The sequence below is a fragment of the Cricetulus griseus genome, chromosome 5 (assembly GCF_003668045.3).
Source record: "Cricetulus griseus strain 17A/GY chromosome 5, alternate assembly CriGri-PICRH-1.0, whole genome shotgun sequence".
NCBI lineage: Eukaryota > Metazoa > Chordata > Mammalia > Rodentia > Cricetidae > Cricetulus > Cricetulus griseus.
Window position 1 is genome coordinate 98,715,058 of NC_048598.1, and position 124,509 is coordinate 98,839,566.

A 124,509-nucleotide genomic window follows, 5' to 3' on the forward strand; every position below is an offset into this window, starting at 1 on the left:
TGAAAATGAAAATTTAACTACACACAAGAATAATAAATATAAATATTTCTTTACTCAAATCAGAAACTATACTGTCTACCAAAATCACCTATTTGGGGAAAAGGAAAAGAGATGAAATATTAATATTTTCCCAAAGGCTGCAATACTATAAAGTGCTTTTACAGAATTTGCATTCCCAATCCCTTTTGTCTAAAGCTGCCTACAGGCAAACAAGCAGCAGCAACAAAAACACACAACCAATTCCATGAAGCTCTTCTCCAATCTCGCAGACCTCTTCACACTCTGCAACTTTTCAAAAGTCTAATTGGGGCCTCAATAAAAAAACAAAAAATAAAAAATAAACAATGACTGCAAATAAAGAGTGAAGCAAATTTAAATTTCTCTCTTTTTTAGATTTGTAGTTTTGAACAAAAGCTGTCAGTAGAACTAGAAAAAAATCTTCCACAATACTAAAAAAAAAAAAAGAAAAGAAAAAGTGGAAAAACAAAGATGTGGTGATAAACGGTACAGACACAGCTCTGTAGCAAACTTCTCAACACCAGGAGGCATGGGGATCAATTCTGAGGCAGACCAGATGGGGGAGAGGACTGAAGGAGAGAGGAAAAACCTCACAGGTGATAATGAAAAAAACCCAAATCAGCCCAAACTGAAGCACAGAAGGGAAGCACAAAAACGAGAAGGGAAACTAAAGAAAACGCATGAACAGACAGAGCATCACCAACCCACCAGCGCTGGGAAATCCGTGTAGGTGAAGATTCACAGGAAGTACTAAACGATTGGAGATTGCCTGGAAGCAGTTTCATCAGGACAGAAAAGTGGGGGAACAGGCAGTTCAAGATTGCTGCCTGTGGGGTGCTCACTTCAAGAGAACAGGCATGCCTCCTAGGGCAGATTCCACCTCCCACTGGACTGCACAGCTCCAGGGGGAAATGCAGCTGCTGGTGCTGCAAAGGAGCAAATGTCCCAAACCCACCTCTCAGGATCCCAGCAGCCCAAGGCACACTCACCATTTCGTGCTTCTGATGTGTCTAGGTGTCTCCCAAAGAGGCCTGCAGTCAGCAAAACACACAGTTGCCAAACCAGGTCCTCAGGATTCCCTGAGGTAAGAGAAATTTACAAAGGTTGTTTGGGAAGAACACTGTAACTATCTGTGCTACTCATTGGACAGTTCATTCCTTTTAGTAATGTTGTCCAGGACTGGCCAACTCTACTCACTCAGCCCCTCAGCCTAAGGCTTCTAAAACTTTTAGGAAGCACAAGGTTCAAGCCTTTGATGGAAGGCAGACCTCTGAGAAAAGTGAAGTCATTCAGGGATAGATGGTGAGACCCTGACTCAAAACCAAACGAACATTTCAGATATGGTGGCAGGAATTTCTAAAGTTTGTTGGGTTTTTTTGTTTTTTTTTTTTTGTTTTTTTTTGTTTTTGTTTTTGTTTGTTTTGGGTTTTGTTTTTTTTGTTTTGTTTTTTCATTACAAGGTGTCTCTGTATTGCTTTAGAGCCTGTCTTGGAACTCAAGATCAGACTGTCCTTGAGCTCACAGAGATGCACCTGCCCCTGCCTCCTGAGTGCTGGGATTAAAGTCATGTGACACCAACACTGGGTTGTGCCCAGATTTCAGAACCCCAAAAGAACCCGCCAACAAGGAGACAACTCACCAAATGCAAGGACAAAGGTTTCTTTATTGACTCGAGGATATGAGCTGCAGCAAGGACCCCATTAGCAAGGACCCCATTCATTCGGGAATAAATGGAGTACCCACTTTCGACTGAGGGGTGTTTTATAAGGGAAAATTGTAGGGCTGGAAGCCCCAAGATTACAAAACTTCCGTGGTTACACAGGACAGGACAAGGATTGTATGCTTCAGGCAAGGTGCAATTAAGCAGGATGCTGCAGAGGAAATGAGTTTGTTAATTGTCTCCTGGGCTGGGGACTTCTACAATTGATAACTATCTGATCCTCTTTGGACCAGAAGAATGTGGACACCATTCTAGGGTGTGATATCTGGTCTAAGGGCCTGAGTCCTGTGGACTTTTGTTTAACCTTGTCTGCCTTTTGGGAACTCAGAGAAACTTAAAAGTTTTCCTTATTTGGGCTTTTGGAGTCTGGGTTTCAGACTTTTATTAATTTTCCACTTTCTGTGTTTCCCATTTTTTTATGTGTGAAAAAAAATTTCTTTCTAATTTTAATTGTGTCAGCAAATCTGCCGCTGTGCAGCACATCTGAGTGGAGAACCCAGGCAATGCACAGCCTGGCAGAAGGCAGCTGCAGCTGCGGGCATGTAGTCATGAGCTGAGAGTGTGTGACTGCTGCAAAAACTGTAGAAGCCTGAGCAGTGGTCAAGGCAGCTACACAGTATGGCAGCAGCTTGAGAGGGGCGTTCAGGAGAAGTCCACAGCCCACAGGGGAGAGGGAACTGGCTGCTGACAAGTGCACACAGGATTGTGTAGAAACAGCATGTGTGGCAGGAGTTCCTGAAGGCAGAACTAGCTGGTCTAGGGCAGGTGTGTCCCATGGCATTTGCGGCCCAGGTGGAGCTCAGTCTCCAGCTCTTTAAAACAACTGGAGACTGTTTTAAAGAGGCTACAATATGAAACCCCAAACTTACTCAGAGGGTTTGGGGAAAAAAGGAAAGAAAGCCTAGCCAGACAGGGTGTCACTCTGGTGGGAGCCTTGTGTGCAGGCTCATGCTGTGCCGGTGGTCGCAATTTCACAGGCAAGTGGCTTTATCATAAATTTGTGTCTTTTAAGTTGAGCACCAATATGAAAAATGAGTCCTAATAGGTCTTCATCATAAAAGCCCAGGGTCAGATATTAGGAGGTGAAAGCAGAAATCAGAGAAGCAGCCACTAGAGCTCTTTCTGAATGAAATTCTCTGACTGAAAAGAGTGTGAGCTCCTCTGTCCTCCTACCTTAAATTCCTCCCTCTGCCCAGTCACATCACTGTCTGTCTGCTGGAGAGACCTCCAGACCTCTATGTTAACTAGTAGCTAGCTTCACTCTCAGATCTTGAGGAAATCTTTATTTGTTAGGCATGAATAAGACATCACAACAAGGACTCTCTTTACATGTGTGCCTGCATGAAAGAAAATGTATGCCACTACTGTAGATAGTTTCCGGTCTCCATGGGGTTGTTGGGAATTGAACTGAGGACCACTGGAAGAAAAGCAAATGCTATTAGCCACCAGGCTGTCTCTTCAGTCCTTGTAAGTATTGATTCTATTAGGCTTTTCATCTGGCTGTCATAAATGACAGAGAAAAGTGACTATATGAAGGAGGAGTTTATTTCATATCACAATTGAAGGGTGTGTACCCTTCACAAACACAATCAGGAAGACAGTAATGTGTAGGTGTGCATACCTTAGGTCTCCCCTTCCTTCCATTAGTATAAGTCCTATAGAGTACACAGTGTTGCCTCTCAAGTTGGAGTGTGTATTGCTTTGAACATGTTCCACCAATTTGTCTGTCTGCTTCCCACCATGAAAATCATTGAGTAACCCTCTAAATGTGATGAATGGATGAAGGGCCTGTCTTAATGGGGTTAGCTCGTTAAACAATTAAAGACTCTTTGGTTTTGCATCAGAATGGGTCTCTTGCTGATTTGGGGATTCAGAATTTGGGCACAACAGTGGGTTTGTCCTCTATGCCATGCCATGGAGGAGGTCCAGCCTCACCAGCACCTGCAACTGATATTTTGCCAGCCTTCAAACAACTCAGCTTTGCAGAGGACTGATGCGGCCCAGACTTGGTGACTCCATTGTTTCCAGACTAGTGTAACACTGCAGATAGCAGTCAAGTCCATTACTTTTCTTGTGGTCACAGGAGCTGCCTACTGTGTTTTGACCTCTCATTCGGGTCTCACAGTTCCTTCTTCAGTTCCTGTCATGGGGCTGGATGGGACCCCCTCCTTCCCATTTCAGTAAAACCTGGGACTGATTTAGCTGAATAAAGCTGTCTCACTTCTGCTCATCTACTTATCCCTCTCAGATCTATCTGATGGTGCTTGATGACTAGGGTAGTTCATTAAGTTAAGTTTCTTGCTAAAAGTACAGACAGATGTACTTCTTTTACAGGCGTCATAGTCAGGGATTAACGGCTCTCAGATGTAACTTCTGAGTTTGAAATTTCCTCTGGTTGTTCTCTAAAATTGTTCATGCCTTTTAACCAAAAGCCATAGCCTTTTGCTATGACACCAAGATGTAAATCCGTTGCAGCTGTCTTACACACACCTGCAATTCCCTGGCAAAAGTTCTTCTACATCAAGAAGATACAGACAGTCTCTAGGCCAGGCGTTGATGGCACACACCTTTAAACCCAGCACTCGGGAGGCAGAGGCAGGTGGAGCTCTGTGAGTTCAAGGCCAGCCTGGTCTACAAAGCCAGTTCCAGGACAGCCTCCAATGCTACAAAGAAACCCTGTCTCGAAAAACAGAAAACAAAACAAAACAAAATCTACAGAACCCATTTTATTTCTCCATTTTTTAATTTGAATTAGAAACAAGATTGTTTTACATGTCAATCCCAGTTCCCTCTCCCTCCCCTCCTCCCCTGCCCCACCCCACCCACCCCTACCTATCCCATACCCTTTCTGCTCCCCAGGGAGGGTGAGGCCTTCCATAGGGGGCGCTTCAGAATCTGTCATATCCTTTGGGATAGGACCTAGGCCCACCCCCATGTGTCTAGGCTGAGGGAGTATCCCTCTATGTGGAATGGGCTCCCAAAGTCCATTCCTTTGCTAGGGATAAGTACTGATCTACTACAAGAGACACCATAGATTTCCGAGGTCTCCTCACTGACACCCACATTCATGGGGTCTGGATCAGTCCCAAGCTGGTTTCCCAGCTATCATTCTAGGGACCAAATGCTCTCCCTTGTTCAGGTCAGCTGTTTCTGTGGGTTTCACCAGCCTGGTCTTGACTCCTTTGCTCATCACTCCTCCTTCTACAGAACCCAATTTTACCCCAATCATTTTTGAGCATATCTTGCAGGTGGCTCTGCTCTCTTCCTGCCTGGGCCAAGGCCAACCCACAGAGTGTCCTCCAGATAAAGCCAGCACCTGCACCAACTCTTGGGACTTCACCATCGGTACCACCTCTCCAGGCTTAAGTGGGACCTCTTTAGAATACTTGGTCTGTCCAGTAGCTGGGACCCTCTACCCTCTGGTTTTCTAAGATGTCCCAATGAAGGGCATCTGCTCTCCTGTCTCACTCATTCGTCCTTGTCTCTTCTGTACTACCAGGACACTTGTCCGTTCCCCTCATTCTGGCAGTTTTCACCCTTCCCACGGCTAGCCCTGTTCATAGAGCCAATGATAACAATCTATTTCTTTCTCCTAGCAACCTGTCTTCTCCATCTCCTCAAGAAACAGGTGCCTGAGGTCTACAGCATGGCAGCTAATGGAATGCTTCTTCACTCATACCACCCAATGAGTGTGAACCCAACAACTCCTGATTCTCCCCTCCCCCACATCATCCCTTGTCAGCAGGAAGAAGGCAGACATGAACAAGCATCCAGATACAGAGTCTGGGATGTTAAGGTGGAAGCTTCATCCAGTCCCTGGCATCCATATACCCAAAGAGTCTAGGGTGTTAAGGTGGGTGCAGTACTGCTGGTTGGTAACACTGAGTGCAGACTGTGGTGTGAAGGGACCTGGGTGGTGTGCTGTCTCGATGGTCACCTTTACAGGTGTGTCTGTGCTGATTTTTTCCTCTCACCACAATTAGAATTTCATACTTTTCTTAATATAGTAAATGTACCATAAGCCAGGCCTGGCAAAAGTAAACAAAAGCTTTTTCATTAGGCTTCACCCCCCAATTCCCAACTTCTCATCGTGTGTGTGTGTGTGTGTGTGTGTGTGTGTGTGTGTGTGTGTGGCTGTTTTTTGTTTTTTTTTCTCCTTTATTAAATCATGAATGGAACCAGCCTGGTCTACAAGAGCTAGTTCCAGGACAGCCTCCAAAGCCACAGAGAAACCCTGTCTCGGAAAAACAACAACAACAAAAAAAAAAAAAAAAAAAAAAAAAAAAAAAATCATGAAGACTTGATTGTTCCTTCTGCAAGAGGTGGTTAAAATTCTCAGTCACAGACAAAGAGACCAGTTGGATGCTTTCTGACCATTTCGGATGCAAAAGTTGGGTTATTTTGAAAAGTTGTACCAGACTTGCCCTTGGTGATTCCTGTGAAAAGGATCATGGCCCTGGGATTGGATTGTTGCTTGTTTGGTTGGTTTACTCTCTGCTGCTTCTTTAAGTAGAAGAAATTGCATAAGGGAGTGCTTGTGCAGTACTTAGTATGTTTTCTTTTTTCTAATGAACTGCTTTGGAGAAAAAAAATATTGTTTTCAATAGTGTTAGAAGCCATGGTTGGTTATAAAGAAGGAAGGAAGGAAGAAAGAGAGAGAGAGAGGGAGAAAGGGGGGAGGGAAGGAGGGAGGGAGGGAGGGAAGGTAGCAGGAATAAAACAAAAGAAAAAGACACCAGAAATTAAGATTAATGTTTTCTGAGTGGAAAAACTAGATAAAACTAATATACATCACATGTTTAGGAAATTCCCTATATATTTAAAAGGTTTTCCTGGGAGTTTGAATAGTGAAACAATAAAACAAAAGGCTGCAGGACTAGGAGGTATACACATAAGCAGGTACACATTTTCCATGCAAACCTGAAGATCTGACACCCTCTGGAGAAAGAGTGGAAAACTAAACACTGACCAGAGATTGGAGTTTGACCTGCTGCAGTTAGGAAGCAAGTCAGTGTGAACTTGCCTCAAAAGTGGAAAATAGACATACTGTTCCACCAGTTACACATCTCTCCCCATGAAAAAAGTCCACACACTACAACACAAACACGCACTCATGGTCACTGCTGCTCTAGTGCCAATAATTAAAAGAATCAGCCTGGATGCTCCTCGGCTGATGTCTGCACTATGGAGCTGTGGCACATGTGCACATTAGAGTCCACGCAGCAATGACGAAACAAGTGAACTTTTCAGTCAGATGGACGTTACTGGAAATTAATTATACAGAGCCAGTTAATTCAAGGCCACAGTGTCAGGCACGGTGTTAAAAGTGTTTAATCCCAGAATGCTGGAGGCAAAGAAAAGTGATCTTTGAGTTCAGGGTTAGCCTGGTCAAAGGATTTCCAGGACTACACAGAGAAAACCTGTCACCAAAATAAACAAACAAACCAAAATCAAGGAAAGAAATACTGCCGTATTAACTATGAATTAAAAATAAAATGAAAGGGTGGGCATTGGTGGCGCACACCTTAGTCCCAGCACTCGGGAGGTGGAGGCAGGAGGATCTGTGAGTTTGAGACCAGCCTGGTCTACAAAAGGGAGTGCCAGGACAGCCGCCCAAGCCACAGAGAAACCCTGTCTCGAAAAAAACAAAATAAATAAATAAATAAAGTGAAAGTTTAACCACACACACAAGAATAATATAAGCTTTTCTTCACTCAAGTCAACTTTCAATTAAAAACCATTTTTCCATCAGGTAGAAAGCACACTTGGTTTTCTCTCAATGGACATTCTAAAGTTTCCTGAGTTGACAGAAATTACACTGTCTACCAAAAACACCTACCTGGAGGCCAAAGGAAAGAGATGAAATATTAATATTGTCCCAAAGGGATGCAATGCTATAAAGTACTTTTACATAATGGACATCCCCACTCCCCTGTGTCTAAAGCAGCCACACAAGCAGCAGCCACAAACACACAGCCAATTCCATGAAGCTCTTCGACAATCTTGCCAGCCTTTTCACATTCTGCAACTTTTCAAAATTCTTTTGTTGTTGTTGGGTTTTGTTTTGTTTTTCCAGACAGGGTTTCTCTGAATTGCTTTGGAGCCTGTCCTGCAAATCACTCTGTAGACCATGCTGGCTTCAAACTCACAGAGATCCACCTCTGGAGTGCTGCGATTAAAGGCATGTGCCACCAAGGCCCAGCACTTCTAAAAATTCTAAATGGGGGCTCAAAGGAAAAAAAAAACAAAACACTGCAAACAAAATATGAAGCAAATTTAAATTACTCTTTTTTTTTTTTTTTTTTTTTTTTGCCCTGACAAGTAGTTTTGAACAACTTCCGGTCAGGAGAACTAGAAAAAAAAAATTCCTACCATATTACAAAAAAAAAAAAAAAACCTACAAAAAAAAAAAAAACAACAAAACAAAAAACTAAACATGCAGGATGTTGTAAAAAGGCTTAGAGACACAGCACTGTGGCATACTTTTTAACACCAAGAGGCATGGGGATCAATTCTGAGGCAGACCAGATGGGGGAGGGACTACAGGAGAAAGGAAAGAACTCACAGGTGATAATGAAAAAGAAAAAAAAAAAAACTAAATCAGCCCAAACTGAAGCACAAAAGGAGAAAGGAAACTAAGGAAAATGCATGAACACACAGAGTCTGGACTCGGCATCGCCAACCCGCCAGCGCTGGGAAATCTGTGTAGGTGAAGATTCACTGCAAGGACACAGAGGGGACTGGGGACACAGAGGGGACTGGGGACTGCCTGGAAGCAGTTTCATCAGGACAGAAAAGTGGGGGACACGGGGCTCAAGACTGCCGCCAGTGGGGTTCTCACTTCAGGAGCAGGTGGGCACAGGCATGCCTCCTGGGCAGACTCCACCTCCCACTGGACTGCACAGCTCCAGGGGGAAATGCAGCTGCTGGTGCTGCAAAGGAGCAAATGTCCCAAACCCACCTCTCAGGATCCCAGCAGCCCAAGGCACACTCACCATTTCGTGCTTCTGATGTGTCTAGGTGTCTCCCAAAGAGGCCTGCAGTCAGCAAAACACACACTCTCCAAACCAGGTCCTCAGAAGGATTCCCTCAGCTAAGCCAAACTTCACACAAGTTTTCTGGAAAGAGCACTGTGACTATATGTGCTACTCATTGGACAGTTCGTGGCTTTTAGTAATGTTGTCCAGGATTGGCCAACTCTACTCTCTCTGTCTCCTCAGCCTAAGGCTTCTAAAACTTTTAGGAAGTACCAGGTTCAAGCCTTTGATGGAAGGCAAACCTATGAGAAAGTGAAGTCATTAAGGAATGGATGGGGAGACCCCGACTCAAAACCAAACGAACATTTCAGACATGGTGGCAGGAATTTTTAAACCCAGAGATCCTGATGCCTAAGCAAGGAAGTCAGTCATTTTGAGGGTCACCAGAGCCAGAGCACCAGTTTCACTACAGCCAATAAAACACAAAAAAACCTTGTCTCAAAACCAAAACAAGGAAGTAATGAAACAAAAATAAGAAAACAAAATCAAGGAATAAATGTAAAAGAAAACACCTTAACATATTGTGCTATGGGATAAACCTACGCCATTTTGCAATTTAATTGCTTGGAAATTGTTCTGGGATTTGCAGAGCACTCACTCACTTCCTCCCACAGGCAGTATTCCCCATCGGCCTTTCCTTAAAGTTATACCTGAAATTTGTTCCATACACTTCAAAATCTTTCCCGAGAGAGAGACCCAGCCCTTTGCCTAACTGCAGGGATAGCAAAAAGACCAGTGTCCGTCCGTCCCCCTCTCTTACCCCCCCCCCCGTGTCCAGTCTGTGTCATCCACCGCCCCCCCCTCGCCACTGCCCACCCCGATTACTCAGTGGGATGGTACTGCCCCTGTCCTTAACAATAATTACAGGGAAAGAAAGCTCTGTACTGGGAGAAGCCAATCAGAAATTGGGAAACAATGCCAGGGATCCCTCTGCTGATACTAAAATGTTACACCTTCCCTGGACTCAACCAATCAGATCAGTCCAGATATCCCTAATCTGTGTTTGAGCCAATCCCAATCTGTATCTATGAGTTGGGGAATCCCCAAGTACTTCTTTGTCTACCCCCTATAAAGGCCCTCACCTCATGCTGCTCAGTGTCTCTCCTGCTCTGCTGTTGCTGCTGCTTCAGAATGGCAGAGAGGCCTGAATTAACTCAAATACTCTGCCTTTGCATCAGTTTTGGTCTCTTGGTGGTCTATTGGGGTGGACTTTGGGCACAACATTTTGGGGCTTTTCCAGGATCCCTAAGCCCACCACGACCATTATCCACCTCAGGGAAACTCTGTACTCTGCTTTCTGTTTCTGACTGTTGGAACTCCCTCTATGAAGCCTGTTTAAGATCTAGGCAGATTTGCTCAAGAATCACAGGCTGGGAGGCCAGAGGATGCCCCAGAATCCTGCTGGTGAGTCAGGGGCCCTTCAGACCGGATTCCATCCCCTAGTTCTGACAAGGGACTTGCTTCAGACTTTGGAAACTTTGGAGTCTCAGGTTTCAAGTGAAAAAGGCACAGCTCTTGGGGTAAAAAGTCACATAACTAGTCTACCACATCCCAAAAATAAATGAAGACCACATAATCAATTTAAACAGAGGCAAGTTGGCTTTAAAAATTAGTATGCAGGGCATTGGTGCCGCATGCCTTGAATCCTAGCACTTGGGAGGCAGAGGCAGGCAGATCTCTGTGAGGTCGGGGCTAGCCTGGTCTACAGAGAGAGATCCGGGACAGCCTCCAAAACAATACACAGAAACCCTGTCCCCCCCCCCCAAAAAAAAACAGCGCATTATGACATTAAGCGCAATGTGTTCTTTAAGTATAGAGGAAGCACTGAATGCCTTCAACCTGCAACCAAACTGTCATGTGCCACAGTGAGTGTGCCTGTAACTCAATCTGAATTCTCAGCAAAAACAGTAATCACCCACAACTGCTCAGCTTAAGTTTTAAAAGTCTAATTAAATAACAACCACACTTCTGCTTCCATTTCCTCCCTACAACTCTTCCCATTTCCTTATTGTTGTGCCCGAGTCACAAGGATCCCCGAGACCAGGGAGACAGACCACTAATGCAAATGTATAAGTTTATTAAATTGTTTATCCTACACTGTGGGAGGGACTCTTCTAGCAGTCTCCAGAGGTGGTGAAGTTCCCTGTCTATTGCTAGTTTGTTTTTTTAAGATTTTACTTATTATGTATACAACATTCTGCTTCCATGTATATCTGCACACCAGAAGAGGCACCAGATCTTATAGCAGATAGTTGTGAGCCACCATGTGGTTGCTGGGAATTGAACTCAAGACCTCTGGAAGACCAGTCAGTGCTCTTAACCTCTGAGCTATCTCTCCAACCACATATTGCTAGGTTTGAAAGACAAGTTTCAGGATTACATCAGTAGGTACTGGTTGATTTCTGATTGGTTGACATTTGAGAACAATTAGAATTTCTCAAAGTCATATTTTGGCATGAAATACCTGTGTAACAGGTATTCTCATTGGTCAGTGCTGAGAGGGAACATTCTGTGGTTTCTATGCCTTTGTCTTGTTACTTGCAGGTGGCCTGTTGTTTATAGATATCAATAGTTTTCAGAACTGTATCCTGGAGACTATAGAGGAGGTTTTGGTCTCCCCTGGAGTTTCTTTTGTGGCCAAACAGTTACCAGGAACCAAGTTCCGAGGAGGCTGGGGCCGGGGTTGGGGTGGGTGGGTCTGGAGTTTGTGCTTAGTTTTGGCCCTAGGCTCCAGGAGGCCAGAGAATCTGGAGTTTCCTTGTGTCAGAGGCCTACATGTCTTTTCTGTAGCCTGTCATGGCTGCTAAAGCAGGGCTGAGTGAAGGTCTGGTCCCTTTATTTTAAAATTATTACAAGTGAAGCCTTTGAATTTAGTTTTCCCATTTCACTTTTTTTTTTTTTTTTTTTTTTTTTTTTTTTTTTTTTTGGTTTTTCCAGACAGGGATTCTCTGTGTAGCTTTGGAGCCTATCCTGGCACTCCCTCTGGACACCAGGCTGGCCTCGAACTCAGAGATCCGCCTGCCTCTGCCTTGAGAGTGCTGGGATTAAAGGCGTTTGCGCCATCAACGCCCGGCTTCCCCTTTCACTTATGCCTTCTAAAAATGATGGCACGATTTTACTTTTGTTGCACATATGGCTTCCTATATATAATAAAAACCATGTAACACCATGTTGTTGTTAGGGTGTATATGATTTTAGACTTGACCACTCTGTATTGGATAACCAATTAAAGGACTCATACCCTATGGAAAGTATTTTCCCTCTTAATAGTAGTCTACATTTTTTTTTTTTTTTGTGGGGTGTTAACCCGATGAGATCTAGTACTTACCAATATAACTATTGCAATTGTACTCCTCTCTGCATTTATATTGTTCACATATTACATTCATTCCTTCTTTATTATACCAGACATCCTGGTATTCTTGTTCTTATATCAGTGCACTCTTTGAGGATGTTCCCTCAGAATCAGGTGCAGGTGTTGTCCTGTAGCTGTATTAAGTGGGCCTGGGATCCAACCATCAGTTAGCCTCTACATCATGAACAAATGTGGTTTACCGGAATTGTGTTTGCTCCAACGAGATTACTAGAATAAAGGTATGAACTATTTCTGTGAGTATAAATATGTTTAAAAACTCAGGAATTAAGACAGGCATTGGAGGCACATGCCTTTAATCCTCACACTCGGGAGGCAGAGGCAGGCAGATCTCTGTGAGTTCGAGACCAGCCTAGTCTACAGAGCGAGTTCCAGGACAGCCTCCAAAGCTACAAAGAGAAACTCTGTCTCAAAAAACAAAACAAAACTCAGAATTATGCTGGCCTAGTGAAGTGGCAGTGGTAGGTTTTCTAAAATCAATGTCACAATACAGATTCATTGGTTATATTTTCAGTACCAGGCATGATTTCCCTCCTGTTGTGCAGGCCTTACATCCAATTATACAGTTGCTGGCTACGACAGGACTTACATGACATTAAAGAACCTTTACTGGTATCTTGCCAAGTCGATCATTATTTAGGTTCATAGTGTTATTTACTTTCCATTGGGTGTAATGAGACTTCCTAAGCAACTCAACTTTGGGGGGTGGGGGTGTTTCAGGGTTAGGGTTTCTCTGTGGCTTTGGAGTCTGTCCTGGAACTAGCTCTTTTAGACCAGGCTGGTCTCCAAATCATGGAGATCCCCCCTGCCTCTGCCTCCCGAGTGCTGGGATTAAAGGTGTGTGTCAACAACGCCCAGCACAAGTCAACTTTTGAAAGACACCCATGGCTCTAGAGGTTAAAGCCCATGATTATTACATGTAATATGGCTGCAGGCAGGAAAGCAAGCACAGTGATGGGAAAGAGGAAAGAGCTTACATAATGATCTGATTGCTGGAGATGAGGAGAAAGAGATAACTGGTAACACTGTCAACACTCAAACTTCAAAGTATCCCCAGTAACTAACCCTCTCCAACTAGGCCACATTTAATCTTCCCCAACTTTTCCACCAAAAGGTAACCAAGCATTCAAATACATGCTTAAGGGGCTGTTCTCATTCAAACCACTACAGATGTCACAGCTTGGGAAGTCTATGGACTGATTCTAGCATTTGGCAACTTGTACTGAATCTATTATTAAATACCGATTACGGTATTTCAGATACAGCTCGAATCTCACTTTGCCTTTTAGATGAGGGCTAAACTACTGCCCTATGGCTTGGCCTCAGTGGAGAATGTCTCCTAGTTTGCATAACATCAGACATAGGTCCTGGGTGTGCCTGCACCTGTTCTGAGAGCTTTGCTTGCCTAAGGACTGTTTAGGTGTGCCACTAGGGTTAAAAGAATTTTTTGATATCAGCTTTATACTGAGAGTAGATGTCTTTGGGGGTCACCCCCACTGTTGGAAAGCTATTTAAGAGGATGCTTGAATAAACCGGAAACTCCAGTTTCCAGCATGGACTGAGAGCCCTCCTGAAATGACAAGATGGTTATATCTCCTCTTTGTCACCATTGGGTAGCTAAGAGTTTCCCAGTCCAACACTCCCCTACTCAGGGATGGAGCTAGAGCCATTCGCCTGTCTCAGATCACAGCCCCTAAGACATCAGTCTGGAATAGATAGCCTCTGTAGCATGGGACTGATAAAACCAGGCCCCAGCAATGAAAAAAAAGGACCCTAAATTATTTGGAGAATTACATAGGCTATCACAACTGAAACTTAGACTTCTCAGGCCTTATACTGCTATTTTTATTAATGTATGATTATTCTTTTTTGGTTTTTCGAGACAGGGTTTCTTTGTGTAGTTTTGGAGCCTATCCTGGCACTCACACCGTAGACCAGGCTGGCTTTGAACTCACAAAGATCCGCCTGCCTCTGCCTCCCGAGTGCTGGGATTAAAGGCTTGCGCCACCAACTAATGTATGGTTCTTGATGGTAGGGGCTGCCAGCTAAGTGATATAGATACACCTAATATGGATAAAAAACTACACACTCATATATATTGAATGTATATATCTGTGCGTACATAATCCTGCATTCACACCTACATTACATATTATGTAACTATACATATCATTAAAATGAATTATATAATATGTATTGTTTACAATACACGTTGCATGATTTACAATTTTTGGTATTTACACAATCAACACTTCTTTTTTGCCTTTTTTTTTTTTTTCCCCCTCAAGACAGGGTTTCTCTGTGGCTTTGGAGCCTATCCTGGCACTTGCTCTGGAGACCAGGCTGGCCTCGAATTCACAGAGATCAGCCTGCCTCTGCCTCCCGAGTGCTGGGATTAAAGGTGTTCACCACCAACGCCGGCTCAATCAATACTTCTTAATCCTTACCAAACATTAATATTTCTTCCTTCTTGCTCTCCTATATTGGCTGTCTTCATTTCATCCCTAATTAGAAATCTCCTTTACAATTTTCACTCCCCCCCCCCCTTACAGCTAGTCCCCTCTCTAGCCTATTCCTCAGTTACCAATGGAACACTATTCTGGACCACAGGAATCTTAAATTGGAAATGGTGATGGGTCAACCAGAAAACAAGCACATTAACATAGAAAGATAAATCTCTATCTCATTTGTAGATCACGCTCCAAAATAACAGATGTGAGAAGATAACCAGAGGAAAACACAGAAACTATATCTACCCTTCCTAGCATATACATAATGCAAAGTAAATCTCCTGTATAGGAATGGGCCTATAAGAAATATGCTCACAGGTTGAATGTACCTCTTTCAAGCTCCTTCTAAAACTTTTGGAATAATTTCCAGAAACTAATTTATTGTTGACATAAGATGCAAGTAAATGACAAAGTTTCACAAAATTTATCTCATTTAAAATAACAACAAGCGAGTCTCTCTTGAGGTAGCAGGACGAGAGGTTACACGAGGGTGTGTTTGAATGTTCCTGTGATTCCAGCCCTGAGAAGCGGAGGCCTGAGGGTACAAGAATTTAAACTGGCTTCATGAGATGGTTGGACAGTGCTGTGGAGCCTTGGTGGAGACCTGAATCTACAAATACCGTGAGATTGGAAGTCGAATAGACTTCTCATTGAGCTTGAAACCCACTGTTCCAACTATGCTTTCTGGTCATCAAGCTCTTACTATCTGCCCATCTCTGTCTGCCAATATAGAGATTACAAGATACATTGGGAGATGGTGTCCTAATTAGCTCTGGTTGTCTTTAGCTACATTAAATGCACCAGAAGACGAATACACTTGGAAGCTGACATCTGCGCAGGTCTAAGAAGTACCAGAGAGATCCTCACCTCCAGGACTACGGTGGAACAACCAGCTACTCCAGGATGATCCCACCCAGCTTTCTCAGGTCACCAAAGAAGGTCAATGCCCCCTAAATCAGCAGTAAGCAGTCTTGAAACTTGAGGAAATTATTCCCTAACCAGCCACATCTAACAACCAGCATTTTAATAATCAGTGAAGCTAGGACTTCAAGGACAATATTGAAGAGGTATGGAGAGAGTGGACAGCCTTGTCTTGTACCCGATTTTAGAGGAACTGGATCGAGTTTCTCTCCATTTAGTTTGATGTTGGCTGTTGGCTTGCTGTATATTGCTTTTATTATGTTGAGGTATGTTCCTTTTATCCCCGATTTCTACAAGACATTTATCATGAATGGCAAAAAAAAAAAAAAAAAAAAAAAACAAGCAGGATGGAGAGATGGCTCAGAGGTTAAGAGTACTGGCTGCTTCTTCCAGATGTCCTGAGTTCAATTCCTAGGAATCACATGGCGGCTCACAACCATCTATAATGAGATCTGGTGTTCTCTTCTGGCATTCAGGCATACACGCAGGCAGAGCACTATATTCATAATAAATAAATCTTATTTTAAAAACGACCACCAGCTTTTTCATAGTTTTGTAATGAAAATTTCTTTTGACTGGCTTTGGTTCTTCTGAAAGCACCTTTTTAAAAAAGTTTACAATGTATACAACATTTTGCTTCCATATATATCTGCACACCGGAAGAGGGCACCAGATCTCATAACGGATGGTTGTGAACCACCATGTGGTTGCTGGGAATTGAACTCAAGACCTCTGGAAGAGCAGTCGGTGCTCTTAACCGCTGAGCTATCTCTCCAGCCCCATGTGTTTCTTTTTTATAGCAGCAACTAAACAGAGTGAGCAAAGCAACTTGGAAATGGAAGTGTTATATTGGTTTTGTAGTTACAGAGACTTGGAGCCTGTGATGGTAGAGTAAAGGCAGGGTGACTGAAACAAATATAAGCTCGTATGATATTCTACCATCAGGAAGCAGGAAGAATATGCTATGAATACTAGTGTTTTCCCAAATCTCAAACTTGTCTAGAGGGACATATATTCACCAGAATACCATACCTCTATTAATCCTCACCATGTCCATCAAGGAATCAAGTTTCAAAAAGCCATTTGACCATTCTCAAGTGGAACACTACAATTGTTTTCAAAGCTACTATCCTAGACAAACTGAAAACCAAAGAATAAACTGTTGCAGAGGTTTTTTTTCCAGCCTGGTCACACAACTGTTTAGCCCCCTCCCACCCCCAAAAAAAGCACACAAAGATTTTTATTAAATTACAAAATGTTGCCCATGGCTAGGTCTTCTTACTGGCTATATTAGTTATTAACCCACAAATTCTAATCTATGTATTTCCACATGGCCTTATATTACCAGAGAATGCCTGGTGCATCCTGTCATGCCCATCTCTACCTGGCGTCCCTTCCTTGACACCTCTCTGCCTCTCTTCCCAGCATTCTCCTTGTGTACTAGCTACACCAATCTTCAGGACACTATGAGACAATCAGTGTTTTATTCATCAACCAATAAGAAAAAATGTATACAGGACATGCCCCATCAATAAATTAAACCAGTGAAACAAACAAAAAAATAAATAAATAAATCAGGAGTTATTCCACATTTGGAATGATTTTCTTTCTTCATACTAAAATATTGGGTCTAACAATATTTCTTTCCACATTAAAATATTGTATTTGTAGCCGGGCGTTGGTGGCGCATGCCTTTAATTCCAGCACTTGGGAGGCAGAGGCAGGTGGATCTCTGTGAGTTTCAGGCCAGCCTGGTCTCCTGAGAGAATGCCAGGATAGGCTCCAAAGTTACACAGAGTAACCCTGTCTCGAAAAACCAAAAAAAAAAAAAAAAAAAAAAAATTGTATTTGTTAGTTAAGTGTCCACTTTCACAAACATTATTATTATTTACTAATTTGTATTGCTGTGCCTGCATTCATTTTAAAGTGTGTATGTGACTGTCAGAAGACCTCTTTCAGCTATTGGTTTTTTGTTGGCACAAAGTATGATCCAGGAAGGTAACTGAGATAATCATGGTTTCTGGCAATAAACCATTACTAGCATTTCACTGTCCAATCACACTCATCTTTCATTTCTAACAATAGAAGCAATTTGACCAATGCAGTGTCACACAGTTAATGGTGGTGCAAGTTCTACACACCACTTTTCACTGTGAGATCATTATCCATGGATGGGGGACACACATCAACACTACTGAAAATGACAATCACATTAAACTTCATTTATTCTAAACAACCACATTTATTCCAAACATAAAGGTTTTCACCAGTGAAATAAATTTTTTAGTATAAGAGGAACTACCTCTGCTAAAGTATTTTCCGAACGGATACCAATGAAAGGCCCATCTATAGGATGGATTCTTGAGAACATCTTGGCAACAGGAACTGGTGAAGGCTTTGGCACAATACTTAGGTGCATACTTACATTAAACTCCTTTCCAATGTAAATGCTTTCATGGGGGTCACAGAAACATGAAGTGGCCAAGGCTTTTCCACAATGCTAACATTGAAACAGTTGCTCATGAGTGTGAGGTCTTTCATCCTCGATAAAATCACAAGAACAAAGAAATAGTTTCCCAAATACAAAGAAAGGATTTCTCTCCAGTGTGAATATTTTTACTCCTCTTGTGCCAACTGTTTTTCCACAATGCTACCAAGCATTATGCTACTGACTAGAGTGAAGCACTTCGTGTCCACTATTACCAGAGTGACTGAAAGCTGTTCTACAATGCTTAAAGGCATAAGGCTTTTCTCCAGTGTGACACTTCCATGTCTGTGATGACTACTGGAGTCATGAAGGTGTTTCCTAAATGCTTACATGAATAATGTCTGTCTTTTGAATGAATTTTTTCACAGTTAAAGTTATGAAGTTAAAGATCACTAGACTGAATGAAGAATTTCCCACATGCTTTACACAAAATTTGTTTCTTTCCAGTGATTTCTTCCATTCAAGTTAGGATGTAAAAGGGGTAAAGGTTTTCACATATTTACACACATAATACTTCTTCTATCTAGTGTGATTCCTTTCATGTCTCTTACGACTCCCAGACTGGCCGAAGGCTTTTCCACAATTTTTATATGCATAAGGCTTCTCTCCACTGTGAATGCTTTCATGAACTTTCAGACCACTGGAGGTAGTAAATGCTTTTCCACAATACGTACAAGCATATGGCTTCTCTCCACTGTGAATCCTTTCATGTCTCTTAAGATTACTGGAGGAGGTAAATGCTTTTCCACAATGCCTACAAGCATATGGCTTCTCTCCAGTGTGTTTTCTTTCATGTTTCTTATGACTACTAGAGTCAACGAAGGATTTTCCACAATGCTTACATGCATAAGGCTTCTCTCCAGTGTGCTTTCTTTCATGATACTTGTAACTACTAAGGTCAGTGAAGGCTTTTCCACAATGCTTACACACATAAGGTTTCCTTCCACTATGAATCCTTTCATGAACATTCAGATTACTGGAGGTAGTAAAAGCTTTTCCACAATGCCTACAAGCATAAGGCTTATCTCCACTGTGAATATTTTCATGTATGTTCAGATGACTGGAGCGGTTAAAAGCTTTTCCACAAAGCCTACAAACATAAGGCTTCTCTCCAGTATGAATTCTTTCATGTCTGTTCAGATGACTGGACGTTGTAAAGGATTTTTGACAATTCTTACAAGTATAAGGCTTCTCTCCAGTGTGACTCCTTAGATGTTTCTTCAGATGACTGGAGCATGTAAAGGTTTTTTCACAATTCTTACAAACATAAGGATTCTTTCTTGTATGAGTTACTTTATGATTCTCAAAACATTTTGCATATTTAAATGTTTTGCTGCATTGCCTACAATTGTACCTTTTCTGTCCAATATGACTACTTTCATGGTTGTAAAGATCAGTAGAATCATTGAAAGATTCTTCACAGAGCTTACATACAAATCGTTCCACTTCTTTATGGATTCCTTCATCGTTGGGAACATATGCATATCCTGTTACGGCATTTTCATTGAGTGTAACTCCAGTGTGAGCTCTCTCCTCCTGAGGCTGATCCAAACTGAGACTCCCACAAGCTTCCTTATATTCTTGACTTTCACAGGCTTTCTCCTGGGGAGAAGTTTCAATTACCTGAAGTGACTCAGAATGATGGATATCTCTCCAATGTTCCTGATGTACATAAGCTTGTGCCATGGCTTTCTTCCATACAGATGGTATCCCTGTAGTTTGCTCTCTGCGATACCCATGTGAGGATGAATGACCAACGGTGTTTCTTACAGGCAATGGGCTTTCACATACTCTTTCTCCAGGATGCATGTCTTTACTGATGATATTCTCTGTAATATGTTCCTGGCTTTTTATCACACTCATGGTCACATGAATATTCAGTCTTTCTCAATCACTTGAGCTCTGCAAAAAAAAAAAAAATATATATATATATATATATATATATATATATATATATATATATATGAGAATTACTGTAGCCAAGGGAAATGGGAGGCTGGCTTGTATAGACCACAGAAGTATACTATCCCAGGGGTAACAGAAGAACACAGTCACTGTAAAGGACAACGTGCACCACATGTAAAGACCCTGTCATATGTAAAGAAATAGATTGTGGTCTTTACTTCTATTAGAATTATGAAGGAGTTGTGTCACAGATTTGGGGGTTAAAAATATTTTGGTCTTTGGTAGTCCAGATTTTGATGACCAGCACTCGTGTGAAAACACCAGTTCCTGTTATTCATGGTATGTAGGGACTATTGCCTTCTTCTGCCTTTTAGAAAACATTTTGACACTAGGGTTGTACACAAACATAAGACACACTTATACAGGTACAAAACAATATGGAAAAGGATAGAACATGAAGGCAAAAGTTCTGGTGTCAGTAGACAATCCTTACAATCAAATAAAGTGGGGAAACACTGTAGCATTTTGACATTCAGAATTCTAAGTGAGTGTTGGTTCCTTAGTTATCAACTACACACATCTAGGGACATCACAGATTGGGTTCCCTCAAAACAGAAAATGACTCAGATTGGCTTGTAAATGAGTCTGAGGGAGCATTTTACATTCCTTATTGATGAAGGTTGCTAACACTATGATGTGCATTGTGGCCATGGGCAAGAGGGCATGAGCTGTATAGGAAAGGTACCTGCTGGTTATTTTGGTTAAGGTGACACATCTGAGAAGAGAGAACCAGAAAGGAGTCAATGGCTTTATCAGGTGGACATTTAGGCTTGTCTATGAGGGCATATTCTTGATCAGCCCACTGTGGGTAGTACCCACATAGACAGGTGGGCAAGGGCTGTATAAGGCGGTTATCTCAATAAGGGATGAGAAGCACCCTGGAAAACAGCAATTCTCCATCACCTCTGCTTCAGTTCCTGCTTACAGGTTCTTGACCGGCTTGAATTCCTGCCCTGACTTCCCTTTATGATGGGAATGAAACAAGGATGTGTAAGGAAAAGTGAGCTCCACCCCAGACTTGTTTTTTGTTTTGTTTTTTTTGGTCATAGCAAATGAAAGCAAAAAAACAAAAACAAAAACAAAAAACAAAACAAAACAAAACCTCAAAGTAATGTATAGAAAGAGGGCAAATACTTTTGAAGTTTGTGTGTAATAAACCACTGGTAAAGCTCTTTCAGAGGCTAATATTACATGACACATGTGTTCTTAATGCATTACAAACACGAGACACTCAAATATTGAATGGCACAATTCAATGCTCTACTGCAGAAATTTGCATAGAGATCATTATTCAGTTAATTTTGTTTAGAGATTTTGGTAGGCTTGCAATTGTTCAAAGATTTGCAAATATGTGAGAGCAATTCCTTTCTTTTGAATATCAATTACCGTGTGTTTCTGCTGAGGTCTTTGCAGTCCTCTCCACTATTTTCTTCTATTTGCTTTCTCTAGAAGAAAATCCAGAGAAAACAGTATGACATATTCATATTCAACATAAAAAGTATTATGCCCTCACTTTTTGACATGGGTTATCCCACTATATTTACCACATATTACCTTCAAGAATCCAAATACCAACAGTACACACGTACACAAGACATGGATGTTCTCTGACTAAATAAGCGATGGGAACATGTTGGGATTTTACCTATGGAGATCAGGTTCAAAAATGTCTCCTTCATCACATCTCTGTAGAGCTTCTTTTGACTTGAATTCAACAAAGTCCACTCTCCTCAGGTGAAGTTCACAGCCACATCCTCAAAGGCTACTTTCTCCTAAGGGGACATATATTAGAAAGGTTACATTTAACTGACACACTGACAGAATAGAGAATAATCTAGCATATAGTTTCCTGAAAACACCACTAAATTCTGATGTAAATAGGAATAACTGAAGAATATCTGGGATGCTATCTTGATTACTACTCAACTGCCCTCAGGAAACATCATGACCAAGCAACTATTATAAAAGAAAGCATCTTGGGGGACAACACTTACACTTTTGGAGGGTTAGTCAATGATTTTCATGATGGGAAGCAGACAGGCATAGAGCTGGAACATATTCAAAGCAATACACACTCCAACTTGAGAGGCAACATTTGTGAACTCTATAGGACTTACTCTAGTCGAAGATAAGACAGATATACATTACTCTCTTCCTGATAGTGTGCACTGTGACAAGCAGCTCCCCAGTTCTGCATTTGTAAAGTATACACACCCTTCAATTGTGACACGAAATAAACTCCTTCTGCCTACAGTCAATTTTCTGGGTCATTTATGACAGCCAGATGAAAAGCCTAATACAAGAAATACATAGAAAGACTGAAGAGAAGGCTCAGTGTTTAATAGCATTCGTATTCTTCCAGAAGTCCTCAGCTCAATTCCCAACAACTACCTGGAGCCCTGAAAACAGTCCACAATAGAGACATACACTTTCAGGCAGGCATAGATGCAAAGAGAGTCCTTGTGGTGATAGCTTATTCATATTCTTTTTAAAAATAACTTACCATATTTCAGGTGCATGTATGTCTGTGTGACCATGTCAAGTCCCTGGAACTGGAGCTACAGACTACTGTGAGCTGCCATTTAGGAGTTGGGAATTGAACCCAGGTCGTCTAGAAGAGCAGTGAGTGCTCCTAACTACTGAGCCATCTCTCCAGCACAAACTCTGGTTTCTCTTTGGATGGTATAAATCTTTCGCCTTTTACTTATTCATATTCTAACACAAAAAGATTCCCTTAGAACGCCAGGCGTTGGTGGTGCACGCCTTTAATACCAGCACTAGGGAGGCAGAGAAAGGTGGATCTCTGTGAGTTGGAGACCAGCCTGGTCTATAAGAGCTAGTTCCAGAACAGCCTCCAAAGCCACAGAGAAACCCTGTTGGGCAGAGGGAGGAATATAAGCTGGGAGGACAGAGGAGCTCACTCTCTGAGAATTTCATTCAGAAAGAGCTCTATTGGCTGTCTGCTTCTGATTTTTCTGCTTCCACCTCCTAATATCTGACTCCAGGCTTTTATGACTAAGACCTATTAGGACTCATTTTTCATATTGGTGCTCAACTTAAGAGACACAAATTTATGATAAAGCCACTTGCCTGTGAAATTGCGACCACCGGCACAGCATGAGCCTGCACACAAGGCTCCCACCAGAGAGACACCCTGTCTGGCTAGGTTTTCTTTCCTTTTTTTCCCAAGCCCTCTGAGTAAGTTTGGGGTTTTTCATGTTGTAGCCTCTGAAGCCACAGAGAAACCCTGTCTCGAAAAACCAAAAAAAAAAAAAAAAAAAAGAAAGGAAAGAAAAAGAAACACTCTTGCAATGGAGAGGTTTAGGCCTCTGTATGATAATATGCTGGATGGTTTGAAAATGGAATAATTAAATGAGATAACAACTCATTTAGATGGGACATATGTAATGTGAATCATAAGCAGTTTTATCATTTTTATCACTTAAAATTATTTATTATGAGCGTTAAGATACAAGTTTTACAAAAATTTAATAAAACAGATCATGGAGATATTCAGATCCAGAAAGAGGACTTTAACGGAGAACCAATTTCAGAATCGTATTATAAGAGGTAAAGAAAAATTGCCTTGTTGGCAATTTGCTTTGATTACAAATTGCTCCTGAAAAAAATACAAAGGGGAGATTCCATAATTATTAAGGTTATAAAATAGTTCTACAGAAAACCAGACCTGAAGAGTGCAAATTCAGAGAGATCAATTGCTGACTCTTAATGACTTTCACAGATTGCTAGGAAATGCTTGCTATGTAAGGCACATTATTAGGGTGAAACCTGATCAGCTGATTAATTTAAACAAAACTTAAATAGGACTTAAATAGGCCATGGGAATCATCAGCTGACGCTGAGAGAATCACCTCTGGTGGAAAATCTGCACATGTGGATCCTTTGGATCCAAAACTTGATTGCATTTGGTTACTTTACCCTCCAGGCATCCTCCTGCAGGTATATTAATGTAGAGGGAAGACAGTATCTTAGAATGCATCTTTTGACCACATAAACACAGGGAAAACTTGAAAATTTACATGGAAAATACCTCTTAGTTGGTTGACAATTAGCAGGATTAGACCCTGCAGAAATTGTAGTATGACTTACTAATCATCAACTTGACAAATTATAGGCAGAAAGGGAATCCTGGCAAAAAGCTTGCAGTAATCTTTTGGGAGATTAACAGCAAATATTCCAAAAGCAAGAAAATTTAATTTATAAAAAGACCCATTATGCAGAGGGAGCCACTGTAGGCCGGAGAAGGGATCAGGAACCAGGGAGATCTCCACAGGAACAGGTGACCTGAACAAGGGAGAGCACATCGACCCCAGATGCAGTCCAGGAGGCCTGTACAAGACTGTTCCAGACCCCTGAACATGGATGTCAATAAGGAGGCCTCTGCACTCCAGGGAGCCTCTGGTAGTGGATTAGTATTTTTCCCTGGTGCAAGAAGGGTCTTTGAGAGCCCATCCCATATGAAGGGTTACACTCTGGCCCTGGACACATGGGGAAGGGCCCAGGACCAGCATAGGAAGACTTGGACTTTGCAGAACCCCCGTTGAGGGCCCTACCCTGCTGGGGAGTGGTGGAAAAAAAAAAAAAAGACCCATTATGGGATTATATGGGAACACCAACATCTGGAGGATATATATATATATATATATATATATATATATATATATGGTTTTTCAAGACAGGGTTTCTCTGTGGCTTTTGGAGGCGGCCCTGGAACTAGCTCTTGTAGACCAGGCTGGCCTTGAACTCACAGAGATCCTCCTGCTTCTGCCTCCCAAGTGCTGGGATTAAAGGCGTGCACCCCCAAAGCCCCACTGGAGGCCCTATATTCTACACCAATACAAATAAATCAGGAAAGGCGGGTTAATGATCAGAAAATTTAAGTCAAGTGCCTCAAAGCCCTAATAATTCTGTCCCAGAGCCAGAATTCTATGCTATTCTCATGGTATTCATGAATTTGACAGAACCTTCAACATAGCCACTGATTCACTGTATGCACCGAGTGTATATAACATGATAGAGAACTGACTTTAGCATTTATTCAGTTACAAGAATTAAACAGGAACAGGAAATACACACACATAACACATCGAATCCCATATGGCTCTGCCAAGCCCTCTAGCACAAGGTAATCAGAAAATTGATCCAATATTGACAGGAAATTTGCCTGAGGCCTAAGAAAGGTAAAGTGCATACATTTGAGAAACATAAAAAGTCAATTTTGTTGCTGGGCGTTGGTGGCGCACGCCTTTAATCCCAGCACTCGGGAGGCAGAGGCAGGCAGATCTCTGTGAGTTCGAGGCCAGCCTGGTCTCCAGAGTGAGTGCCAGGACAAGCTCCAAAGCTACACAGAGAAACCCTGTCTTGAAAAACAAAAACACAAAACAAAAAACAAGAAAAAGAAAAACAAGGTATCACCACATTTTCCTTTTTTTGGTCTAAAAATAGAAAAGTTTATAACTAATATAAAAAAACTATATACAATAAGTACAATAATTATACACCATATATGCAATAAATATATCAACAATGTCTAGTCTTTTAACAATTGAGAAATACAGAGAAAATACGCCATATCTATCCTGTCTTGGTGAGTCCAAAAATTTGTACCTAATTCACTTTCTATTCTTACTTGCATTAACAAAATTGACTTTTTTTTTTTTTTTTTGGCGTGTGCCACCAACGCACGGCCAATATCTTGTTTATAAAATGAGAAAGTTTGACTGAAGATGAGAGGGTGGAGCTAGATACTAGTTAATCATAGAAGTCTGGAGGTCTATACAGACAGACAGGAAATGATATGGCTAGGTAGAGAGAGGAGAAAGAGGAGACAGGAGCTCACTCTCTTTTCAGTCTGAGGATTTCATAAATGTAAGAGGTCTATGGTTTACTGCTTCTCTGATCTTTCAGCTTTCACCCCCTAATACCCGACTCTGGACTTTTATTATTAAGACCTATTGGAACTAGTGTTGTAAGTCTTCATATACAAAAATAAATACACCTTTAAAAAGAGAAATTCATTTAAACAATGGGACCTGGAAGGACAAGAAAACTTCCAACAATATGGAGGCCTGTTTAATCCCTTCATCCTGAGACAGAGGAGGAAGATCACCAAATTGGAGACTAGCCTGGTCCACAGAACTTGTTCCAGAACAACAAATCCTACCCAAAAAAAAAAAAAAAAAAAAAAAAAAGCCCTGTTTCAAAAAACTAAAACTAACAAAAGCAAGAAACAGAAATGTAACTAAAACCACATTGTGTTAACAGCAAACAACTCAACATATTATTATGGTACTCTGTAATAAACCTATTTATTTTGGGAGGATTCCTACAGACAGATGCAGTCTGAGGACTGATAGGGACAGGATTGCCTCTTTCCAGTCTGAACATTGGTAGAGGTAAGACTCTAGTGGCTAGCTGCTCTGCTTCTCTGATCCTTCAGCTTTGACCCCATCACTGGATCTGAATTTTTATTTTTAAGACCAATTAGAATTCGTGCTGCACATCCTACATGCTATACCCTAAAGGACAAATTCAGGACTTCAGAGTAGGAGCAGGACCCAGGAAGATTCAAACCCAGGAACCACATACAGGGTTTGATACGAAACAGCAATGACAAGGGATGAGGCAAACGCCCATGACTATCTCACATTTCATGTTTCACTGAATCTATTCACTGTCAAGAGAAGTAAAACACACCAGCAATGGATACACTTCCTCAGTGGATGGGTAAAATAGACATACATGTCAGGAGTACTCCTATGAGGATTCAGAATTATAAAATTCAACCCTGGACTTTGATATGGTTTTCCTTGCCCTAGGTGATGAAGAAAGCCTCCATTCACTAGAGTAAATACTCCCGGACATCAGGTATCTCACAGTCTGCCAACAAAGAGGCCACAGTGGTCATTCTCTAGGATGGAGCAGAGAGAGACACTAAATGATAACCCTTGGGACCTCACCATGACTGCTATTGCTTCCCAGGGTCGTAAATCAATTCCTTCAACATAATTTCTGGAAAAGTAATAATGTTGTTCACACAAATACTAAGATTTATTTATTTCATTTCTTGAATATGATTTTTTTTTTCTGCATGCATAGTCATCCCCTGGAAGGACAGAAGATGGTACTGCATTCCCAGGAGCTAGAGTCACAGACTACTGTGAGCCATCATTCGGGTGCTGTATGTGAGGTCAAATGGGAAGAAATATGTCACAAGTTAATGGGAGACCAAAGCAGGAGAAACTAGACTTTGTGGATTAAGACTTCTGTTTTCAGTTAACTAGTTAAGATGAAGTTTGTCATCTGTGTGTGTGCTGTGCTACATGAGTATTCGAAGAAAGAGGTAAACCAACCAAACAACAATCCAGTCTCAAGCTCAGGATGCCCTTCACAGGATTACTAAGGGCAAGCCTCACACAGCTTTTCTAAATTACTGACTTTTACACTGGATATGGTCAGCACAAAAGAAAATCTAATTGAAAGTTCTCTTCCTCTGAGACTTAAAATTCTGACACACTCAGCAGGGCATTGGTAGCACAGGCCTTTAATCGCAGCACTCGGGAGGCAGAGGCAGGCGGACCTCTGAGTTTGAGGCCAGCCTGGTCTCCAGAGCGAGTGCCAGGATAGGCTCCAAAGCTATACAGAGAAACCCTGTCTTGAAAAACAAAACAAACAAACAAAAAGGACGCTCTTAGGGAAGGACAATCCAGTCCTCCCCCATCCTAATTTAAATAAAACAAACAAACAAACAAAAGGAATAAACATACACCCAAACAGAAAAACACGATGAGGAATTGGGAAACTGGGCTTGTAGCCTAATGACAAAGCCTTTGTTTATCTTTTGCCAGGAATGCCTTGGGTTCATTTGCAGTAGTAGGAAAAGTTTAAAATCACAAAGGTAACGACAGAAGAAAAACTGAAGTGGCACAGACATACATATGTAAGGGCCACTAAGACAAAATTCCCTACACACAACAAAGTGGCATGAGTGTCACCAACCTGGCAGTCCTACACTTTTGGGGACATGCAGGTTCCGGGTGCCTTTTCACTCCAAGAAGAATGAGGCCTAGGAAAAACTGCTTCCCTGGGACAGAACAGGGTCCTAGGCCTTAGGCACAGCTGCCTGCTTTACACACAATCCCAGTGGTATGTGAAGGACAGAGCCAGTGCAGGACACACTCTGCACCTTAGCTGGGGAAGGAACATCAAGGCAGCAACACTGTCATAAACACACAACCCACAACTCTAGGAGTCCTGGGCAACATCACCTTTTCTGATGGATCAAGGGGTCTGCTGTCTTCCTTATTCCGAGGAGAATCAGCAGAAGGGAGCATCATACAGTAAGGACACCACAGTGGACATATGGTGAAGGGAAGTAACAGCATTCCTGATTGATGAAAGAGACATAAGGCCTAGCTATTCCTGATTCAAGATCCTAAAGCCAAAACCATAAAGGTGGACAGAAGGAACCCAGGTCTGTCTAGACATGGGAATGATGCGGAGGGTCTGCAGCTGTGCAAACCAACACCTGAGGCATTTTCACACCTTATGCTGTAACCTGTCCGTCTTCTAAAGTTTCTATTTCTTCTTCTTCTTTTTTTTTTTTTTTTTGGTTTTTTAAGACAGGGTTTCTCTGTGTAGCACTCACTCTGGAGACCAGGCTGGCCTCAAACTCACAGAGATCCGCCTTCCTCTGCCTCCCGAGTGCTGGGATTAAAGGCTAGCGCCACCAACACCTGGCCTAAAGTTTCTTAATTAAAATAATGTCTGACAGTTACATGACTCTTGGCTAAAGCTTAACAGTGAAGGTTTTTGGATAACTTGACTAGAATTCACTTTGTCAATTAGCAATTTGACATATTTTGTGGTAACTGGGAACAATTATTTTGGTGAAACATACTATTTTTGTGTATATTTTAAGGATATTAGTTAGTTAAGGAAGTCTGAAATGACAGGACTAAGTTATTTTCTCAATCTTTATATTTTAGGAATTGTAGAGACTAAACATCTTCTCCAAAATGAAGGCCTTGTTCACAACAATAAATTGTACCCTTGTATAGAAGTTACTAGTCCTTAGAAAAACAAGCACATTTTAGACTTGTGGTAGAATCAGAGCTGAGATGGTGATTAACCATATAACATACTAACCCTTTTATCTAGCACTTATAAAAAGAAGTCTTAGCTACACCATGTAAAAACAAAAATTTAGGTCAACCTGGATATTTATATTAATACAACCATGTAATTATAAGCCAAAAAGTACAATGGAATGAATACAAGAGCAGAAACACATGTAAACAATACATAATTGCATAGGTAAAATGGAGATCTTTTGATTAGCTTTTAGATCATATTTTATTAGCATTGTCAATCCTGAATCTAAAGCCTGTCCCTTTTGAATAGATGTGTGTAATCTAAGTAGTAAACCATGAAGAGAAAAGACAAAGAACCTAACCTGATTATGGGGAAGTCTTTAAGCAGGCTGAACAAAGACCACAAGCTCTGATACTTCATTTCTTTCCTTTAGTCTAAATTGGATATAATCAAAACTTGGGAAAAAACCTGTCACTAAACAGGAGAGCACAGATAGACAGGCAATGTCTTTAATGTAATAAGATGAAAGTTATCTTAGGAATATTAATTCTTGTTATTTTAATATAAATTGGCATGGCTAATTATAGAAAGAGCAAATTCCTTGACTAAATACATCAGTTACACAAATCATAATTTTGTATGAAAAATATGAACAATGGCATTTTGTAGAAGGTAAATGGACAAAGATACAAAGGAAAGCAGAGTACTCTCATAAAAGAGATGAATTTCACAAAATAGTCAATAATTTATATATCAAATTCTAAATGCCATCAAATTCTTTAGATTGAGCCAGGCGTTGGTTGTGCACTCCTTTAATCCCAGCACTTGGGAGGCAGAGGCAGGTGGATCTCTGTGAGTTCAAGGCCAGCCTGGTCTCCAGAGCAATTGTCAGCATAGGCTCCAAAGCTACACAGAGAAACCCTGTCTCGAAAAACGAAAATTAAAAAAAAAATTCTTTAGAATGAGTCAGTCAAAAAATCTGGGCAAAATGTTATTGGAGTTCAAGAAGGCCATCCCTTGCTAAGAAAGTATTTGCAACTGGTGACCTTGTGGGGAAGGGGTAAGGGAGAGGGCAGGTGAGGAAATTTCCCTCAGGAATGTGGCCACTGGAATGTTGCATTTCCTCCTGGAATGGTCACACACATCTGGACAGAGAAGGGAGGAAGGGAGGGAGGGAGGGATTGGCAGAGGGGAAACAACCAAAGAAAACACACCAGAAATTAAGTGTCAGTTGTGCTTTCTAGATATAAAATATCATTTATATCTAGAAAATTCCCTATAATAAACAAACTTTTGGGTTTTTTTTGTTTTTTTTGTTTTTTTTGTTTTTTTGGTTTTTCGAGACAGGGTTTGTCTGTGTAGCTTTGGAGCCTATCCTGGCACTCGCTCTGGACACCAGGCTGGCCTCGAACTCAGAGATCCTCCTGCCTCTGCCTCCCGAGTGCTGGGATTAAAGGCGTGGGCCACCAACACAAACAAACAATTTAAAGCTTTGTTGGGCTTTTTAAACAATAAACCAGCAGTCTACAGGGTTAGGTAAGCAGCTACAAATTTGCCTTACCTCCATGGAGGAAGAGTGAAAAGTGAATACTGACTCACCATTGGTGGGAGGTTAAACTGCTGCAGTTAGGAAGCAAATCACTGTGAACTTGCCTCAAAAGTAGAAAATAGACATACTATGTAACCAAGCTACACATCTCTCCACATATAAAGAAAAGAGTCCATATGCGACAAGATGACCATGGTCACTGCTGCTCTAGTCCCAATAGTTGAAAGAATCAGCCTGGATGCTCCTCAGCCGATATCCGGATACTGGAGAATCCCATCACATTAGAATCCCATCAGCAATGAACAAAACTGAAGTGAAATTTTCAGGTAAATGGAAGTAAGTGGAAATGTAATTATACAGAGCTAGTTATTTCCTCAAGGGCACAATGTCGGGCATGGTGGTACAAGAGCTAGTCTTAAGTTCAAGACTAGCCTGATCACCACAAAAACTTCGAGGGCTATAGAGAAAACTCCATCACTAAAACAATCAAGGAAAGCAATAATACTATCTTAGATATGAATGAAAAATAAAATGAAAATGGCAGTAACCATATATAGTGAATATACTTCACACTCAAGTCAACTTTCAAATAAAAAAGTTTTCATCGCTAGGAAGCACACTTGGCCTTCTCTCAGATAAACATTCTGAAGTTTGTGAATGGACAGAAATCACACGCTCTACAAAAACCAACTCTCTGAGGCTAACGGAAGGAGATGAAATGTTAATGTCTTCCTAGCTACTGCAACCCTGTAAATTACTTGGTACAGAACTGGCATTCCCAATTCTCTGTCTGAAGCAGCCTGCAGACAAACAAGCAGCAACAACAAAAGTACAAAGCCAATTCCCTGAAGCGCTCTGCCGGTCCCACCCGTTTTTCCTCAGGTCTGCAACTTCACAAAATTCCAACTTGGGCCTCAAAACAGACCCACTTGCAAACAGATGTGACGCAATTTTCAACTCCTGTCTTTCTTCAGACTACTAATTCACAACAACTAGAGTCAGCAGAAAGAGAAAAATTCTCCCACGATATCATTTTTTTTAAGAAAAAAATTAAAAACTAACACAGGATGTGGTGGTGAGGAGAGGGACTCCACTTTACGGGAAATCTCTCTAACACCAGCAGGCAATAGGGTCAACTGTGAAGCAGACCAGAATGAGGTGAGAGAAAAGAACGCTATAAAGTGATGCGGCGAAATCTAGGTCAGCCCAACAGAAGCGCAAGAGTAGAAGGGAAACTGCAAGGACCAGTTACTTCCCTACACAGCACAGCCTGGACTCGGCATCACCAACCCGCCAGCGCAGTAAAAATGTGTGTACGCATAAATTCCACAAGGACTAACCCAAGAGGGCTGGGGACTGCAGCGAAGCAGCTTCACCAGGACAGAAAAGTGGGTGACTCCGGACTCAATGCTCCCTGTGGGTGCACACACCCACCTTCAAAGACACGTGCGCATAAGCATGGCTGGGCCAAACTCAGTGTTCCATTGGCCTGCGCAACAGAAGGAAAAATTCCACGAGTTGGTGCTACCCGCCACCCAAGAATCCAGACTCCCAAGGCACACTCACCATTTCCTACTTCTGTTGACTCTAGGTGTCTTCCCAAAGTGGCCAGCAACCCAAAGAACACACAGACTGCAGGTCCAGTTCTTCCCAAAGAGTCGCTCTGCTGAGCCAACTAAGCCAAGCAAAAAAAAAAAAAAAAAGACACTGTGACTATCGGTGAAACACATTGGACAGTTCATGCCTCTTAGTAATATTGTCCCTGATTGGCCAACTCGACTCACTCCGCCCCCTCATTGTAAAGTATCTAAAACTTTCAGGAAAAGAACTGGTTCAGGGTTTTGTTGCCAGCCCTGAGGTAGTTAGACTTCTGTGAATTCAAAGCCTGTGAATTCAAAGCCATTAAGGCATACTTCGTGAGACCCTAAGGGAAAACCAAACACTCCACAAAAGGTGGCAGGCATTTTTAGTACCTGAAATCCAGAAACCTGAACAAGAATGTCAGTAAATTGCAGGCTCACCTGGTCCAGAGAACTAGTTCCAAGACAGATAATACCACGCAATAAATAAATAAATAAATAAATAAATAAATAAATAAATAAATAAATAAGCTCAAAACAAACAAAAAACTCACAAAATCGAAACAAACATTCAAACAAAAGAAGGAAAAAAAAACAAGAAATAAATTTAATTAATTAAGAAAAAAAAAGCCAGCGGGGCGTTGGTGGCGCAAGCCTTTAATCCCAGTACTCTGGAGGCAGAGGCAGGCGGATCTCTGTGAGTTCGAGGCCAGCCTGGTCTACAGAGCAAGTGCCAGGATAGGCTCCAAAGCTATACAGAGAAATCCTGTCCTGAAACACCCCCCCCCCCAAAAAAAGAGCTAGTTCCAGGACAGCCTCCAAAGCCACAGGCAACCCTGTCTCGAAAAACCAAAAAACGAAAAAAAAAAAAAAGAAAGAAAGAAAAGAAAGCCTCCGTTAACTACAGTAAATACTCCCAATTATCAGGATCACCCTGACTGCTAAGACAGAACCCACAATGGTCATTCAAAAGTGATGATGCAGAGACAGTAATTGATTAACCTTGGGACTTCATCAAGCCTGCTATTGCTTCCGGGATCATGAAATAATTCCTTCAACACCATGGTATTCCTTAGAGTAATAATGTTACTCAAATGAGCATTAAGATTTATCTATTTCATTACAGGGAAAGCTCGAAACTAACAAAAACGACTTCCCAGATCTGTTCTGTCCATCTCTGCTGAAACAAGACACAGACCTAAGGCACCTCTAAGGTACTGTTCTAATCTCAAAGTTAAGTAAATTATTCTTTGTCTGTTGTATAGCACTTGGTTAAAAATTGACAGTGAAAGATTCTTAAATAAACATGATTTAAGAGTAAATTCTTTAGTAAAAATCTGTCACATTTAGTTCAAACTGCAAGATGGTATCTCAGAGTTGTTTTGATTTGCATTTCCCTGATGGCTAAGGATGTTGAGCACTTTCTTATGTGTCTTTCAGCCATTTTAAATTCCTCTATTGAGAATTGTCAATTTAGTTCTGTACCCCACTTTTTTTGTTTGTTTTTTGTTTTTTGGGGTTTTTTTTTGGCTTTTTATTTTTTTTTTGTTTTTTTTTGTTTTTTGTTTTTTTCGAGACAGGGTTTCTCTGTGTAGTTTTGGAGCCTATCCTGGCACTCGCTCTGGAGACCAGGCTGGCCTCGAACTCACAGAGATCCGCCTACCTCTGCCTCCCGAGTGCTGGGATTAAAGGCATGTGCCACCTATGCCTGGCTTTGTACACCACTTTTTAATTGAATTGTTTGGTGTTTTGGTGACTAGCTTCTTGAATTCTTTGAATATTTTGGAAATCAGCCCTCTGTCAGATGTGGGGTTAGTGAAGATCTTTTCCCATTCTGTGGGCTGTCATTTTTGTCTTGCTGATGGTGTCCTTTGCCTTACAGAAGCTTCTGGGTTCCATGAGGTCCCATTTATTAATTGTCTATCTCAGTGTCAGTACTACTGGTGTTATGTTCAGAAAGTGGTCTCCTGTACCAATTCGTTTGAGGGTACCACCGACCCTCTCTTCTAAGAGGTTCAGTGTGGCTGGGTTTATGTTGAGGTCTTTGATCCATTTGAACTTAAGTTATGTGAATGGTGATAAATATGGATCTATCTGTGATCTTCTACATGTCCGCATCCCGTTATGCCAGCACCATTTGTTGAAGATGCTTTCTTTTTTCCATTGTATAACTTTAGCTTCTTTGTCAAAAATCAGGTGTTTGTATGAGTGTGCGTTAACATCAGGGTTTTCAATTTGATTCCATTGGTCTACCTGTCTATTTTTGCGCCAATACCAAGCTGTTTTCAGGACTATAGCTCTATAATAGAGCTTGAAATCAGGGATGGTGATGCTTCCAGAAGTCCCCTTATTGTACAGAGGTGTTTTGGCTATCCTGGGTCTTTCATTTTTCCATATAAAGTAGAGAATTGTTCTTTCAAAGTCTGTGAAGAATTGTGCTGGGATTTTTATGGGGATTACATTGAATCTGTAGATTGCTTTTGGCAAGATTGACATTTTTACCTATCCAAGAGCATGGGAGATCTTTCCCTTTTCTAGTATCTTCTTTAATGTCTTTCTTTAAAGACTTAAAATTCACTGGGCATTGGTGGTGCACGCCTTTAGTCCCAGCACTCAGGAGGCAGAGGCAGGCGATCTCTGTGAGTTCGAGACCAGCCTGGTCTACAAGAGCTAGTTCCAGGACAGCCTCCAAAGCCACAGAGAAACCCTGTCTTGAAAAACCAAAAAAAGAAAAAAAAAGTCTTAAAATCCTTACTATACAGGTCTTTCACGTTTTTGGTTAGTGTTACCCCAAGGTATTTTATGTTGTTTGTGGCAAGTGTAAAGGGTGATGTTTCTCTGATTTCTTTCTCAGTGCATTTATCATCTGTATATAGTAGGGCTACTGATTTTTTTTTAGTTAATCTTGTATCCTCCCACTTTGCTGAAGGTGTTTATCAACTGTAGGAGTTCCCTGGTAGAGTTTTTTGGGTCATTTATGTAAACTATCATATCATCAGCAAATAGTGAAAGTTTGACTTCTTTCTTTCCGATTTGTATCCCCTTGATCTCCTTTTGTTGTCTTATTGCTCTAGCTAGAACTTCAAGGACAATATTGAAGAGGTATGGAGAGAGTGGACAGCCTTGTCTTGTTCCTGATTTTAGAGAACTCGCGTTGAGTTTCTCTCCATTTGGTTTAATGTTGGCTGTTGGCTTGCTGTATATTGCTTTTATTATGTTGAGGTATGCTCCTGATATCCTTGATTTCTCCAGGACCTTTATCATGAAGGGGTGTTGGATTTTGTCAAAGGCTTTTTCAGCATCTATCGAAGGTGATCATGTGGTTTTTCTTTCTCAATCTGTTTATATGGCAGATTACATTGATGGATTTTCATATGTTGAGCCATCCTTGCATCCCTGGGATGAAGCCTCCTTGATCATGGTGGATGATTTTTCTGATGTGTTCTTGGATTCAATTTGCCAGTATTTTATTGAGTATTTTTGCATCAATGTTCATGAGGGATATTGGTCTGTAGTTCTCTTTCTTAGTTGTGTCTTTGTATGCCTTGGGTACCAAGGTTATTGAAGCCTCAGAAAAAGAGTTTGGCAATGACCCTCGGCTTCTATTGTGTGGAATACTTTGAGGAGAATTGTTATTAGTTGTTCTTTGAATTTCTGGTAGAATTCTTCACTGAAGCCATCTGGCCCTGCTTGGGAGACTTTTGATGACTGCTTCTATTTTATTAGGGGCTATAGGTCTATTTAAATTGCTTATCTGTTCTTGATTTAATTTTAGTAAGTGATATCTATCCAGAAAATTGTCCATTAACTTAGATTCTCGAATTTTGAGGAATACAGGTTTTCAAAGTATGACCTGATGATTCTCTAGATTTATTCAGTGTCTGTTGTTATGCCCCCCCTTTTTTTTCTTTTTTTTTAAAGATTTTATTTATTATGTATACAGTCTTCTGCCTGCATGCCAGCAGGGAGCACCAGATCTCATTCAGGGTGGTTGTGATCCACCATGTGGTTGCTGGGAATTGAACTCAGGACCTCTGGAGGAACAGTCAGTGCTCTTAACCGCTGAGCCATCTCTCCAGCCCCTATGTCCCCCTTTTCATTTCTGATTTTATTAATTTGCATGTTCACTCTCTGCTACTTGGTAAGTTTGGATAAAGGTTTGTCTATCTTGTTGATTTTCTCAAAGAACCAACTCTTCATTATGTTGATTCTTTGTATTGTTTTACTAGTTTCTACTTTATTGATTCCAGCCCTCAATTTGATTATTTCCAGGTGTCTATTCCTTCAGGGTACATTGGCTTCTTTGTATTCTAGAGCTTTCAGTTGTGCTTTTAATTCTCTAGTGTGACTATTCTCCAGTTTCTTCATGTGGGCACTTAGTGCTATGAATCTTCCTCTTAGCACTGCTTTCATAGTGTCCCATAAGTTTGGGTATGTTGTGTCCTCATTCTCATTGAATTCTAGGAAATCTTTCATTTCTTTTTTTTATTTCTTTTTCAACCCAGGAATGGTGAAATTGGGCATTATTCAATTTCCATGAGTTTGTAGGTTTTCTGTAATTTGTGTTGTTGTTGAATGTTGAATTCTTTATATTTTTTTTGTTCAGGTTTTGCTGATGTAGAGTCCCTAGACTCCAGAGGTGTCATATTGGTTTTTCTGTTGTTGAATGTGTTTTTATATTGTCTTCTTCCCATCCTTTCTTCTGGTGGGTATAGAAGGAGCCTCTTCCTCTCCTGGTGGGTATGGGACCAAGGTTCCCTTAAGGTGAGTGCAAACAGATCCAATACTCTGATTTCTCTACTCTTTCCATGGATGGAGGCAAGACTGGTAGTGGGGCCTTGGCAGTCTCTGGGTGGGCTGGGTCCCACTGGAATGGGATCCGCTATGAGCAGTCCTCAGGTGACTCTGAGCAGGGCAGAGGAAGGCCACAAGGTTTCATTATTTCATCCAACCATGACAGGGACCTCGTCTAGCTGGCTGATGCAGCAGTCACCAGAGGAAGCAAAGTTCCCTGTCTACTGCTAGGTTTTAAAGACAAAAGTTACAGGATTACATCAGTAGGTACTGGTTGGTTTCTGATTAGTGGGAACAATTAGGAGAATTTCTCAGTTATATTTTGGCATGAAATACCTGTGTACCAATTATTCTCATTGGTCAGTGCTGAGAGAGAACATTGTGTGGTTTTTATGGTTTTGTCTTGTTACTTGCAGGTGGCCTGTTGTTCATAGATACCAATAGTTTTCAGAACTGTATCCTGGAGACTACAGGGGAGGTTTTGGTCTCTCCTGGAGTTTCTTTTGTGGCCAAACAGTTCCCAGAAACCAATTATCTTGGAGCCTGGGGGGGGTTAGGGGGCAGGGGGGTGGGGATAGGAGTGGAGGTCTGGAGTTTCTTTGTGTTCAGTTTTGGCCCTAGGCTCTGGGAGGCCAGGGGATCTAGAGTTTCTTTGTGTCATATGCTCAGTCCGAAGCCTACAATTCTTTTCTGTAGCCTGTCATGGCTGCAGAGTGAGGGTCTGGCCCCTTCACATATAAGCAAACTGAAAGAAAAAAACCACATGATCATGTCATTAGATGCTGAAAAAGCCTCCAATAAAATTCAACACTCCTTCCTGATAAAAGTCCTGGAGGGATAAAAGGAACATACCTAAACATAATAAAGACAATATACAGCAAGCCAACTGACTGTCCATTATCTTCCCTGGACAGTTACTCTTTTTCATAATAAGGTGTCTGAATGGCGAACTGTTCTCACTCTGCCTCTTCTGCCTTACGTAAAGAAACACTTTAGGGAAGTCCTGGTACAAACCCTTAACTGTCAACACACTTGAGGAACCTGGTCTTTTGAGAATTCAAACACATTCAGGGCCTTATCCACAAAGATAGTCTTCAGTTTGCTCTGTACATTCTAATCACATGGCCGATGCAGCCAAGGAAGCAGGTTGACTAATTGCTAAGCAACACCTCTCCATCCACCCACCCATATCAAATCCCCAATTCTCAGGCTGAGTAGCAGCAGACCACCTGCTGGGGCCTCCCTTTCCTCTTCTCCAATGGATCACACAGGTAAAACTCAGCAAACTTCCTTTGGCCCACTCATTACTTCATCCCAGGCCCCACACAGAGGCATTCCCTGCAGACTATTTTGACCAGCAAAGAAGGTAGGCTAAGTGCAGATTTTCACCTCTACCTTCATTCCCCCAAGTCCAAACCCCAATTCTCATCTAGAGCTCCGTAGAATTTCTGCTGCGCCCTTTCCTCATCATCTGCACAATTTCTGAAGAAACTGAGCAGATCCTAGTGGAACATGCTGCTTTCCTCCCTCCTGTGGACCCTCTCAGCCACCCGCCCCTTCCTTCACTCAAAATGAAGCATGTCTCCATTCTTAAGTTTCAATTCTGCTTACTGCAATTATAAAGAGACAGAAAAAGGTACCTTTGTTGGGCCAGACAAGATGCGTCACTAAGAAATCATTCCTCAAAATAGACGTAAAGCAAGATGGTTATTGAGGGAGGGGACAGAGCAAAGGGCTGGGGCTTTCTTGGAATTGAGGACATGAGAGAGATAGACAGACAGACAGAGTAGGACACAAAGAGAAGGAGCAAGCTGGAGAGAATGATCTGCAGTGGTGAGGGAATTGAAGGGGCGTGTTCTGCTATGCAACTCTACACACCCTGAAGCAACTTGAGAGGAGAAATGCACAACACCCGGCAGCAGAGAGGCATTCCTTAAGCTGCTGCCACCTCAGCTGCTGCGGCCACCACAAGTTGGCAGAAGTGACAAATTTACAACATGTAGAAATTTTTTTTATCTGGAAACCCCAAGCAGTTATACTTATCAAGATCCCTGAAGCATTTTGTACCAGGGAAAACACAGCTATCACACTCTACTAAGAATCACAGAAGGTAACAGAAACCAAGGAATAACACACCCACACAACAAATACAATGTCAGATACCAGCTCCTAGAATTACAATCTTCCCAAGCCACGATGCCTAGACTCAAGGGTAAAAACATAACCAATAGCAGCCAGAAAACTACACCAGAGCTATCTCCCCACATCAGGCCCTGAGTAAGGCAACATGGCTGAAGGACAAGTAAAAAAAAAAAAACTTGAAATAGTCCTTATGAATATGACAACGGTTCTTAAATGGGAAATGAATAAAAGCCTTAAAAAATCTACAAAATCAAAAACAAACAGTGGAAGAAAATGAATAAAACAATTCAAGACAGGAAAGAGGAAATAGGATGAATTAAAAAAAAAAAAAAAAAAAAAAAAAGACTAGGCGGGCGTTAGTGCGACGCCTTAATACCAGTAGGCTCCAAAGCTACACAGAGAAACCCTGTCTGGGGGGGGGGAAACAAAACTAGAACAAGCCAGGCAGTGGTAGCATATGCCTTTAATTCCAGCACTAGGAGGCAGAGGCAGGTGGATCTCTGAGAGTTCAAGGCCAGCCTGGTCTACAAAGAAATTCCAGGACAGCCAGTGTTACACAGAGAAACCCTGTCTAGAAAAAAAACAATAACAACAAAACTGGAACAAAATAAAACCTGGGAATGAAAACTTTTGGAGAAGCAAACCTCTTGTATTCAGGAGAATACAAGATCTAAAAGAGAAAGTCTCAGGCATTGAACACATGATAGAAGACTTGGATGCCTAGGTCAAAGAAATGTTGAATCTTAAACACTCTTGGTACAAAATATCATTGAAATCTTGAAAAGTTTGAAAAGATCAATCAAAGACTATCAGGAATAGAGGAGAAAAAGAAACCCAGATCAAACATTTCCAAGAAACAATGAAGGAAGTTTCCCTCTCTTAAAGAATAGATGCCAATCAAGAAAAAAAAAAAAAAAAAAGCTTACAGAACACCAAATAGACTGGACCACAAAAGAAATTTCCCTCATAAAATAGTCAAAACATAAAAGTACTGAACAAAGTAAGAATTTTAATATCCCCAAAGGAAAAATGACCAAATAACATAAATAAGGGCAAACCTATTAGAATGACACCTGATTTTTCAATGGAGACTCCAATAGCCACAGGAAACTGGACAGAGAGCTTCTACAGATTCCAAGAGACTGAAAATGCTGTCCTGGGCTAGTGTGCCCAGCAAAATTTTGAATCACATTACATGCAGAAAATAAGACATTTCATGATAAAAATCAAATTTAAGCAATATCGATCTAAAAACCCTGTCCTACAATGGTGCTCAAGTTAGAACTGTAACCTGAACAAGTTAACCAAACCCAAGAAAAGACAGGGAATAAATAATCCAAACCACCAAATCAAAGGAGGGGAATACACACACACACACACACACACACACACACACAGACACACACATGCACACACATGCACACCCACAGACACACACATACACACACACACACACACACACACACACACACACACACACACACAGCTCTACTACCACCACCACCAAAACAACAGAAACAAATTTCAAAGAGCCAACAAACACTGCTAGCTGATAACACACAATATGAATGGTCTCAATTCCTCAATAAAAACACAGAGACTAATAGAATGGATGTGAAAACAGGGTCTACCTGTCTGATGCTTCCAAGAAACATCAAGGAGAGATATCACTTCTGGGTCAAATTGTAGAACAACTTATGCCAAGCAAGTGGACCCAACAAGCATACTGGTATAGTCAATTTAATATCTGACAAAATATACATCAAACTAAAACTAATCAAAAGGACATTATATACTCATGAAAGAATAAATTCACCGATGACATTTCAATTCCTAATATCTACATGTCAATAGAAGGGCATCCAAGTTTGTAAAAGAAACATTACCACAGCTTAAATAACATATTGATCCTTACACAATAATAGTGGGAGACGTCACTATTCCACTGCTACCAGTACACAGGTCATCCCAATAGAGCTAAACAGAGAAATGCTGGGGGTAACTAATGGTACAAAATAAGTAAGCTAAGCAAATACAGAACATTTCTCTCAAATACAAAAGAATATCCCTTCTACTCAATACCTCATGGAACTTTCTTCAAAATGACCACATACTTGGGCATAAAGCAAGTCTGCCAAGATACAAGAAAATTGAAATAACACCCTGCACTCTATCTGAGCACCATAAAATGAATGGACTATCAACAACAAAAAAGCTTACCCTCACAGGATATGAACAACAAACTACATAGCAGTTCCTCCCTGTCTTTCAATAATATTATCCCTGGTCGTCGAACTCTACTCATGCTGCACCCTCAGTCTCAAGTGTGTAAACATTTTAGGAAAGGACAAAAGCCCTACTACCAACACTCTTAAGAAAGGCAGACTTCTGTGAATTCCGAGGCATTAAGGGATACATGGTGAGACCCTGACTCAAACCAAACAAATATGCCAGGCATGGTAGAAGGCTTCCTTCCACCCCACCCCACTCACAGATATAGTTTCCCTGTGTGGTACTGGCTGCCCTGGAGCTAGCTTTGTAGACTGGGTTGACCTCAAATACACAGAGATCCTCCTGCCTTTGCCTCTGAGTGCTGGGATTAAAGGTGTGCACCACCGCCCCTGGCTAATGCAATGTTGAGGCAGAGGCAAGAAGATCACTGAATTCGAGGCTCACTTGGTACAGAGAACTAGTTCCAGAACATAATACAAAAGAACCAAACAAACATATATATATATATATATATATATATATATATATATGTATATATATACACACACAAATAATCAGGCAAAATAAAAACAACAAAAAACAAAGAAAAAAACACTAACATTTAAGGCTTTTCTATTTTGGGATTGCATTGCATGATAAAAAACATACTCTGGGATTTGGGGTGCACTCACTCATTTCTTCACATACCCAGTATTCCTACCTGCCCTTTCCATAAAGTTAGAAACTTCAATTTGCTCAATGCATTCCAATCTCTTTTCCCAAAGGTGCAGGGAGAGGGGTACTGGGGGGACAGGGGACACATCAGGACTTCAGGGTAGGAGCAGGGCTCAGGTAGATTTAGGCACAGAAACCACATATAAGGCTAGACAAGTAGCCTCCCAGAGATTAGGGTTGAGACAAAAGCTGTGACTGCCTCACACTCTGTGTTTCAGTATATCCATATATCCATTTTTACCCCACCCAGTTTCGAGCATATCTTGCGGGTTCACTCCTCCTGCCTGGGCCAACGCCAGCCCACAGTGTGTCCTCCAGATAAAGCCAGCACCTGCATCAGCTCATGGGACATCCATGATGCACCACCTCTCAAGTCTTAAGTGGGCACCTCTTCAGGATACTTGGTCTGTCCAGCAGCTGGGACTCTCCACCCTCTGGTTTTCCAAGATGTCCCAGTGAAGGACACATCTGCTCTCCTGTCTCACTCATTCACTCTTCCTCTTCTGTACAACCAGGACCCTTCTCCATTCCCCTCACTGTGGCAGTTATCACCCTTCCCACAGATACCATTCTTGGGGCCAATGATAGCAATCTATTTTCTCTCCTAGCAACCTGCCTTCTACACCTCAAGGAACAGGTGCCTGAGGTCTACAGCATGGCAGCTAATGGAATGCTTCTTTACTCACACCTCCCACTGAGTGTGAACCCAACAACTCCTGACTCTCCCCCTCCCCCACATCATCTCTTATCAGCAGGAAGAAGCCAGACATGAACTGGCATCCATATACCCAGTGTCTGGGATGTTATGGAGGAAGCTCCACCCCAGCCCCTGGTACCCATATACCCAAAGAGTGGGATGTTATGGAGGAAGCTTCACCCAAGCCCCTGGCATCCATATACCCAAAGAGACTGGGATGTTATGATGGAAACTTTACCCCAGTTCCTGACATCCATATATCCAAAGAGTCTGGGATGTCATGGTGGAGGTTCCAGCAAACATCCCTCCCTTATCTCTCTCCAAACCCTGCTGCATCCTAGAAAATGATGACCCACTCCCCCAGAGATGCTCAAGACCACTGTCACAGGGTATTTAAACTGTCCCCCAGAAAAGAGACTTCTGGTTTTCCAGTCTCTTTCCCATCTCCTCTCTGGAAACCCATCTGGGAGCATTGTATCCATTAAACATGGGATTTTTCTAATTCTGTTTGATTTGGTCTGATTTGGATTGCTGCATTGGTGGAGAGGCTTATCCTGGTGCAGAAACTTTTCAAGAGGGACTGTTTTAACTAATCTAAGCCCTGAAGTGAGCGATTGTCTTCCTAGATAAGTAACCATTTTGGAGGCGTCAAAAATGCCCCATTGGAAAAGATTACCACAGCTGGGCTTGTTGACCATTTAAACCCCACATGGAGGGATGGTGGAAGGAAAAAAAAAAAAAAAAAAAAAACTTATGAGCCAGCCCGGAGGAATGTCTGCTGAGACAATCTGTTTCTCAAGATAGCCTGTCTCCCTTGGGCAAACAATTTCAGAAAGGAGAGACTGCATACCAGAATTTACAAGAGGCTGCATCAACTTCCTCATTCCCAAACCCCTCCCAGGATCTTACACAGGGTCCCAGGTAGCTTTCTCCCATTATACAGCTTCTGCACAGCCGGAAACACAGTGTCATTCGGTGTCTGTGCTAATGACCAGTGCGATTTGTTGAGGCCAGAATCTGGACTCTTTCCTGTTTCTGCCTCACAAATCTAACACTACTGAAGATAAAATTTTTTCCCAAAGAAGTTCATCCAGTAAAGTGATTAATTACTAATTAAGTACTGTAATTGGTGAAGCATTATAGAGAAAACAAAACAACAACAAAAAAACCCCAACAATACTATTCCAAGCCTATGGTCCCCTTCACAGGGCTCTCAAAGGGCAAGAGATTTTTTTTTATTTATTTATTTGTTTTTTTTTTTTCTTTTTTTGTTTTTCGAGACAGGGTTTCTCTGTTGCTTTGAAGGCTGTCCTGGAACTAGCTCTTGTAGACCAGGGTGGTCTTGTTATTTGTTTTTTTTTCAAGACAGGGTTTCTCCATGTATCTTTGGAGCCTGTCCTTGAACTAACTCAGTAGACTGAAGAGTCAAAACTCCAGATCAACCCTTCCCCCAGCCTTAGCTCCTAGAGAGTCCGACTACTTATCGCCACATCCTGTGTTAGTTTTTAATTTTTCCTTTAAAAAAATGATATCTTGGGAGAAATTTTCTTTTTCTGCTGACTCTAGTTGTTCAGAATTAGCAGTCTGAAGAAAGACAGAAATTGTGAACCACCATGTGGTTTCTGGGAATCAAACTCAGGACCTCTGGAAGAGCAGGCAGTGCTCCTAACCTCTGAGCTGTCTCTTCAGACCCAGAAACTTATTCTTTAATTGGGTTTTAACACAGGATCTTCTTGATTTCAATAAGAAGCTTTAGCTTGCAAGGACTTAACACAGGACAAAAAGGAACTTTGTTGTAGAATATTGCAGAGTCACTATATCAAAGGTAAACATTAGAAGAGAATAGCTGTGTTCTATAAGTACTTGAACTTTGAAGGAATCTTGGTGGAAATCAGTGGTTGCTTTCCATGATTTATAGAGTTGTTTTTCTGAAGCAGCCTTACAGCTTTTGCATAACTTTGGTGACTAGCTGCTTCTGGCACACCTGAAGCTGTTCTATTCTTGTGAATTGCCAATGGTACAGGATCAAAGTAGCAGGGCCATGATGCTTTCCATCACAAACATATATAGAGTAGATCACGGACTGTGGTATGAAGAATTAGTTTATCAAAAAAAAAAACAACACTTTATGGAATGATCAATAAATATGTCTTCCTCTGGCTATTGGAATTTCAGTCCATCAGAGGCAGAGCTTCCTGCTGCTACAAAGGCCTAAAAAATTCATCTTGGTGTGACCTCTTTGTTCGACTGACTCATGCAACACAAAGCATTCAGCAAACTTCATCTTAACTTGCTTAACTGCAAGCAGAACTCTTAACATGCAAGGTATATTTTTTTCCTGTTTAGTCTCCTATTACCTTGTTAGGAATTTCTTCCTATTTTGCCATCCCATGCAGCACCTTCATGGTGGCTCTTAATAGTGTGTGACTCCAGCTCCAGGGGATACAGTCCCATATTCTGGACTCCGGGGGACCCCAAGAACACATGTGGTAAATGGATATACATGCAACAAAAACATCCATACTTGAGAAATAAAATAAACAAGTCTTAATGTGCATGTGAGTGACATTATTGCTCAAGTGAATATTATGGCATTGGAGGAATTATTTCATGATCCCAGAAGCAATAGCAGTCACGAAGAGGTCCCATGGTTAATCATTTACTGTCTCTGCATCATCACTTGAGAAGGACCACTGTGGCTTCTGTCTTGGCAGTCAGAGTGATCCTGATAATTGGGAGTATTTACTCTAGTAAATGGAGGCTTTCTTTATGACCTTGGGCAAGGAAAACCATACCAAAGTCAAGAGTTGATTTTTATAACTCTGAATCCTCATAGGAGTATTCTTGACATGTATGTCTATTTTACTCATCCATTGAGGAAGTGTATCCATTGCTGGTGTGTTTTATTTCTCTTGGCAGTAATTAGATACATTGAAACATAAAGTGTGAGATAGTCATGGGCCTTTGCCTCATCCCTTGTCATTGCTGTTTCCTATTAAGTCCTGTGTGTGGTTCCTGTGCTTGAATCTTCCTGGGTCTGCTCCTACTTTAAAGTCCTGACTTTGTCCTCTAGGGTATGAGTTTGGGATGTACAGAGTGACTTAAGGCACTACTTTGTGTAAAAGGCAGATGGGGGATACTGTGTGTGCCTGGAAGGGAGTGAGTGCCCCTAAAATCTCAGAGCATGTTGTTTTATAATGCAGTGAAATCCCAAAATTGAAAAGGATTATTCCAGAGTAGCATAAAAATGTACTAAGGTTTTGCTTTTTCTTTTCTGCTAAATAGGATTTTTCTTTGCTTGTTGTTTAGTTTGCTTTTTAGAGCAGGATTTTTTTGGAATTAGCTGTCCTGGAACTAATTTTCTGGGTGAGGCTAGCCTCCGATTTAATGTTCTTCCTTCTCTTTCTTAGGACTGCATGAATTAAAAATTCCTGCCACCATGTCCAGCTTATTTGCTTGGTTTTGAGACAGCAACTCACCCTATAGAACTGATCACGTGGCTTTACATTCACAGAAGTTCTCCTTCCTCAAGAGTGGTGACATGGGCTTGCATCTGAACTTACCTAAAATATTTTGATATCACAGCCTTAGGGGTAGGATGAGTACAGTCAGGGAAAATACTACAAAAAGAAATGAATTGTATGAAGAGGAGCATGGACAGTTAGAGTTTGCTTACCCAGAAACCATTTTAAAGACTTGCTTGGCACAGGGGATCATTTGAAAACTGTTTTGGGGCAACTGTGTGTTCTGCTGAGTACATGCAAGAGAACATTTAGACACGTAAGTTGCAAAAAATGATCCTGGAGCCCTCTGTGGCTTGCATTTGAGACTACCTTCTATGAAGCTGTGTGGGACCAACATATGAGTTTCCCCTGGTGCTGTGCAGTCCAGTGAAAAGTGCAATCTGATTCAGCAATGCCTCTGCTGATATGCACTTGAAGTTTGTATTCCACAGGCAGCCTTAAGCCCTGAGACCCCACCCTTCTGTCCTGGTGGAGCTGCTTCCCTGCAATCTCCAGCACTCTTGGTGAGTCTTTGCCATGAACCTGTGCCTGTGTGGACTCTGCAGCACTGGCAGGTTGGTGATGCTGAGTCCTTACTGTGCTGTGTAAGGAGGGGGGTGAACAGTGCAGTTTCCCCTCTCCTGTTGGACTTCTGTGTGTGCTGATTTAGTTTTTTAGGGTTATCACTTTGATTTGTTTCTTTTCTTTTTGCCTCTCTTCCCCATCTAGTGTCCCTCAGAATTCAGCCCCATGCCTCCAGCTGTTAGAGATTTTCACAAAAAGCATGGTAATTACCCTTTAATACCTCATCTAGTATATTTTACTTTTTAAAAAAGAAAATGTACAAGAATTTTTTTCTTGTGTTCCTGACTTCAGTGGTCAAAATTATCAGTGTGAAGAAATAGGAAATTTTCAGTTTGCTTCACATTTTCTTGTTTGCAGTGATAATATTTAAGATTAAAACTGGAATTTTGAAAATTGTTCTGAGCTTTGTCGAATGTGAAGAGGGCCAGAGAGTCTTGGGCTGAGCTTTATAGATTTGGATTAATACTTAATCTCTCTACTTTAGCCTTCAAATGGTTTTTTGTCGGGAGCCATGGCAAAAGCAACCTTGGACCTGTAAGAGACTTGGGCAGAAGACGGCCAGAATAGCCCATTATGTTAAAAGAATAGCTGCCTTCAATCCTTCCCTCCTGATACATAGCATTTGGGCCCACAGAAGTAGCTTATAGAAAGAAAGATACATTTCATGGTCGAGTTTCCAGGCAACCCTTCCCTCCCCCCCACTCCACCCCCCCACATACATTCTAAGGAGCCTTTTGTCCTCTGACTAACACCTGCACTGTCTGACCTTGGTAGGTAGCATCCTGCATTTTCCCCTTGCCTTCAAGGACTCACTCACAGGGACATTCTTCAGTATGGTTATCAGGCAAATGGCCTCAAATGACCTCTCCCTGCCTGCCAAGCTCCCCCACCTGGCACCCCTATATAAAGTCCCTGTGAAAAATAAAAAATTGCAGCTTGATCAGAAACCTATCTTGCTGTCTGGTTCTTTGTTCCTGCCCGACTCTATCTTTACAGGTTCTTTAGTGGCTGCAGCACATCGGGGTGTGAGCTCGAGTGGTGCCCTGCGGGTTGGGGCATTTCTGGGGCCACAACGTGCGGTTCCACCCTCTTAGGACCTAGGAACGTCTTCTCTGAAAGGAATCCTTGACCTTTTTACTAAGCCACCGCAGCCTCGCCTGGGTGGAGGAGGTAAGGCAAACGGGATGCTTGGATTGCCATGGAGTCACCCGCCCGTGAGACAGATCCGGAGTTTACAGATTGAGGCGATGCAAAGGTACATTACGGGTCAGGCATTCAGTAAACACGATTTGTTTACTATCGGCCTCAAGGAGGCTCTCAGAACAGGAGGAAACAGGGTTAAGAAAAAAGATTTAAAGAAATTTTTAGATTACATAGGGAATCTCTGCCCTTGGTTTCCCCAAGAGGGAACCATTGATGTAAATAGGTGGAAGAGAGTAGGTGACTGCTTAAAAGATTATTATGAGACTTTTGGGCCAGAGAAGGTCCCCGTGTTGGAATCTCATTAATGACATCCTTAGGGCCTATAATTACCACCCTGATGTTCAAAATCTGATCAAGGAAGGAGAAAACACCCTAAAGGAAAATCCCCACCCCTCATCAGGAGCGGGCTTCCTATTCACCTTGTCCTTCTAACTATGTACACACTGCCCCATCCACCCTTACCCTCCAAGAGAGTTATAGTGATAAATGGTTACTCCCTAATTACCAGCACCGGCTAGCATGTGCTTCTCTCTCAGGAGATTTTGTCTTGTGTAAAATTGAGTTTATGGAGAATTTCAGGGACTTTGCTCACCACAACAGAAAGAAAGCGTCTTCTAAAACCTGTCCTTTCATTAAACATTTGGCCTTTAACAGCACGGGGCTTAATCAACAAGCAAAAACTTGCTTTAATTGCAAACAACCTGGTTATTTCTCTAGAGAATGCCCTACTCCCCGAACTCCCACATTTACAGCTATGGGTGGCCTCTTCCCTCTATTGTATGCCTGAGTTGCCTAGAGGCAGACGTTGGGCTAATGAGTGCAGATCTAATGCTCTAATGCTCGGGGCCAACCCTTACCCCCACGGCAGCTGGGAAACTTCCAACGAGACCAGCCCTGGGCCCCAAGATCTTAAAGACTGCCCCCCCCCATTACCCTACACCCTGAGGACAAGCCTCACTTTGCCTTTAGTATTCCCCAGGTTAATTTCCAGGGCCCTACGCCTCGCTACCAATGGAAGGTTTTGCCTCAGGCATGGCCAACAGCCCCACCTTATGCCAAAAATTTCTTGCTCTCCCAGTTGATCCTATTTTTAAAAAAGTGGCCTTCTGTTTACATTCTTTAGCTGCTGCCCAGCAGGAGCAGCTTTCCCTGTGCTTGCAAGATTTAACTTCCAGCCTAACTCAAAAAGGGCTCCAAATAACACCTGATAACATTCAAGCTGCTAAACCTTATATGTATCTAGGGTACAAACTGCACCATCAACAGATGCTACCCCACAAATTAAATTATGCACCCCCTCATTTTTATTTTTATTTTGGTTTTTCAAGACAGAGTTTCTCTGTGTAGCTTTGGAGCCTATCCTGGCACTAGCTCTGGAGACCAGGCTGGCCTCGAAGTCACAGAGATCCTCCTGCCTCTGCATCCCGAGTGCTGGGATTAAAGGCTTGTGCCACCAATGCCCGGCTTGCACCCCACTCATTTTTAACTGGGAATGCAGACAGGCAATGAGCTAGTGATGGCGTTCAGCAAGGGCCAGGAGACTTTAAGGATTTAGCCAAATTGCTCTCACAGGAGATAAGAAAATTTACAGCCACAGCAGGCAGCCACAGATCATTTACAGCAGGTCAGCCCAAGCCCAGAGGGCAAAAGGCAAGGGAGGCCAGGGCCGAAACCAAAAACACTAGCAGCCTTTGGGAGCTGCTCCCTTCTCTGTCTCACTGACGCCAGATCAAATATATAGAAATTACTATTAATGCAGTCAATCAGAAAACTGTTTTAAGACCTTATGGAAAAAAGACAACATAGAAAAATTTGGATTTGTTCAAATTTTGGATGCTCATAATTCAAGAATTGGCTATAACTGCTATGTTACAAGAGATTTCATTTAGGGAATTTTCATTCCAACAGACTGGTCATAACCTAGGCAAACGGAATGATGAAAAATGTGTGTATGTTCTGTGTGTCAGGTGTGCCCACATCTGAATGCATGGTATGTGATTATGAATGCTGACAAAAGAAACTGCTTAAATTGCCTTGGATATGATTTACAACTTAAATTGCTTCGGATATAATTAAAAAGTCACCTAAATTGCCTTACATATAATTAAAAAAAAGAGTATTCAATCAGCCTCGTTGATTTAGGGGCAAAAGGGAATCTGGATGATTCTGTGAAATTTGGCAGATGGATGTAACTCATTTTAATGAATTTGGCAGCCTTAAATATATACATGTCGGGGGCTGGAGAGATGGCTCAGGGGTTAAGAGCACTGACTGTTCTTCCAGAGGTCCCGAGTTCAATTCCTGGCAACCACATGATGGCTCACAACCACCTTGGATGAGATCTGGTGCCCTCTGCTGGCATGCAGGCAGAAGACTGTATACATTATATATATATATATCCATTGATACTTTCGGTGGTTTCATCTTTGCCTCTCTTCATACCTGTGAGGCCTCAAAAATTGTTATTGCCCATGCTCTCCAATGCCTCTGTGTCTGTCATGGGGCCTCCAAAAATAATGACAGACAATGGTCGGGGATATACAGGTAAAAACTTTCAGTCCTTTTGCCAGCGTCTTAACATCAAACATATTACCAGCATTCCCTATAACCCACAGGGCCAGGGAATTGTCGAAAGTGCACATCACTCAAGTCTATGATTCATAAAATAAAAAAGGGACCTTTTTATGACTCTCTCGGCACCCCCACGAAATATTCTCCACCACGCCCTCTTCACATTCAATTTCCTAGCCCTAGATGGCAACGGGAAATCAGCTACAGACCACCTTTGGCATCGGGAGACCAAAAAACAACAGGCCTTGGTGAAGTGGCGAGACCCTCTGACAGCGAGATGGAAGGGGCCTGATCCTGTACTAATTTGGGGGCGAGGTTCAGCCTGTACACACAGGATCAGGCCCGAGATGGTTCCCAGAGAGGCTCATCCGACAAACTAATGTAATCTAATCCAGGAGTGAGGGTTCCCCCTTCCCCCGAGATAAACTCTCCTTCCATTTTAGATGCTGCCACACTTAAAATCCCCCTGTGGCTCTGGCGGCGGCGGCGACTGAGGACCCGAGCCGGTTCCTTCCCCTGGACCTCCTCAACTGCAGCGGGCATCGCAGCCGCACCCAGGGAGCCCGGAGGGCGCCGGCGTGTCCTGTCACTCCTGCTGCTTATTCCTTGTTCCTCCACGGATTCCATGGATGTCTGGCCTGCCGTCAACCCCCACTCAAATCATATGCCTTGTATGGTCCTTAATTCACAGGGGATTGTTGTCTATGCCACCTCACGAATAACACTTTCTGTCTGGTGGCCAACCTTGTACCCCGACCTATGCAAGCTCGCCCTTGGCGCTGGGGATCCCTGGGATCTAGAGGAATATTTAGACCCCTCTATGAAGGCCCCACACACACCTTCACCCCGGATAGGTGGGGCCTTGACCCATGGAGAGGATGCTCCACCCATGACAGGAGAAGTATGCTCAACTCCCTCCCTTTTTATGTCTGCCAGAGTAATTCCCACCGCCCTAGGAAGGTTTTATACAAATGTGGAAGCGCTCCTGACTTCTACTGTAGGTCCTGGGGGTGTGAAACCATTGGAGATACATGCTGGAGGCCTTCCTCCTAATGGGACTTTATTACAGTGACGGCTAATTATTCCCATGGACCCTTCCCCAAATGGCTTGATATTCCTTCATGCCGGAATGATTGGTGCCACCCCCTAAAAATAACCTTTACTGGCTCCAGAAGGAGCACATTGATGAAGGCATAATCTTTTCCATCACATTACTCAAGAAACCCATGGCCATCGGTCCCAACTCAGCTTTAAGTGGGATCCGTCCCCACCCATCGCTAATCGCCAGCCTTCTTCTTCACCAGCTCCCCCAGTTGTTCCTCCCCCAACAGTAGTGGAGGCGCCCGGTTCAGGAGAGACCATCCTCTCTCTAGTTAATCAAACTTTTCTTATCCTAAACGCCTCCAATCCTGCGCTTACCCAAGACTGTTGGTTATGTGCCTCTGCTTCCCCACTCTTCTATGAGGGAGTCGCCACCCTAGGCAACTTTCTTACTTCCAATAACCCCAATGATTGTAGGTGGGAAAAATCTCACTCTGAAGGCTTAACACTTTCTCAAATCACTGGGACTGGTCTCTGCCTCATTCCAGACAGTAAAAGAGACTCTCTAAAGGGTACTCTCCCTCCCTACTGCAATAACACCATAATTATTATATAACACCGATGCTTCCCATAAACTCTACTTAATTCCTCCTAGCAAAACCTGGTGAGTCTGTTCCTATGGCCTCACCCCCTGCATTTTTATAACCCTTTGTTCCAACAGGGTGAGATGTGTACTCTTGTCCAGCTGGTGCCACGACTCTCCAACTACCCCTCAGAGGAATTTTTCTCTCTCCTAACTCCCACCTCTGCCCCCCTCCGCACTCGCAGGGAACCCATCTCTGCACTAACCGTGGCTGTCTTGCTTGGACTAAGGGCTGCTGGAGCAAGAACAGGCATATCATCCCTTGCTCTATCCTCCAAATGCTATGATGAACTCAGCACCACTATTGACCGGGATGTCCAGAAACTACAGACAGGAATAACTGACCTTGCAGACTCCCTGTGGTCCTTAGTGAGGTAGTCCTTCAGAACCGCAGGGGATTAGATCTACTTCTCCTTCAACAAGGTGGTCTCTGTGATGCCCTGAAGGAAAAATGTTGCTTCTATGTAGATAAGACAGGATTAGTAAAAGACACAATGAAAGAGGTTAGAAAGGAGAAAACTAGAGAGGGCCAAAAACAAAAGCCAGTACGAAGACTGGCTCTCTACTTCTCCCTGGGTGACAACTCTCCTGCCCTCAATTTTAGCCCCCCCCCCCCCGCCCCCGCCTTTTTTTTTTTTTTTTTTTTGGTTTTTCCAGACAGGGTTTCTCTGTGTAGCTTTGGAGCCTATCCTGGCACTCGCCCTAGAGACCAGGCTGGCCTCAAAAACACAGGGATCCGCCTGCCTCTGCCTCCCAAGTGCTGGGATTAAAGGTGTGGGCCACCAACACCTGGCAATTTTAGGCCCTTTTATAGGACTTTTGTTGTTAATTTCTTTTGGCCCTTGGGCATTTAATTGCTTAACTGGCTTCATTAAACAACAGACAGATTCTCTCATTGCTAAGCCCATTCAGGTCCATTATCATCCCTTAGCCATGGGCGACTCAGACTCAGATGGCGGCCACAATTCCACTCTTCACCCCTCATCTCCACCCAGCCTTAGGGGAACCTTTCAACAGGTCCCCTCTTGGCGCTGACATTTTCCAGGCATGTCTGCCACCAGGCTTATCTCAGGAGAATGACTGCTTTACAGACAGCAGAGGGATGCTTATAATAAATAAAAGGTAAACTAGCCTGGATCCCTCAAAGGCATGCTCATTCATATGGAGGTTGATGTCAGTAACAACTCCCTTCCCAAAAAGACATCCTGGGAGGTCGAGGATCGCTTGACCCAACCTAGCTTGGCAAGAGACCTTCTTGATGCAACACCTACCACTTTTCCACAGGAGGCTCGAGCCCCTGCCACCTTCTCCTTTGAATAAAATATGAAAGGGGGAGATGTTGGGAGCCAAGGCAAAAGTAACCTTGTAAGAGACTTGGGCAGAAGACTGCCAGCATTTTAAGAATAACCCATTATGTTAAAAGAATAGCTGCCTTCAGTCCTTCCCTCCTGATACATTTGGGCCCACAGAAGTAGCTTATAGAAAGAAAGATACATTTCATGGTCAAGTTTCCTAGCAACCCTTCCCACGCCCACCCCCACCCCCACCCACGTACATTCTAACGAGCCTTTTTGTCCTCTGACTAACATCTGTACTGTCCGACCTTGGTAGCATCCTGCACTTTCCCCTTGCCTTCAAGGACTCACTCACAGGGACATTCTTCAGTATGGTTATCAGGCAAATGGCCTCAAATGACCTCTCGCTGCCTGCCAAACTCCCCCACTTGGTACCCCTACATAAGGTCCCTGTGAAAAATAAAAAATTGCAGCTTGATCAGAAACCTGTCTTGCTGTCTGGTTCTTTGTTACTGCCTGACTCTATCTTTCCAAGTTCTTTGGTGACTGCAGCCCCGAGGGTCAGGGCAGTGTTTTTTTTTTTGTTTTTTTTTTTTTTTTCACTAGTGGGGTTCCTGCTCATGGTGAAAGATTCACAAAGTTCATATGAGAAAAAGAAAAGTGTGTTTTCCACCTGCTGGAGAAAATGTGTTATTTGAGTGTTGACTTGAGTGTCAAAATAGGTTTATTACCCTAGACTCACTTGTGGACAAACCTAGCCTTGGACTCAGAGGATACTCTCTCTGGTCTACATCACTCATCCTGGGATTCAAGGTATGTATCACCATTCCTGTTTTGTTGTAGTGGTGGTTTGGGATTTTTTTTTGGGGGGGGGTTGTTTGTTTATTTGTTTGGTTGGTTTTTCGAGACAGGGTTTCTCTGTGTAGCTTTGGAGCCTATCCTAGCACTCACTCTGGAGACCAGGCTGGTCTCGAACTTACAGAGATCTGCCTGCCTCTGCCTCCGGAGTGCTGGGATTAAAGGCGAGAGCCACCAACGCCCAGCTTGTTTGTTTGTTTTTGGACAGTGACCTTTGTTCATTGTGTGCCAGCAGTCTGCATATCATAGTCTGGCTGAGGAGAGTCCTGAAACCTGCTTCTCCAATGCCCCTCCTCTCTCCCCACACCTGTGATAACTTTTCAGTCCCACTGTGTCCACCAATGCACTAGCGCATCCCACGCCCACTGCTGTGGCTGTGCCACCCCCACCGACCCACAGAGCTCACAGAACCTTTCTTCATGCTCTCTATGACACTCAGTCCAGTTGTGAGTCATACAGGGAAAGGGTAAAGGTAGAATACATATTAACAAAACCAGATTGCATTTGATGTTATTTGCTACAGACACCTGACTCAGTCGAATTGCATTACCAGGTGTGTCAAGTTGCTTGCAAATTTCATTTCAGTATTGTTCATTTTAGAGGAAAGTTCCAGTGTGTTCATGTGCCACATTTCTGTCATGTGGACATCGGCTGATGGACATCCATGCTGATTCTCTTTGTAGCTATTGGAACTAGAGCAGCAAAGAACATGGGTGTTCATGTACTGTGGACGTATATGGACTATTTTTATTATATATGGCATGATGTTTTGCTTTTGACTCAACCTCACACTGTTTTTCTTGCTAATTGAAGCAGTTAATCCATGAGTATTCACTTTTCCACTCATCCTTGTTAGGGTTAGAGGTCTTCAGGCTTGCATGGCAAGCTTCTCACCTGCTTACCTGTGCCCTAGCCCTATGGACATCTGTCTTATTGCTTTGTTAAGAAAAACCACAAAAACTTTTAAGTATGTTTACTTGGAATTTTTTCTCCATGTAAGTGATATATTTTATATCTAATATGTAATCCTTACATCCTCAGCACACCCATTTCCTAACTTTAAGTAGATTTTTGGGGTTTTTTTTGGCGGGGGGTTGAAACAGGGTTTCTCTGTGGCTTTGGAGGCTGTCCTGGAACTAGCTCTTGTAGACCAGGCTGGTCTCAAACTCACAGAGATCCGGCTCCCTCTGGCTCCCAAGTGCCGGGATTAAAGGTGTGCGCCACCAATGCCCAGCTTTAAGTGTTTTTTTTTTTTTAATAATTTATTTTATTCATGTGCATTTGTGCTTTGCCTAGGTTTATGTCTTTGTGAGGATGCCAGGCCCCACAGAACTGGAGAAACAGACGGTTGTGAGCTGCCATGTGGGTGTTGAAGATTGACACCATGTCCTCTGGAAGAGCAGTTCATGTTCTTACCTGCTGAGCCATCTACAGCCCTGTGCTTTTTTTTTTTTTTTTTTTTAAACCACTGAGTTCAGTTAGTTCTATACAAATGTGAGTGGTTATGCATAGGGTATGTATGGGCAATATGGTAGTGGCCACATTCCTGAAAATAATAAGTGTGTATATTCCAAAACCTTCAGTTGCCAATGCCTTCTTAACTAGGGGTGGCCTTGGCCTGGAGAGATGGCTCAGAGAATAAGAGCACTGGCTGTTCTTCCAAAGGTCCTGAGTTCAATTCCCAGCAACCATATGGTGGCTCACAACCATCTATAATGAGATCTGGTGCCCTCTTCTGGCCTGCGGCATCTAAGCAGGCAGAACACTGTATACATAATAAATAAATGTTAAAACAAGCAGGCAGAACACTGTATACATAATAAATAAATGTTAAAACAAACAAACAAAAAAACTAGGGGTGGCCTTCTTAAGGACCAATCCCATTCTGCCCAGACTTTTGACTGACATGATCTAAAGTGTTTTGGGAATTTTAGAGTTTATTTTATGCATGTTTTCCAAAAGGTTATGAACATAGTGAAGAGTTACTAAAAGAACTAACTTGTTATTTTTAAAGCACATATAGAAACAGCCCAGTAAAATTATTCCAAGAGTGATACCCACACGTTGCTAGGTTCAGCGCAGAGAGGACCGTGTGCAGAGCCCACATCAAGTAGTGTCCTGGTTGCTCAGTTTCCCCATGTTGTTTGCCTCACCACTGCCACAGTGCATGTACTAAGCTTCCTATCGATTCCACCTGCTCCTTTGTTTAAAACATCAGCTTGCTCACATTCATTTCCTCTACTACAAGACTTCAAAACCTTTACATTTAAGTTCATTTCAAGTTCTCTGATGTAGGGCAGAATGAAGTTATGTTCTTGAGTATAATAGCACAGAAATGGCCTAGTTTCTGACAGTCTCCCGTCTAGACATTTCTTTCAGGATTTTTGTCTTTGAAGCATCTACTAGAATGACATGTTCAGCTTTTGTGTTCAGTGTGTTCGACTGTTTTTCTTCTTTTTTTTAAAAAAAGATTTATTTATTTATTTATTTATTATGTATACAACATTCTGCTTCCATATTTATCTGCACACCAGAAGAGGGAACCAGATCTCATAACGGATGGTTCTGAGCCACCATCCACTATGAGATCTGGACCTCTGGAAGAGCAGTCAGTGCTCTTAACCTCTGAGCCATCTCTCCAGCCCCTTGTTTTTCTTGTTTAAAAGGCTTTTTTGTTATTCCTGCATATTCATTCCAAAATCTGTTAGCAATGCTTACGAAGAACCTACTTGAGTTTACATACAACTTTGTCACAAATTTTTAAATGCATATATTTTTTAAAAGATGTATTTATTTTTCTGTATAAAGCCTTGTAACACTAGTTCCAATGGGTGCCAATAATAAAAGTCCAAAGTCAGATATTAGGGGGTGAGAGCTGAAAGATCAGAGAAGCAGTAAGTCAGTAGACCTCTTACCTCTACCAAATCCTCAGACTGAAAAGAGAGCGAGCTCCTGTATTCTCCTGCCTTACATTCCTCTCTCTACCTAGCCATATCACTTCCTGTCTCTCTGTAAAGACCTCTAGACTACCACGTTTAACTAATGGCTAGCTCCACCCTCTGATCTTCAGGCAGACTTTATTTCTCATAGTATAAACAAGGTATCACCACATTTTCCCTTTCTTGTCTAAAAATAAAAATGTTTATAACTAATATAAGAAAAATTATATATAATAAGCACAATAATTATAAACAATATATACAAGCAATGGATGCATCAACAATGTCTCGTCTTTTAACAACTGAAAAATACAGAGAAAATACTCCTGATCTCTCCTATCTTGGTGAGTCCAAATATTTGTACCTAATTGACTACCTATTCTTGCTTGCATTACCAAGACTAACTTTTTTTTTGGTTTTTCAAGACAGGGTTTCTCTGTGGCTTTGGAGGCTGTCCTGGAACTAGCTCTTGTAGACCAGGCTGGTCTCAAACTCACAGAGATACTCTGCCTCTGCCTCCCCAGTGCTGGGATTAAAGGCGTGTGCCACCAACGCCTGGCAAGACTAACTTTTTATGTCTCTCAAATGTATACAGTTTTCCTTTCTTTTGTTAATTTTTGTTTTGAGTCTGGTAACAAGGAACATATAACTATAAAGACTTCAAGTCCATCAGAGACCCAAGAAGGAAATAATATTACTTGAATAAGCCAGAAGTGCAGACAAGCTACTTGCAAAAAATGTGAGAAATGACAGAAACAGCTGGCTGCCTGGACAGTCATCCAAGGATCATCTGCAATGGTGGGGCATCCATCTTCAGCCTAAAGGCCTAGCATATCTGACAGACTTTTCTGTGAAGCAGAATATTCTTAAGGGCTGTCCTATCTGTCTTGGCAAAATCTGGCAGTCCTTCCTTTTGTGTCCTGCTTGTATAATTTGCACAGCAAACTATCAGCAGCTGAGCAAGCACATTTTCTTGCCCAGTGGCTAACCTTTGCCACAAAGAAAGTAAACTCCATGTGGAGTTTCTTTGATGCCCATCATCTTCTTTGAAGTAGATTGGTGCTGCCAGGAGCAGAGATGTCTCGCTGTCATAAAAAAAAGAAAAGAACCTATGCTATTGAAACATCTTAAATGCCAAATTCTGTAGATCTTTGAAGTGTTTAAAGATGACCTTTCTATATAAAATATATCTGTTTGAACTTGATAACATAGTAATATGACTAGTAGTTTGAATGTAATAGGTGAGTAATTGGTGATATGCATTTGCTTATTATCCTAAATAGTTGAGAATAGTAACTTTCAAGGGCTAAAATTTGCATTACATTGTAAAAGGAGATGCATAGGTACAATACATTGAATAATGTTAGAAACACAGGTATAGGATGTTCTAACAAAAATAATTGAAATTTTGTATCAATATACAAAAAATCCAAGTAAATGTAAAGTACTTAAAGTTAGAAGTTGCTATTTTAGTTTAAAAGATGATTCAATAATCTATCTTTTTCTTGTATTTGTATATACTCCTGTTTTCTTTTTAGTGTATATTTTATAATCTACCCTCATATCCCCTTCTTTATTCAAAAGAACTCTGAATCTAATCTCCTTTATTCAACTTTTTCTTCCTGACCATTATCAATGACAACTTGTAGCCAACCACCCTAAACAAAGACAAATATCCATAACTCATAGAACGACCAAAATCACCCAGCCCACCTATTGGGAATGTGTGTATCATATTCTTAAATTTACTTCCTGCTGTCTGGGGTTGATGGCATCCTTAGGGGATCCTGAAAAGAATAATTTTTGTTAATTGTGAAGTCCAGGAAGAGGTAGCTGTATCATTTATTGTACAGTCTCTGAGTAATGGGAAAGTGCAGGGCTTGTCTCAAGTCCTGCCTAGACTCTGAGGTTGGATCATCTCAGCTAGCTACCTTGAAATAGTTCTGATCAATTAGTAGTCCAAAGCTGATCTTTAGGTGGTATTTTGCAACTTACTGGTATTAACATAGTCCTGACAGAATCATGGTTGGGGGCCCCATCGTCCTTTTGGAGACTTGAAAGGTTGCTGTTAGACATGGTCATGGTTCACTGCAGAAAACTTAAGCATTTTAAATGTCATATGCAGCATATCACAAAGAGTTTAAAGGGTCAATATTTGTTACGTACACCCAGAGTACAAAATCTTACATCCTAGGTGCCTAATAGAGACTCAAACCCAAAATCATGTACAGGAAGCTAGATAAAGCCATTTTTCTAAAATTAATACTATATATGACCATTAATATCATGACAAAAATTTAAAATATATATTATTAATCTTATAAATCTTAGATAATATTTATACCTAAAGAAGAACTTCAAAGATTCAAAACAGAACCAGATTTTAAGAACCAGATCACAATGATTTCTTGAGTGAGGTTGTCTCTTAGAAATGACAGAAATGTTTCCCTGGTGTAAGAAGGGACTTTGAGAGCCCATCCCACGTGAAGGGTTACACTCTGGCCCTGGACACATGGGGAAGGGCCAGGCCCAGCACAGGAAGATTTGGTGGACTTTGCAGAGGCCCCGTTGAGGGCCCTACCCTGCCTGGGGAGTGGTGGGTGGATGGGGTGGGGGATAGGTTGGGGGTGAGGGATGGGGGTGAGGAGGGAGAGGGAGAAGGGACTTACATGTGAAACAAGCTTGTTCCCTAACTTGAACTAATAAAAAAAAATTTAAAAAAAGAAAAAAAAAAGAGATGACAGAAATGTTACACCTATAATACCTCAACAATATGGCTGCCCAACAAGAACAATGGCAATACCAACAGACAGGAAAGTAAGAGATCTCATAGAGTTCCACCCCTAAGAAAGGAACTATAGACAACTAATGAGAAAGAGATGTAGTATCTCCCAGGTCTGAGCCCTCCAATTATCTATCCAATACAGAATGGCCAAACTTATCCAATACAGAATGGCCAAACTTAAAACCATACACACCCAAACAAGAACAGTATCAGGGGGTTGTAATCCTATATTTATGAAGTTATAAATATATATGCAACAATAATAAAGACAAACATGCCATCAATGCCAGAAGGTTTTGTGGGACTATGGAAAGGGTTGGAGGCAGAAAAGTGAAGGGGAATTGTGGTCATTATTTAACTAGACTTTTTAAAAATAGGTTGTGATGTTGACTCAATAGGATTATTTAGCATTTTTACAGAGGACTCGGGTGGAGTTGCAGTCACATTCATGAAATAAGCAATGCAGCATCTCCCAGATATTCTTGAGTTAACCTTTATCTACATAATCACTTAGAAGTGTCTTCAGAAGTTTCTGTCAACGATGATTTTCTGTGTTGTCAGCCTGTCAGTTAGAACTAGCCACCTGATATGTACATTGTTTTAAGAGCCAGTGACCTTAAGGATGTGGCTGTGGACTTTAGCCTAAGAGACTGGGCTTTGGTGGATTCTAATAAAAAGCAGCTCTACAGGTATGTGATGAAGGAAACCTTTATGAACCTGATCTCTACAGGTATGTGATGAAGGAAACCTTTATGAACCTGATCTCCATAGGTAAAAAGCACTCCATGCTTATTCAGTAAGAGAACAACTGTTTCCTTCAAGTGTTTGTAGTGGTGTGATTTGAACTGTTGAAGGGAATGTGTGGTGAATTGAGTGCGGCTGGCCATAATTGTAATAAAAATTTTGATGTTGAACATATCATAATAAATTCTTTAGGTTTACATCTAGATAAAACAGTAAAAAATGAAGGAAACTACAGATATTACAGGAGATATCTGGGTTAATCTATATTCAATAGAAAGAAATTTAAATCTCACATTTGGGAGTATAGGACCACTGAGAACTTAGCAAATAATCCAAATATACCTAAGTGCAAATTGATTCTAACTAAGTTACTGTAACAGAGCATTGAACTGTATCATGCAGAATTTGAGTAACTCATCACTGTAATCTATGAATATCACCAACATGTGATATAACATTAAATTCTGAAATTTTCTACTGGCTCATTACACAGAAATTTACCTTCATACCCCAAAACACTTGAAGACTTTTGAAATGATGTTCTTTTCTTCCTTTTTTCCTTCCTTCTTTCCTTCTTTTCTTTTTTCTTTCTTTGCTTTTTTGTTTGTTTGTTTGTCTGTCTGTTTGTTTGTTTGTTTTGTCAAGACAGGGTTTCTCTATGTGTAGCCCTGACTGTCCTGGAACTCCCTCTGTAGACCAGGCTGGGCTCGGACTCACAAAGACCCACCTGCCTCTGCCTCCCAAGTGCACCATCACCTTTGATCCTTTCTTTTGAGGCTTACATGTAAGGGCTATGTTTTTGTTTGCTTTCAATTTCCCATATAAATACCATGACAAAAGAAAAAACTTGGGTGGTCTTATTTTGTCTTACACTTCCATGTCACAGTCCAATCATAAATGGAGCCGGGGGGGCTGGAGAGATGGTTAAAAGCACCGCTTGCTCTTCCAAAGGTCCCAAGTTCAATTCCCAGCAACCACATGGTGACTCACAACCATCTATAGTGAGATCTGGTGCATGCAGACATACATGTAAGCAGAATACTGTGTACATAATAAATAAATAATTTTAAAAAATAATAAATGGAGCCAGGGCATGAAATCAAACCTGTAGGTAGGAAATGAAGCAGACATGATGGGATAAATGCTGTTGTGTGCACCTTGTCTCTTACTCAGCTACCTTACTTATACAATGTAGGCACAACACTCTAGGGGCAAACCACCCAAAATAGGCTGGGCCATTCCACATCAATCATTAATTGAGAAAATGTCCCCCACAGACTTGCCTACACCTTAATCTAATAGAGCCATTTTAGCCATTTAAGTTCCTTCTCAGATGTGTGTCTTAGCTTGCGTCAGGTTAATGAAAACTAACCAGCAAAACTGGTTTGTCAACATGACACATAAATATATCAGTATTCATCTATAACCTTCCATGGTTTTTTTTGTACCAAAAAAACTGCCAGGCTAAATCTCTATTTTTTTAAATGAGCCAAAAATTTTATTTATTCACTTTTTGCATTTAAAGTACTCTTTAGTGACATCCTTGGCTTGAGAATCTTTGCCATAGTCCTTAACCACAACACAACTGCAAGCAACCACTTTCCGTGTCTTCCCCTCTCAGTCAGTTTTACAAAGGCCTACCCATTCCCATAGTTTCCTGTCATCAAACTTACTTAGGTAATTTGGTGCTGAGCACAAAGCATCTCCACCAGCTTGACATATTACATAGGCCCAGGACAGTTGGATGTACGCACACAGGATGGGCTTGTCTTTTGTCTAAGGCTTTGGCAGCTTCACACATGCCATTTGCTAGGCCAGCATGGATGAGGGCTGCTTTCAGCAACTCTTGTAGAGCAGTACTGACATCCATTACCCCTTCAGTAGCAATGTCTTCCTAGCCCATGGCTATGGAATACAGCTGAGGCTGAATCTTGAACACACCTGAGCATCTACCTCCATGTAATTTGGTGGCTTAGAGGAGTGGGGGGAGCTTAAAAAACCTTTAATATGATATTTTAAGCTCTATCAAATGTTAAATATCATCACAGAGCCTTCATCCAGTAGCTGATGGAAGCAGAAGCAGAGATTCCCAGGTAAGCACTGAGCCAAACTCCTGGAATCCAGTTGTAGAGAGAGAGGAGTGGTGGGCAAAGGGGTCAAGACCATGCTGGGGAAACCCACAGAAACAGCTGACCTGAGCAAGTGGGAGTTCATCGACTCCAGACTGACAGCTGGGGAATCTGCATAAGACTGAACCAGGCACACTGAATGTGGGTATCAGTGGGGGGCTTGGACAGTTTATGAGGCCACTGGTAGTGAAACAAGTATCTATCCTTAGTGCATGAACTGGCTTTTTGGAGCCCATTCCCCATGGAGGGATACCTTGCTCAGCCTAGATACAGGGAAGAGGACCACAGTCCTGCCCCAAATATTGTAACAGAATGATTCCCCATGGGAGGCCTCACCCTCTCTGAGGAGTGGAAGTGGGGTGGGATGGGGAGATGGTGGGGGGAATGGGAGGATGGTAGGGAAAGGTAACTGGGACCGGTATGTAAAAGAAGGTTGTTTTTCAACCCGTACAATAAAGGAAATTCTGGAGGCATCACCATCCCTGACTTCTATTATAGAGCCATAGTCCTGAAAACAGCTTGGTATTGGCACAAAAGTAGACAGATAGACCAATGGAATCGAATTGAAAACCCTGATATTAACCGTACAAGCACCCCTACGAACACACCTACGAACATCTAATTTTTGACAAAGAAGCTAAAGTTATACAATGGAAAAAAGAAAGCATCTTCAACAAATGGTGCTGGCATAACTGGATATGGACATATAGAAGATTGCAGATAGATCCATATCTATCACCATGCACAAAACTTAAGTTCAAATGGATCAAAAACCTCAACATAAGTCCATCCACACTGAACCTCTTAGAAGACAAAGTGGGAGGTATCCTTGAAGAAATTGGTACAGGAGACCACTTCCTGAACTAACACCAGTAGCACAGAGATTGACAATTAATAAATGGGACCTCCTGAAACTGAGCAGCTTCTGTAAGACAAAGGACACCATCAGCAAGACAAAACGGCAGCTCACAGAATGGGAAAAGATATTCAACAACGTCACATCTGACAGAGGGCTGATCACCAAAATATACAATGAACTCAAGAAGTTAGCCACCAAAACACCAAACAATAAAATTAAAAAGTGGGACGCAGGACTAAATAGAGAATTCTCAACAGAGAAATCCAAAATGGCTGAAAGACACTTAAGAAATTGCTCAACATCCTTAGCCATCTGGGAAATACAACTCAAAACAACTCTGAGACACCATCTTACACTGGCCAGAAAGACTAAAATCAAAAAATACCAATGACAGTCTATGCTGGAGAGAATGTGGAGAAAAAGGAACACTCCTCCATTGCTGGTGGGAGTGTAAACTTGTACGACCACTTTGGAAATCAGTATGGCAGTTTCTCAGGAAAATGGGAACCAGTCTACCTCAAGATCCAGCAATTCCTCTCTTGGGCATATACCCAAAGAATGCACATTCATACAACAAGGGCATATATTCAACTATGTTCATAGCAGCATTGTTTGTAATAGCCAGAAACTGGAAGCAAACTAGATGCCCCTCAACTGAAGAATAGATAGAGAAAATGTGGTACATTTACACAATGGAGTACTACCCAGCGGGGGGGGGGGGGAAGTAATGGAATTTTGAAATTTGCAGGCAAATGGATGGAACTAGAAGAAATCATCCTGAGTGAGGTAACCAGTCACAAAAAGACAAGCATGGTATGTACTCACTCACATATGAATTTTAGAGCAAAGGAGTACCAGCCTACAATCCACATCACCAAAGGAACTAGGAAACAAGGAGGAACCCAAGAGAAGAATGCATGGTCGCCCCAAGAAGGGGAAGGGGACAGGATCACCTGAGCTAATTGGGAGCATGGGGGTAGGGGAGAGGGAGCTGGGAGAAAGAGAGGGGGAGAAGAGGAGAGGAGAAGAGGAAATGGGGGAGCAGGAAGGTTGAGTCGGGGAAAGAATAGAGGAGAGCAGGATGAGAGATATCATAACAGACGGAGCCATTATAGGTTCGAGGAGAGATCTGGCACTAGGGAGATTTCCAGAGATCTACAAGGATGACACCAACTGGCAACTAAGCAATAGTGGAGAGGCTACCCTAAATGCCCTTCCCCTATAATGAGACTAATGACTACCATATATGCCATCCTAAAGCCTCATCCAGTGGCTGATGGAAGCAGGGGCAGACACCTACAGCTAAACACTGAACTCTGGAACCCAGTTGCAGAGAGGGAGGAGTGATGAGCAAAGAGGTCAAAACCAGTCTGGTGAAACCCACAAAAACAGCTGACCTGAACAAGGGGGAGCACATGGCCCCCAGACTGATGCCGGGGAGGCCAGCATGGGACTGAAGGTGGATGTTAGTGAGGAGGCCTCGGCACACTATGGGGCCTCTTCCTGGCGTAAGAAAGGACTTTGGGAGCCCATCCCACGTGGAGGGATGCGCTCTCAGCCTGGACATATGGGGGAGGGTCTAGGCCCTGCCCAGGATGATATGACAGACTTTGGGGGGTCTCCCATGGAGGGCCTTACCCTCCTTGGGGAGCAGGAGGGGGATGGGATGGGGAGCTGGGGGGAGGGAGGTGGGGAGAGGGAGCATGGATTGACATGTGAGGCAGGCTTGTTTCTAATCTGACTAATAAATAATAATTTCTTGGAAAAAAAAGGTTGTTTTTAATTTAAATAATAATAATATGACCAAAATTAATTTATTAAAATGATAATTTCATACAAAAAGTTTAATAAAATCTTAAAATATTAATTAGTTCTATAAGACAATATCCATTTTTACCATAAAAATAACTATCATTCTGTTATTACAGTTAACATTGATACAGACATTTTAATAATGATTTGTTTTTAGAAATTTTTAATTTTATTATATTTGTGGTGATTCTCATGCATAACAAAAATAATATTTTTAATTTGATTTATAATATGTGGGATGCCTCTGGATAATATATATTGTAAGTCCTTGAAAATTTGCTATAAATTTCTTTTTCAAAAGTTTTTTTTTAATTTTTAATTTTTTCATTTGTATAGATATTTTGCCTAGATATATGTCTGGATACTATGTGCAGGTCTAGCGCCATGGAGGATAGAAGAGGACATTGGATCACCTGGAACTTGAGGTGAAAATGGTTGTGAACTGCCATGTGGGTCCTGGGAATAATTCAAGTCCCCTGGAAGAGCAGACTTGTTAACCAGAGTCATCTCACAGTCCCCAGAAATATTCCTAATATACAAATGTTAGGTGTTAAAATTTTAGTGAGGTTGTAATATATATAGAATGATAGAAACCTGCTTGGCAATTTCTCTGTGAAATTTCATTTACATGGTGAGGATGACAGGACATTTAATAGCAACCAGAAGTCACAGTCAAAATCTGAGTATGCTTATTCAACACATAAGAAAATTAGCTATGTCATTAAGTGTTAAAATAACAATAATGTCTCATATTTCTAGGATTAAATTATAACTTATAACCATAAAATTTAAGACTGGTAGACTGGTAGACAGGTTCAATGACAAGTTTTTTAAAGTTCTGATTCTGTCCAATTTAAGCCAATAAACAAAAAAGGTAATTCAAACACCAAGCTGGTGGTGTCTGTTCCACATGTTTAAAGTCTTACCAATATCTAGGTTAGGCTCTAAGTCTTTGCCATACAAGGATTTCTACTTAGGTTACAATCATATCTTTAAAAGGACAAGCTTTGGGGCTGAAGAGACAGCTCAGTGGTTAAGAGCACTGACTGCTCTTCCAGAGGACCTGGGTTCAATTGCCAGCACCCCCATGGAAGTTAACAACTGTCTGTAACTCCAAGACCTGACACCCTCACACAGACATGCATGCAGGTATAACACCAATGTAAATAAAAAAATAAATTTAAAAAATGGGGGCTGTTGGGCGATGGTGGTGTGCGCCTTTAATCCCAGCACTCGGGAGGCAGAGGCAGGCAGATCTCTGTGAGTTAGAGACCAGCCTGGTCTACAAGAGCTAGTTCCAGGACAGCCTCCAAAGCCACAGAGAAACCTTGTCTCCAAAAACAAACAAACAAACAAACAAACAAATGGGGTTTGGAGAGATGGCGTGGAGGTTAAGAGCACTGACTGCTCTTCCAAGGGTCCTGAGTTCAATTCCCAGCATGGTGGCTCACAACAATCCGTAATGAGATCTGGTGCCCTCTTCTGGCCTGCAGGCATACAGACAGACAGAACACTGTATACATAATAAATAAATAAATCTTTAAAAAATGGACAAGCTTTACATTAAGGATTGCTAATGATAGTAAAATATGATACAATCAACAAACTAACCTAAAATTGAAAAATTATACAATATCTTTTAATTTAAAATTATCTTTTCCCTAAGACTGAACTAGACTCCCTAAATATAGGTGACAATGGTGTGACTGGGACAATATATGAGGCCACTGGCAGTGGGTCCAAGATCTAACTCTAATGCACAAACTGACTTAGTGGAGCCCACCTAGACACAGGGTTGTGGGGGTGGAGAGGTGCTTGGTTCTGCCCCAACTAGATTATGGAATAGACTTCCTACAAGAGGCCTTACCCTCTCCGTGGAGTAGATGGGAGGAGAGAAGCAGCGGGAGTGGGGGAAGTGGGAGGAGAGAAGGGAGGGGGAACTGGGATTGGATTGTAAAAAATAAATTAATAAAAAAGGAAAAAATTGGGGGCTGGAGAGATGGCTCAGCGGTTAAGAGCACCGACTGTCCTTCCAGGGGTCCTGAGTTCAATTCCCAGCAACCACATGGTGGCTCACAACCATCCGTTATAAGATCTGGTGCCCTCTTCTGGTGTGCAGATATCCATGGAAGCAGAATGTTGTATACATAATAAATAAATAAAGTCTTTAAAAAAAACCACAGGGTTTTTCTTTGTAGTTTTGGAGCCTGTCCTGGAACTAGCTCTTGTAGACCAGGCTGGTCTCAAACTCACAGAGATCCGCCTGCCTCTGCCTCCCGAGTGCTTGGATTAAAGGTGTGTGCCACCAACACCCAGCTAGTTCACTCTTTTATAAGTTAAAGCATTAGTCACTATGGCTTTTGGATAATCATCATTTCAACTCCAAGTCTATAAAAATAAAATCTAAAGTGCCCTTATTACTCTCAGAACACAATAGATTCTATAGCAGTGCACACTTTCATTATCATGAACAAGGCCCTTATCTCAGAAATGGTCCTTTAGGTTCTGCCATTCCCAAAATGTAAAGACTGAGAATTAAACTTAGCTCTGCCATTTCAGAGTTCCTTAGATAATGAATATGCTTAAAAACAAATGTTATGTTTCATCAAAGTAATTTGTTCGCTGTCCACTATGTCAAATTTCTTTCTTTTCTTTTTTTTTTTTTTTTTGTTTTGTTTTTGTTTTTCAAACTAGTTCTTGTAGACCAGGCTGGTCTCGAACTCACAGAGATCCCCTAGCCTCTGCCTCCCGAGTGCTGGGATTAAAGGCGTGTGCCACCACCGCCCGGCGTCAAATTTCTATTTAATCAAATTTGTTTTTATTTATTTTTTGTTCCTTTAGTTTTTGCTCTTTTGAGAAAGGACTTCTCTGTGTAGCCTTGGCTGTCCTGAAACTCACTTTGTAGACCAGACTGACCTCAAGCTCACAGAAATCCATCTGCCTCTGCCTTCCAAGTGCTGGGATTAAAGCTGTGTATACCACCACCTGGCCTCATTTATTTTATAATCTTTCAGTGTCAAACTTTAGCCAAGTGTTATAAAAAAAAAGCCAAATACTATTTTAATTGAAATGTTTAGATGTGTTTATGTTTTTGTATGGATGCTTTGCCTGAATATATGTATGCCCAGTATGTGAAGGCTTGGTTCCTGTGTAAGTCAGAAGAGGGTTCTAGAGCCCCTGAAACTCAAGTTATGGATGGTTGTGAGCCACCAACTGATCGCCAGAAATTGGACCCATGTCCTCTGCAAGAAGAATAAGTGCTCTTAACCACTGCACCACTTCTGTAGCCCCAACAGCTCAGTTTTCAAGCAGGACTTCATCAATACTGGAGCAACTGTCCTTTTGTGTGTTCAATATCCACACTTGTAAACCTGTACGAGTATGGACAAGGACCAGAGGAATAATGCTGTAGGCCCTATCCCCAGGTCTATTAATTTCCATGGGAGTACAGAACACCTCAAAATTTTCTACAACTTGGATGAGTTTCCTGTTCTTTAGATCAGAGAATCAGAAAAAAAACAAGAATCAGAAGTCGGGTCTAGGCAGCATGCATTATGAACAGTGGAGCATCGACAAAGAGAGGTGATGCCATCAGTGTTCCCAAGAGAAGCCACAGGGTCAACAAGGACCCTGACTCATCTCAGCAGGCAAAACTACTGTTAAAATGCTAAAGAAGCTTGGGACTCCTACTAAATACCCAGTATGTTGTGGATTAGAGTCTAAATTGGCCTTAACAGCAGCAGCTATAATAACAAGCTATGATTAACAATATTGGTGGAATAATAACAATGATGGTTACTTTTGGCCACCCCTAATGGTGTTATACCCCAGCAGGAAAGTATAACCAAAGATGGAAATGATTGATATAAGACAAAACAAAGCAAAACTAGACTTTGAAAAAGACAAATGGTAATCCCAGCCTTATATAGGGCTTCCCATTAGGTCCTGTATAAGATGTACTAACATACTGTGTAGGACAATCACAGCCACCTCAAGTATAATGCAAAGATATGCTCTATAGAAAATCCTTTAGTTAAGTTTATCAAAATCTATCAGTCGTTGCATCCTTATGCCCTGGTCTTCTTCCTCACTTTAACACTGTTAGTACTCAATGGTTACTGCCTGACATTTCTTTTTCATCTATCCCATCAACAGATACTTTCTGCAAAATGTCCTTTGTTTCTCACCACCTTCTTGGTATATAATAATCAGCTGTTTCTGTTTTCTTTTCATGATCCAAGAGAATGTCTGCCCTCCCCACTCGCTGACACTGAAAATAAGCTGAAACCCTACTGCTAGGACTGAAAATCCAAAGCCTTCTCTTGAAACAGATAACCTAGTGAATCTTGGGCACCCTCTTAGGCAGTGATGTATGTCTGTCATCAGTAAAGAAATAGTTATTCAACATGACTGATCAGTATCCTTCTGCAGCCCCAAAAGCTTTTGGGGACCACAGCACTCACAGGGGAGTTGAGGCATAAAAATGTAGAAACTACGGGAGGTTTGAGGGATGCATCTATGAAAGGTAGCTGAGAGTCTGGCAGCTGTAAATACATGTGAGCTTCATTCACCCAACATAGCCATCTTGGAAAAGCCCCATTATGAGACCTTGGAAGAGATGCATAGTATGTTAATGACCCAAAGAAGCCCTCCCTTCTGCCCCTTTCCACCACCCCGCTTTTCCGTCTAGAAGCCAGGCCTCAGTCCATATATGATACACATCCAGGATCCCCCATGTCTCCCTCTCTGCCTCTGTACAAGTCACTGTAAAGAGGCAAAATCTGCCCTACAGACTCAGATCACCTCACCTAAAACAACAACTTCATGCCGTGTAGATAATATTGTCCCTCTTGCGAATACTAAGGTGGTGTTGAAAAGGTTTCTTGGCAGAGGAAACAAAAGAAGGCATGGTGAGATCTTAGACGTCTGTCTCATCACTAGGGAAGGACCACCGTATCAGTATGACCCTGAGGCTTGTGATTCTGCTTACACTTGTGGGCCAAGGAACTTTTCTGTCTGAATTCAAGGGTTGTTCTTTACATGTCTTGAATTCTATGTTGAATATTACTGCTATGTAATTTCATTTGTCTGTAGTTGAGTAATTGTATTCGTTGGTTATTTCTTTAGTTTTCTTCGTAGAAAATGTATTTGTTGAGTGGGAGTGCATAGTGGCCCATGCCTTTAAATCACGGCACTCTGGAGGCAAAGGCTCACTGTGAATTCGTGACAAGCCTGGTCTACTTAGTTAGTTCTTGGACAGCCAAAGCTACATAACAGAGAGATTAAAACAACGTGCGCAAGTTGAAACGTAAGGTGTGAGAGAGTTTTGCAACACACTTACCTCATTCCAAATTCCTGTGTTTGCATAGCAGGCCCTCCTTGTTCCTGGATAGACCTGGGGATTCCTTTTACGCTGACTCTATGGTTTTCCCATTAAGGACTTGAATCAGGAATGTCCGGGGCAAATTTGGGCACCGCTTGTGATCAAAGCAATACTCACCCTCCCCCCACCCCAACACCCGCCCACTCCCGCCGCAGCCCCGAGTTCACAAAAAGAGAGTGTGTGCACCAAAAAGTTCGGAGCATGGTCCCCTTAAATGAGAAGCCATAACCCTGATCGGGATAGGCTTAGCCAAACTTTAAACAAACAAGCAAGCCAAACACTTGGAGCAGAATGGAACCTGCCATTCTAGCTGCGTTTGGGAAGGGGAACGCTATTAACTGAGGCATTTAAATTCAAGGCTGTCCGTATCTTTTTCAATCAGGGACGCAGTTACTGCCCTTCACGAACTGCCCAATGAGGAGCTCGGATATTCGGAAGGGCCCGCCCTTGCCGCCATGTTTGAGCCCTGTGTTGTTGTTGGGGAGGCCTGTGGTCTAGACTACCTGTCTCTCCCGGGTTTAGGCCTATTAGGAAGAACACCTGGATGCACCTGAAAGAGGAAATGGTGAGTATGCCCTGGGCTCCTGGAGCCGTGAGTGGCAGAGTTGTGACACTGAGAGGCTGCGGCGCTGGCGCTGCCAGCCGGGTGTGCCCTGGCTCGCTGGTCCCAGTGCAGTGGAATGGTGTGCAGCGCTGCCCCCCGGGTGTGCCCTGGCACGCTGGTCCCCAGTGCAGTGGAATGGTGTGCAGCGCTGCTCCCCGGGTGTGCCCTGGCACGCTGGTCCCCAGTGCAGTGGAATGGTGTGCAGCGCTGCTCCCCGGGTGTGCCCTGGCTCGCTGGTCCCCAGTGCAGTGGAATGGTGTGCACTGGAATGGTGTGCGGCCAGGCACCGGGTCCTGCCCTGCTCTGTCCCAGGGAAGCTGCTTTGTCCCAGGCCCCTGGCTTCTCGGGGTCTGCGCCTCCTCACAGACGGCAGCGCTGGCAGGCTGGTGACGCTGAGTCCAGACTGATGTGAGGGGACGTGGGCGGCTCGCCAGCCCTTACAGGTGTGTCTGGGCTGCTTTAGGTTTTTCCTGCCATCACCATTCTGAATTATAGTCTTTTCAGTGCTGCAGGTGAGCAGGACAGGGCTTTGGCTTTAGGCTACAACCCCAAATCCATCAGATCTCTCTCTCTCTCTCTCTCTCTCTCTCTCTCTCTCTCTCTCTCTCTCTCTCTCTCTGTGTGTGTGTGTGTGTGTGTGTGTGTGTTCTGCCCTTTTCAAAATGATGATTAGAGAGTATTTGATTTGTGCGGTCTATGAGAGTGGGCCAAAATTCCCAATCTTAGAGGAAGGTGAGAAATTTAAATTTGATTTTTTTTTCATTGACCATTTCTGAGGCCAAAGTTCGGATTTTTGAAAATTTTGCTAGACCTGGTGTTTGTTAGCCCTGTGGAGGGACCAGGTGCTGGCGGTTGTGCTGTATGTTTGTGTGCTCTGAGCTACTTCTCCAAATAGAAGAAATGGAAAGTGGGAGTATTTAGTTAGTGTTTACCAGATGACATTCTTTGAGGGGAAAAAAAAAAGTATTTCCAGTATTATTTCTGGCAATCCATGGACTTGAGTGTTCAGTTTCTTTATCATTTGAAGTTTTCATTGTTGAGATCTTTTATTTCTAGTTCTTTCATGTTGCTGTGAATGAGCTTTTGTTCCTGGTTTTCTGTTTCACCATGGTCTTTATGGGAATAAAGATATGATAATGCTTATTGAATGTTGATTTTTTTATTCTGCTATGTTCAAGAAAGTATTAAGTGCTACAAAGAAAATGTTTACTTTTTAAAATTCCCTCTCATTTGTATTCATGCTTAAATTGAAGGGAATATTAGCAGTGTACTAGATAATTCTAGTCAATGATAAGTGAAATAGTGAGCATCTGCATATTAGGATAGGAAAGACCAACTTGGAGAGGATAAAGTACTTCCATTGTGTATGAAACAGTATACTCTTTTTTTTTTTTTTTTTTTTTAGATTTATTTATTTATCATGTATACAGTGTTCTGCCTGCAGGCCAGAAGAGGGCACCAGATCTCATTATTGATGGTTGTGAGCCATCATGTGGGTGCTGGGAATTGAACTCAGGACCTCTGGAAGAGCAGCCAGTGCTCTTAACCTCTGAGCCATCTCTCCAGCCCAAAACAGTATACTCTTATTTGAAAGTGAATTTAGATTATTTGTACATTGTACATTGGATCTTTTAAAGCTCTGGATAAGCTTTAGAGAAGCTCACTTTTCATTTTCTAGTAGAAGTTGGAAAGAAAATAATTAAATACCAAATTAAAGGAAAGTTTAGGCCTCAAGAGATGTCTCAGCTGTCAAAAATGCTTTTGTAGAACACCCTAATTCCGTTCCCACAGCCAGGTTGGGCAGCTCACTGACAACTGTAAGTCTAGCTCCTGTGGACCTGACATTCTCTTCTGGCCTCTAGAGCTTGCACACAGGTGGTATACACACAGACATGCACAGAGACATATAAATATAAATCTTAAAGGAAGAAAACCAAGTAAAACAGTTTATTGCAATGAAAGCAGTTACACATAAAACATACATATTTTTGTTAAAATTGTCCATTTAAATGTGTGTGTATATGTGTGTGCATGTGTGTGCATGTGTACATGTACATACCAATAATTAAAGGGGAGTGACAGAGAACATTAAAATAGAAAATCTGTTAGTCGGGTGTTGGTGGCACACTCGGGAGGCAGAGGCAGTCGGATCTCTTGTGTGTTCGAGGCCAGCCTGGCCTCCAGAGCGACCGCCAGGACAGGCTCCAAAGCTACACAGAGAAACCCTGTCTCAAAAAAACCAAAAAAAAAAAAAAAAAAAAAGAAAGGAAGGAAGGAAGAAAGAAAGAAAGAAAATCTAACTGTCTGTCTTTCTTCTATGGGTAAAACTAATCACATATAAGAGATGGAGTTTAGTGGTTGTGGTACCATTGAAGTGATTAAAAATATTGTTGGTCATGGTGAAATCCTGAAATCCCAGAAATTGCAAGACTGAGGTAGGAGGATTGCTGTCAGTTCACTGCTACCCTAAGATATAAATAGTTTCAAATTCTGCCTGGATTATAGCAAATCCCAAAAACAAACCAAAACAACTTGACCACAACCATCTGTGCCATAGGAGAAATGACTTGGGTTCTATCATCTAATACGATGGGCATTGTATAGTGCAGTGGAAATTAATGAAAGACTTTTTACCACAGGGAAGGACAGTTATGCAGCAATACATAGCTTAATTTCCTCAGCTATCAGCTTTCAAAACATCATATGCATTCTATCTAGTAAAATCTTTCTGTTATTTACCTCCTGAACAAAGGAGTATTTTCAGGGTACCTAGGGTTAAGGTCAAGGTAGATTCAGAAGGGTATGAAGACAGATTCAGTTTCTAAAATAGTTTACTTATAGCCCATTGAGTTTAATTAGTGCAGTCCTTGTTTACATGTCCATGGGGTTATATGTTGATATATTATTTATGATTTAATAAAGCTTGCCTACAGGTTCAGGATTCAAAACCAGCCACACTAGTTAGCCATAGAAATTAGGCAGTGGTGGTACACACCTTTACTCCCAGGACTCAGGAGACAGAGGCAGATGGATCTCTGTTAGTTCAAGGCCACATTGAGCTATATGAAATTGATCCAATCCTAAAGAGAAACAGCTCACACAAAGGTGATCTCAGCACTTGGGATCACATACCTTTACTCCCGGTAAAAGGAAGAAGCAAAGTCAGTCTTGGGAGTTAGGTCTCCAGCCACGCTGAGGACAGGGCAGCCCTTTGGTCTGAGGTAGAGGTAACAGCTAGTGGCCGGCTACTTTGCTTCTCTGATCTTCAGCTTGCACCTTGAAGCCTGAACCCCAGTCTCTCTCTCTCTCGGTTTTATTTTTGTGTTTCAGGGTTATGTGCAGGAATATGGCAAACATTCCAAGGCCACACTCCAAAAGAAAAATTACTCTTCCTCCCCAAGAAGCCAACTAAAAGTAGCTTGTCGGTTAAGCAAGGTCCAGCTCTGGATAACATCTTTGATGCCTCTTCTCCCCCAGCAGATTTCACATTACCATTCAGCACTAGGAAAGATAGCAGCCTGGGAGTTACCGGGTCAGCTCATGCTTGGTTTCTAAGTGTCCTACAACCAAAATGTGTGTGTCTTTAACAGTAAGGTTTTACCATCTAGTTATGGTTGGTAACACAGAGCAATGGCAATAGCATATATTGTTTGGGGTGCTGATGAAGCCTCTTTGTCCAATAACTTATATGGTGGTGATCTGTGCCTGACACTGACATTTTAATTTAGTCCCTTGTGGCTTTTGGGGAGCAACATTGTTCACTAATGTGTACTACTTCTGCTTGGTTAGATCTTTGTGAGTTTGTGGCTAGCCTGATCTATCTACAGAGCTCCAGGCTAACAAGGACTACCTAGCAAGGCTCTGTTCCCCACTCCCTCCTAGAAAATGTCTTTTAAATTAGATTACAAGCTATTGTTGCTTCATAATGTTACTTGGCTTGTCTTTAGTTAACACAGTTCCTAACCCTCCTTTCCCAGAGCTCACCCACATCTCTTCCAGTATTTCCTCACTGTTCATTCATATCACACATGTTCAGCTACCGCCTTTCACTATTTATATTATAGTCTATTGTATTGACTATGTAGATATACATATGGATGTACACACACACACACACACATGCACGCACGCACGCGCGTGCACACACACACACACACACACACACACACACACACACACACACATATATATAACTTGGATTACAAGATCATAGGTGCCCAAACCCTTCTCCGTGTGTGCTTCATTTTGCTTAATCCCTATTCTGGCTCCTCTTTACCATCTCTATCACTCCACACCTGCCTGAGCCCTTCAGTCCCCAGCATTCTCCTCTCAACTTTCATTTTATCCATATTCTACACCCCCACACATGCTCCCCACCAGTAGCCTGTTTTTGCTTTCTTCCCCTCCACATTCAGTGTTACAAGCACACACACACACACACACACACACACACACACACACACACACACACACACACAAAAGGAACCTCATATGAGAAAGACCTTTCTTTCAGTGTTTCTCTTTTTGAACATAGATGAGCTCATTCAGTATAATTTTTCCAGTTCTGTCCATTTACATTAAATTTTCATGATTTCATTTTTCTCTACAGCTGAATAATATTTTATTATGTAGATACACCATATTTTCATTATCCATTCATAAGTTGAAGGATATCTAGGCTGATTCTATCCTGCCTTTTGTGAATTGATCAGCCATGAATATGAATGTGCAAGTATCTCTATAATAAGATACAAAGTATGGCCAGGCGTTGGTGGTGCACTCCTTTAATCCCAGCACTGGGGAGGCAGAGGCAGGCAGATCTCTGTGAGTTCAAGACCAGCCTGGTCTACAAGAGTTAGTTCCAGGACAATCCCCAAAGCTATACAGAGAAACCCTGTCTCAAAAATCGGGGGGAAAAATGCAAATTACTTTGGGCGTATGCCCAGGAGTGGTATAGCTGGGCATATGCTAAATCTATTCCAAGTTTTTTAAAAATTATTTATTTATTTTTGTTTGTATGGGTATTGTTCCTGTATGTATGTCTGCATATTGCATATATGTAAGTGTCCATGGAGGGCAGAAGATGTTGGATCCCCTGGAGCTGAAGTTACAGACAGTTATGAGATACCATGTGAGTTCTGAGAATACAGCCTAAGGGCTCTGCAAGATGTGCTGGTGTTCTTAACTGCTGAACAATCTTTTAAGCTATGTTTCTATTTTTAGAAACGTCCAGGCTGGTTACCAGAGGGTGTGTGCTAGTTTACATTCTCACCAACAGTACAAGGGCTCCCTTTTACCTATATCCAGGCCAGTGTTCCTCATGACAGCCATTTTGATTGGAGTGAGATGTAGTTATAAAATGCAGACAAATGAAGCTAGATCCTTATCTTTCACTTGGCACAAAACTCAGCTCCAAATAGATTAAGGACCTTAACATACAACTTGATATCTAGAAATTTCCAGATGAAAATTTTGTAAGTGCACTTCAGTTTACAAACACAGGTAAGGACTTTCTCAATAGGGTTCCAAGTAAAACAAATGGAATTTCATAAAACTGAAACTCTTTTGTACATTAAAGAGTCAATTGAGTGAAGAGACTGCCCACAGAATGGGAGAAAATCAGCTAGGCATCTGAAAGGGGATAAGTATCTATAATATAAAATTATTTTAAAAAAACTTAAAAATCGCCGGCGTTGGTGGCACATGCCTTTAATCCCAGCATTGGGGGGGGGAAGGCAGGTGAATCTCTGTGAGTTTGAGGCCAGCCTGGTCTCCAGAGCGAGTGCCAGGATAGGCTTCAAAGCTACACAGAGAAACCCTGATTCGAAAAACCAAACAAAACAAAAGAAAACCTAAAACTCAAGGCATCAAATACCCTAATTAAAAGTGGACTGTGGGGGCTGGAGAGATGGCTCAGCAGTTAAGAGTACTGACTGTTCTTCCAAAGCATCCCACTTCCATTCCCAGTACTCACATGACAGCTCACGACTGTCAGTAACTCCAGTTCCAGAGGGTCTAAAACCCTCACAAAAACATACATGCAGGCAAACCACCAAGGCAAAGAAAACAAAAACAAAAACAGCAAAATGACTGTGGAACTGAACAGAACATTCTCATGAGAAGAAATACAAATGGCTAGTAGATACTTACTAAGTGTTCAACATCTTCAGCCATTAGGAAATGCAGATGAAAATGGATGGCTGTGACCTCATCCACTAGAGTACTATTAGCCTACCAGTAGCCACAAAGAAATACCGACTCCTTCAACCTTGTGAGCCCCTCCCAAATTCATGCTGGAATTCAACTAGTGTAACATAGAGTATTGTGAGAATTTCATACTTTGATACATCCATGATAAAGAGATTGTTTTGGTGTGTGACATTGAGGACCTAAGAATATATCTTGCTGCTGTAAGGACCAGCGTTCAGCAGGTCAGGATTGAGAATGATCCACGGAGTCGGTAAACTAATCACTTGACTTTTCTATCTGAGGAAATGAAACTTAATACTCTAAGGCTGGTGAGGAAGGGTAAACTTAACTTTCTGGGCCCAGTGGAAAGCAGGAGTGGGGGCAAGACAACATACACATGCACCTTTAGGGTTTCTCTATCTTTTCTACTTTTTATTTCTTTTCTTACCTCTATCTAGATTCACCCCTTCTGTCTCTCTTGATATCTTCCTGCTAACTAACATTATTTTTTCCCTTATAGCTTAAAAACCCCAGCAAAATCTTTCAAGCAAAATAAAAATTGCAATGTGGTTGTATTCTATTTTTTGAGTAAATGATTATAATGAATACAAGTAAAAAGCAACATGTTTTTCATATTCCTTACATGATTAAACATTTTATGTATTACAAGTGAAAAACAAGTTGTCCCAAGAACCCACATACGTTCATACCCAAGCAACAGATTAACAGATGTGAGCAAGCAAGTTATTTTTCTCAGCCAGTTCTTTGGCTGGCAGGGTGCATTTTGCAGTTACAAAGAAAAGATCAATCACTTTATTATTTATCTGAAAAGATAATCTTATAACAAAATCTTAAAAGAATCACAAATCTAAACTTTTATATATGCAGTTCTACTTGCAATCCTTAGGGTGTACACCCATTTATCAACATTGCTTTTTTACATCAGGAAGCTGAGGACAAAAATGGGTACAAGGAATTAATCATCACTTTTGATTACCAACCTGTCCTAGAAAAAAAGGCACATCAGCCAGCACTAGTCAGGCTACCACAGTTCCTGTTCTCTGACCTCAACGAGTCCCTTATTCAACTATTAAAAGTGTGCCTTTATCAAATGGATAAAACTAGAAAAACAAAAGAAAACAACACATCCTGAGTGAGGTAACCCAGACCCAGAAAGACAAACATGGTATGTATTCATTCATAAGTGGATATCAGATGTAAAGCAAAGGATAACCAGGCTACAGTCCACAACCCCAGAGAAGCTAGGAAAAAAAAAAAAAAAAAAAGGAGGGAGACCCTAAGAGGGACACACATGGAGGGCTCCAGGAAAAGAAATAGTTGAGATCTCCTGGGTTAACTGGAAGGTGGGTAGAAGGGAGGAGATGGGGGATGGGAACATGAGGGATCAAGAAGATCAAGTTGGGGGAGGACAGAGGAGGAAACCAATGAAAGAGATATCTTGATAGAGGGAGGCATTTGGGGGTTTAGGGAGAAACCTGGTGCTGGAGAAATTCTCAGAAATCCACATGGATGACCCAAGCTAAGACTCCTAGCAATAAGGGACAGGGTGTCTGAACAGGTCTTCCCATTTAATCAGATTAGTGACTACCCTAATGGTCATCATACATCCAGTAACTGATGGAAGCAGATGCAGTGACTGACAGCCAAGCACTGGGCTGACTCCTGGAGTGCAGTTGAAGAGTGGGAGAAGGCATCATTGAACAGGGCAGGGGTCAAGACTATGATGGGGAAAACTAGAGAGACAGCTGGCTGAAGCTAGTGGGAGCTCATGGACTATGAATTGACAGCTGGGGAACCTGCATGGAATGGAAGTAGACCCTCTGAATGTGTGTGACAGTTATGTGACTTGATTTGTTGGTGGGGGCTGGCAGTGAGACCAGGACCTAACCCAGGCACTCCATATGGTAGGATAACTTGCTTAGCCTAGATGCAGGGAGGTGAGCTTGGTCCTGCCTTAACTTGGTATGCCAGACTTTGGACTCCCCAACGAAGGCCTTACCAGTCTAAGGAGTGGATAGGAGTGGGAAGGGGGGAAGTTTGGGGGAGGGGGATGAGAGAAGGAGGGAAAGGGAACTGGAGTTGGTATATAAAATGAAAAATAAATTTTTTAAATTAAAAAAGTGTGCCTTATAAACTTTAAATTGTTCCCCAAGATTTTCTGCCTCAAAGCCATTAACAAAAAACACCTTAACCTAACTTTAAATCATTATTTAAAGCCTTGGTTTGCTATGATGTACACCAAAGCCCATAAATACATCTCCCAACATTAAAATTAAAAGAACTTGAGCTGTCTTACCTTCTGGGACTCAGTTATTTTTCTTCCTTCCTTTCTTTCTTTCTTCCTTTCTTCCTTTCTTTTTTGTTTTGTTTTTTGAGACAGGGTTTCTCTGTGTAGCTTTTGGAGCCTATCTTGGCATTCGCTCTGGAGACCAGGCTGGCCTCGAACTCACAGAGATTGGGCTGCCTCTGCCTCTGCCTCTGCCTCTGCCTCTGCCTCTGCCTCTGCCTCTGCCTCTGCTGGGATTAAAGGCAGGCGCCACCACCATTTGACTCAATTGTTTTTCTTACTCATTAACCAAAGCCACAGTCTCTATGGCTCCTCAAGAGAAACTCATGAATCCTAGCTGCATGACACTTCCTTGTTCTTATTTTCTATTCTCTGCAGTCCCTGCTTTATTGGGGGCCTGGGCAACACCATATCCTGTTTTTACCTATATTTATTTTTAGACTAAAATAACTTCTGTCACAATCCTTTAATTATTAAAAACTCTCAATCATCAAAATTCTATTTAACACTATTGGGAGGAGGTGTTCAAGACAGGATTTCTCTGTGTAGCTTTGGAGGCTGTCCTGAAACTGACTCTATAGACCAGGCTGGCCTCAAACTCACAAAGATCCACCTGCCTCTGCCTCCTGAGTGCTGGGATTAAAGGTGTGTACCACAACTGCCTGATCCTAACACTATTTTTCTATAAAAATCATTGCTTCGGGTAAACAGTACAGCTTAAGAGGAAAGTATCTTCAATCCACAGGTAAAAATGCCCAATAAAACAGGATATTTCCATGAGATAATCACACTACATTAAAGGCAGTGGGGATGCACACACACACACACACACACACACACACACACACACACACCTATTCATACCAGAGAAAAAGGGCAGTGGCAAACATGCAAAGACACAGAAGAAGCAAGAGACTTTCTGGAGCCGAAGCCTCAGGACCTTGCCTATCCAAAACCCACTCATCAGTGCCTTGCATTCTGGTGCTTGCCACATGCTGCTCCTCTGACACAGTCACCAACAAATATGTGCACTTGCCAGGTATAGTGGCCCAAACTTTTAATCCCAGCACTTGGGAGGCTGAGGCAAGTGGATCTCTCTGAGTTCGAGGCCAGCCTGATCTATAAAGTAGGTTCCAGGACAGCCAGGGCTACACAGAGAAGCCCTGTCTAAAGGTGTGTGTGTGTGTGTGTGTGTGTGTGTGTGTGTGTGTGTGTGTGCGTGCGTGCGTGCGCGCGCGCCCTATTTCCATGTGTCCGCTTATCCGCTTACTTTCCTTCATAAAGTCCCATATTCATCATTAACAGGGAACTACCCTTGGTGAGACAATATATCATTTTTATTATGCATCTGGTTTTAATCACATGCACTCCTAAGTATGCATAGGCATACGATTGTAAATATTGGATTCTCCTTTTAAAAAAATGATCCCTTGGAGGACATAATTTTTCTTATTGAGCTTACAGCAAAGACTAGCCAATACTGTGTTGGCCCAATTTCCCCATGTCTTGGATGTGTAGTGGTTTGTATTTGAATGGAAATGGGCTTTGCTGAGGGTTTTCTATTGGGAGTGACTTATTTCCATTATATGTGTAGCCTGATGCAAAGTGTCTGGCTGCTCCCATGTTGGAGTAGCATATGTACATAGCCCAAGCTAAGTGAAGTCCCATGTTGCTAAAGCCTTTCCTATGCTTTCATGCCTTCATATATTTGTGGCAACCTCCAGTTGGAGAACATGATCTCCCAATGAAGCTCTTGTAGAAACAGCAACTCAACTCATGAGTCAATGTTTCTACAAGAACCTCATTGGGAGATCATGTTCTCCAATGAGTTGAGCTGCTGTTCGAATGAGAGTTGAAGGGGTTTATCAGTAGGAACAATGACAGTCATTACAAGAGAGGAGTGCTGCCAGGCTATATATCCAGTAAAGAAAGTCTAGGAAATGTGGTGATCTGGGAGAGCCTGTTTCCTTTGGGTTTGATTAGGAAATGGGAGAAATTAGTTCATAAGATGTTTATTACTTCATAATTAGAGAGAACAGGTTATTTGCAGCTTGTGTTTCAAAAAAGATGGGGCTCCTGAGCCCTCAGATGTATACACATTGTATTATTGTGGAAAGATGAGATATCAGAAAAAGTCACAAGATATAAAGGCACAAAAAGGAGGAAAGTTGCTCATATTAGACAAGCAGACATTGACTTGTCAGTCTGTCTTAACCAGAAGGATGTGACTTCCCAGTGCAGTGGCCTGGTTATCCTGCAATGGGCTGACACCTACTGCCTCTCATCTGTATCATGTGTAGGCAGACAGCAGGAGTTTTTTAAAGGGATAAGGAGTACTCAAGGAAAAGCTGAGAAGTAAATGGTCCCCATTCAAGGCCTTGCTCTATTGAGCTGGCTGTGGGGCTTGTGGCAGAACGATTATGCCATAGGAGAAATGACTTAGTTTGCTCCAGGGTCCAGAGCAAAGCTATTTTTCCACTATCCATGCTCAGTATCACATGTGGCCAGCAACACAGTAGCTTGTACTTGTTTTGTGTAATCTGTGCACGAAGAATTTTTTCCTCTCCCCTTTGACTTTTCTGCTTGTCTCTACAAACACACATTGACTACTGAAGCAGTGACTCTGTATCTCACAAATATGTGAGAACACAAGTAGGAGGATAAAATGGAAAGGAAACAAGAAAATCTCAGTTTTTATGAAAAGACATTTTCTTTTTAATTGGATCTATATATATGTCAGTGTGTATGAGAGTGTTGGGGACCAGTGGATACCCAAATAAGTTCTTAGATCCCCTGGGGTTGCAGTTACATGCAGGTGTAAGCCACCTGGATGTGGGAACTGGGAACAAACTCCACTCCTGTTTAAGAGCAGTGGTTACTCTGTCTTGTGTTTTGCTTTTGCTTTTTTGAGACAGGGTTTCTCTGTGGCCTTGGCAGTCCTGGAGCTTGCTCTGTAGATCAGACTCACATAGATCTGCCTGCCTCTGCTTCCCAAGATGCAAGGCATACGCTGCCACCACCTGGCAGAGCAGCTATTACTCTTAACTGCCGAGCTATCTTTCCAGCTGTAAAACAAGCATTGTCAAACCAAGTGGCTGCAAAGTTTGGTTTCAGTCCTGAGAAGTGAGGGCACTCACTCAGTTATTGTTTCTGGCCTCCTTTTGTTATGGAGGAGTTCAGTTGCTAAGGAGGGTAGCATGCATAGATGATTCAATTGATAGGCTGATTTGGGGTAAGCCTCTATTCACTGCACATGTCCTTTTCCATAATTCTTCAGAATTTTGTCATGTCCATATAAGATGAAAAAAAGATTTATTATCTTTATAGGTTCTTTTGCAACATTTGCCTATTGCCCACGTACCTAACACTAGTTTCTGTCAGATCAGTCCATAGTCTGGGTATGTTCTAATTTGTATTTGAATGGAGTCCACACATTACCAAGGTTGCTAAGTGGAATAATGTATTTTAATTGTTTAAAGCAGACATACTTGCATCCCAATGTATAGAGGATACTAGATTGGCAATAAGTTGGTAGGTACATTTTTCAGAAAGCGGTATTTGCACAGTCCAAGCCAAGTAGAGCCACACATTGTTCAGTTATTCCTATGCTTGCTGCCTCTCTATTGTCCCAGTGTCCAATGCAGCTTAACAATGCAGCTGCTTTGTAATCTGCTTGTCCAGCACTTTAAGATTGTATACACTCTCCTCTGTCACATAAATTAGTCCATTATCTTATATTCAACTTCATCCAGGATCTTAAGCCCTGGCCAGAACAAATCCAGATTTGTGGCAAAGTAGGAAAAGAATAGCCTCTGTCTCAGATCCTGATGGAATTCTAATTTTTGTCTAAAATGCCACTAGGTGGGCTGCCTATCTGCATTTCTGTCAGTATCCTTGTCTTCCCACTTTCACTATGATGGCCTGGGCCTGTCAAGGTGGCAGATCTTGTCAAATTGGCAATTAACACTAACAATTTCCCTATTTTAGGAGCCAGTGACTTTTGAGGATGTGGCTGTGAACTTCAGCCCAGGAGAGTGGGCTTTCTTGGATTCTAGTCAAAAGAAGCTCTACAGAGATGTGATGACAGAAATTTTTATGAACCTGATCTCCATAGGTAAAAAAACAAAACAAAACAAAAAAACCCACTATGATTCTTTTGCTTATTCAGTGAGAGAAGAGCTGTTTATTGCTTATCTGTATAGTTTCATGAATTGAAATATTGAAAGGTGACTGTAGCATGCCAAGTCATATTATACCACAGTAAAAGGTAGACTGTAATAAGTGTTTTCTAGTGCTAGCTAAGTCATAATGATTTCTTTTGATTTACTTCCAGGGAAGACAGAAGAAAACATTGAAGAGGAGTGTGCAAATGACAGAAATCTCCGGTAATTCACACTCAAAAGGGGGAATTTGCATCAAGTATTTGCAATTTATTTCAGAAACTATAAAAGCCAAGCCAATAATCCAACTACATCTAAATGTAAAAATGGTTCTATGACAAATTTTTCTAAAATTTGCATTGAGTTTGTCCATCCAGAATTGTTGAGGACTCCATCTGTATTAATATTTTCTGAATGTGTTACAACATTAGGCAGTGTAAAACATTTTCCATTTGAAATAGGCAACATGCAATACAGTATTTTAATATATTTTTATCAGGTTGTCTTTAGGATTTGGATATATGCCTCTATATTAAATACAGTGAATTTCAGTTTTTAAATTGGAATCTAACATCAACAAATCTCACGAAGGTTACTCCAGTATTTCAAATTTCATCATGCTTGATCAGTATCCTTTGCATGAGTAATTTTTCTCAGAGTTAGCTGGTATAGACATTTTCAAAACTAATTCTTTGATAATTTCATGCATGTATGCAATGTATCTGATTATAGAGATATCCTTCTCCTTTCTCTCCAACTCCTCTGGTACCCTTCCTCACATCCCTCTTCCAGATACATGTCTTCTTGTTTAAAGTTTTTTTTTATAACCCATGGAATCAAAGTAGTATTACCTATATAGCAGGGTACTGGATACAGGGTATTCCAGCATGAGAACCCACAAAGGTCCATATTCTTGAAGAAAAATTCCTTATAAAAGTAAAGTTTCTACTTAGTATTGTCCCTTAGATCAGGATCTTTCTTTGTGAACCTCAAAGTTGGGGTCATTCTACTGCCTCCTAAATACTCTGTCAATGGGAGGTAATGGGAGTGAGCCACAGCATCCAGCCACCAATGCTTCTCTTGCCTAATCTTAAAATATTAGTTATGCTCTTTTCATTTTTTCTTTGTAGAACTCAGGTGGTTGAGAGAGACTGTAAATATGGAGATGCTTGTCAGTGTGAAGCCCACCACCAGATCCCAGAGTACGTTGTTAATGAGGACATGCCTTCTGCAACCACAGTATTTGAAAGCAGTGTGTGTGTAAGAGGCACTATTGGTCATTTACCCTCAGATGTGCATCTCATAGGCGAAACTGGAAAGAAACCATGTGAGAATAAGGGACATGTGGAGGTAGCTTTTCAACATGAGAAACATTATACAGATTTCACTTCTAAATGCCTTCAGGGGTTCAAAAGTCCTAGGCACATAGTTTATAAAAAGAAACAATCTAATGATGCCTATAGAATTAGCACTTCTGATAAAAATTATGAGCAAATTTACAGTGATGGCACATGTCAGAAATATAATCAGTTTGAAAAAGCCATCAGGAAATACACTTACTTTCAAATGTATGAAAGAATCCACACTGGAGTGAAATCATTTATGTGTAAGCAATGTGGAGAAACCTTTATTAATTTCAGTCAGCTTGTCTACCATGAAAAAATTCATACCGGAAAGGAATGTTATGTGTGTAATCAATGTGGAAAAGCATTTAGACATTATTCCTACCTTCAGAAACATGAAAAAATCCACAGTGGAGATACACCCTATGTATGTAAGCAATGTGGCAAAGCCTTCGTTCGTTCATCACACCTTCTTGTCCATGAAAGAATTCACACTGGTGAGAAACCTTACACATGTAAGCATTGTGGGAAAGCCTTCAGCCATCACAGTGCCTGTTATAGACATGAAATAATCCACACTGAAGAGAAACCCTACGTTTGTAAGCAATGTGGAAAAGCATTTACTTGTTCTACATCCCTTCGCAACCATGAAAGAATTCACACTGGAGAAAAACCTTATGCATGTAAGCAGTGTGGCAAATCCTTCATCCAGCGTGATGCTTGTTACAACCATGAAAGAACTCACACTGGAGAAAAGCCCTATGTATGTAAGCAGTGTGGGAAGGCATTTACATGGTCTACATGCCTTCGAAACCATGAAAGAACACATACTGGAGAGAAACCTTATGCTTGTAAGCATTGTGGAAAAGCCTTCACCCATTCTAGTACCCGTTACAGTCATGAAAGAATACATACTGGGGAAAAGCCATATGTATGTAAAAAGTGTGGGAAGGCCTTCATTCATTCCAGTCATCTTATCAGCCATGAGAAGATCCACACAGGGGAGAAACCTTATCCATGTAAGCATTGTGGGAAAGCTTTCATTCAGCGTAAGGCTTGTTACAATCATGAACGAACTCACACTGGAGAAAAGCCTTATGTATGTAAACACTGTGGGAAAGCATTTAGGTGTTCCACATATCTTCGGAACCATGAAAGGACTCACACTGGAGAGAAACCTTATATATGTAAGCATTGTGGAAAAGCCTTCACACATCAGAGTGCCCGTTACCGTCATGAACGAATTCACACTGGAGAGAAACCGTATGTATGTAAAAAATGTGGAAAAGCCTTCAGTGATTGCAGCTATCTCGTGAAGCATGAAAGAATTCATTGGAGAGAAACCTTACACATGTAAAAATAGGGAAGCTTTTATGTGTCCCACATCCCTTTATATGCATGAAAGAGCCAACAGAAAAGAACTGAAGTGTTTACAGCAGTATATCTGATGGCCTTGTCTGTGGACAACTTCCTTATATTGTGAGGTATAAAAGAAAAGTGTGAACAGCTCACAAGAAGGCTCAGTGAGTAAAGCTGCTTATTTCTAAGTCTGATAATCTGAGTTCCATCCCAGGGTCCCATATGGTGGAAATACAGAATTATTCCCAAAGTATACCTCTGAGTTCCATATATACACATGGGCCCATACACAAGCTCAAAAATATTTATGTTTTAAAAAGTGGAGACTAACAAAGCTGCAAAGGTGTAGTTGTATCCCCAATATGCAAATATATATATATATATATATATATATATATATATATATATATACATATACTATATATATACATATATGTATATTTATGATATATGGTAAAATCTTGTTGCACTGGGTATGGTAGGGCATGCTTTTATTCTAGCTCTGGGTGAAGGAGCGATGGTAGAGATTAGAGAATTATAATGGCTATAGTGGGTTTGGACACCACATGGGAAGCTTAAGAAGAACCAGTTATAAGCAAGTAGAATTTTTTTACAAAAAGAAAAGATGGTTCAGCTATTTAAAGTACACACTGCTTTACCCAAGGACCTGAGTTTGTTTCCTAGCATCCACACAGTGTGGCTCACAAACATCTATAATTCCAAATCCAAAAACTGTGATACCCTCTTCTGGCCTCTGTAGGTACAGAACATATGTAATACACATACATAATAAATGAAAATACATCTTGAAATAGTTATGTGCATAAAAGAAGCAGGAGAGATGTATGTTTGTTTGAATAAGAAAATATATGAAATATTAATCTTTTAAGAGTAATGTGGAGAGTGAACAAATATGTTTGCACAGAATTGAGTACAGCTGGAGCATTTTTATCATTGTTCAATTCTTATACGAGACCTTTAATTTGCATATTGTTTTTTATAGTTTTGAAGTAAGATATGGTGAATGATGTCATAATTTTGCCTGCCTGTATTGCCTAGTGCTTGGAATGCTGAAGCCACCAAGACACTGTCTCTGACAATAGCAACTATATAAAAAACATTTTGTTGGGGCTGGAGAGATGGCTCAGAGGTTAAGAGCACTGGCTGCTCTTCCAGAGGTCATGAGTTCAATTCCCAGCAACCACATGGTGGCTCACAACCATCTGTTATACACATGGGCCCCTGAACACTTCTAGTGTTCAGATATACATGGAAGCAGAATGTTGTATACATAATAAATAAATAAAATCTTCTTTAAAAAAAAACATTTTGTTGAGGTGATATAAGTTTGGTTAACTAATTTCAGTTCAAGTATCTTTTAAACGAAGTGAGGAAATACTTTTTCAACTTCACTGTAGAGATACTGCATTCATTGAACTGAGATGCATTTGTAATAAAGCAGTAAACTTAATTTTACCTTGTTTGTTGTGATTGTGATTCATTTGAAAGTAAAAATGTATGCTTCTTAAAAGTATTTTCCCATATGTCATTTTTTAAATTATTGTTAATTGCTTTGCAATTTCCTTATATTTGTGTGAAAAAATGGATTTTTTTGGTATTTACATAGATTTTATATTTTGTGCTTTTCAGTGTATGTGTTGTTCCAATAATAGTGTCTTGTTTCTTTTTTGTTTGTAAACAGGATCTCACTATGTAGGTGTGGCTGGCCTAGAACTCACATAGCTCCTGCCTTTGCCTCCAATGAGTTGGAATCGAAGCTCGCACCACCACACCTGGCTCAAATGAGATTTTTTTTGTATATGTGTTTTACAGTTACTTATTTATTTATCTGCTTGCTTGGTTGGGTGTTTTGTTTTTTTTTTTTTTTTTTTTTTTTGGTTGTTTTGTTTTGAGAAAGGGCCTTATTGTGTAACTGTGGCTGTCCTGGGCCTATGTAGACTAGTCTGGCCTCAAGCTTATCGATTCACCACCTTATGTCTTCCAATGGCCAGGATTAAAAGCATGAACCAGTATGTTTGGCTGTGTGTTTTAGTTGTTTTTTTTTTTAAATAATTGATAAAAAACCTTATTACTGGTGAGTGTATATGTTTAAGCTCACCTGCACATGAGTGCCTGTGGAGACCACAATCATCAGATCTTAGGAGTTGGAGCTGAAATGGGTGGTGGGAGCTAAACTCAAGTTTTCTGAAGACCAGCAAGAAATCTTAAGTGCAAAACCATCTCTCTAGCCCCTTCTTGCTCTTAATTTTTCTGACAGTTTTAAACATTTATATAATTAAATTTAGTCCTTTTCTCTTCCACATTCCCTTTTCATCTCTGTCCCTCTGCTGCTGGGATCCTTCATGAGTCCTCTTCTTGTTTCCATGTTCTATGTGTGCCCCAGTGAGTCTAATCTGAGTTTCTTGCTCAAGCATGAATTAAGCATTATATACTGAAGGGCAAATTGTTTGAGCCTATACCACCGGAAATAGGACTTCTCCTCTGCAACAACTATGAATTGCCAATAGTCCCCACTGGGTATGTGGGGAATCTCGTTTCCTTCTCCCATCCATGGTGACACGTTCACAGGCCCAATCTTGTATAGATCTGCTGCCGATAACCACAGGTGCAGTGAGTTCTTACCACACACACACACACACACACACACACACACACACACACACACCACTTTTTTCAGATGGTATCTGTTATGTAGCTCTGGCTGTTCTGGAACTGGCTATGTAGACCAGGCTGGCCTCCTGTGCTGGGACTAAAGTCATTACACAATGCCCAGCAAGTTTGTACATATTTTCACTGCACTTTTTCCTTCCGAACCTTTGTCTTTATTCCACCCCCACTTCTGCACTGTTCCTCAGTCCTTGGAGGGAATGATTTTTCTGATCCATTTAAGAATCAACACTCTACCATTACTTATTCATGGTACTTGGTCATTCATGGGTTTCTAAGCCATTACCTTGTACAGTGAGAAGCATCTCTGATGAAGAATGTGTGCAACCTTAATCTCTGGGTGTTAGTGCTTACAAGATAGTTTGACAAAGTGACCATGTATCCATATAGTAAGAAGTTCCCCCTCTCCCCTGGGACCTATGTTCTCACCAGTCACAGACTTTGAAGAACAAGGCATGCATCTCTCTTGTCACCAGTACAGGGACACATCCAATTGAATTGTTAGCTAAAGGGATTCTATAGATATCCTCAAACAATCCAGACTGTTGCAAAGACACAGACTGCCCCCCCCCAACTGACAGCAAGGCCTCATCATTGAAAACAACACCCACACAAGTCATTAAACATGGAACAATTAAGCGGATGCCTACACAGATCCTTCACCCCCATCTTCTAGTATTTTCGGTATGGGAAGGTACTCTCTAGGCTACTTGAAGAAAAATATTAACACCAGCCCAGCCGCAAGCCCTGTGATCTACAACTGTCCTGCTGCAAAATATGCTAGGGCAATAATAGCACAAAGCTTGTGAGAGTAAGCAACGAATGTCTGATTAGACTTCAGTCCCACTCCTCAAGACAGAACCCATTGATACCCACAGGACTGAAACTGTTGGGGTGACCAAGAACCAGAGAGTAGATAGCCCAGAGACCTAGGATAATACCAAATACCACTAGTCTAAAAAGAAAAAAAGGGGGAATCAATAGTAACAATATTGTGCTATACTCATAGATCAGTTCCTTATTCAGTCATTATCATATATAAAAATATAGCATCTCCAAATAGGGATACTTTGACCACTTCTATTCCTACGTATTCTTTTCATTTCTGCCTTCTATTACTTTAGCTAATATTCTTTCTACTCAGTTTCTCCCTTTGTCTTTAGATTGTGTGTGTGCGTGTGTTTAGATTCTTGTGGGGTTGGATGAGCATGGAGTCATATGCCTTTTATTTCAGTACCTTGGAGATAGAGAGGCATTCAAAGCCAGCAGGATTACACAGAGAGACTATCTTAAAAACAAACTCATCAACAACAACAACAAAAAAAAAGCCTAACTCAAAGTAGTTGTCTTTGGCTTCCCTGGTTATGTTTACTCCAAGAATTTGGTTTTTTTTTGGGGGGGTGTCTATTTTTATGGGTTTGAATATTTTGAATGTGATTATTTTCCTGAGTTCTTTCATAGGATTTTTGTAATTATGACATAGAAAAGCCTCTAATTTTCATGTATTAATTTTTGTATTCTGACACTTTGCTGAATTATTTTTTTAAAAAAACCACTTCCAAGGGACTCAGCAGATAATGACACTTGCTGCTAGACTATAAAACCTTGACAACCTGAATTTGATACTAAAGCCCTCATAAAAGTAGGACAAGAAACCGAGGAGTGAGGTGTCGTTGGTGGCGCAGTCTTGGAGTAATCCAGGATGGCTACTCTGATCTTTGTTGATAAGGATAATGAAGAACCAGGCAGCTGTTTGGCATCCAAGGATGGGTTGAAGTTGGGGTCTGGTGTCAAAGCCTCAGATGGGAAATTGCAGATCTCAGCGTCACAAGTTGGCAGTGTTCAATGCTCCAGTCTTGCCTAAAGCCAGCAGAAAAGCTTTGGGAACTGTCAGCAGGGTTACAGAAAAGCCAGTGAAGATCAATAAACCCCTCAAACAGAAACAGCCAACTTTGACTGTGAAAAAGACCACTGAGAAGGCTCCTAAGACAGAAGTCTCTGTTCCTGCTTCTGATGACGCATACCCAGAAATAGAAAAGTTCTTCCCCTTCAATCCTCTAGATTTTGAGAGTTTTGACCTGCCCAAGGCGCACCAGATTACACATCTCCCCTTGAGTGGGGTGCCTCTTATGATCCTGAACGAGGAGAGAGTGGGCTTGAGAAGCTGCTGCACTTGGATCCCCCTTTGCCTCTGAAGACACCCTTTCTACGGTGGGAATCCAATCCCTTGCTATCTCCTTCCAGCGGTTCTCTCCAACCTGGATGTTGAATTGCCACCTGTTTGTTATAATGAAGATAATTAAACTTCTTACTCCTTTATAGTTTATGTATGTTGTATTAATAAAGCATTTGTGTGTGGGGGGGATATGAATTCTTAAAAAAAAAAAAAGTAGGACAAAATTGACTCCAAAAAGTTGGCCTCTCACCTTCACATACACACTGGCATATTCATTCCCACAGATACATCATAAACACAATAAATTAAATAAAATTAAAATTTTATTTAAAACCTAAATGATGAAAATAATTATGTAAAGAACAAAGTAATTTAAAAACAGTGTTGCTTGGGACTGAGGAGATATAGGAGCACTTACTCCTTTTCCAGAGGGCCTCTGTTCAATTCCTAGCACCCATAAGACACCTAACAACTGTCTGTAACTGCAGTTCCAGGGGAATAAATTCCCTGTTCTGGCCTCCATGGACCCCCAATCATTCCAAAAGAAAACAATTGCCAACACAGAATACTATAGCTAGCAAAGATATCTAGTACAATTGAAAGAAAAATGAATACACAATCTGAAGGCAAATACAAACACGCCCAAGCAGTCACAAGGAGTAAAGAATTTCAGAACAGTCATCAAAAGAGGTCTAAAAAAACCACCCCAAAACAAAAATTGATGGAAATTAATATATACTGCTCACCGATAACATTTATCTATTTTCATTTATTTTAACATATATATCAGATATACATACATTCATACACATATACATACATATATGTCAGCCCTGGAACTAGACTAGTCTTGCCTCAAACTCACAAGGATCAACTATCAACTAATAACTTTTAATATAATGGTTTCTTGTTGTTGTTGTTAAAGAGTCCACAGAGGTCTTTTATTTATGTGTTTTACATCACTAGAAAAAGAATCCTAGGATTTTTCCCTCCTGTGTGTTTTCATCTTGCTTCTTCATGGTTCATGATTCCATCTGAGGTCAGTACAATGAAGCTCAACTGATAGAATGGGAACAGATTGTTCTGCTATTTTCCTAGGCCTTTAAGATACACATTAAATATAGGGCTTATCACTCCATACTGTTCAACCTGCTTGTAAAGGTCACAATGTGATCAACTCTGTGATCAACAATGATTTCTAATTCACCAATGTAAACACACATCATCATCACAGTTAGGAACTGAACAATGACTTTGGAGCATTGCCTGATGAGACCTGGCATTTGCCTCTCAGCATTACTGGTGTTCTTGAGAGCATCTGCCAGGGCATTTGTGTGTGCCATAGTCATGGACATGGAAAGATAGGAGAAAAGCAATATTAATGGTTTCAGTTCTCAATAAAGAGATACAGACTAGCATGTTATAGAAAATAAGTTCCATCTTTTTGCTATCTTCAAGTAACACACCTCACCATAGAAGAAGGATGCAGCCCTAGCATAAAAATGGAAGGAGTTATTCAAGCCAAACAAACAAGTGGGCATTCAGATTTGTTTGGGGTCAAATAAACATTGTCATCATCATTTGGGAAAAGGAATTTGTAACATGAAAAATAAAAACCCAGAGACAGATATTGGGGTTCAAGCTGAGGGTCAGATAAGCAAAGCAGCTGGTCACTAGCTCTTATCTCTACCTCAGATTGAAAGGGTTGATCCTGTCTCCACCAGCTCTCCTCCAAACCTCAGAAGATTGTTGCTTTTCCTCAACATGGCTGGAGACTAAATCTTTACATGAGACCCTTTGCTTCTCCCCTTTACACCTTTCTTTGCTCAGCCATGTCACTTTTGTCTCCACCTCCCTGGTGCTGGGATTAAAGGTCTGTGATCTCAAGTGCTGAGATCCCCTTTGTGTGAGCTCTGTTTCTCTTTAGGACTGGATCAATTTCATGTAGCTCAGTGTGACCTTGAACTAACAGAGATCCATCTGCCTATCTTCTGAGTACTGGGTTTATAGATGTGTACCACCACTGCCTGGCTCTGTGGCTTGTGACTGGCTTTGCATTCTGAATCCCTAGGCAAGCTTTATTAAATCATAAATAACATATCACCACGGAAACTCACCATTGAGAAGATACCTCCGTGAACTATGTCTGTAGGCAACTCTATTGTACATTTTCTTGTTTGGTTCATAGGTTTTTGGAAGCAAGATCTCCTCATGTGTCTTGGCTGGCCTGGAAATTGCTATGTAGACTGTGTTGGTCTTGAACTTCATGAGACCCTCTGCTTCTGCATCCTGAACACTTTGAATTAATGGCCTGAATTTTCTTGATTGAGGATTGGTGTGGATGTGTCAGTTCACTGGGCATGGTGCCACCCCTGAGCAGCTGGCCCTGGGTGATATAAGAAAGCAGGATGTGTAAGCCATGAGGAGCAAACCAATAACTAACACTTCTCCATGGCGCCTACTTCAGTTCCTGTGTGCAGTTTCTGCTGTGAGTTTCTGTGCTGACTATCTAGGTCAGTGGTTCTCAGCCGTTGAGGGACCAATGACCCTTATAGTGGTCATGTATCAGATACCCTGCATATCAGATAGTTATATTATGATTCATAACAGTAGCAAAATAACAGTTATGAAGTAGCAATGAAATAATTTTATGGTTGGGGGTCAGAACAACATGAACTGTATTGAAGGTTAAGAACCACTGTGATTTAATCTATTTTCTGTTGTTGTAGTAGAATAGTTCATGCAGAGTAACAGAAAGAATAGAAGAAAATCAATTAATAGGCCGGGCAATGGTGGTGCACACCTTTAGTCCCAAAACTTGAGAGGCAGAGGCAGGCAGATCTGTGTGAGTTAGAGGCTAGCCTGGTCTACAAAGTGAGTTCTGGGACAGCCAGCACTACATATAGGGAAATCCTGTCTCAAAAAGAAAAACCAAGAATAGAAATTTCTTCTTCCCTATGCTTGAGGTTTTATCATCCCAAAGTATGGCATCAATAACTACTGGAGTTTTTGTGCTCCTTTGTCGATAGTTGATGAGCAAATGAGTAGTAGGAGACGGACAAGTGAGGGACACTATTGAAGAAGCCCATTAGCACTAACTTGCTACCCTTACCTGAATAACATTACGCCATTCATGAAAGCATCGTCACAGGTCTACTTTCTCATCCTATTTGAGTTAGAATTTAAAATTGAGTTTTAATGAGCACACCGAAAGTCACAACACACTGCTGATTTCAAATTAATAACCTTAAATAGGATAATGCCTTTAGAAGACTGTGGCTTTCACCTACCTGTGACTCCCCTTGTCCTCAGAATCCCTCATTTCCAGATATACCTTTTCTTATTATTTCAGAGTGACATTAACATCCTTTTGTTAGACAGCACTTGACATCTTTATTCAAAACAGGAACTTGGAATATAAAATCAATGAAAATATATTACTTTAAAAAACAATACAATTCCAATTTCAAATGAACCAAAAATAACAACAACAAAAACACATCTATAATGGGAGTCTAGTAGAGTCGTTTTGTCTAGGGTAAACATTAGAATTAAAATAGTTGTTTTTCACTGTATCTAGGGTAACATTAAAATGTAATAGGTGTTTGTTGGAGGTACTTAGACCTTGAAGAAATCATTGTAGTGAACAGTGACTGTTTTCTGTGATTTATAGAGTTTTTCTGAAGGGATTCTCCATCTGTTGCATGACTTTGATCACGAGATTATTCTGGCACACTCGGAGTATCTTGCATTATTGGGCACTGCAAACAGTATACAATAAAGACTAAAGTTGCAGGGATGTGATGATTTCATTCAGGGAACACAGAATAGATAAGAGCCTTTGGTATGAAGAACTTGTTTTACTCAAAACACAACCTTTGTGTAACAATCAATAAACACTTATGAATGGCTGTTCAAGGTTCAGACCACCAGAGGCTGGACCTCCCTGCTTCTAGAAAGTGTAAGTTACATTCTGGAGTGAACTTCTTTCTTTGATCATCCTGTTCAACACAGAACACTGACACACTTCCTCTCAAAAAGCAGCCATCGAACCATCTCTCTGAAGCGCAATTATTTTTAAGCCCTGTATTTTTTATGCATGTGTATGTGAGTGTACACAATTTTTTGCATACCTGTGGAGGGATAGAAGCTTTCAGGTTCTCGGGAACTAGAGTTACAGGTGATTGCAACTCACCTGATATGAGTGCTGAGAAAGAAACCGGAGCTCCCCAAAGAGTAGCCAACATTCTTCATCATGAAGCCATTTCTTCAGGATGAAAATCATCTTCTTTATATACTTGCTATTGCTCGAGAGATTGTTATTTTCTTCAGGTTTCCAAGCAACAGGAATGCTGGTAAGCTAAATCATGCATATCTTTCTCTTTAATTTTTTTCTCTATTTAATTTTTGTGTGGGTAGGCATGTGCACCATGTGCTCACAAGAGCCTGCAGAGGTTAGAAGTCACATTGAATGCTCTGGAGCTGGAGTGACAGACAGTTGTGAGCCACTGTGTGGGTGACAGAAACTGAATCTGGGTGCTGTGCAAGGGCAGGAAGAACTGACAACTGCTGAACAATCTTTTTTGTTTGTTTGTTTTTTGTTTTGTTTTTTGAGACAGGGTTTCTCTGTGTAGCTTTGGAGCCTATCCTGGCACTCGCTCTGGAGACCAGGCTGGCCTCGAACTCACAGAGATCCGCCTGCCTCTGCCTCCTGAGTGCTGGTGAACAATCTTTCTAATACCACTTTTAAAATTTAATTAATTATATCACACACCCCCTTTCTAATCCCTCCAACCCATCCTGTGCCCCCCCAAAACCCTTCTGAAATTGATAGCCTAATTGTCTTTATGATTGTTACATATATGTGTACATAGTCATGTATGTGCACAACCTCCTGACACCATTGTGTTTGGGGAGGTATGATGTTAGGTTTGACCACTCTGTATTGGATGGCCAATTAGAGGTCTCTTAACTGGAAGATACTACTTCTCCTTTTGTTAGTGGCCTATCATTCTTTGCCTAGGAGTGGCATGCTATGAGATCTCCCCTTTCTCTGTCTATTGGTATTTTCAAGGGGCTTGTTTCAGCACCTATCTTCTTGAGGTATCACAGATATAGCTTCTACATCCTTTGTAAGAGAGACAATCTTACCCTAGACTTCCTGGTCATCTGGATCTTGTAATCTTTCCACTCCTTTTGAGAGCTTCTCTCGGCCTTTGGTACAGGACTCGTGTTGTAGGTGCATTAACTGGCCCTGACTGAATGCTTTCTTGTTAGATTCAGTTCAAATCTCCCAAGTCCTGTGTCCAAAGTGTGCAATGTTTTTTTTTTTTTAGTATAGGGCTCTTAGGGTAAGCACTGTAAACCCAAGAGGCATAACTTCATTATATAATATATATATATATATATTACAATCATATTGTCTATGTAGATTATATTATATAGTAGTCATTATATTGTTTGTTATATTCTGTATTATATATAATTACACATATTATATATGATATTGTTACATTATGTTATTATATATAATGAATATATAATGAATATATAATGAATATATAATGAATATATGTAATTTCATATATAATTTTATATGAACACTTCTGTGCATCTTATATAACTTTAGGTAAATACAAAATAATGATTCCTTGAAAAATCCTATGTATTAGTTCCTCCTCCCTCTCCTGTAATACCCTCATCCAGTCCCCAATTAAAAATTTCCTCCTTCCCAGTTATCCCATTTCCCCTTCCATATCACCCATATCCTAAATTTACCACTCTATCCCCTCCCAAATACCCAATGGAATACTATTCAGGTAAAAAGAAAACAAAATCATAAATTTTCCAAGTAAATGGGCGGAACTAGAAAATAAGTGTGGTACTCCAGACCCTGAAAGACAAATACTGCTCCCCTCTCTCATTTGTGCTTCCTAGCTCTGAATCTACAGATGTGAAAAGATTGCCTGGAGTTACCAGAGAAATTCTATCATGCCTTCAAAATTAAAAACAATAATGCAGCCGGGCGTTGGTGGCACACGCCTTTAATCCCAGTACTCGGGAGGCAGAGGCAGGCGGAACTCTGTGAGAGGCCAGCCTGGTCTCCAGAGTGAGTGCCAGAATAGGCTCCAAAGCTACACAGAGAAACCCTGTCTCGAAAACAAAACAAAACAAAACAAAACAAAACAAAACAAAAAGCAAAATAAAACTCATGTAGGAATGGACGAAAAATAAAAATGCTGAAAATTTTACTTTCTGTATTCCAGGAGCAGCAGTGTGTCAGGATTAAGAGGTAGACAGATCTCTGTTAGTTCAAGATTTTGCTTAATTTTCTTTCTTTAATGATTATTTTATTTAGAGGTGTGCATTGTGTCTGTGTGTATGCACTTATGTATAGGCTCTGGAGATCAGAAGAGAATGTCAGAGCCAAGAGCTGCCCAATCTGCTGCTGGATTGTTCACAGCTGAGCCATTTCTCTGGGGCCTAAACTTTCCTTTCAATTAGGTATTTATGAATTTCCATTTTAAACTATGAGAATATTAAAGGTGCTCTTTTCTAAATATTGTTTACCCAGAGCTAAAAACAAAACAAAACAAAAACTCAACATACATTTAAAGGGAAATCTGGTACTAGGAAAATGTCCAGAGATCTACACGGATGACCCCAAGCAAAAATCTAAGCAATAGTTGAATGCCCTTCCCCTATAATGAGATTGATGACTACCTTAAATGCCATCCTAGAGCCTTCATCCAGTAGCTGATGGAAGCAGAAGCAGACACCCACAGCTAAACACTGAGCAGAACTCCTAGAATCCAGTTGTAGAGAGGGAGGAGTGATGAGCAGAGGGGTCAAGAGCAGGCTGGGGAAACCCACAGGAACAGCTGACTTGAACAAGTGGGAGCTCATGGACCCCAGACTGACAGCTGGGAAACCAACATAGAACGGAACCAAGCCGCGTGAACATAGGTGTCAGATATGAGGCCTGGGCAGCCTATGAGGCCTCTGATAGTGGAACAGTATTTATCCCTAGCGGGGATAAATGGACTTTGGGATGCCATTCCCCATAGAGGGATACCCTCTCAGCCTAGAAACATGGGAGAGGACCTAGGCCCTCCCTCAAATCTCAAATGATGTGACAGACTTTGATGATTCTCCCATGGAAGGTCTCACCCTCCCTGGGGAGCAGAAGGGGGATGGGGGAGGGGTCTGTGGGGGGCATGGGAGGGTGGGAGGGAGAGGGAACTGGCATTGATATGTAAAATAAGATTGTTTCTAATTTAAAATTTAAAAACCTCAGTGCAATGGGTAGCAATGGGAAGCAGAGTCTGAATAGCCTAAGGACTGGATAGAACCAAACACTACTGGCTAAAACAGTGCTGCTCACATTCAGGCCAGGGGTTCTCAATCTCACTTCAGGGATCTCCATGTCACTTGCTTCTCAGTAGGTTTTCAGAGCCATGGTGCAAAATTATTCTAACAACATTAAGGAAACTTTTGCTACAACCTGGATCATTGTCAAGATGGACCACGACAACATGAAAAGGTGTGAAAGAAAGAAAGGGACAGGATCTAGGGTGGGCCCTGAGTTTGCCATCCAGTCCACAAGGCTGGGTATGCCAGCTGGTCTGTAGTATATGCCAGAATCCCAAAGAAGTGGCTCTAATGCCATCAAAGGAATGGACTTGCTGGCGAGGGTGAGAGCAAGCAGGCAAAGAGAAGCTTCCTTATCCCATGTCTTTTATATAAGCTTCCAGGGAAAGGTATGGCCCAGATTAGAGATGGGTCTACCCACAAATGATTTAAGTAAACAAAAAAACAATCAGATGTGCCCAGTCATTTTTTGAGCTAATTCCAGATGTCATTAACAACTAAGAATAGCCAACACAGTAGCCTTTTTTTTTTTTTTTTAATATGTATGGGTATTTTGCCTGCATGTATGTCTGTGTACCACTTGCATGACTAGTGCCCCAAGAGGCAAGAACATGGCACCTGATCCCCTGGGGTGAGAGTTACAGATGGTTGAGCTGCCATGTGGGTGCTGGAAACTGAGCCTAGTCATCTGAAGGAAAAAAATGTGCTCCTCACTGCTGAGCATCTCTTCAGCCATGAATACTCTTTATTAAAAGTTATTTTAAATTTTCTTCACAGTATGTAATTTACACGATTCATACATATGCCTGTGTATGCAGGTATCTGAAGAGTTGAGAAAAGAGCACCAAATCTCCTGGACTGGAGTTAGACTCTTGTGAACCACCTGGCTGGGAACTCAATTCAGGTCCTCTATAAACCACCAGTGCCCTTTCCACTGGTCCATGTCTCCAGTCCCTCATATGTATACATGTTCATATATATACTTGTATATATAATGTATATATTATAATGTATTTTTGGTCATATATCCCCACTGTCTTCAATTCTCCCTTTTCTCCTCCAACTGAACCCTCCTACTTTAATGTCGGTGTGTGTGTGTGTGTGTGTGTGTGTGTGTGTGTGTGTCCTATTGCATTTAGTTAGGGTTGCTTGCATGAAAATTGATGAAGGTTATTTATTTGATCAGGTACAACATAGTAGTGGATACATCATTGAGGAATATGCCTTCCCTTCCTCCAGCAGCCATTAGCTGTATTTGCTCAGGGAAGGGTGGGTCCTCATGACCCTCCCCTGAACCTGTGCTGGAATATTGATAGGCCCAGTCTTATGCAAGTGACAGAAGCTGCTATCAGTTTGTGAATGCAGCAGTCATGTCATGCTCAGAAAATAGCCATTTCCAACATGCCACCACATCCACTGATGTTTACATTCTCTCTGCTTCCTCTTCCACAATTTGCCCTAAGCCTTGGAGGCAGTGATATAGATCATTCATTTAGGGAGGAGTCAACTAAGACATTCATTGTCAACACTTGAACCTGTTGCAATACCGACTTTCCAAATGCAAACAGTAGCTTCTCTGTCCAAGGCTGAGAGCAGCACTAATGTATGGGTACAAACCTAAGCATTAGAAAGGCACTATAAACTAGTCACAAGGCTGGACATTGGTGGCGCATGCTTTAGTCCCAGCACTCGGGAGGCAGAGGCAGGTGGATCTCTATGAGTTCAAGGCCAGCCTGGTCTCCAGAGTGAGTGCCAGGATAGGCTCCAAAGTTACACAGAGAAACCCTGTCTCGAAAAACAAAACAAAACAAAACAAACAAACAAACAAACAAAAAGCGCAAAACAAAGAAACTAGTCATAAGAAAGATTCCAGCTCAATTCCAGTTGGGAGTCTCTACATTCTGCAAGCAAAATACAGTAAACAAAATAAATAAAGGCTATATATGGGGAAACAACAGCCAACATCATCCTAAATGGAGAAAAACTTGACACAATACCATTGAAATCAGGAACAAGACAGGGTGGTCCATTATCCCTTTTCCTTAGGGAAACACAAATCAAAACTAGATTTCATTTTATCTCAATCAGAATGGCTAAAGTCAAACAAAACAAACAACCTATGCTGGAGAGGATGTGTGTAAAGGAGACCCCTCATTCGTTCTTGGTGTGACTGCAAATCAATCAAACCACAGCAGAAAACTGAATGGAGAATTCTCAAAGAGTCAAAAATAAATCTACCATATGGCTCAGCTATACCACCCTTTGGCCAGCAGGCGTCTCTATTCTATACCATAGATATTGCTTAGCCATATTCATTGCTACTCTGTTCACAATAGCTAGGAAATGGAAACAACCTAAATTCCCTTCAGCTGATGAATGAATAATGAAAACTAACATAGGTACATAACAGAAAACTAGTCAGATGTGAAGAGAAGTGACATCATGAAGTTTACAGGGAAGTGGGTGGAACTAGAACATACCGTAATAAATGAAGTAACCCAGACCCAGAAATACAAACATCAAATGTTCTCTTTGTGGTTCTAGCTCTGAACATTCAGATGTGAATATCAAGTAACCACAGATGCCAGGAAAATAAAAAAATGGTTCAGGGACAGGGGTAAGAGGTCTAGAGTGGGGAGTGGCATAACACAGGTAGTAAGGAAGGGAGAGATGAGAAAATGGAGTCTTCTAACTAGGAGAGGGAAAAGAAAGGGCACTAGAAGAGAGATAGCAGGGAGGGATAAATAACTGAGAATGCACAAAAGAACACAGGGGATCATTTTATACTTACCTAACACACACACACACACACACACACACACACACACACCTTGACAAGGATACATGACTGGGGCCATACTGTTCCTCCCAAGAGCCACAGAGTAGCTAACAAAAGCCTCAGTACCACACATGATGAAAAAAAAAAACCAAAACCAAAACCAAACAGAAAAACCTTTCAAGTTGGTTAGGGAAGTGCATGAGACTCCCCAAACAATACAGACTATTATTGCCTTTTACTGTTTCCTAGAACTTAAAGGTAAGCCCCTACTGCTGAAGACATACCATGTTTTGAACACAGAACTTGGAGTGATAGAGCTGGTCACCCAGAAGCCTTATTCTTGAGGTTCTGAGTATCAGAAGGTGCTGTGCAAGTTACCAAGGGAGAGGAGCATTAGGTAGACCTACCCAACTGTAAAGCTATGAATACCAACAAAAAATAAACCGGTAACATATCCTCAATGATTGTTAACAACTGTCCAATTCGATTTAAGGCCCATTCAACAGGAGGGAAATCCTGCCTAATACTGTAAATCTAAGGCTAGAGAACCTCCTATGAGCACTTTTCTAGATGAGTGTAATTCCTAACGGTACTCCAAAGTTCATCCTATGTCTGCAGATAAGTAGATCTCATCCTCATCAAAGAAGCTTGTTTTTGTAGCACCAGGAATCTATTACAGAAAGCATAACTAATCAGAGTTACCCTGGGATGCCCAGTCAGTCCAATTGGCACATCTCCCACACAACTCCTGCACCTAAGGTTCAGGAAACTTTGCTGAAAAGGGGGCAGAAAGATTGTAAGAGCCAGAAGAGCAGGAAGCCAGCTGTGAGCCCGAGCCCTCTAGATATAATAGAGAATCCACAGCCATGAAACATGGTTGTCTAAAAGACCCAGACAATCCCAACAATTGACTTTCCAATATAGATAGGGGACTCTCAAGGGACCCCACATCTAGATGAGCTACTATCATCAACTACTGAAATAGGGAGAACTAGTCTCCCCAGAGGTGACACCCCTAACTATCCAATACTAAGTAGTTAGCCCTAGACACAAATACATGCTGGCAACACCAAAGGGACTCAGTAAATTGTATTCATTTATTTATTCATATGTACCTGCAGCAACAGTGAAATATTAGGGAGAGAATTTGGGTGGGGGTGGAAGGTATATTGAAGGGGTAGTGATTTAATTATACTTTTATAAAAACAAAAGTTTGGAGAGCATTAGAAAAAAATGAAGTATTCCCTATACTCCTCATATTTATTGGGCCTTTCTGCAGATTCCTGATTGGCCTGTTCAAATGTGGTATAAACTCTGAGCTGCTTGTAGGATCAACGAGAATTTCTCCAAACAAATGAATGTCACATTGGTGTCATGTGGGTTCTAGGAATAGAACCAGATCCTCAGACCCATTAAGCCAATTTCCCCCCAAAAAATCTTACTTGAAGTAAAAACTACAAAATCTATGTAAGAAACTTTACTATTAGAAAATCCAAGTGTACATATAAATGTAAGTGTTAGTACCCTGGCATTATGTGACCCCGCCCACTGACAACTGGCAAGGTATGAAACTAGCCTTCAGACAGATACTTAGACAGCTCAAAGGGCCCTGTGTAGTATGGCAACATCATGCATGCCTTAAGTGGCTGCCTAAGGACTCTGTACACAGAAACCGGGCAAGCTGGGGCCACACAGAACTGGGCCAGTGGCAGCTCCATGACTCCAGTTTCAACCGCCCCAACTGCTGAGCCTCATTCTAAACTGCTCCCTTTCCCAATAAACTCCACTTGGGTTTGTTGAGTTGTGTGGTTTGGGTTTCATCGCCTGAAGCTGCAGCAAACAACAACAGTGAGGAAACTGCCAATGAAGATCAATAAGAAAAGCATAACGTGCCATGTAACGAGGAAACACTGACAATTAACAAGCAGCCTATTTTCAATTTCAAATGAGCCACATTATTCAAAAACTACACATAAATGAAGTCTCCTGGACTCTTACAAATGTACTTGAATTTCATGAATCAAACACAGCTTCACATGAAATGGAAAAAAGTATTACCTCACTTGATATTTGGAAAAAGCCCACTAAAATAAAACTGATCATGACTTGGTGGCACACACCTTTAATATCATCTCTTGGGAGGTAGAGGCCTGCCTGGTCTACATTGTGAGACTTTATTTCAATACAAAACTGACTTATCAAACTAAAAGACATCAACACATGTCCTTTATGCTGCTGCTATTATTGTTTTTCAACACAGTATTTTGATACCCTCAGTTTTTCCAAGCAGGAGAGATGACAGGCAAAATCATGCCAACATTTTCCACAAATTCCAAAACACACTTTCAAAAGAATACACTTGCTCAGTGTTCAAATTTCTTACTTTGACAACATACAGAAGAAAATTCCCTTTCACCTTATTTGAGACAACATACAGCTTATATTTTTAATGCTGAATTTTTTATTCAGTTGGAAGGGGTTCTCAACTCTCCAGGTTGTGTTCAAATTCACTGTATTTGCTGTTGTAATTCACCAGGGCCAGCAAGATGGTTTCAAACTCAGGACAACCTGAGATCCTTCTCAGGACCTACATAGTGGAAAGAGCAGGACAGACTCCTGGAAGCTGTCCACTTCCACATATGTAAAATGTAATTGTCAAAAAAAAAAAAAAAAAAGTGTCTTAGCACATTTGATGGAGCTGCTTTCCATCCAATATCACATTCCTGATGTGTCCAAATTTACACATTTTCACGTCTCCTATTCCACCTCTTTCCAGCTTTAAAAAAACAATTACACTTATGGGATTGGAGAGATGTCTCAGCAGCTCAGAACATAGGTAATGCTCTCCCGGAGGACCGTAGCTGGATTTCCAGCGCTCACCTTGGGAAGCTCACAGCTGCTTGTAGTTCCAGCTCCAGGAGAACTACCACCTCTGGCCTCTGCACACACCAATCCTCACACACATGCACCACACACCTACACATAATTCAAAATTAAAAATACCATGAAATATATTTTAAAGCCGGGCTGTGGTGGCACATGCCTTTAATCCCCGTACTAGGGAGGCAGAGGCAGGCGGATTTCCGAGTTCAAGGCCAGCCTGGTCTACAGAGCAAGTTCCAGGAGACAGGGCTACAGAGAAACTTTCTCTCAAAAAACCAAAAAAAAAAAAAAAAAAAAAAGAAAAGAAAAAGTATTTTAAAATATCTCATTTTTATACGTGTATGGGAGATTATGCATGCAAATGATGGCACATGTGTGCAAATCAGAGGAAAAATTTGGGGACTCAGTACTCCCTCTTCACATGGATTCTGAGGATCCAACTCAGTCTATCAAGCTTGGTGGCAAGTGCTTTTACCTCTGAGCCATCTCACTGGCCCTCCATACCATTTCATACCCAACAATAACAGCAAGTTGACCAAAGACAATTCTACATGATATACATAGTTTTAAGTTCTACCCACTGGGTTTCTTTTCCATGTGAGCTCTTTCATGTTTGTGAAGGCATGTGGAAACCCTAAATGCTTTCCCACAATAATTACATATATAAGGTTTTTCTCCAGTATGAATTCTTTCATGGTCACGAAGGGATGTGGAAATCCTAAACGCTTTCCCACATTCCTTACATACGTATGGTTTCTCTCCAGTATGAATTCTTTCATGATTATAACAAGCATCACGTTGGATGAAGGCTTTCCCACAATGCTTACAAACATAGGGTTTCTCTCCAGTGTGAATTCTTTCATGGTTGTTAAGATGACTGGCACGAAGAAATGCTTTTCCACAGTGCTTGCAAACATAGGGTTTCTCTCCAGTGTGAATTCTCTCATGAATGTAACGAGCACTGGAATGGGTGAAGGCTTTTCCGCAATGCTTACATATATAAGGTTTCTCACCAGTGTGAATTCTTTCATGCCTCCGGAATGATGTAGAACATGAAAATGCTTTCCCACACTGTGTGCAAACATAGGGTTTCTCTCTAGTGTGAATCCTTTCATGACTGTACCAGCCGCTATAATGGGTGAAAGATTTCCCACAATGCTCACAAGTATAAGGTTTTTCTCCACTGTGAATTCTTTCATGGATGAGAAGGTCATAGGAACGGATGAAGGCTTTTCCACATTGCTTACATACATATGGCCGCTCCCCACTATGAATTCTTTCATGGTTCTGGAGGGAGGAGGAATATCTGAAGGCTTTCCCACACTGCTTACATGTATAACATTTCTCTTCAGGGTGAATTATTTCATGTTTAATAAGGTGATTGGAATTAACCAAGGCTTCATTATACTGCTTACACACAAACGGCTTCTCTCCAATGGTTATTCTTTTATAGATTTGACCATAACTGTACCTCCAGAAGGCTTTCTCAACCTGCTTCCATTCATGCAGTTTATCTCCAGTGGGAATTCTCTCACAACACTGATCAGAATTGAGACTCCTACAGACTTCGTTAGCTTGCTTATTTTGATCGGCTGTCTCTCTAGGACTTTGATTTGTCTGAGAGGGCTCAGAATAAGTCAAATCTTTCCAACATTTCTCATGTGTAAAAGCTTTCTCCACTTCTTCCTGAGAGCCACTTGGCTTCTCTGTAAGTTCCCACCTGAGGTGCACACGTGAGGCAGAATGAACAAGGATGTCTCTCGAAAGCACACTGTTTGCAGATATCGCTATTGCAGGAGGCATGGCTCTTTCAACAATATGCTCTGGAATCTGTTGCTGCATTCCTCCACACCGACCACCAGCTCCATAGACACAATTTCTCTCAACCACCTGAGTTCTGCAAAAAGAGGAGAAAAGCATAACTATACTTTTATAACTCGCCAAGAGAAATGCTAGAGGCTGGATGTTGCAGCACTGTTATTACAGTATTCCAGAAGCAGTAGGAGGAAGACAGCAGGTGTTAAGTCCATGTGTATCACATACAAAGACCCTGGCAGAGGGGAAATGACACTGCTGACTTTGCCTCTATAAGAATTTATAGATTTTATAAATGGACTGAACACTCAGGTGAAGTCCTGAAGATACTATCCAAACATAGAAAGTTCTTAAATACTGCTGCTTTTAGGTGTTTCATAAATACTGTGTGTACCACAGTTAACAAAGTTGAATATTCTTAACAAAAAATGGTGTGCTTTGAAATAGCTAAATATTCTTTATGTGATTTATTGATAATAGGTTTCAATCTAAACCATCAACTCATTTTACTTCACATACCTTATACCAAAAGCTGAGAGGTGACTTGATAAAATACACTAATTTTCTTTATGAAGGACAATTTGGGGACAATGAAACAAGAAAAAAAGTCTTACACAGGTTAATGTTGCATTTTGGTAATATTCATAAACTACAGAGTTGGCACCCTCTAATTCTGAATGTTCCAACTCAATGCACTTGTGAAGAAAATTTGAGTGCCAGGGGGTAGCGCACACCTTTAATCCCAGCACTAGGGGGGCAGAGGCAGGTGGATCTCTGGTCTCTCTGGAGACCAGCCTGGTCTCCAGAGCGAGTGCCAGGATAGGCTCGAAAGCTACACAGAGAAACCCTATCTCTGAGATAAAAAGAAAGAAAGAAAGAAAGAAAGAAAGAAAGAAAGAAAGAAAGAAAGAAAGAGAGGGAGGAAGGGAGGGAGGGAGGGAGGGAGGGAGATTAAATCAATTGTACCATGATGTACTGGATCATTTGCTTGTTTCTCAGATTTCCTACCACTTCCAAATATTTGATATGAATTCCTCTCTGAGTGTATATTACCTCACATTTTTCCTGAGATTTTGGTAGTTGTCTTCAACATTTTCTTTTCCCTTTGTTTTGCCTAAAAAGCAAACCAAAAGAAATCATTATGACTTAATTCAATATCATACAAAAGCTTACTAAAGTCTCTATTTTTGTGCAATCTGACCAGGAATGCGACATTTACCATCAAGCTCCCTTCCAATACTTCAATTCGTATATCCATACAGATGAGCAAATAAGCAAAGCAATCACAGTATATTTTTTTTTACCTATGGAGATCAGGTTCATAAGGGTTTCTGTCATCACATCTCTGTAGAGCTTCTTTTGACTTGAATCCAACAAAGCCCACTCTCCTAGGGTGAAGTTCACAGCCACATCCTCAAAGGTCACGGGCTCCTGAAATAATCCACATGAAGAAATGTCAAAATTTAGCTGACAACTTGACAGGATCTAGAGTCATGAAAGATGTTGGGAACACTGAAAGCAGAGATTAAGTGGCTATTTTGACAGAAGCTTGAAATATGAGAATGCTGAAAGAAATGGGAACTGTCAAAGGGAAACAAGGACTCTCAGAAACCAGGAGAGAAGCTATTTTTTTTTCTTTTTTCAAATTTATTTATTATGTGTACCATGTTCTGTGTACATGTCTGCATGCAGGCCAGAAGAGGGCTCCAGATCTCATTACAGATGGTTGTGAGCCACCATGTGGTTCTGGGAATTGAACTCAGAACCTCTGGAAGAACAGCCAGTGCTCTTAACCACTGAGCCATCTTTCCAGCCCTGATGCTATTTGTGTTTTAACCAAAATTTGGCTTCATTCTGTCCAGAGCCTGATGACCTGAAAGGAGGTGAATTTAAAGAAAACAAAATAACTTGACATAGAAAATAAGTGTAAACAAGCTTAAAATTTTGGACAAGGAGAGTACAGATGACAAAGCAGCCATGATTGCTAAAGAGATTAGAACTGAGCACTGGGACAATATATAGTGAGGCTATTAGCAAAATGGGACTCCACTGACTTGAGCTGTGCAAACACCACTGTGGGAACAATGCACCTCTCAACTCCTACATTCTCCAGGAGGGTACTTGTATGCCTACTTTGTACAATGAAAACACTCCCTTTATTACCATGTTTCTATTCAAATAGATTCTGTAATGCTTCAGGAACCTATGGACAATTGTAGTTGGTTGTTTTTACTCTTTGCTCTTTACTCTTAGAACTTTGCCACCCAACTCCCAAATAAATACACAGAGACTTATTCTTTAAGCGTTTCTTAATTATCCCATCTATCTTTCACCTCTGGGATTTTATCTTTCTCTCTTTCTGTATATCTTTTTTTCCCTTCTTATTCCCTGTCTGTCTGTGAGGCTGGGGTTGCTGGCCCCTGGCATCCTCCTCCCCTCCTTTTCTCATTCTTATTCTCTCTGCCTGCCATCCCCACCTGTCCTTTTTCCTGCCTTGCTATTCGCCATCCAGCTCTTTAATAGACCAATCAGGTGTTTTAGACAGGCAAAGTAAAACGGCTTCATAGAGTTAAACAAATGCAACCAACATAAAAGAATACAACACATCTTTGCATCATTAAACAAATGGTCCACAGAATAAATGAATGTAACACATCTTCAACTAATATTCCACAACAGGTAATGGGCTGACTGGCCCATTAATTTTGGGTGCATGCACAAAAAGACAAATTATGTTCAAAAATTAATCTATAGGGAGACTTCTCTATTTATTATTTTATGCATACCATACTTGGGCTTGCACAGGACTAAAATCAGGTACATTGGGGGAAGGAACAATTGCAGTAAGCAAAGATTTACAAAATAGAAGCCTATCAAAACAACTATATGTATATGATACACACCTTAGCAACTAAACTTCTTGTCATCCTCATACTAAAAGGAGGCCTTAAACAATAATCTGGGCCCTTGGGTATCCCCACTCATGTAGCCTAATATTAGCCTTCAGAGTTTATTTCTAATCTGTACTATTGCTTTACTAGACCTGGCTACATAAAACTAACTTTCGTACATTGGGAGTGGTGGCCTGCTTTCTTCAGATCTCAGGGCAATTTTTCCTCTTCACATCCCCCCAAAATTGATTTGGTCAGTTCTATATTCTTTGGAATTGTTGCAAGTAATTTGCCCACAAAGATTTGTGTGTGTGTTTGTGTGTGTGTGTGTGTGTGTGTGTGTGTGTGAGAGAGAGAGAGAGAGAGAGAGAGAGAGAGAGAGAGAGAGAGAGAGACCTAATTGTCTCCACATGAGCATCAGAACTATTCAAGCTGTGGCATGCCAGACACGTGTAAGAATAGAAAGAGAAAAAAAAAAAAAAAGACTGGGGAAAAAGTAGTAAAATAAAAGTAGCAGCCAGAATTTGACTTTGGTCCCGAGAACAAAAATGATATTAAGAGGCAGGAGACTTTATCTTATTGTAATGTTTCTGACTAAGGCATTCCATTCCTCTGGCTTGCTCTGAGTCTCGTCCAGTCCTTGGATAAGGAGTCAGCTGCTGAGCTCCTTGCCTACTGGATTTGTGTCCTTTCTTTCCCTCTTAGCCATCCGTTTTGACTCTGTGAAACGACAGCACAGGAGTACAAATGTTTGTAATGTTTGGACTGCAGGAATAGATACTTTATCATCTAGATGGATGTGAAACTAAGAAACAGCAAGGCTGGAAAGAGGACACTCATGAGGCAGAGGCAGAGGCAGAGGCAGGTGGATCTCTGAGTTCCATGGCAGCCTGCTCAACGTGGTAAGTTCCAGGACAGCTAGAGCTATATAATGAGACCTTGTCTCAGAGAGAGAGAGAGAGAGAGAGAGAGAGAGAGAGAGAGGGAGGAGGAGGAGGAGGAGGAGGAGGAGGAGAGGAGGAGGAGGAGGAGGAGGAGGAGGAGGAGGAGGAGGAAGAAGAAGAAGAAGAAGAAGAAGAAGAAGAAGAAGAAGAAGAAGAAGAAGACGACACACACACACACACACACACACTCCAAATATAAAAACACAAATGTGGTGACATACTCCTTTAATCCCAGAACCTGGGAGTCAGAGGTAGGTAGATAATGTGAGTTCAAGGCCAGCCTGGTCTACACAGTGAGTTCCAGGACAGCCAGAGCTACTTAGTGAGACCCTGTCCCTGAGGGGAATAAAAAGGAGGAGGAAATGTTAATGACCAATATAAGGGTCTTTCATAATACATGATAATTAGGAATTCAGAATTGGTTACACAGTATTTCCACAGTGAGATGCTGAGAAAAGAAAAGAAGGACTTCCTCAGTTGGGGAAACACAAGGCAGCAACAAATCCTTCCAACTTGGAGGGAAAGGATTCTACCACTTCAAACCACCTTCTGGGCTGTAACACTTCAGGACATAAGCTCTCAGTTCACACTTCTCATCTCAGCTTTCTGTCCACTTCTGAGACACATTCTCCTGGACTTCAGAAAGCTGGGTGACACTCATCTTCAACGATGGCATTAGACAACCCAAGTAAACTTCAAGCCCCTCTAACAACATTTCCAATTCAAATTCTTCTTCCATTCTATCCTATTTACTTATTTACAGTATTTGTGTGTGTGTCTGTGTGCCAGGCATGCACACGGGAGGTCTGAGGACAACCTCAGGAGCTGACACTAGACTTTCATTATGCAGGTTCCAGAGACTGTACTCATGTTGTCATGGTTAGTGGTGAGGGCCTTTACCTGCTGAGCCATCTTGCTGGCTCTCAAACTTTAATACTTCTCAAATCTTTTTTCAGTTTTTAATTTTTTTTGAGAATTTCATACACACAAGTACTGTATTTTTAGCATTTCCACCCTTCCCTCTACCAACTCTAATTCATCACTAGTTACATATATGTATATATGCATTATGCGAGTATACATACATACACACACACACACACACACACACACACACACACACACACACACACACATTTCCAACCTGTTGCGTCCATTTAGTGTTGCCTTTATGCATTTAGGGCTGATCACTTGATATCAGATAGCCTATGAGAGGGCTCATCTCTGAAGAAGACAGATTCTCCCTCTTTTAGTAGCCATGACTTGCCTGTAGCTCTTCATCTATGGGTGGGGCCTTGTGACATATCCCCCATCCATATTGGCTTGTCATGTGTTGTTGCCACTGTGTAGGTCTTGCTTAGGTGACCATATTCTTGTGATTTCATGGGCGCAGATCCCTTATTGTATAGACACTATCTTGCCGCAGCCATTCTGGTCCTCCGGCTTTTCAAATCTTTCTGCCTTCTCTTTCATGATGCTCCCTCAATCTATGGTATATGCAAATCTACCGACTGGGGTTGAGCACCCTACAGTCTGTTTGTTCTCTGGGTTTTGAGCAGTTGTGTTTTTCTGTAATACTTTCCATCTGCTGCAAAAAGAAACTTCGTTCATGAGGAGGGAGAGCTGCAGCTATCAGGGAATGCTAATGCAGCAACTGCATAACCAGAGTGAGGCCTGAGACTGTGTGAATGGCACAGGTGGAGGGGTTCTCACATTTTTATGGAGATACTTTGGAAGCTGTCTAAGACACTTAGAATTTTCTTTGGTATAGTTCTACATGTTTATAAAAGAAAAAGTAGTTTTTTCCTGTCTAAAAAGCTTGTAGTTTCCATGATGAAACATGCAGGGCATTTTGAGTTACTAAGATACTTGCTTCCTGCTGGGTGATGATGGCATTCGCCTTTAATCCCAGTGCTCGGGAGGCAGAGGCAGATAGACCTCTGTGAGTTTGAGGCTACCTCTACAGAGGGAGTTCCAGAACAACTAGTGCTGTTACACAGAGAAACCCTGTCTCAAAAAATAAAATAAAATAAATAAAAAAAGATACTTGCTTCCAGGACTAGAGAGGTTAATCAAAGGTTAATTGCACTGACAGTTCTTCCAGAAGATCCCAGGTTCAATTCCCAGCACACACATAGTAAGTATATAACTCTCCAGTTTGAGAGGATTTGATGCTGTCTTCTGGCCTCTGCAGACACCAGGCATGCATGTGGTACACAAATACATATGCAGGCAAAACACCCAGACATATATTAATAACTTTTTAACTCTATCTTCCTTAATGTATATGGTTTCACAAACTATTTCTCTCTCCTGCAGATTGTTTTCCTGCCTCATCTACGCTAGATCCTGAGATGGGCTTTTCTCACACTGAGAAGACACCATTTGGCCTCCCCCACACACTAAATGTGAGGCCTGGCCCACAAGAAGAATGGTAAACTGAGGTTCACAGGGAGAAAGTCAGTATCTCAAAGTCTCCACAAGACAAATGAAAGACTGTGTGGAGCAAAAACCTTCCAGGCTGGGAGCCAAGTTTCTCTTGGGCCCTCTAATTTAGCCATGTACTGCCCACCCCCATGTGTGACTATTGGGTAAGTTCTTTGATGTCAGTATATCTGAAATACAAAATACATACTGTTGGCACTCTTTCCCTAGGTAGTGGCCCTCTACTCCCTGATTCTCCGGTACTTTGCGACCTCGTATTCTCAATAACCTTATATGATTTGTTTCATCCAGAATCTAACAGGTCCACCTGCAGATGGTCCTTCAACAATAGGTGTCACCAGGAAGAACCAAGGACACACATGTGACCAGGGGCAGGGGAAACATCTATTTGACCCTGGATCAACAAGAAAAGAAGGTTCTTGGCATTCTCCAAAGAAATGTAGTAGCTTTAGATACAAAATAGGAGATTATTTTTGTACAATATTTGACCTCTGTCCAACTCAGCTTAACATCCCTATTCAGTATGACAGTCCATGATGGCTGACTGTCTGCCTTTGAGAAGATGAGCCACACACACACACATAGGGAATACCTTAACAACCTGGGGCTCTCCTTAGCTTGGGCTGCACGTACATCCTAGTTTGTTTCTATTACTGTGAAAAAGAACACAACCCAAAAAAGCAACTTGGGAAGGAAAGGATTGACTTACATGTTCTCATCATGGAACCCAAGGCAGGAACTCAAAGCAGGGCAGGTACCTGGAGGTAGGATCTGAAGCAGGGCCCATGAAGGAAATACTGTTTCCTGGCTGGCTTTTTAAGCCTTGCTCCATCTGCTCTGTTATAAACCCCAGGAAGGGGGCTGGTGAGATGGCTCAGAGGTTAAGAGCACTGGCTGCTCTTCCAGAGGTCATGAGTTCAATTCCCAGCAACCACATGGTGGCTCACAACCATCTTTAGTGAGATCTGGTGCCCTCTTCTGGTGTGCAGATATACATGGATGCAGAATCTTGTATACATAATAAACAAATAAAATATTAAAAAAAATAAACCCCAGGAAGACCCCAAGCAGATGTGGTCCCACCCAGAGTCCCTCCCATATCAACCATTATTCAACATGATGACTTGTTGGCAAAAAACCCTTCGATTAAGGTTCCCATTTCCCAGAAGCACCTAGCTTGTGTCGCACTAACTAAAGAAAAACAAAAAACAAAACATAACAAAAAACCTAACCAGTATATGATCCAAAACAATGCAGCTAACAACCTATTTGCAACCTAAGACCACCCCACTTCCATTAAGCCACACATACACATGCTTAGAACAATGGGACATTGTTACTTCCCTCAGGAACCCCTTTTCTATTTAAATATATCTTGGAACACATCAGGGACCTATGGGCTGAAGCAGCCTGAACTAGTTTTCAGTGCATGTGCAATAAAGCAAACCAAGTGAACTTTTAGGAGAACCGCCTATTTACCTAGGGATAATTGGGCATATATATGATTAGAAAAAGATACACTGTAAGAGAAGACACGCACAAAGAGCTTACCCAATGCAAGTCTATTGTCAAAACAGACAACCACCCATGCATGCTATGCTCCTTAGGAACCAAATTCTCCCTTTTCTTAATCTTTATAAAATAAAGCTCCTTGCAGGTGGTGGTGGCGCACACCTTTAATCCCAGCTCTCAGGAGGCAGAGACCTCTGTGAGTTCGAGGCCAGCCTGGTGTACATGCATGAGTTCCAGGACAGCCATGGTGGTGGCACAAAGAAACCCTGTCTTGAGAAAACAGAAAGACACACAGACAGATGGACGGACAGACGGAATGAAGTTCTAAGAATAATCAGACTCCTTTGGTACTCTCCTTCATGTAATTCACTATCACTCTTCACTGTGTGTTTGAGAATGAGGCATATGGACTTGCTTTGAATAAAGTTACTTGACTACTTTTCCAAGTCAATGGAAGCATTTTTCTTTTCAATAATTTAAATAAGAGGCCAGGAACCTGCAAACACCTGTTCCCAGACATGACCAATATTAGGAAGGGCACATTGAAGGCAAAGCCACAACTACTAAATCAATAAGAGGAACAGTTACATGAAGGCAAGAGTGTGCCCATCAAAGGTTCCAAAGTGTAAAGACGCAAATCCCTGTGAAAGAAAACCGCTGAACTAAGAATACAGCCAAGGGGGCTCACTGCTGAAGAGGCTGTTTGTTTCCCTAGGGTCACCACACAGAAGCTGATACTATTGTGGTCCATGTGGGCCAGGCTCCATCACAGGACAGAAGAAGAAACTGAAACTGATGAAAGTGTCCTATGGTTGGGGCTAGTTTGGGGGGGGTGGGGATGGACGGCGTAAAAGATGCAAGACTGAGGAGTCTTGCACCATGAAGAGCCGCCACAGACAAACGTGACAAGGTAAAGATGAAGCCCAAGTTGCAATGGAGATTTGAGGATGATAGAGGGGCCATGAGATATAGACTAAAGAAAGCTGCACATGTAGAGTAGTCAGCCAGTCCAGGAAAGGCTTTTATGTGCTACAGGCAACATAATCTGAAGAGAAGGGCTAGCTAAGCTTATTGGAATGGAGATGATTTGATGAATCTAGGTACTAGTTACCTAGAGCTTCAAGATTTAGTGAGTTCCCCCACCAGATTTTGTTTTTGCTTTTGTAAAGTCAGTCCTTGGTGTATAGCAATTTTTCCCTTCTGGAAAATCTTACAACTATTCCTATCCCTCCCTCTTTCCCCTATCTATCTATCTATCTATCTATCTATCTATACATCCATCCAGTCATTTTTCACACACACACACACACACTCCACATTTAAATGTACAGTTGTGTGTCATTAGGTATATCAGCTTTCCTGATACAAATTTTTTTTGGGGGGGAGGATTTCAAGGCAGGGTTTCTCCGTGGCTTTGGAGGCTGTCCTGGAACTAGCTCTTGTAGACCAGGCTGGTCTCAAACTCACAGAGATGCCTCTGCCTCTGCCTCCCGAGTGCTGGGATTAAAGGTGTGTGCCACCACCACCCAGCCAGCCCTGATGCAATTTTTTTTTTTAAGCAATACACTAGGGCTGAGGCTGCAGCTCAGTTGTTACAGTGCTTGACAACCATTGCTGAAAACCTGAATTCCATCCCCAGCACTGTATAAAACTGAGCTTGGTTGTTCAAGCCTGTAATCACACTTCAGAGACATAAGCAAGAATATAAATTCAAGGTCACCTGCAATATACTTACTTCTAAGACAAGCTAGATGCATGATAACCTGCCTCTCTTTTTAAAAATTAAGACAATGGAGGTTTATAGGTCTCAGATGCCTCAACTGATTAAAAAAGAGAAAAAGAAAGAAAACTTGAAAAATAAGCCAAATGACTTGAGTTTGATTGCAAGAAGACACATAAAAGCGAAAAGGAGAAAACCAATAGCACAGGACTGACCCCAGACCTCTGCAAGCACACCATGACCAAGGCAGCAACACAAAGTATCTCACACATTTAATAGTAATAAAGTGAAGCCGGGCATTGGTGATGCACACCTTTAATCCCAGCACTCGGGAGGCAGAGGCAGGCGGATCTCTGTGAGTTCGAGACAGCCTGGTCTACAAGAGCTAGTTCCAGGACAGCCTCCAAAGCCACAGAAAACCCCTGTCTTGAAAAAAAAAAAAAAAGTAATAAAGTGTTTTTTCAATGTACTGCACACTCAACCTCAAAATGGTTTTCACTGGGCTGGAGAGATGGCTCAGAGGTTAAGAGCACTGACTGCTCTTCCAGAGGTCCTGAGTTCAATTCCCAGCAACCACATGGTGGCTCACAACCATCTATAATGAGATCTGGTGCCCTATTCTGGTGTACAGATATACATGGAAGCAGAATGTTGTATACATAATAAAGAAATAAAATCTTAAAAAAGAAAAGAATTTAAAAAACAACAAAAAACAAAACAAAACAAACAAACAAACAAAAAAAAACGTTTTCACCAGAAAAAAAATAAAGATGTCTTTGTCTCAGACTGACTATGCCAGACGGTTAGAAATTACTGTCTGAGGAGAACAAATAGTTGAAGGCAAAAGGAAAGAGATGAAGATTAATTTTCTCCAAAGAACTGTATTCCAACTAAATTCTGACTGACGAATTCTCACTCCCAATTCTTTCTGTTTAGAGAAACCCCCCAGAGCAAAACAAAATGATGGTTACACGAACTCCCCTTCCCCCAGGCTTTATTTCCCCAAGATCAACAAGGCTAGAAAAGCTTTTCAAAAATCTCACTTACTGCCTTACTTATTAATCAAGAAAAAAAAAACCTGCATTATTATTAAAAAGAGAAGAAGCGATCCAAAGACAGTATATAGAGAGAACCAGAGGAGAAAAACCTCCACATAGTGAGAACCTTTGCCTAACGTGCGCAAAGCCTAGGATTCGATTTCAGTACCAAAACGGGGGGAAAATAAATAAACGGTGATGACAGAGGAAAACTAAAGCAGGACAAACGGAAGTTCGGAGACAGACAGACAGGCAACAGCGCTCACCTCCGCATCACAGTTTGGATTCAGCATCACCAACCTGCCAGCGCTGCAGTTTCTGCAGAAGCTCAAGTTGGAGGCACGGGACTCACCCTGAGAGGACTGGGACGAAGCCGCTTCACACGCAAGGTGCGGGGCTGGAGGCTGCTCTGCCGGTCAAAGCCGCCGTGGTGCCACAAACCCGCCACCCTCGGATCCAGGAGCGCGCGCCACACTCACCATCCTCTGCTTAAGACGCATCCTGGTGTCCTCTCCAAGGAGCCGGCAATCAGCAGCAGTGACGGCCGCCGAGGCAAAGCAGCCACGGCTCTCCAAAATGGCAGCAAGGGCGGAACCCTTCGATCATCTGCGCTTCGTATTGGGCGGACCATGAGGGAGAATAACAGCGCCGTTCATTGGTGAACGAAATTCTCCCCGCCTCCGATGGACCGAACTGCAGAGAAAACAGTTTGCGCGCCGGTGCAGCTAAGGAGACAGCTGTCACTGGTGATGCTTTCAGCCTGCTCTTCGCTAGTGCAAGCCTGGCACAAACCTGAAGTTTCCTGGCGTTTAAGGAAACGTTCTGTAGGCTTTTTAGTGCATGCATTCGCTGCCTCCACCCCAGCCCCTCAACCAGCACCAAAGAAATAGTGCCACAGCTTTGCAATGGAACTTCTAAACTTAATACCCCCAAGGAGAAAACCCCAGACGTCACTTTAGGAAGGATCTTTATGTCAATTTGTGCAAATAAACAGAAAGAGGGGGGCTGATGAGCAGGCTCGGGATTTGGGGATGAGGTGAAGTGAACGTTTTCTCACACAGTGTCTTTCAGTCTACCCATCTTCTGCCAAGAAAATCAAAACATATGAACAAGGAATGCAATTATACAATGTCTGGAGAAAAATGGAGTTAGAGGCTATTGAACTTCAAACAGAAAGTTTCTTGGCTCAAGGGCCAAGGAACTTCTACACTGACGAAATTCTACACTGAGAAGTGTAACACACTCCCAAGCTTTCAGAACACAACTGATCTCGCACAGGGAGCCCTACAATGGATCATTCTCTAGTGATGAGGCAAAAACACTGAACAACTGAACTCTGGGAGCTCACCCAAGTCTTCCACTGCTGTCTCTGCCATGAAATTGATCTTCCAATGCCTTAATATTTACAAGGAGGAGAATGCCACCCACAGTCAAATTATGGTTTTAGCAATAACAACAGCAACAACAACAAAAATCAAGCCGGGCAGTGATGGTGCACGCCTTTAGTCCCAGCACTCAGAAGGCAGAAGCAGGTGTATTTCTGTGAGTTGGAGGCCAGCCTAGTCTACAAAGCAAGCTCCAGGACAGGCTCCAAAGCTACACAGAGAAACCTTGTCTTGAAAATCTAAAAAGAAAAAATTACATAATAAAATGAGAAATATGTACATTTTGCAAATAATGTTTTTAGTAATAACCTCTGTCCTTACTTCCAAGCAGACTGCCAATTTTTATAAAAACCCAACCAAAAACCACAAATGACTTGAAGTTGGGCCATTTCAAGTAAATTTTTATTTAATGACCATGAAATACAGTATGATAGAAAATGAGGCAATGTAGGAGGAATTGAAAATGAAGACCCAATTTGATCTTGCCATTCATTGAAGATGCTGTTCTTTCTCCAGATATTTGTCAAAAATTAGATGTCCATAAGTGTGTGAAATTATATCTAGGTCATCAATTCTAATCCATTGATCAAAATGTTTGTATTTATGCCAATGCCATGCTGTTTTTATTACTGTACCACTGCAGTGCAACTTGAAATCTGGGATGCTGATACCTCCAACAATTTTTTTATTATTTATCATTGTTTTATCTGTCCTGGGTTTTTCTGTTTTCATATGAAGTTGAAGAGTTTTTTTTTTCGATCTGTGAAGAATTTTGCTAGAATTTTCATGGGGATAACACTGAATACGGAGATTGGTTTTGGTAGCATAGCCATTTTCACAATATTAACCCAAGTGATCCATGAACATGGAAAATCTTTTGTTCTTGTTGTCTCTTCTGTATTTCTTTCTTCAATGTCCTAAGTTTTTGTTACAGAAAATTTTCATTTGCTTGGTTATAGCAATCCCAAGATATTTCTGAAGTGACTGTGAAAGGTATGGTTCCTCTGATTTCTTTCTCAGTGTGTCTGTCATTTGGACATAAGAAGGCTACTGAGTTTTGTGTGTTAATTCTGTTACTTCACTGAAAGTACTTATTAGCTGTAGAAGTTTCCTGCTAGAATCAGTAGGGTTGTATTTTTTTAATATAAAATCATGTTGAGCAGGGCAGTAGTTGCACAAACCTTTAATCCCAGCACTCATGAAGCAGAGGCAGGTGGATCTTTGTGTACAAGGTCAGCCTGGTCTACAGAGTGAGTCAAAGCTACACAGAAAAACGCTGTCTCAAAAAAACAAAACAAGGGGCTAGGGAGATGGCTCAGCAGTGAAGAGCACTGGATGCTCTTCCAGAGGACCTGGGTTTGATTCCCAGCATCCATATAGTGGCTCACAACTCTCTGAAACTCTAGTTTCATGCCTAAACACCAATGTACGAAAAATATTAAAAGAAATTTAAAAAAACAAAAACAATAAAATCATGTTATGTATAAATGAAGATACTTTGACTTTTTTCCCTTTCCTGTTTGTATTCTCTTGATGTCCTTCAGTTGTTTTATTGCTCTAGGCCAGTGGTTCTCAACCTTCCTAATGCTGTGACTCTTCAAACAATTCTTAATATTGTGGTGACCCTCAACCATAAAATTATTTTTGTTGCTACTCCATAACTGCAATTTTTGCCACTGTTATGAATTGTAATGTAAATATCTGATATGAAGGATATCTGATATGTGACTTCTGTGGAAGGGTCATTCAATCCCCAAAGGGCTTATGATCCACAGGTTGAGAACCACTATTGTAGATAAAACCTGAAGTACTGTACTGAACAAGTATGGAGAATGAACATGTCTTATTCCTGATTCTAGTGGAAATGCTTTGAATTTCTCTCTGTTTGGGATGATGTTGACTGTGGGCTTTCTGTAAATTCCTTTTATTGTGTTTTTAATCATGACAGTGTTACGATAATAACAGATTATACAACCATGGAACCTTGGGCTGACCAGGGTACTGTCTGATTGCATTCTGCCAGGTGACAGGGGCAGGCCGGCATAATTCCTGAGTCCTTAGAGAAGGAGTAGTAGATCCTATCCAAGTCCTTTCCTGAATCTAATAAAATAATCATGTGGTTTTGTCTTTCAGTCTGTTTATGTGGTGGATTTCGTTTGTTGGTTTACATATGTTAAACCAGCTTGGGGATGAAGCCAATTCAATCATGGTAAATAATCTATTTGATGTGTACTTGAATTCAGCTTGCAAAACCTTATGGAAAGAAAAAATTGTGCATCTGTGTTTGTAAGAGATATTGATCTATAATTTTTTAATTGGGTCTTTTGTGGTTTTGGTATCAGGATAATAATGACTTCACAAAGATGAATAGGGAATGTTCCTTCCATTTCTATTTTGTAGAATTACTTGGGGAGTAGAACTGCTAGTGTTCCTTTGACAGTCTCCACTGCATTCATCTGGCCCTGAGCCATTCATGATTGGGAGATTTTAAATCACTGCTTCTATTTCACTGCATGTTATAGGTCTGGTTAAATTTCAGCAACCATGGAAAGGGAAAAGATAGTTACCCATTATACATCTGACTAAGGGTAAGAATATAGAATATATAAACAACAAAAAAAAACCCAACCCTGAACATCAAGCAAACAAATAACTCAATTAAAAAATGAGACACAGCAGTTGGGGGGCTTGGGCAGTCTATGGGGCCTCTGGCAGTGGAACCAGTCCATGAATGGGCTTTGGGAGCCCATTGCCTATGGAGAGATTCTCTCTTAGCCCAGATACATGGAGGAGGGCCTAGGTTCTGCCCCAAATGATGTGACAGACTTTGATGCCCCATTGGAGGACTCACCCTCCTTGAGGAGTGCATGGGGGTGGGGGATGGGGAAATGGTGGAGGGAGTGAGAGAATGGGAGGGAGAGGGAACTGGGATTGGTATGTAAAATAAGGTTGTTTTTAATTTAAATAAAAGTTAATTTAAAAAAAATGAGATAGAACTAAGCAGAGAGGTCTCGTGGAATGAAACAAGTGGCTGAAAAGCACTTTAAAACATTTATGAAATGATCCTTAACCATCAGTAAAACACAAATTAAAACTACTTTGGAGTTTCATCTTACCCCAGGCAGAATGGCCAAGATCAATAAAGCAAAGGACAGCACATGCAGGTGAGGATGTGGGTAAATGGGAACAACTTATTCATTGTTGCTGAGAGTGCAAACTGCTGCGGCCACCATGTACATTAGCAAGGAGTTTCTTCAGGAAGCTGAGTGTTAATCTATCCTAATATCCAGCTAACCCATTCTTGGACATATACCTCCAGGATTCTATGTCTTACTACAGACATACTTCTTTATCCCTGTTCATTGCTGCTCTATTCATAACAGACAAAAATTGGAAATAGTTTGTGATATATTTACACAATTGGTTGCTGGAAATTGAACTCAGGACCTCTGGGAGAGCAGTCAATGCTCTTAACCTCTGAGTCATCTCTCAAGCCCAAGTCATGGATTTTTAAACATTAAAAAAGAACAACTTTTTGCTACATCACTCGCACAATATCCTGTGTGGTACCCAAAATATTTCCTTTTGTAAATTCTAAACCATACCAGCACCAATGAGCAAGAAATTGTTTTTCTCTGATTGACGAAGAATCATGCCATTTTTTACCTACAGAGACCTGGTTCCACAAAATCACATCTTCATAGGACTCCTTTTGGGGAGGATCCAACAAAGCTGTCATGCCATAGCTGATGAATACATCTTCAAAGGCCAGTGACTCCTAAAACATCTCCTATGCATAAACAAATCAAAGGGCCACACAGCAAAAGGTGAAAGGCGCTTCTTTGACATGATGTTGTGCTCTCCAAATATTGATTTAATTTTATGGTCATCATTCTCCATTAATAACTAGGCCCTTACACATAATGATGCTACAATGGAACTATTTAGTGAAGCAATAAGAAGACATCAGCATGTGTTGATGCTGCTCGATCATCACTTATTGCTAATGTAAAGCCTACAAAGGCAAGGTACTACATTTACATATTCCTAAAATACATCAAAACATCATCTTCTCAGCCCTGATACCTGTTCATCAATATTGGTCCAAATGCCACTAGCTCAGATATGAGACAGTTTAGCATTGAAAGTTTATGACAATATCCTACCTGCTTCGTTCATATTACCCCTCTGCATGTTCTAACATCTGTAGGATTTTTTCCAAGAGGAAGCCTACATGATCAGAACCCAAAATACCCCACAGCAAGATTTGATAGTGAACTCATCTGACTAACATTTTGTCCTGACCTGCAGGACTTCAACCTGGGGCAAGAGAATCAGGGATAGGGAATGGGGACAAGAGACGCAGAAAGAACGACCGCAAGACAGGATTCTGATCAAGTGGCAAACTTTACTTTTCTCAGGCTAGCTTATATTGTCAGGATGTGGGGAGGGGCAGAATGGGTTGTTTGTGCACCAGGTGTTAGTGTAGGCAGGATATTAGAAAGCTGCAAAGAGGATGTTTGGCAGGGTAAAGAGTTCATGAGTAAGAAGTCCAGGAAGGGGTTGCCTAGGTGACTGAGTCTGTGGGTGGAGAACTGGCTCAGGTTGTTTCTTTTCTTGAGCTGAGGTTCTAAGGAGCTGCTATGTAAAGGTTAACTATGTGGTCTGCCAATCATGGCCTAGGATCTCATGCCAAGCCCTGAGATTTGGCTCCCAACATTTAGTGACAGGCTTTTCCAAGTTCTGATCTTGTCCAATTTAAATGAACAGAAAAAGTAATTTAAATACAAGACTGGTGATGCCTGTTCTGTGTACTTAAAGCCTTATGAATTGTGAGATTAGGCTCTATCTACTTCCTTAACATCAAGGGCTTCTACTTAAATTTCAATCATCTTTAAAATGACAAGGTTCAGATTCAGGATTGCTAATGCTAGTAAAATGTGGTCTTAGAGCTGATCAACAGTCTAATCTAGAATTGAAAAAAGATATATTTGTCTTTAAAATGATCTTTGTGATACCTGTGAAAATATGTATTGTTTTCTTGTGCTGGTGTGTGTACTCAGATAATTGAGCATGGCTTACTGTAAGGAATCCAGATTAATGCCATTCACATCAAAACTCCAATGTGATTCTTCACAGAAATTGAAAAAAAAAAAAACCTAAAATTCATTTGAAAGCACAAAAGACACCTGATAGCAAAAGCCACCCTGAAGACAGGATGATATAAGAAGTATCGCCAGGGATGCTTTCAAGGTATATCAGGAAGCCACAACAGTAAAAACAGCATGGTGCTGTCATAAAAACAGATATGGGGACAAATGGAACAGAATACCCATACATAATTCCATGAAACCATAGCCATTTGATTTTAGACAAAGATGCAAATGCTAGTCATCAAATGGAAAGCATCTGAGAAAACTGATTATTGTCAATGCAAAAGTGCAACTCTAACCTCAAACGAGATAAGAGCTAGTTTATTCTGAAGTCCAGTGTGAGTGACCACAGCCTGATAGCATAGATTTGGGTCATAACCAAAATCCATGTTCCAGTGTGAAAGGAGTTTCATGAAGATTTATAGAAACAGAAAAAGAAAGTCATAAATCAAGACATTTGTCAAATACATTGGTGGGAATACTAGGTAGACATGCTAAAGCAAAGTGGAGAAACCTGTACCATTGGCCTCAAACATCTAGTGA

The 124,509-nt window shown here is 41.4% G+C and overlaps 3 protein-coding genes and 2 pseudogenes across 4 annotated transcripts; 2 read left to right on the forward strand and 3 right to left on the reverse strand.

Moving 5' to 3' along the window:
* Positions 1-17,780: 17,780 nt before the first annotated feature.
* LOC100774062 (zinc finger protein 664-like) lies at positions 17,781-71,343 on the reverse strand. The gene is made up of 6 exons (XM_027419543.2): positions 71,163-71,343; positions 52,746-52,840; positions 32,262-32,370; positions 21,678-21,804; positions 21,419-21,477; positions 17,781-19,969 (listed from the first exon to the last, which is right to left on the reverse strand). Exon 6 carries the CDS (start codon positions 19,928-19,930, stop codon positions 18,587-18,589), a length of 1,344 nt encoding a protein of 447 aa, XP_027275344.1. The 5' UTR covers positions 19,931-19,969; positions 21,419-21,477; positions 21,678-21,804; positions 32,262-32,370; positions 52,746-52,840; positions 71,163-71,343; the 3' UTR covers positions 17,781-18,586.
* Positions 62,297-62,924, reverse strand: LOC100773195 (annotated as a pseudogene).
* Positions 71,344-71,644: 301 nt separating the features above from the next.
* Positions 71,645-88,643, forward strand: LOC100750406 (zinc finger protein 883). The gene is given in 5 exon segments (XM_027419542.2): positions 71,645-71,769; positions 84,293-84,419; positions 84,639-84,690; positions 85,596-87,140; positions 87,142-88,643. Coding segments are annotated over 5 exon segments (1,860 nt in total). The 5' UTR covers positions 71,645-71,748; the 3' UTR covers positions 87,257-88,643.
* A 245-nt stretch (positions 88,644-88,888) lies between these two features.
* Positions 88,889-92,878, forward strand: LOC100757418 (annotated as a pseudogene).
* A 12,429-nt stretch (positions 92,879-105,307) lies between these two features.
* LOC100756838 (zinc finger protein 14-like) lies at positions 105,308-118,065 on the reverse strand. Of its 2 annotated transcripts, none has more exons than XM_027419541.2 (4): positions 117,908-118,065; positions 108,184-108,310; positions 107,933-107,993; positions 105,308-106,961 (listed from the first exon to the last, which is right to left on the reverse strand). In XM_027419541.2, the coding sequence occupies exons 1-4, from the start codon at positions 117,926-117,928 to the stop codon at positions 105,638-105,640; spliced, it is 1,533 nt and encodes a 510-aa protein (XP_027275342.1). In that variant the 5' UTR covers positions 117,929-118,065; the 3' UTR covers positions 105,308-105,637. The 2 variants fall into 2 exon arrangements, with proteins under 2 accessions (XP_027275342.1, XP_035300960.1); XM_035445069.1 differs by lacking the exon at positions 117,908-118,065 and adding an exon at positions 117,695-117,879.
* Between the last annotated feature and the right edge of the window lie 6,444 nt (positions 118,066-124,509).

Coding starts and splice junctions, on each gene's coding strand:
- LOC100756838 (XM_035445069.1), bottom strand. CDS start 117,721: ATGCTGAATCCAAACTGTGATGCGGAG. Junction 107,994..108,183: donor TATGAACCTGATCTCCATAG/GTAAAAAAAAAT, acceptor TTTGCTTTTTAG/GCAAAACAAAGGGAAAAGAA. Junction 106,962..107,932: donor AATCTCAGGAAAAATGTGAG/GTAATATACACT, acceptor CTCTTTTTGCAG/AACTCAGGTGGTTGAGAGAA.
- LOC100774062 (XM_027419543.2), bottom strand. CDS start 19,930: ATGAGTGTGATAAAAAGCCAGGAACATATTACAGAGAATATCATCAGT.